This window comes from Oncorhynchus gorbuscha, linkage group LG23 (assembly GCF_021184085.1).
Source record: "Oncorhynchus gorbuscha isolate QuinsamMale2020 ecotype Even-year linkage group LG23, OgorEven_v1.0, whole genome shotgun sequence".
Classification (NCBI taxonomy): domain Eukaryota; kingdom Metazoa; phylum Chordata; class Actinopteri; order Salmoniformes; family Salmonidae; genus Oncorhynchus; species Oncorhynchus gorbuscha.
The window spans coordinates 6,152,677-6,296,855 of NC_060195.1; the positions used below are offsets into that span (position 1 = coordinate 6,152,677).

The 144,179-nt window shown below is 42.1% G+C and overlaps 1 protein-coding gene across 2 annotated transcripts; it reads left to right on the top strand.

The window, feature by feature from the left end:
* The first annotated feature begins 21,966 nt into the window (after nt 1–21,966).
* On the top strand, nt 21,967–91,423 carry LOC124011123 (kelch-like protein 4). 2 transcript variants are annotated; one of them, XM_046324180.1, is made up of 11 exons: nt 21,967–22,301; nt 53,077–53,220; nt 63,473–63,609; nt 64,261–64,457; nt 68,071–68,283; nt 75,089–75,275; nt 78,030–78,254; nt 85,658–85,820; nt 87,054–87,266; nt 88,579–88,750; nt 88,855–91,423. In XM_046324180.1, the coding sequence occupies exons 2-11, from the start codon at nt 53,078–53,080 to the stop codon at nt 88,912–88,914; spliced, it is 1,710 nt and encodes a 569-aa protein (XP_046180136.1). In that variant the 5' UTR covers nt 21,967–22,301; nt 53,077; the 3' UTR covers nt 88,915–91,423. The 2 variants fall into 2 exon arrangements, with proteins under 2 accessions (XP_046180136.1, XP_046180137.1); XM_046324181.1 differs by lacking the exon at nt 21,967–22,301 and adding an exon at nt 49,490–49,543.
* The last annotated feature ends 52,756 nt before the right edge of the window (nt 91,424–144,179 follow it).

The following is a 144,179-nucleotide window of genomic DNA, read 5'->3' on the forward strand; positions in this document are numbered from 1 at the left end:
AGTTAAGGCAGCTCCAAAATGCAGGTGTTTCAGCCCAGCTCAGTGCTTTCTTTAGTCAAGGCAGCTCCAAAATGCAGGTGTTTCAGCCCAGCTCAGTGCTTTCTTTAGTCAAGGCAGCTCCAAAATGCAGGTGTTTCAGCCCAGCTCAGTGCTTTCTTTAGTCAAGGCAGCTCCAAAATGCAGGTGTTTCAGCCCAGCTCAGTGCTTTCTTTAGTTAAGGCAGCTCCAAAATGCAGGTGTTTCAGCCCAGCTCAGTGCTTTCTTTAGTTAAGGCAGCTCCAAAATGCAGGTGTTTCAGCCCAGCTCAGTGCTTTCTTTAGTCAAGGCAGCTCCAAAATGCAGGTGTTTCAGCCCAGCTCAGTGCTTTCTTTAGTCAAGGCAGCTCCAAAATGCAGGTGTTTCAGCCCAGCTCAGTGCTTTCTTTAGTTAAGGCAGCTCCAAAATGCATGTGTTTCAGCCCAGCTCATTGCTTTCTTTAGTTAAGGCAGCTCCAAAATGCAGGTGTTTCAGCCCAGCTCAGTGCTTTCTTTAGTCAAGGCAGCTCCAAAATGCAGGTGTTTCAGCCCAGCTCAGTGTTTTCTTTAGTTAAGGCAGCTCCAAAATGCAGGTGTTTCAGCCCAGCTCAGTGTTTTCTTTAGTTAAGGCAGCTCCAAAATGCAGGTGTTTCAGCCCAGCTCAGTGTTTTCTTTAGTTAAGGCAGCTCCAAAATGCAGGTGTTTCAGCCCAGCTCAGTGTTTTCTTTAGTCAAGGCAGCTCCAAAATGCAGGTGTTTCAGCCCAGCTCAGTGCTTTCTTTAGTTAAGGCAGCTCCAAAATGCAGGTGTTTCAGCCCAGCTCAGTGCTTTCTTTAGTTAAGGCAGCTCCAAAATGCATGTGTTTCAGCCCAGCTCAGTGCTTTCTTTAGTTAAGGCAGCTCCAAAATGCAGGTGTTTCAGCCCAGCTCAGTGCTTTCTTTAGTTAAGGCAGCTCCAAAATGCAGGTGTTTCAGCCCAGCTCAGTGCTTTCTTTAGTTAAGGCAGCTCCAAAATGCAGGTGTTTCAGCCCAGCTCAGTGCTTTCTTTAGTTAAGGCAGCTCCGAAATGCATGTGTTTCAGCCCAGCTCAGTGCTTTCTTTAGTCAAGGCAGCTCCAAAATGCAGGTGTTTCAGCCCAGCTCAGTGTTTTCTTTAGTCAAGGCAGCTCCAAAATGCAGGTGTTTCAGCCCAGCTCAGTGCTTTCTTTAGTTAAGGCAGCTCCAAAATGCAGGTGTTTCAGCCCAGCTCAGTGCTTTCTTTAGTCAAGGCAGCTCCAAAATGCATGTGTTTCAGCCCAGCTCAGTGCTTTCTTTAGTCAAGGCAGCTCCAAAATGCAGGTGTTTCAGCCCAGCTCAGTGCTTTCTTTAGTTAAGGCAGCTCCAAAATGCAGGTGTTTCAGCCCAGCTCAGTGCTTTCTTTAGTTAAGGCAGCTCCAAAATGCAGGTGTTTCAGCCCAGCTCAGTGCTTTCTTTAGTCAAGGCAGCTCCAAAATGCAGGTGTTTCAGCCCAGCTCAGTGCTTTCTTTAGTCAAGGCAGCTCCAAAATGCAGGTGTTTCAGCCCAGCTCAGTGCTTTCTTTAGTTAAGGCAGCTCCAAAATGCATGTGTTTCAGCCCAGCTCATTGCTTTCTTTAGTTAAGGCAGCTCCAAAATGCAGGTGTTTCAGCCCAGCTCAGTGCTTTCTTTAGTCAAGGCAGCTCCAAAATGCAGGTGTTTCAGCCCAGCTCAGTGTTTTCTTTAGTTAAGGCAGCTCCAAAATGCAGGTGTTTCAGCCCAGCTCAGTGTTTTCTTTAGTTAAGGCAGCTCCAAAATGCAGGTGTTTCAGCCCAGCTCAGTGTTTTCTTTAGTTAAGGCAGCTCCAAAATGCAGGTGTTTCAGCCCAGCTCAGTGTTTTCTTTAGTCAAGGCAGCTCCAAAATGCAGGTGTTTCAGCCCAGCTCAGTGCTTTCTTTAGTTAAGGCAGCTCCAAAATGCAGGTGTTTCAGCCCAGCTCAGTGCTTTCTTTAGTTAAGGCAGCTCCAAAATGCATGTGTTTCAGCCCAGCTCAGTGCTTTCTTTAGTTAAGGCAGCTCCAAAATGCAGGTGTTTCAGCCCAGCTCAGTGCTTTCTTTAGTTAAGGCAGCTCCAAAATGCAGGTGTTTCAGCCCAGCTCAGTGCTTTCTTTAGTTAAGGCAGCTCCAAAATGCAGGTGTTTCAGCCCAGCTCAGTGCTTTCTTTAGTTAAGGCAGCTCCGAAATGCATGTGTTTCAGCCCAGCTCAGTGCTTTCTTTAGTCAAGGCAGCTCCAAAATGCAGGTGTTTCAGCCCAGCTCAGTGTTTTCTTTAGTCAAGGCAGCTCCAAAATGCAGGTGTTTCAGCCCAGCTCAGTGCTTTCTTTAGTTAAGGCAGCTCCAAAATGCAGGTGTTTCAGCCCAGCTCAGTGCTTTCTTTAGTTAAGGCAGCTCCAAAATGCATGTGTTTCAGCCCAGCTCAGTGCTTTCTTTAGTTAAGGCAGCTCCAAAATGCAGGTGTTTCAGCCCAGCTCAGTGCTTTCTTTAGTTAAGGCAGCTCCAAAATGCAGGTGTTTCAGCCCAGCTCAGTGCTTTCTTTAGTTAAGGCAGCTCCAAAATGCAGGTGTTTCAGCCCAGCTCAGTGCTTTCTTTAGTTAAGGCAGCTCCGAAATGCATGTGTTTCAGCCCAGCTCAGTGCTTTCTTTAGTCAAGGCAGCTCCAAAATGCGTGTGTTTCAGCCCAGCTCAGTGCTTTCTTTAGTTAAGGCAGCTCCAAAATGCATGTGTTCCAGCCCAGCTCAGTGCTTTCTTTAGTTAAGGCAGCTCCAAAATGCAGGTGTTTCAGCCCAGCTCAGTGCTTTCTTTAGTCAAGGCAGCTCCAAAATGCATGTGTTTCAGCCCAGCTCAGTGCTTTCTTTAGTCAAGGCAGCTCCAAAATGCAGGTGTTTCAGCCCAGCTCAGTGCTTTCTTTAGTCAAGGCAGCTCCAAAATGCAGGTGTTTCAGCCCAGCTCAGTGCTTTCTTTAGTTAAGGCAGCTCCAAAATGCAGGTGTTTCAGCCCAGCTCAGTGCTTTCTTTAGTCAAGGCAGCTCCAAAATGCAGGTGTTTCAGCCCAGCTCAGTGCTTTCTTTAGTCAAGGCAGCTCCAAAATGCAGGTGTTTCAGCCCAGCTCAGTGCTTTCTTTAGTTAAGGCAGCTCCAAAATGCAGGTGTTTCAGCCTAGCTCAGTGCTTTCTTTAGTTAAGGCAGCTCCAAAATGCATGTGTTTCAGCCCAGCTCAGTGCTTTCTTTAGTTAAGGCAGCTCCAAAATGCAGGTGTTTCAGCCCAGCTCAGTGCTTTCTTTAGTCAAGGCAGCTCCAAAATGCAGGTGTTTCAGCCCAGCTCAGTGCTTTCTTTAGTCAAGGCAGCTCCAAAATGCAGGTGTTTCAGCCCAGCTCAGTGCTTTCTTTAGTTAAGGCAGCTCCAAAATGCAGGTGTTTCAGCCCAGCTCAGTGCTTTCTTTAGTCAAGGCAGCTCCAAAATGCAGGTGTTTCAGCCCAGCTCAGTGCTTTCTTTAGTTAAGGCAGCTCCAAAATGCAGGTGTTTCAGCCCAGCTCAGTGCTTTCTTTAGTCAAGGCAGCTCCAAAATGCAGGTGTTTCAGCCCAGCTCAGTGCTTTCTTTAGTTAAGGCAGCTCCAAAATGCAGGTGTTTCAGCCCAGCTCAGTGCTTTCTTTAGTCAAGGCAGCTCCAAAATGCAGGTGTTTCAGCCCAGCTCAGTGCTTTCTTTAGTTAAGGCAGCTCCAAAATGCATGTGTTTAAGCCCAGCTCAGTGCTTTCTTTAGTCAAGGCAGCTCCAAAATGCAGGTGTTTCAGCCCAGCTCAGTGCTTTCTTTAGTTAAGGCAGCTCCAAAATGCAGGTGTTTCAGCCTAGCTCAGTGCTTTCTTTAGTTAAGGCAGCTCCAAAATGCATGTGTTTCAGCCCAGCTCAGTGCTTTCTTTAGTTAAGGCAGCTCCAAAATGCAGGTGTTTCAGCCCAGCTCAGTGCTTTCTTTAGTTAAGGCAGCTCCAAAATGCAGGTGTTTCAGCCCAGCTCAGTGCTTTCTTTAGTCAAGGCAGCTCCAAACTGCAGGTGTTTCAGCCCAGCTCATTGCTTTCTTTAGTTAAGGCAGCTCCAAAATGCAGGTGTTTCAGCCCAGCTCAGTGCTTTCTTTAGTTAAGGCAGCTCCAAAATGCATGTGTTTCAGTCCAGCTCAGTGCTTTCTTTAGTTACGGCAGCTCCAAAATGCAGGTGTTTCAGCCCAGCTCATTGCTTTCTTTAGTTAAGGCAGCTCCAAAATGCAGGTGTTTCAGCCCAGCTCAGTGCTTTCTTTAGTTAAGGCAGCTCCAAAATGCAGGTGTTTCAGCCCAGCTCAGTGCTTTCTTTAGTTACGGCAGCTCCAAAATGCATGTGTTTCAGCCCAGCTCAGTGCTTTCTTTAGTCAAGGCAGCTCCAAAATGCAGGTGTTTCAGCCCAGCTCAGTGCTTTCTGTGGTGGTGGGGCAGCCAGTGGAAAAGACGGAGCATAGGGGATGGTAATGTTGTCTTGTTGCGCTGTGATTGCCTCAGTGTTCTGTCACTCATAGGGACACTACGTCACCATAAATTATACGGGAAGAAAATTCAAGCCCATTGGGTGCTGCCATAGTGCCCATCCAAAAAGGCTCAAGGTTATTGGCCACAGATAAAAATGACGTCATATCACGTTATATCTACAGTAGCTTTGATTGGACATCATACTTTCAAAATCTTAGCTAGCATGCTAGCAATCATCATCATGATTCAAGTCAACAATATACTGGCAAATCCTTTTCCATCCTTGTCATATGAAGAGGAATTATGAAGAGAAATTATAGATAAAATGTATTGGTGCTCATCTGACATTGGGCATAAGCATTACACAACAAGTTGGAAATCGCAAATTCATCAATGAGTGGTTTGGAAGGAATCCATGGCTAACTGCAAGCATTGCAAAGCAATCACTAACCTGCTATTCTGTGGAGGGGGTGTGTCGTCCAAGTCTGGGTTTAAGGGTCTCTTCTCCAAGCTTAAAAGGATAAACATTCAACATTGGCCATGCTGTCAATCCAGCATGACTTCTGCCACTTTCAGAACACCTGGAAACTCAGAACTGTGAAATCTTAGACTTCAGTGAGTTCAAGACAACTGGGAACACAGAACTGTGAAATCTTAGACTTCAGTGAGTTCAAGACAACTGGGAACACAGAACTGTGAAATCTTAGACTTCAGTGAGTTCAAGACAACTGGGAACTCAGAACTGTGAAATCTTAGACTTCAGTGAGTTCAAGACAACTGGGAACACAGAACTGTGAAATCTTAGACTTCAGTGAGTTCAAGACAACTGGGAACACAGAACTGTGAAATCTTAGACTTCAGCGAGTTCAAGACAACTGGGAACTCAGAACTGTGAAATCTTAGACTTCAGTGAGTTCAAGACAACTGGGAACTCGGAAAAAAACAAGCTTCGACTGGGAAAGTTTTAAACAATCATCCAACTCGGGCCTCTTTCTAGAGCTCCAACATCATGATTTGACCTTGTTTTTTTTCAGAGAATGCCAGACTTTGATGACAACATTTGCCCACGAAGGACCACTGCGCCACCTTCCTGTTCAACTGAGCCCAGCACAACAAGGTGAGTCCAAAAATGTATTGTATGCTGCTGCATAAATGATGTAATATGCCAGGGAGATGTGTAGACTGTAGCTAAGAAAGTAATACTAAGTGTATGTTGTGTAGCAAGCTGTTAGTAGCCCCGGTGCCTCACCCTAATCATTTGGCCCATTTCCCCTCATCATTTAGCCTACTGTTCTGACTTGGTGAGGCACATGTAGCCTATAGCCTGTTTTAGATAAATGTCATCATTGAATATTGTAAGAGCTTTCATTGTCTGCTTATATGCCCCCTATATTTATCCTGCGGTTCTGACTTCCGGTACAGGGAGAATACTGTAAGAACGGCTGAACAAATAGTTATATTGACTATGTCTGTCCGAGCTCGCTCATAAATTACTTATTCGAAATGATGGCTTGCCTCTTATCCGCTCGTTGTCCCCTTATGCCATAGTTTGTCTCAATTGTAGGAAGGAACCACATTTGTTTTATCAACTCAGCCATATCAGCTATGTTTTTTTAAAGGCAGTAAATGAGGCTGAATGAACTGTTTCGCTGCAAGACAAGGCTCTGCTAATAGCCAGGTGTAGCAGTGGTATGGTGTTGGGACTGTCGTTGTGACTCTGTTGTTTGGATGGCTTTATGTAGGTCCTAACAGTTTGTGGGCACCATTTGTCACTGTTATACTCCAATTAATGTATTGTTTAGTGTTGTGTAGATATCGTCCCTCTTGGTCATGTGGTCAAGTGATCGAATTTCAATTCTACAAAATGATTTAGTATCTTTTCATATTGAGAGCTCTAAATTCGGCGGCGAATCACAGCAGGATGAAACGCCGATTTCTGGATTTACTAGACTGTCACCTTTCATATGTAGTCTCCCGGGCTGGGTTCTGTCAGGAAAGGCCAGAAAAGGTGACATGTCTCTCCCTACACAAAAGTGGGGTGTGAAACCTGACACTTGAAGTCAGGTCCACTGACAGAGTGGTGGAGAAGAGCAGACAGGTGGGGCTTCTCAGAACCACTCAAATAGGGAGGGGACTTAACATCTAAGATTGACTTAGCTGTATCAATTTTGTATTAACTGTACAAAGTGTCCTAATTTTGCTGGACCCCAGGAAGAGTAGCTGCTGCTTTTCCAGCAGCTAATGGGGATCCATAATAAATACAAATACAATATAGGTGAAATAAAAGTCAGTGAAGAAAACATCACTTTATAGAAACATAACTTTGAATAGGTCAGTGCAGAACATATTTATTCAAGGAGGCTTGTAGTGTTGCCCTTAGATAATTAGATCTCATCGATTAGTGTTGTAGCTAAGACTACATGGGGTAATTATGAAAGGGTAACAACGTATCATGGTCTCGTGATTAAGACGTCTCCCGTGGACAAAAAATAAATCATTTTTATTTAGGAAAATGAGACCAGCATTTACCTTTATTTAACCAGGCAAGTCAGTTAAGAACAAATTCTTATTTTCAATGACAGCCTAGGAACAGTGGGTTAACTGCCTGTTCAGGGGCAGAACAACAGATTTGTACCTTGTCAGTTGGGGGTATTTGAACTTGCAACCTTTCGGCTACTAGTCCAAAACTCTAACCACTAGGCTACCCTGCCGCCCCATAGGATACAGTTGCTTTAGGACTGACCCTTAAGTTACGGGCCGGTTTCACACACAAGGATTAAGCCCTCGTCCCAGACTAAAATGCCTGTTTTGAGCTGTCTTATCTCAAAGAGTCTTGCACAGACTTATCTTAAAATAGTCATCGATTTAGCCTGTTCTGGATTAAACCAAGTCGATTGCAAGAGGGAGGATTAGAGCTACTCCAGGACTAAATTAAAGCTTAAATTAATCTTTCAAAGAGGCAGGTTTAACTTCTGCTTCAGTGCTGTTTGTGAGGGAGCCTGGACTATTTGTAATATCTAATTGAAGACCAACATGCACTACAGAGGCCAGCCAGACTAGTACTTGTGTATAGGAGTAATCCATTAAACTATACTTTGATGAAATAGCTTTTCGAGACCACTTTCGTATGTACAAAGAAAATGTATTGGAGATAATATCTTTGCTTGAGCCTAGAATTTCCTCTCTGTCTCAAAGGGGATAGTCATTACCCAATTCTCTCCAAGTTCTGATCACTTTGAGGTTTTTGGCATCTGGAATCATTCATCGTGAAACTGGTGATTTGTGTGGTGCCAGTGACGCAACTGTGTGTAGAATAGTTCAAAGTCTGCAGGGGGCCATTTTGTGAACTGAGGAGTCTTTACATCTAGTTTCCTGATGCTCCTGGCCAAGCCAACTATAAAGTCTGCAGGGGGCCATTTTGTGAACTGAGGAGTCTTTGCATCTAGTTTCCTGATGCTCCTGGCCAAGCCAACTATAAAGTCTGCAGGGGGCCATTTTGTGAACTGAGGAGTCTTTACATCTAGTTTCCTGATGCTGCTGGCCAAGCCAACTATAAAGTCTGCAGGGGGCCATTTTGTGAACTGAGGAGTCTTTACATCTAGTTTCCTAATGCTCCTGGCCAAGCCAACTATAAAGTCTGCAGGGGGCCATTTTGTGAACTGAGGAGTCTTTACATCTAGTTTCCCGATGCTGCTGGCCAAGCCAACTATAAAGTCTGCAGGGGGCCATTTTGTGAACTGAGGAGTCTTTACATCTAGTTTCCTGATGCTCCTGGCCAAACCAACTATAAAGTCTGCAGGGGGCCATTTTGTGAACTGAGGAGTCTTTACATCTAGTTTCCTGATGCTGCTGGCCAAGCCAACTATAAAGTCTGCAGGGGGCCATTTTGTGAACTGAGGAGTCTTTACATCTAGTTTCCCGATGCTGCTGGCCAAGCCAACTATAAAGTCTGCAGGGGGCCATTTTGTGAACTGAGGAGTCTTTACATCTAGTTTCCTGATGCTGCTGGCCAAGCCAACTATAAAGTCTGCAGGGGGCCATTTTGTGAACTTAGGAGTCTTTACATCTAGTTTCCCAATGCTGCTGGCCAAGCCAACTATAAAGTCTGCAGGGGGCCATTTTGTGAACTAAGGAGTCTTTACATCTTGTTTCCTGATGCTGCTGGCCAAGCCAACTATAAAGTCTGCAGGGGCCATTTTGTGAACTGAGGAATCTTTACATCTAGTTTCCTGATGCTGCTGGCCAAGCCAACTATAAAGTGCAATTCTATGAATATGGTACACTTCCCAGGAGTGATTGGCTGGTTAGATGGATGTCATGTTCCCATCAAGTGTCCATCAACTCCTGATGCTGAGGAGTACTGTAACCATAACAACTGGTTTTCCATCAACCCCTGATGCTGAGGGGTACCGTAACCATGACAACTGGTTCTCCATCAACTCCTGATGCTGAGGAGTACCGTAACCATAACAACTGGTTCTCCATCAACTCCTGATGCAGAGGAGTACCGTAACCATAACAACTGGTTCTCCATCAACTCCTGATGCTGAGGAGTACCGTAACCATAACAACTGGTTCTCCATCAACTCCTGATGCTGAGGAGTACCGTAACCATAACAACTGGTTCTCCATCAACTCCTGATGCTGAGGGGTACCGTAACCATAACAACTGGTTCTCCATCAACTCCTGATGCTGAGGGGTACCGTAACCATAACAACTGGTTCTCCATCAACTCCTGATGCTGAGGAGTACCGTAACCATAACAACTGGTTCTCCATCAACTCCTGATGCTGAGGAGTACTGTAACCATAACAACTGGTTCTTCATCAACTCCTGATGCTGAGGGGTACCGTAACCATAACAACTGGTTCTCCATCAACTCCTGATGCTGAGGGGTACCATAACCATAACAACTGGTTCTCCATCAACTCCTGATGCTGAGGGGTACCGTAACCATAACAACTGGTTCTCCATCAACTCCTGATGCTGAGGGGTACCGTAACCATAACAACTGGTTCTCCATCAACTCCTGATGCTGAGGAGTACCGTAACCATAACAACTGGTTCTCCATCAATTCCTGATGCTGAGGAGTACTGTAACCATATCAACTGGTTTTCCATCAACTCCTGATGCTGAGGAGTACCGTAACCACACCCAATTTAGAGTTTTTCAAACATTGTTGCCCAGTTTCAGAGAGGAAACCAACAGCAATGTGCTCATACTTAACCTAATCAGGCATAACATAGGTGTTCTCATTTAGGTTTACTTACCTTACTCCATGACTCCATAGTCTCCAACGAACTAAAGCATTTAGACTTATGTACCTTACTCCATGACTCCATAGTCTCCAACGAACTAAGCATTTAGACTTACTTACCTTACTCCATGACTCCATAGTCTCCAACGAACTAAGCATTTAGACTTACTTACCTTACTCCATGACTCCATAGTCTCCAACGAACTAAGCATTTAGACTTACTTACCTTACTCCATGACTCCATAGTCTCCAACGAACTAAGCATTTAGACTTATATACCTTACTCCATGACTCCATAGTCTCCAACGAACTAAGCATTTAGACTTATATACCTTACTCCATGACTCCATAGTCTCCAACGAACTAAGCATTTAGGTTTACTTACCTTACTCCATGACTCCATAGTCTCCAACGAACTAAGCATTTAGGTTTACTTACCTTACTCCATGACTCCATAGTCTCCAACGAACTAAGCATTTAGACTTACTTACCTTACTCCATGACTCCATAGTCTCCAACGAACTAAGCATTTAGGTTTACTTACCTTACTCCATGACTTCATAGTCTCCAACGAACTAAGCATTTAGACTTACTTACCTTACTCCATGACTTCATAGTCTCCAACGAACTAAGCATTTAGACTTACTTACCTTACTCCATGACTCCATAGTCTCCAACGAACTAAAGCATTTAGACTTATGTACCTTACTCCATGACTCCATAGTCTCCAACGAACTAAGCCAAATTTAAGCCACGTTCATGAAAGATACTTAAATGTCCTAGTTTAACTAGTACACATTAAGGCCGAACTCCTGGCTTAATCGACGCCCTGTCTGTGAAACTGGTCCTACACGTGTAAATGTGTTACCTATTGTAAAGTATTACACTTATTGAAAACTTCATCAGTGGAACGTTTCATTCCGAATACGTTACAGTATACGCAGTACAATACTTTTGTACATGAAGTCTAGAAATGTTAAGTTATTCGATGATACTTTACAGAGGGAGAATTCCTGTTTAATAATTTAATATCTGTGGCCCCCTTGGATATAGTTAGATAGAAGGGGCAGAAACATAAAAAATAATGATCCTTGTTCTCCACACGTGACCTGGCATCCCTGCTGTTACTTGCATAGATTTAACATGCAGCATACAATGTATTAAACATATGAAACAAATCTTACTGCTCCTACTTTTTCTATTTGGTTTTTTAAAAATAAAAATGTACTGTATGATGGAAATTAAAGTCACAGTAGCATCAAATCTAAGGGAGCTATGCTATATGACATGGTTGGGGTCAATTCCATTTCAATTCCAGTCAATTCAGAAAGTAAATGAAATTCCAAGTCAAAATGTTTCTCCAATAAGAAGCAATGAAGATAATTTGAATGTGAATGTCAGTATATTTCCTGAATTGACAGGATTTAAATGAAATTGACCTCAACCTTGCTCTATGAGAAGAGATACAGTTCTGTTGACTAGAGGTTTAAAAGGTACAGTTAACATGATTTTCGAATGACTACCTCAACTCTGTACCACCACACATACAATTATCTGTAAGGTCCCTCGGTCAAACAGTGAATTTCCAACACATATTCAACAACAAAGACCAGGGAGGTTTTCCATTGCCTCACAAAGAAGGGCACCTATTGGTAGATGGGTAAAAACAACAAAGGCAGACATTGAATGTCCCTTTGAGCATGGTGAAGTTATTAATTACACTATGGATGGTGTACCAATACACCCAGTATACAATACAAAGATAGACGTGTCCGTCCTAACTCAGATGCGCGAGAGGAAGGAAACCGCCCAGGAAAGTAAACCTCACTCAGATGCGTGAGAGGAAGGAAACCGCTCAGGAAATTAAACCTAACTCAGATGCGCGAGAGGAAGGAAACCGCTCAGGAAATTAAACCTAACTCAGATGCGTAGGAAAGTAAACCTAACTCAGATGCGTAGGAAAGTAAACCTAACTCAGATGCGTAGGAAAGTAAACCTAACTCAGATGCGTAGGAAAGTAAACCTAACTCAGATGCGTAGGAAAGTAAACCTAACTCAGATGCGCGAGAGGAAGGAAACCGCTCAGGAAAGTAAACTTAACCTGTTACTCCTACCCCCTACTTTTCCGAACATTCTGTTAAAAATCGTGCAACATTTCAGCGCCCTGCTGCTCATGCCAGGAATATAGTATATGCATATGATTAGTATGTGTGGATAGAAAACACTCAGACGTTTATAAAACTGGTTAAATCACGGCTGTGACTATAACAGAACGTACGTTTCATCGAAAAGCGCAGGAGAATCTGATCACTGAAAATGGAAATATATATCCATCCGCCACTTCAACCCATTGATAAAGGCGAACCACAATAAATGGGGCTGAGGTTGCAATACCTACAGTTTCCACACGATGTCAACAGTCTTGTCATTTGCCTAGGCTTTGTTTCTTGGTCAAACAAAGAAGAGACAAGCCATTTGTTCAAGTCTCCGACCGGATATTTTGGTTGAGATTTACCCGGACATTATTTCCAGACTGACAGCTAAAGAATATACTTCGCCACGTCATCAACTTGATTGCTTATTAACGTTTACTAATACCTAAAGTTGCATTACAAAAGTATTTCGAAGTGTTTTGTGAAAGTTTATCGTCGACTTTTTTAATGAAAAAAAATGACGTTACGTTATAAGACGCTATTTTTTCCGTTTATCACACAGTCTTCATAGATCGATATCTAGGCTATATATGGACCGATTTAATTGAAAAAAAGTCCCAATAGTGATTATGGGACATCTAGGAGTGCCAACAAAGAAGATGGTCAAAGGTAATGAATGTTTTATATTTTATTTGTGCGGTTTGTGTAGCGACGACTATGCTAATTATTTTGTTTACGTCCCCTGCGGGTCTTTTGGGGTATTACATGCTATCAGATAATAGCTTCTCATGCTTTCGCCGAAAAGCATTTTAAAAATCTGACTTGTTGCCTGGATTCACAACGAGTGTAGCTTTAATTCAATACCCTGCATGTGTATTTTAATGAACGTTTGAGTTTTAACTAGTACTATTAGCATTTAGCGTAGTGCATTTGCATTTCCAGATGTCTAGATGGGACGCCTGCGTGTCAGGTAGGAGCAAGAGGTTAACTCAGATGCGTGAGAGGAAGGAAACCGCTCAGGAAAGGAAACCTAACTCAGATGCGTAGGAAAGGAAACCTAACTCAGATGCGTGAGAGGAAGGAAACCGCTCAGGGATTTCACCATGAGGCCAATGGTGACTTTAAAACAGTTACAGAGTTATACATTTACATTTTACATTTAAGTCATTTAGCAGACGCTCTTATCCAGAGCGACTTACAAATTGGTGCATTCACCTTATGACATCCAGTGGAACAGTCACTTTACAATAGTGCATCTAAAACTTAAGGGGGGGGGGGGTGAGAGGGATTACTTATCCTATCCTAGGTATTCCTTAAAGAGGTGGGGTTTCAGGTGTCTCCGGAAGGTGGTGATTGACTCCGCTGTCCTGGCGTCGTGAGGGAGTTTGTTCCACCATTGGGGGGGCCAGGGCAGCGAACAGTTTTGACTGGGCTGAGCGGGAGCTGTACTTCCTCAGTGGTAGGGAGGCGAGCAGGCCAGAGGTGGATGAACGCAGTGCCCTTGTTTGGGTGTAGGGCCTGATCAGAGCCTGGAGGTACTGAGGTGCCGTTCCCCTCACAGCTCCGTAGTTGAAGGGATGTGATAGGAAAAAACTGAGGATGGATCAACAACATTGTAGTTACTCCGCAATACTAACCTAAATGACAGAGTGAAGAGAAGGAAGCCTGTACATGAAAAAATAATCCAAAACGCATCCTGTTTGCAAGAAGACACTAAAGTAAAACTGCAAAACGTTTTAATTTATGTCCTGAATACAGAGCGTTATGTTTAGGACAACTCCAACACAACACATCACCGAGTACCACTCTTCATATTTTCAAGCATGGTGGTGGCTGCATCATGTTATAAGTGTGCTTGTCATCGGCAAGGACTAGGGAGTCTTTTATGATAAAAAAATAAACGGAATACAGCTAAGAACAGGCAAAATCCAAGACAAAAATCAGGTTCAGTCTGCTTTCCAACAGACACTGGAACACAAATTCACCTTTCAGCAGGACCTAAAGCACAAGGACAAATAGACAACAGAGTTGCTTGCCAAGATGACATTGAATGTTCCGTAGTTGCATAGCTACAGGTTTGACTTACAGTTGAAGTCAGAAGTTTACATACACTTAGGTTTGAGGCATTAAACCTTGTTTTTCAACCACTCCACAAATTTCTTGTTAACAAACTATAGTTTTGGCAAGTCTGTTAGGACATCTACTTTGTGCATTGACACAAGTCATTTTTCCAACAATTGTTTGCAGACAGATTATTTCACTTATAATTCACAGGATCACAATTCAAGTGGGTCAGAAGTTTACATACACTAAGTTGACTGTGCCTTTAAAGAGCTTAAAATTAAATAAAATTCCAGAAAGTGATGTCATTGCTTTAGAAGCTTCTGATAGGCAAATCATTTGAGTCAATTGGAGGTGTACCTGTGGATGTATTTCAAGGCCTACCTTCAAACTCAATGCCTCTTTGCTTGACATCTTGGTAAAATCAAAAGAAATCAGCCAAGACATCCAGAATGAAACTTGTAGACTTCCACAAGTCAGGTTCATCCTTGGGAGCAATTTCCAAACGCCTGAAGGTAACCCTTTCATCTGTACAAACAACAGTATGCAAGTATAAACACCATGGGACCACACAGCCGTCATACCGCTCAGGAAGGAGACACGTTCTGTCTCCTAGAGATGAACGTACTTTGGTGCGAGAAGTGCTTTGAGCCAGGCCCACCTATTGGCCTGCTCAGTGATCACTCGGCTCACTCGGCTCCAATACTCCACTGGTTTCTTGCCGTAAGCTCTGGGCCTTTGCATCGGATCAGCGCTGCCACCGAGTGGCTATATTGGCTAGCGCCTTTATCCCGAAGCTAGTACCAGTTAGCCGCGAGCCAGGCGCATCTCCCGGATAGCAAACTAAATTACTCCAGCTACAATACCTCTTTTGCCAACTGACCAGGACCCCTCTGTCGACACGGAGCCCGGCCGTTCCATCACGACTGGTCTGCCAATGTAACTCCATCTGTTGTGTCCTCAACCGGCCTTTGCCTGACGTTCTACTAGCCCCGGCCTGCTAGCTTTTTTTGGACGCCGTGTCTCCCACTTGCTAGCATAATAACAACTACCCAGCGGCTTCCCTGTTTCATCTGTTGCTGTTCACTGGACCCTATGATCACTTGTCTACATAGCTGATGCCTGCTGGACTGTTCAATAATTCACAGAAATATTTTTCTGTCGGCCCCAGCCTCGAACTCAGGCCGTGTGTAGTTAAATGACCCTCTCTGCACATTCATCGCCATTTTACCTGTTGTTGTTGTCTTAACCGTTGTTGTCTTAGCTAGCTCTCCCAATCAACACCCGTGACTGCTTTATGCCTCGCTTTATGTCTCTCTCTAATGTCAATATGCCTTGTATACTGTTGTTTAGGATAGTTATCATTGTTTTAGTTTACTGCGGAGCCTCTAGTCCCACTCAACATGCCTCAGATACCTCCTTTGACCCACCTCCCACACATGCGTTGACCTCACCCAGCATAACTAGTGCCTCCAGAAATGCAACCTCTCTTATTGCCACTCAAAGATTAGGTTTACCTCCAGTGTACTTGCACCCTACCAGACCCCTGTCTGTACATTATGCCCTGAATCTATCCTACCGCGCCTAGAAATCTGCTCCTTTTATTCTCTGACCTCAACGCACTAGATGACCAGTTTTGATAGCCTTTAGCCTGTACCCTCATCCTACTCCTCCTCTGTTCCTCAGGTGATGTGAAGGTTAACCCAGGCCCTGCATCTCCCCAGGTGCTCTCATTTGTTGACTTCTGTTACCACAAAAGCCTTGGTTTCATGCATGTTAACATCAGAAGCCTCCTCCCTAAGTTTGTTTTACTCACTGCTTTAGCACACTCCGCCAACCCTGATGTCCTTGCCGTGTCTGAATCCTGGCTTAAGAAGGCCACCAAAAATTCTGAGATTTCCATCCCCAACTACAACATTTTCCGTCAAGATAGAACTGCCAAAAGGGGGTGGAGTTGCAATCTACTTCAGAGATAGCTTGCAAAGTTCTGTCATACTTTCCAGGTCTGTGCCCAAACACTTCGAGCTTCTATTTAAAAAAAATAATCTCTCCAGAAATAAGTCTCTCACTGTTGCCACCTGTCATATGTTATAGACACCCCTCAGCTCCCAGCTGTGCACTGGACACCATATGTGAATTGATTGCTCCCCCATCTATCTTCAGAATTCCATCTGTTAGGCGACCTAAACTGGGATATGCTTAACAACCCGGCAGTCCTACAATCCAAGATTGAGGATAGGTATAAATATAAGTCTCCAACTGCCTTGTTCAGGGGCAGAACGACAGATTTGTACATTGTCAGCTTGGGGATTTGAACTTGCAACCTTTCAATTACTAGCCCAACACTCTAAACACTAGGCTACACTGACGCCCCAATAAGGCTCTCAGCTATCACTCCAGTGTTAATTTGCTAAATTGTAATTACTTCGCTACTATTATCTATTTATTGCCTTACCTCCTCACGCCATTTGCACACACTGTATATAGACGTATTTTTTTCTATCGTGTTATTGACTGTACGCTTGTTTATTCCATGTGTAACTTTGTTGTTGTTTGAGTAGCACTGCTTTGCTTTATCTTGGCCAGGGCACAGTTGTAAATTAGAACTTGTTCTCAACTGGCCAACATGGTTGAATAAAAATATACAAAATAACCTGAAAGGCCGCTCAGCAAGGAAGAAGCCACTGCTCCAAAACCGACATAAAAAAATCCAGACTACGGTTTGCATGGGGACAAAGGTCGTAATTTTTTGAGAAATGTCCTCTAGTCTGATGAAACAAAAATAATTTATGTTTGGCCATAATGACCATTGTTATGTTTGGAGGAAAAAGGGGGAGGCTTGCAAGCCGAAGAACACCATGCCAACTGTGAAGCACGGGGGTGGCAGGCATTATGTTGTGGGGGTGCTTTGCTGCAAGAGGGACTGGTGCACTTCACAAAATAGATGGCATCATGAGGAAAGGAAAATTATGTGGATATATTGAAGCAGCATCTCAAGACATCAGTCAGGAAGTTGAAGCTTGGTTGCAAATATGTCTTCCAAATGAACAATGACCCCAAGCATACTTCCAAAGTTGTGGCAAAATGGCTTAAGGACAACAAAGTCAAGGTATTGGAGTGGCCATCACAAAGCCCTCAATCACAAAACCTCAATCCTATAGAAAATTTGTGGGCAGAACTGAAAAAGTGTGTGCGAGCAAGGAGGCCTACAAGCCTGACTCGGTTACACCAGCTCTGTCAGGAGGAATGGGCCAAAATTCACCCAACTTAATGTGGGAAGCTTGTGGAAGACTACCCAAAACGTTTGACCCAAGTTAAACAATTTAAAGGCAATGCTACCAAATACAAATTGAGTGTATGTAAACTTCTGACCCACTGGGAATGTGATGAAAGAAATAAAAGCTTAAATAAATCATTCTCTCTACTATTAAATAAAGTTGTGATCCTAACTGACCTAAATCAGGGAATGTTTACTGGGATTAAATGTTAGGAATTGTGGAAAAACTGAGTTTAAATGTATTTGGCTAAGGTGTATGTAAACTCCCGATTTGTAAATCTTCTTGAAAATCTACAGCAAGACTTGAACATGGCTTTCTACCAATGACGAACAACCAACTTGACAGAGCTTGAATAATTACAAATAGAATCATGTGCAAACATTCTACCGTCCAGGTGTGCAAAGCTCAAATAGACTTACCCAGAAAGACTCACAGCTGTAATCACTGCCGAAGGTGATTCGAACATGTATTGACTCAGGGGGTTGAATATTTATCAAGATGTGTTTAAAAAAAAATGTATATATATAATTTTTTTTTTACAAATGTTTTTTTTTTAAAAATCCATTTTGACATTACATAGTATTTTGAGTATATCGTTGGACAAAACATTTAAATAAAATCAATTTTAATCGCACTTTCTGACACAACAACATGTGGAAAAGTCAAGGGGTGTGAATACTTTCTGAAGGCACAGTAAATATTTGAGAGGTGATCAAATATTCAAGGCTTAGACAAAATGATAATGAATCAAGACTAAAACAATATGTCTTGATTCATTCTAATTTAGTTCCAGCTTTTATTCATTCTAATTTAAATTTAGCTTTGCGATTCATTGTCATTTAGTTTAGCTTTGCTTCATTATCATGTTGTTTTAGCCTTGATTCATTATCATTTAGTGAGAGAGAGAGAGAGAGAGAGAGAGAGAGAGAGAGAGAGAGAGAGAGAGAGAGAGAGAGAGAGAGAGAGAGAGAGAGAGAGAGAGAGAGAGAGAGAGTATTGTTTAATATTTTCTTGGCCCGTCAGTATAACGGTCAATTGATGGCTCACAGCATATGAATAAGTCATTGAGTGTAGTGGCTACAAGAGCTGTAAATTCCTCCTCTCCTCTGTATATAAGGCTGCGCTACAAACATGGCATCCGGTTCCCTATTTGGTTCACTACTTTTGACCAGGGCCCATAGGGCTCAGGTCAAAAGTAGTGCACTATATAGGGAATAGGGTGCCATTTGGGATGTAACCCTTTATATACAGAGCATGAGGCTAGGAGAAAGATGAGACACACTGCTGCAGCACATTGAAATCTACTGTCAAAAGTCAGCAAGGCTATCTTTCCCTCTCAGCAGCATGAACGGGCAAGAAATCATTCACCTTTGCTGGTGTACAGTATATGCACACCAATATCTCTACCTGTACATGATCATTTATCACTCCAGTGTTAATCTGCAATATTGTAATTATTCACCTACCTCCTCATGCCTTTTGCACACATTGTATATAGACTCCCCTTTTTTCTCTGTGTTATCGACTTGTTAATTGTTTACTCCATGTGTAACTCTGTGTTGTCTGTTCACACTGCTATGCTTTATCTTGGCCAGGTCGCAGTTGCAAATGAGAACCTGTTCTCAACTAGCCTACCTGGTTAAATAAAGGTGAAATAAAAAAATAAAATAAATAAATAAAAAGCATTCATATTTGAACGTAGAGCATATTGACAAAGGAAATTGCATACTGTAAATACGATATACTTTACGTAACACTTTACAATATGGTTCCCTTTTAAAAAATAACCGCCAATAACGTAATTATAAACCTTTTATAAACGATTTATAAAAGGTACGTTATTGTAAAGTGTTACCCATATTTAATAGTATATACTGTATCTCCAGATACTGATATGGGATTATTGCAAAGTGTTACCCATATTTAATAGTATATACTGTATCTCCAGATACTGATATGGGATTACTGTAAAGTGTTACCCATATTTAATAGTATATATTTCCAGATACTGATATGGGTTTTGGGAAAGCATATGATTTCTGATCTCAGTTTATGATTCATTCAGTTTATGGCTTAAAATATTTATGATATCTCCACTACCATACATATGTATTTGTTATTCAATCTATGCAACATTAATATATCCAGTATGGTGACAAGATATTAATATATACAGTATATTGACAAGGTAATAATATATCCAGTACGTTGACAATACATTAATATATACAGTATATTGACAAGGTAATAATATATACAGTATATTGACAAGGTAATAATATATCCAGTACGTTGACAATACATTAATATATACAGTATATTGACAAGGTAATAATATATACAGTATATTGACAAGGTAATAATATATACAGTATATTGACAAGGTAATAATATATACAGTATGTGGTCAAGATATTAACATAGAGTGCGTTGACAAGGTGATAATATATCCAGTATGTGGTCAAGATATTAACATAGAGTGCGTTGACAAGGTGTGACTGTCTGTGTCAAAATAAACCACATGAAATGCTTCTTTGTACTTTTAAATGACTTACATTGTTGTCGATTGAATCTGACGTTTCCCCTTTCCTGTTCTGTCCTTTGGTTATAATGTCATTAGGAGACCTCCTGTCCATACAGTAACAACTATAATGTAGGAGCACAAATAACGTATCACTATAGAAACCACAACTACAGAGCTGTAGCTCGTGGTCTGTCTGTGGCGTCCACATCTAACTGTGCATTGCACATCGTTCCTTCATTATCGAAATCAATTACTTCACTAGGCCTTTTTTTAGGCATGTTTCATTTTTTTCTGATCACTAATTTCTCATTTCCCATAAAGAGCGACAAGAATCACTGTGGACAATGTACCATACTGCAACTTATACTATACTCTTATTTTCCTATGCTGTGGATGTTGTCAAGATCAATCGAATTGTCCTCAGATTACCCTGCACACTATATCAAACCATCTCTTCATTCCTTACCCTAAAGTCTACATCCAGGACCATGTGATACGGGAAGCGGCTACATGTTTACATCATCTATTTACATTTTAATCTGCAGTTATTTTACAAGTAAGAATTTGATGTCTTTGAAAACTGATCAGCAGTGGCAGCTTATCGACCGTGACGGATCATCACCAACGCTGCGTTTCTACCAGTATGAGGAGGACTGAACGGAGAGAATCATTTTTCTGCATGGTTGAGTGCCTGCATTCAGAGATAGAGCCTCTTTCCCTATGGGATGCCGTGAGACGTGGGGGGGGGGGGGGGGGGGGGACAGTAGTGTGTAGGCAGATGTGATGTGATGTGATGTGTGTGTGTGCATCTTGTATGATAGCATAGCGTGAGGCTTTCGGTGAGGAACCCTACTTCTAGAGATGGAGGACATAGTGCTGTCGTTCTTTTCTTCCCTTCCTCAGAGAAGAGATGATTTACTTGGTTAAGCTGTGACCTCATCATGCTGTGTGTATATGATAGCCACCCCCTTCTTCTCCCTCTCTCTCCCCCTCCCTTTGGTGAGGGGATGGGGCTGCCTAGTCCAACGTTATGGGATGGGCATTTCTGTTTCGGTTCCTCTGTGTGCGCGTGCAGTGAGGACGCGGAGCGAGTGAGCGAGACCAAGAAGACAAGCGAGGGAGGGAGGGAACGTGTGTCATGTATGTGCTTTAACTGAGCTAACAGGGAGCAGCAGGAGGAACATCAGCTGAAACAGAGAGATACATAGAGAGAGAGAGAGAGAGAGAGAGACGTAGAGAGAGAGAGAGAGAGAGAGAGAGAGAGAGAGAGACATAGAGAGAGAGAGAGAGAGAGAGAGAGAGAGAGAGAGAGAGAGAGACAGAGAGAGAGAGAGAGAGAGAGAGAGAGAGAGAGAGACACATAGAGAGAGAGAGACAGTGATAGACCGAGGGAGAGAGAGAAAGACAGAGAGAGAGAGAGAGAGAGAGAGAGAGAGAGAGAGAGAGAGAGAGAGAGAGAGAGAGAGAGAGAGAGAAAGAGAGAGAAAGAGAGAGAGAGGGAGAGGGAGAGAGAGAGAGCCACAGAGAGAAAGAGAGAGAGAGAGGGAAAGGGAGAGAGAGAGAGCCACAGAGAGAAAGAGAGAGAGAGGGAGAGGGAGAGAGAGAGAGCCACAGAGAGAAAGAGAGAGAGAGAGACAGAGAGAAGAGGGGCATAGAGAGAGAGAGAGAGCCACAGAGAGAAAGAGAGAGAGAGAGGGGCATAGAGAGAGAGAGTTGGAGGGAGGAGGAAAATAAGGCACAGGGAGACAAAAGCTGCAGAGAGAGAGAGGACTATTACCTTCTTGCCCTCCACTAAAAGAACAACGGAGGAGGAGGAGGAAGAAGACAAAAGGAGGAGGGAGGCGTACAGTACTGAACATACTGGAACCAAATTCATAGGCTCCTTTTTCATTACCCTCCTCCATGTTTTAGGGGGATTCTACACTAGTGCATTTGACTGCTGCCTTCTTCTTCATCTCTAAAAAGAAAGAAAGAGGAGGAAGAAAGAAAGAGGAGGATGTCGGGGAAGAAAGAGTTTGACGTGAAACAGATCCTCAGGCTGCGTTGGCGCTGGTTTAGTCATTCATCCCAGAGTTCTGCCGGTGGCGGAGGAGGAGGAGGAGGAGGTGGAGGAGGAGGTGGAGGAGGAGGAGGAGGAGTAGGATACCTCCAGGGCAGCTTTGATCACAGAGGGACCCCAGTCCAGGGCAGGCTGAAGAGTCACTCCCGGGACAGAGGTGGCAGCGGAGGGGGACTCTGGAAGCAGAACAGCAACAGTCCGGTCCATAGTATCCTGGCCCCCACGCCTGTCTACGTCAGAGCCAGTAATCAATCATGGCACCAGCAGAACATTATTCAGCACCTGCAGCAGCAAGGTGGCCACGAGCTGCCTAAGAACAGCAGCTCACCTAACAACACCAGGAAGGAGGACTGCTCCAAGAGCAGCCCGGAGAATGTGAAGAGTGTAGAGGAGTCCTCGGAGACGGAAGCAAGACGCAGGTATGGCAAGGCAAGAGACACGTATGGATGGAACTGAGTCGAAACGATCATAGTCAGATTAAGAACCAAGTTCGGTAAAGCCAGAGGCAGTTGTATTTTCCAAGAGGTGACTGCTTTAGCACCTTGTTTACATCCACAGTAGGTCAGTGGTGTAAATGACTTAATAAGTAAAACTACTGGAAAGTATTTCTTACAGTATATTGTTTTCTGGGGTATCTGTACTTCACGTTACTATTTATATTGTTGACAACTTTTACTTTTACTTCACTACATTCCAAAAGAAAATAATGTATTTTCTTTTACTTCGTACATTTCCCCTGACACCCAAAAGTACTTGTTACATTTTGAATGCTTAGCAGGACAGGAAAATGATCTAATTCGCACACTTACCAAGAGAACATCCCTGGTCATTCCTACACATGCGTCATTTGTAAATGATGTCTGTGTTGGAGTATGCCCCTGGCTTTCCATAAATAAATAAAAACTAGAAAATGGTGCCGCCTGGTTTGCTTAATATTTTATTCATTATATATCATATTATAATTATATATTTATTATATATTTATTAATATATTTTGAAATGACTTACACTTTTAGCAATTACATTTACTTTGAATACTTTAGTATATTTACAACCAAATACTTTAAGATTTTTTATTAATTTTTCCTGGTTGACTTTCACTTTTACTTGAGTCATTTTCTATGAAGGTACCTTTACTTTTACTCATGTCATGACAATTGATTACTTTTTCCAACACTGCAGTAAGCTATGGTGGAGGTTCACAAAACAAGTCTGCATTGACAAATTGCAAAACGTTAGCCTGGCATTATTCCAAATAGGTGAAAGCCTAAATTGAGTTGCATTATTTTGTGAGTCCATTTTTGTAACATTTGTTTCATTATTACGATATTTATTGTCAGTCAAATACAAATACAATTATCAGATTTTATTTGGTATTTTGTTGTTTTATTTATGAGTAATTTTCAGCTTGAGTTACCATTGTATATGAATACAGTTACCAATGATGATTAACTATACAGTTCCCCATAATTAACTATACAGTTCCCCATGATGAACTATACAGTTCCCCATGATGATTAACTATACAGTTCCCCATGATGATTAACTATACAGTTCCCCATGATGAACTATACAGTTCCCCATGATGATTAACTATACAGTTCCCCATGATGAACTATACAGTTCCCCATGATGAACTATACAGTTCCCCATGATGATTAACTATACAGTTCCCCATGATGATTAACTATACAGTTCCCCATGATGATTAACTATACAGTTCCCCATGATGATTAACTATACAGTTCCCCATGATGAACTATACAGTTCCCCATGATTAACTATACAGTTCCCCATGATTAACTATACAGTTCACCATGATTAACTATACAATTCACCATGATGATTAACTATACAGTTCCCCATGATTAACTATACAGTTCCCCATGATTAACTATACAGTTCCCCCTGATGATTAACTATACAGTTCCCCATGATGATTAACTATACAGTTCCCCATGATTAACTATACAGTTCCCCATGATGATTAACTATACAGTTCCCCATGATGATTAACTATACAGTTCCCCGTGATTAACTATACAGTTCCCCATGATGATTAACTATACAGTTCCCCATGATGATTAACTATACAGTTCACCATGATGATTAACTATACAGTTCCCCATGATGATTAACTATACAGTTCCCCATGATTAACTATACAGTTCCCCATGATTAACTATACAGTTCCCCATGATGATTAACTATACAGTTCCCCATGATGAACTATACAGTTCCCCATGATGATTAACTATACAGTTCCCCATGATGATTAACTATACAGTTCCCCATGAATAACTATACAGTTCCCCATGATTAATTAAACAGTTCCCCATAATTAACTATACAGTTCCCCATGATGATTAACTATACAGTTCCCCATAATTAACGATACAATTCCCCATGATGATTAACTATACAGTTCCCCATGATGATTAACTATACAGTTCCCCATAATTAACTATACAGTTCACCATGATTAACTATACAGTTCACCATGATGATTAACTATACAGTTCCCCATGATGATTAACTTAAGTTCCCCATAATAACTATACAGTTCCCCATGATGATTAACTATACAGTTCCCATGATGATTAACTATACAGTTCCCATGATGATTAACTCTACAGTTCCCCCTGATGATTAACTATACAGTTCCCCATGATGAATAACTATACAGTTCCCCATGATGATTAACTCTACAGTTCCCCCTGATGATTAATTATACAGTTCCCCATGATTAACTATACAGTTCCCCATGATTAACTATACAGTTCAACATGATGATTAACTATACAGTTCCCCATAATTAACTATAAAGTTCACCATGATTAACTATACAGTTCCCCATGATGATTAACTATACAGTTCCCCATGATTAACTATACAGTTCACCATGATGATTAACTATACAGTTCCCCATGATTAACTATACAGTTCCCCATGATGATTAACTATACAGTTCCCCATGATTAACTATACAGTTCCCCATGCTGATTAACTATACAGTTCCCCATGATTAACTATACAGTTCCCCATGATTAACTATACAGTTCCCCATAATTAACGATACAATTCCCCATGATGATTAACTATACAGTTCCCCATGATGATTAACTATACAGTTCCCCATAATTAACTATACAGTTCACCATGATTAACTATACAGTTCACCATGATGATTAACTATACAGTTCCCCATGATGATTAACTATACAGTTCCCCATGAATAACTATACAGTTCCCCATGATGATTAACTATACAGTTCCCCATGATGATTAACTCTACAGTTCCCCCTGATGATTAACTATACAGTTCCCCATGATGAATAACTATACAGTTCCCCATGATGATTAACTCTACAGTTCCCCCTGATGATTAATTATACAGTTCCCCATGATTAACTATACAGTTCCCCATGATTAACTATACAGTTCAACATGATGATTAACTATACAGTTCCCCATAATTAACTATAAAGTTCACCATGATTAACTATACAGTTCCCCATGATGATTAACTATACAGTTCCCCATGATTAACTATACAGTTCACCATGATGATTAACTATACAGTTCCCCATGATTAACTATACAGTTCCCCATGATGATTAACTATACAGTTCCCCATGATTAACTATACAGTTCCCCATGCTGATTAACTATACAGTTCCCCATGATTAACTATACAGTTCCCCATGATTAACTATACAGTTCCCCATAATTAACTATACAGTTCCCCATGATGATTAACTATACAGTTCCCCATGATGATTAACTATACAGTTCCCCATAATTAACTATACAGTTCACCATGATTAACTATACAGTTCACCATGATGATTAACTATACAGTTCCCCATGATGATTAACTCTACAGTTCCCCCTGATGATTAACTATACAGTTCCCCATGATGAATAACTATACAGTTCCCCATGATGATTAACTCTACAGTTCCCCCTGATGATTAATTATACAGTTCCCCATGATTAACTATACAGTTCCCCATGATTAACTATACAGTTCAACATGATGATTAACTATACAGTTCCCCATAATTAACTATAAAGTTCACCATGATTAACTATACAGTTCCCCATGATGATTAACTATACAGTTCCCCATGATTAACTATACAGTTCACCATGATGATTAACTATACAGTTCCCCATGATTAACTATACAGTTCCCCATGATGATTAACTATACAGTTCCCCATGATTAACTATACAGTTCCCCTATACAGTTCCCCATGATTAACTATACAGTTCCCCATGATTTAACTATACAGTTCCCCATGATGATTAACTATACAGTTCCCCATGATTAACTATACAGTTCCCCATGATGATTAACTATACAGTTCCCCATGATGATTAACTATACAGTTCCCCATGATGATTAACTATACAGTTCCCCATGATGATTAACTATACAGTTCACCATGATGATTAACTATACAGTTCCCCATGATGATTAACTATACAGTTCCCCATAATTAACTATACAGTTCACCATGATTAACTATACAGTTCCCCATGATGATTAACTATACAGTTCCCCATGATGATTAACTATACAGTTCACCATGATTAACTATACAGTTCCCCATGATTAACTATACAGTTCCACATGATGATTAACTATACAGTTCCCCATGATTAACTATACAGTTCAACATGATGATTAACTATACAGTTCCCCATGATTAACTATACAGTTCACCATGATTAACTATACAGTTCCCCATGATTAACTATACAGTTCAACATGATGATTAACTATACAGTTCCCCATGATTAACTATACAGTTCAACATGATGATTAACTATACAGTTCCCCATGATGATTAACTATACAGTTCCCCATGATGATTAACTATACAGTTCCCCATGATTAACTATACAGTTCCCATGATGATTAACTATACAGTTCCCCATGATTAACTATACAGTTCCCCATGATGATTAACTATACAGTTCCCCATGATTAACTATACAGTTCACCATGATTAACTATACAGTTCACCATGATGATTAACTATACAGTTCCCCATGATTAACTATACAGTTCCCCATAATTAACTATACAGTTCCCCATAATTAACTATACAGTTCCCCATAATTAACTATACAGTTCCCCATAATTAACTATACAGTTCCCCATAATTAACTATACAATTCCCCATGATGATTAACTATACAGTTCCCCATGATGATCAACTACACAGTTCCCCATGATTAACTATACAGTTCCCCATGATGATTAACTATACAGTTCCCCATAATTAACTATACAGTTCCCCATGATTAACTATACAGATTAACTATACAGTTCCCCATGATTAACAATACAATTCCCCATGATGATTAACTATACAGTTCCCCATGATGATTAACTATACAGTTCACCATGATTAACTATACAGTTCACCATGATGATTAACTATACAGTTCCCCATGATGATCAACTATACAGTTCCCCATGATGATTAACTATACAGTTCCCCATGATGATTAACTATACAGTTCAACATGATGATTAACTATACAGTTCCCCATGATGATTAACTATACAGTTCACCATGATTAACTCTACAGTTCCCCATGATGATTAACTATACAGTTCCCCATGATTAACTATACAGTTCCCCATGATGATTAACTATACAGTTCCCCATGATGATTAACTATACAGTTCCCCATGATTAACTATACAGTTCCCCATGATGATTAACTATACAATTCCCCATGATGATTAACTATACAGTTCCCCATGATGATCAACTACACAGTTCCCCATGATTAACTATACAGTTCCCCATGATGATTAACTATACAGTTCCCCATAATTAACTATACAGTTCCCCATGATTAACTATACAGTTCCCCATAATTAACTATACAGTTCCCCATGATTAACAATACAATTCCCCATGATGATTAACTATACAGTTCCCCATGATGATTAACTATACAGTTCACCATGATTAACTATACAGTTCACCATGATGATTAACTATACAGTTCCCCATGATGATCAACTATACAGTTCCCCATGATGATTAACTATACAGTTCCCCATGATGATTAACTATACAGTTCACCATGATGATTAACTATACAGTTCCCCATGATGATTAACTATACAGTTCACCATGATTAACTCTACAGTTCCCCATGATGATTAACTATACAGTTCCCCATGATGATTAACTATACAGTTCCCCATGATTAACTATACAGTTCCCCATGATGATTAACTATACAGTTCACCATGATGATTAACTATACAGTTCCCCATGATGATCAACTACACAGTTCCCCATGATTAATTATACAGTTCACCATGATGATTAACTATACAGTTCCCCATGATTAACTCTACAGTTCCCCATGATGATTAACTATACAATTCCCCATGATGATTAACTATACAGTTCACCATGATTAACTATACAGTTCCCCATGATGATTAACTATACAGTTCCCCATGATGATTAACTATACAGTTCCCCATGATGATTAACTATACAGTTCCCCATGATGATTAACTATACAGTTCCCCATGATTAACTATACAGTTCCCCATGATTAATTATACAGTTCCCCATGATGATTAACTATACAGTTCCCCATGATGATTAACTATACAGTTCCCCATGATGATTAACTATACAGTTCCCCATGATTAAATATACAGTTCACCATGATTAACTATACAGTTCACCATGATGATTAACTATACAGTTCCCCATGATTAACTATACAGTTCACCATGATTAACTATACAGTTCCCCATGAATTAACTATACAGTTCCCCATGATGATTAACTATACAGTTCCCCATGATGATTAACTATACAGTTCCCCATGATTAACTATACAGTTCCCCATGATTAATTATACAGTTCCCCATGATGATTAACTATACAGTTCCCCATGATGATTAACTATACAGTTCCCCATGATGATTAAATATACAGTTCACCATGATGATTAACTATACAGTTCCCCATGATTAACTACACAGTTCCCCATAATTAACTATACAATTTCCCATGATGATTAACTATACAGTTCCCCATGATGATCAACTACACAGTTCCCCATGATTAATTATACAGTTCACCATGATGATTAACTATACAGTTCCCCATGATTAACTCTACAGTTCCCCATGATGATTAACTATACAATTCCCCATGATGATTAACTATACAGTTCACCATGATTAACTATACAGTTCCCCATGATGATTAACTATACAGTTCCCCATGATGATTAACTATACAGTTCCCCATGATGATTAACTATACAGTTCCCCATGATGATTAACTATACAGTTCCCCATGATTAACTATACAGTTCCAATCAGTTCCCCATGATGATTAACTATACAGTTCCCCATGATGATTAACTATTTCCCCATGATGATTAACTATACAGTTCCCCATGATTAAATATACAGTTCACCATGATTAACTATACAGTTCAATGATGATTAACTATACAGTTCCCCATGATTAACTATACAGTTCACCATGATTAACTATACAGTTCCCCATGATGATTAACTATACAGTTCCCCATGATGATTAACTATACAGTTCCCCATGATGATTAACTATACAGTTCCCCATGATGATTAACTATACAGTTCCCCAATTAACTAACAGTTCCCCATGATTAATTATAGTTCCCCATGATGATTAACTAAAGTTCCCCATGATGATTAACTTGTTCCCCATGATGATTAAATATACAGTTCACCATGATGATTAACTATACAGTTCCCCATGATTAACAACAACAAAAACACTATATTCCCCATGATGATTAACAACTGATTAACTATACAGTTTGATTAACTATACATTCCCTGATTAATTATACAGAAGATGATTAAATAATTCCCCATGATTAACTATACATTCACCATGATGATTAACTATACAGTTCACCATGAATAACTATACAGTTCCCCATGATGATTAACTATACAGTTCCCCCTGATGATTAACTATACAGTTCCTCATGATTAATTATACAGTAGCTAATAAATTAGCTGTGTAGCTACTGAAGCCCAACTGGTACAGCTCCTTTATAACTCACCTGGGGCGTAGTTCACTCACACTCTACAGGACAAAGATACACAAACCAATAGAATATCTTAAAATTATTCATTGGATGTTACTGCCCATGCATGAACAAGGTGCAGTTAATACAGTGTTCCTAGGCCTTTTGCTTTATTCCTGTGAAATAAAGAATATTGTTCAGTTTGACTCAACACGGTCCTCAGCTAACAACAAGCAACATAGTTTTGCAATTAATGTATTCATCCTGTGAGTTAAAGTGGTTACAGGACAAACACCCATGAGAGGTCCCAGAGATAAAATGTAACAGACAGACAGACAGACAGACAGACAGACAGACAGACAGAACAGACAGACATTAGAAAAAAAAAACAGAAGACAGACAAAGTTCAAATGACAGACAGACAGACAGACAGACAGAACTGAGGGTCTAAGACAGGCATTAAGAGAGTGTTACCAATATTAATAGACTGACAGACAATATTAAAGAGAGTTACCAATATTAAATAGTTTTTATGAAAATAGGTTTTTCAATTGTTCTCCAGAAACATAGTAATATCTCAATATTAAACTTAATTTTTTTAATGCTTTATCCGTTTGCTAGTTCATCTCTGACATAAAAAGTGTTTTCTTCAATAACCTATAAAAGGATCGTGTTCAAATACATACTTGGGAGTTTGTGGGTGTGTTATCTTGTGTTGCTGAGTACAATTTTAGCTCATTTTTATTCCAGGTGATTTCTGGGGTGATATCTTGTTCTGCTTGTGATGTCGCAGGGATTAAACAGTGTTACTATCAATAGTGTTTACCAATCAGAATGAAGAGGATCTGTTACCGTCCTCTAATAGATTTGGTGTTAAACCAATATTAACTAGAATGACATAGTTACAACAACTTTTAATAGACATGTTTACCAATATTAATAACTGCAGTGTAATCAACAGTATATTAAGTGGAAAGAAATATTAATAGCTATTGTTACCAATATCACGGCAACTGGTTTGAATTCAGAAGTTACCAATTCATTAATAGAAAGCGTTGTTACCAATATTAATAGCTGACAAGTAAAAAACGGTACCAACATTAGCACAGTGTTCCTAGGCCAACATTGAAAATAAGAATGTTACCAATATTAAATAAAGTTTTTAAAAAGATCTGCTCATTTGCATTAATCCCAGAGATAAAATGTAACATGTTTAAAATATTAAAAATAAAGTTAAATGTAAACTATTAACATTAATAGTGTTACCAATATTAATAGACTGTTACCAATATTAATAGAGTGTTACCAATATTAATAGATTGTTACCAATATTAATAGATTGTTACCAATATTAAAAGTGTTACCAATATTAAAAGTGTTAGACAATAGTTACCAACATTAATAGTGTTACCAATATTAATAGTCTGTTGCCAGCATTAATAGACTGTTACCAATATTAATAGATTGTTACCAATATTAATAGAGTGTTACCAATATTAATAGACTGTTACCAACATTAATAGAGTGTTACCAATATTAATAGTGTTACCTATATTAATAGTGTTACCAATATTAATAGAGTTACCAATATTAATAGTGTTACCAATATTAATAGAGTTTACCAATATTAATAGACTGTTACCAATATTAATAGTGTTACCAATATTAATAGATTGCTACCAATATTAATAGATTAATAGTGTTACCAATATTAATAGACTGTTACCAACATTAATAGAGTGTTACCAATATTAACAGACTGTTACCAACATTAATACTGTTACCATTATTAATAGAGTGTTACCAATATTAATAGTTTTATGAATATTAATATAGTTTTACCAATATAATCTTACCAATATTAATAGTCTTTTACCAGTATTAATAGTGTTACCAATATTAATAGAGTTACCAATATTAATAGAGTTACCAACATTAATAGTGTTACCAATATTAACAGACTGTTACCAATATTAATAGTGTTACCAATATTAATAGTGTTGCCAACATTAATAGAGTGTTACCAATATTAATAGATTGTTACCAATATTAATAGAGTTACCAATATTAATAGATTGCTACCAATATTAATAGAGTGTTACCAATATTAATAGACTGTTACCAACATTAATAGAGTGTTGCCAATATTAATAGTGTTACCAATATTAGTACTGTTACCATTATTAATAGAGTGTTACCAATATGAATAGTTTTATGAATATGAATATAGTTTTAATATAATCTTACCAATATTAATAGTCTGTTACCAGTATTAATAGTGTTACCAATATTAATAGAGTTACCAATATTAATAGAGTTACCAACATTAATAGTGTTACCAATATTAACAGACTGTTACCAATATTAATAGTGTTACCAATATTAATAGTGTTACCAATATTAATAGAGTTACCAACATTAATAATGTTACCAATATTAATAGTGTTACCAATATTAACAGACTGTTACCAATATTAATAGTGTTACCAATATTAACAGACTGTTACCAATATTAATAGTGTTACCAATATTAATAGTGTTACCAATATTAATAGTGTTACCAATATTAATACTGTTACCAATATTAATAGTGTTACCAATATTAACAGACTGTTACCAATATTAATACTGTTACCAATATTAATAATGTTACCAATATTAACAGACTGTTACCAATATTAATAATGTTACCAATATTAACAGACTGTTACCAATATTAATAATGTTACCAATATTAGTCGTGTTTTATTTTTTTTAATAGGCAAGTCAGTTAAGAACAAATTCTTATTTTCAATGATGACAGATTTGTACCTTGACAGCTCGGGGATTTGAACATGCAACCTCTTGGTTACTAGTCCAACGCTCTAACCACTAGGCTAGCCTGCTGCTACAACAATATTAATATAAATATGAATTAATATTACCAATATTAATAGTTTTACCAACATTAATACAGTTACAGAGTCTCCCACATGCCTTTTGGCGAACACCAAAAGTGTTTGCTTATTTTTTTCTTTAAGCAATGGCTTTCTTCTGGCCACTCTTCCGTAAAGCCCAGCTCTAAAGTGGTCCCATGGACAGATACTCCAATCTCCACTGTGGAGCTTTGCAGCTCCTTCAGGGTTATCTTTGGTCTTTTTGTTGGCTCTCTGATTAATGCCCTCCTTGCCTGGTCCATGAATTTGGTGGGCGGCCCTCTCTTAGCAGGTTTGTTGTGGTGCCATATTCTTTCATTTAAAAAAAGAATGGATTTAATGTGGGATGTTCAAAGTTTCTGATATTTTTTAATAACCCAACCCTGATCTGTACTTCTCCACAACTTTGTCCTTGACCTGTTTGGAGAGCGCGTTGGTCTGCATGGTGTTGTTTGCTAGGTGGTGCCGCTTGCTTAGTGGTGTTGCAGACTCTGGGGGTGAATACATATGCACACACCACTTTTTTTTTTTTTTTTTTTTTTCTTTATTTCACTTCACCAATTTCATTTCACTTCACCATTTCACAACTATTTTGTGTATGTCCATTACATGAAATCCAAATAAAAATCCATTTAAATTACAGGTTGTAATGCACCAAAATTGTAAAAACGCCAAGGGGGATGAATACTTTTGCAAGGCACTGTACATGTACAAATGACCTCAATTACCACTACTAACCTGTACCCCCGCACATTGACTCGGTACAGGTGCCCCCTCTACATAGGGCTCGTAAGCAAGCATTTCATGTTAAATTCATGTGACAAATAACATTTGATTTGAGACATAGACAAATGGTTAAATCACTAACCTAGCTCCTCCTCACACAGCACATAGACAGATGTTAAATCACTAACCTAGCTCCTCCTCACACAGCACATAGACAAATGTTAAATCACTAACCTAGCTCCTCCTCCCCTCACACAGCACATAGACAGGTGTTAAATCACTAACCTAGCTCCTCCTCCCCTCACACAGCACATAGACAGATGTTAAATCACTAACCTAGCTCCTCCTCCCCTCACACAGCACATAGACAAATGTTAAATCACTAACCTAGCTCCTCCTCCCCTCACACAGCACATAGACAGATGTTAAATCACAAACCTAGCTCCTCCTCCCCTCACACAGCACATAGACAGATGTTAAATCACTAACCTTGCTCCTCCTCTCCTCACACAGCACATAGACAGATGTTAAATCACTAACCTAGCTCCTCCTCCCCTCACACAGCACATAGACAGATGTTAAATCACAAACCTAGCTCCTCCTCCCCTCACACAGCACATAGACAGATGTTAAATCACTAACCTAGCTCCTCCTCTCCTCACACAGCACATAGACAGATGTTAAATCACTAACCTTGCTCCTCCTCCCTCACACAGCACATAGACAGATGTTAAATCACTAACCTAGCTCCTCCTCCCCTCACACAGCACATAGACAGATATTAAATCACTAACCTAGCTCCTCCTCCTCACACAGCACATAGACAGGTGTTAAATCACTAACCTAGCTCCTCCTCTCCACCAGCATTTATATGTTAAATTACTCTGTATCTGTTTTCACAGCACATTTTTTATTATTCATCTGTACAGCACCTCCTCTCCTCAAAGCAAATAAATGTTAAATCAAATTTATTTATATAGCCCTCCTCCCATTTATATGTATGATTACTCTGTATCTGTTTTCAAAATTATTTTTTAATTCATCTGCAAACAATGCACTTAAAAGCACAGTGAAACATTGTAGGATGAGTTGTATTGGAATTAAACATAAATATAACATTACTTGTAGTGTAAATGTAAATATAAACATTTTATATTTTTATATGAAACATCATCAGAAAGCACATATTTAAAAGCAAGTTTTCTCTGAGGCTGCATGCTGTTTAATGTAGTGAACTACAGTGTCTTCGGAAATAATCCAAATCCCTTGATTTTTTCCCCCCACATTTTTGTTAAGTTACAGCCTTTTTCTAAAATGAATTAAATAGTTTTTTCCCCTCATCAATCTACACACAATACCCCATAATAATAAAGCAAAAATGGGTTTATAAAGGTTTTTGCTAATTTACCCTTTACTCAGTACTTTGTTGAACAACCTTTGGCAGCGATTGCATCCTCGAGTCTTCCGCTACCAGCTTGGCACACCTGTATTTGGAGTGTTTTTTAAATTTTTATTTTACCTTTATTTAACCAGGCAAGCCAGTTAAGAACAAATTCTTATTTTCAATGACAGCCTGGGAACAGTGGGTTAACTGCCTGTTCAGGGGCAGAACGACATATTCGTACCTTGTCAGCTCGGGGGTTTGAACTTGCAACCTTCCGGTCACTAGTCCAACGCTCTAACCATTAGGCTACCCTGCCATCCCATTCTTCTCTGCAGATCCTCTCAAACTCTGTCAGGTTGGATGGGGTGCGTTGCTGCACAGCTATTTTCAGGTCTCTCCAGAGATGTTCGATCGGGTTAAAGTCCGGGCTCTGGCTGGGCCACTCAAGGACATTCGGAGACTTGTCCCCGAAGCAACTCCTGCGTTGTCTTGGCTGTGTGCTTAGGGTCATTGTCCTGTTGGAAGGTGAACTTTCATCCCAGTATGAGGTCCTGAGTGCTCTGGTGCAGGTTCTCATCAAGGATCTCTCTCTACTTTGCCTCGATCCTGACTAGTCTTAGTCCCTGCTGCTGAAAACATTCCCACAGCATGATGCTGCTACCTTCATGCTTCACTGTAGGGATGGTGCCAGGGTTTCCTCCAGATGTGAAACTTGGCATTCAGACCAAAGAGTTCAATCTTGGTTTCATCAGATCAGAGAATCTTATTTCTCATGATCTGAGATTCTTTAGGTAACTTTTGGCAAACTCCAAGTGGGCTGTCATTTGCCTTTTACTGAGGAGTGGCTTCCGTCTGGCCACCCTAACATAAAGGTGTGATTGGTGGAGTGCTGTGGAGATGGTTGTCCTTCTGGAAAGTTCTTCCATCTCCACAGAGGAACTCCAGAGCTCTGTTAGAGTGACCAAACCCCTTCTTCCCGACTGCTCAGTTTGGTCGGGCGGCCAGCTCTAGGAAGAGTCTTGGTGGTTCCAAACTTCTTCCATTTAAGAATGATGGAGGCCACTGTGTTCTTGGGGACCTTCAATGTTGCAGAAATTTGTTGGTACCCTTCCCCAGATCTGTACCTCAACACAATGACTGTTTCGAAGCTCTACAGACAATTCCTTCGACCTCATGGCTTGGTTTTTGCTCTGACATGCACTAAAAATAGTTGGACCTTAAAGAGACAGGGTTGTGCCTTTCTAAATGTCCAATCAATTGAATTTACCACAGGTGGACTCCAATGAAGTTGAAGACACATCTCAAGGATGATCAATGGAAACAGGATGCACCTGAGCTCAGTTTCGAACCTCTGTATTTATCATTATGGGGTATTTTGTGTAGATTCTTCACAATTTTTATTTATTTAATCCATTTTAGAATAAGGCTGTAACCTAATAAAATGTGGAAAAAGTCAAGGGGTCTGAATACTTTCTGAAGGCAATTTATATCTAATATGGTAAAGTCTTTGATGTGCAGATGGTGGGCAGGCAGTGCTCTGAGTGAACTATATCTAGTATGGTAAAGTCTTTGGGTAGGCAGATGGTGGGCAGGCAATGCTCCGAGTGAACTATATCTAGTATGGTAAAGTCTTTGGGTAGGCAGATGGTGGGCAGGCAGTGCTCCGAGTGAACTATATCTAGTATGGTAAAGTCTTTGGGTAGGCAGATGGTGTAGAACTCTTGAACTGCTCGTTCAACGAACTTGTTATTATGTTAATTATCTGGACTCAAACAGAATGGTTCAATCAGGATCAAAAACACAGCTGATTCATTTTTCTCTCGCTGCTTTATTTTTTATTTATTTAACCAGGCAAGTCAGTTAAGAACAAATTCTTATTTTCAATGACGGCCTAGGAACAGTGGGTTAACTGCCTGTTCAGGGGCAGAACGACAGATTTGTACCTTGTCAGCTCGGGGGTTTGAACTTGCAACCTTTCAGTTACTAGTCCAACACTCTAACCACTGGGCTACGCTGCCTCCCCCAAATGCCATTTATGCTATTCTTCCAAGATGAAGAAATGGTCCTTTGTGGCTCAGTTCGTTGAGACTGGCGCTTGAAACACCAGGGTTGTGGGATTGATTCCCGAGTGGAACCAGTATGGAAAAAGTTACAAAAAAATGTATCCACTCATTACTGTAAATTGCTTTGATGAGAGTGTCTGCTAAATTATGCAAATCCCCTGTTACTCTGTGTTATTCTACCATGAGGATCAAATCCCCTGTTACTCTGTGTTATTCTACCATGAGGATCAAATCCCCTGTTACTCTGTGTTATTCTATCATGAGGATCAAATCCCCTGTTACTCTGTGCTATTCAATCATGAGGATCAAATCCCCTGTTACTCTGTGTTATTCTACCATGAGGATCAAATCCCCTGTTACTCTGTGTTATTCTCAATCATCTCTAATAAAATTCCATGAGCTCCCTCAGTGGCCCATGATAAGGGGCCGTTAGTGAACTCCTCAAAAATTAAATGACCTTTCAAGTTGACAGTACAGTGCAGATCAGATAACATAGATATGATGTATTTAAAACATATATATCTTGTAATATCAAGTCAATAATATTTATCCCAGGATGGAGAGATAAACAGTTGACTGGAGATGTATTTTAATGCATGGTGGAATCTGTCTATTATATATCATTTACTTAACTAGGTAAGTAAGTTCTTAAATTCTTATTTTCAATGATGGCCTAGGAACAGTGGGTTAACTGCCTTGTTCAGAACGACAGATATTTACCTTGTCAGCTCTGGGATTTGAACTAGCAACCTTCCAAGTTACTAGTCTAACACTCTAACCACTAGGCTACGTGACTCTAACCGCTAGGCTACGTGACTTTAACCGCTAGGCTACCTGTCTCTAACCGCTAGGCCACCTGCCTCTAAACGCTAGGCTAGGTGACTCTAACCGCTAGGCTTCCTGCCTCTAATCGCTAGGCTACCTGCCTCTAAACGCTAGGCTACCTGCATCTAAACGCTAGGCTATGTGACTCTAACTGCTAGGCTTCCTGCCTCTAACCGCTAGGCTACCTGCCTCTAAACGCTAGGCTACCTGCCTCTAAACGCTAGGCTACGTGACTCTAACCGCTAGGCTTCCTGCCTCTAAACGCTAGGCTACCTGCCTCTAACCGCTAGGCTACGTGACTCTAACCGCTAGGCTTCCTGCCTCTAATCGCTAGGATACCTGCCTCTAAACGCTAGGCTACCTGCCTCTAAACGCTAGGCTACCTGCCTCTAATCGCTAGGCTACCTGCCTCTAAACGCTAGGCTACCTGCCTCTAAACGCTAGGCTACCTGCCTCTAATTGCTAGGCTACCTGCCTCTAACCGCTAGGCTACCTGCCTCTAAACGCTAGGCTACCTGCCTCTAATTGCTAGGCTACCTGCCTCTAACCGCTAGGCTACCTGCCTCTAAACGCTAGGCTTCCTGCCTCTAACCGCTAGGCTATGTGACTCTAACCGCTAGGCTACCTGCCTCTAAACGCTAGGCTACGTGACTCTAACCGCTAGGCTACCTGTCTCTAACCGCTAGGCTACGTGACTCTAACCGCTAGGCTACCTGCATCTAAACGCTAGGCTATGTGACTCTAACCGCTAGGCTACCTGCCTCTAAACGCTAGGCTACGTGACTCTAACCGCTAGGCTACCTGCCTCTAAACGCTAGGCTACGTGACTCTAACCGCTAGGCTACCTGCATCTAAACGCTAGGCTATGTGACTCTAACCGCTAGGCTACCTGCCTCTAAACGCTAGGCTACCTGCCGCTCCATCATTGGTTTCACACGCATCAAAAGCTAAGCGAATACATGTAGTATTTAATAAAGATATTCACATTAATTCCCTCTACCATCTGGGTGGTGATCCAATTACTTTTCACATCATCAATTGGTTGACGTGTAATTTCGGACAATCACATAAATCTACCAAATGAATAATCTGGATGTCAAAAAACATGAATTCCAGTCTCTTGCCACCAGCACATAGTAAGTCATAGTCATTAGTCAAACTTAGTTCCTCTCAATAAACCCACCACAAACCAATACATCACAGTGTACCATTGGATTTCTCCTTGGACCACATGGATATCTCCACATCACTGACATCCAAACGACCCCTCATTGCTGCCAAACAAACAACTTCTCATCAACCTGCTTTCTCTGAAAATATACGACACAACCCAAAAGAAATCGAAACCCTGACCCCTTTCCTTATAACATTCTAACAAGAGGTTTGAGTCAGCAGCTGTTACCATGAATGATATCTCAATTCCACCCTCAATCGCCTTGGAAGAGAAATACCACCACCATCTCCCTGTCAATGGCAGTAACTCAGTTGTTTTTCACGATGGCTTATAGGCTCTCAGTTGGTGGTTGACACCAAGTCCGACGTTAAGATCCATATAAAACAAGGGGAATAAGCGAGCAGTAGGAGGATGTATTACCTAGTAAGAAAGGGAATTGTTAAAGGATTTGCAAGATACCAAAAAAATCTAACAACCCCTTTTCCAATTAAAATGTTATGTTTGTATCCTTTAAATGTGTTGCTAGGGACCTTTCCAAACAGGTATATGTAGGAGATGTTTTATTGTGGGTCTAATACATTAAATGTGTTGCTATGGACCTTTCCAAACAGGTATATGTAGGAGATGTTTTATTGTGGGTCTAATACATTAAATGTGTTGCTATGGACCTTTCCAAACAGGTATATGTAGGAGATGTTTTATTGTGGGTCTAATACATTAAATGTGTTGCTATGGACCTATCCCATGTCTTATTGTGCATATTTTGTCAACTAGGTAAAATGGTTTGCTAACACCTGCTAATTTCCCACTTAAATATGCATTTCCCCTTTCCTGACGTCACACAGGCCTCGGTAGAGTAACCATATAGGTGATCTGTGAATGTGGAATGCAAACCTCACTAAGGAATTGAATGTAGTTTTCACTATCAAGGTAAAACCTATATTTCTACATGCAATACATTTTCAGCATATTTCATACACACAGACATATTTATTTTTATGTTGTACCTTTATTTAACTAGGCAAGTCAGTTAAGAACAAATTCTTACCTTCAATAATGGCCTAGGAACAGTGGGTTAACTGCCTGTTCAGGGGCAGAACAACAGATTTGTACCTTGTCAGCTCAGGGGTTTGAACTTGCAACCTTCCAGTTACTAGTCCAAAGCTCTAAACACTAGGCTACCCTGCCACCTCTACACTCTAACCACTAGGCTACCCTGCCGCCCCTCCACTCTAACCACTAGGCTACCCTGCCACCTCTACACTCTAACCACTAGGCTACCCTGCCACCTCTACACTCTAACCACTGCTACCCTGCCACCTCTAACCACCACTGGGCTACCCTGCCACCTCTACACTCTAACCACTAGGCTACCCTGCCACCACTACACCCTGCCACCTCTACACTCTAACCACTAGGCTACCCTGCCACCTCTACACTCTAACCACTAGGCTACCTGCCACCTCTCTAACCACTAGGCTACCTGCCCACACTCTAACCACTCTAACCACTCTACACTCTAACCACTAGGCTACCCTGCCACCTCTACACTCTAACCACTAGGCTACCTGCCACCTCTACACTCTAACCACTCTAACCACTCTAACCACTAGGCTACCTGCCACCTCTACCTCTAACCACTAGGCTACCTGCCACCTCTACACTCTAACCACTAGGCTACTAAACCACTAGGCTACCCTGCCACCTCTACCACTCTAACCACTAGGCTACCCTGCCACCTCTACACTCTAACCACTAGGCTACCCTGCCTCCCACTCTACACTCTAACCACTAGGCTACCCTGCCGCCTCTACAACCACTCTAACCACTAGGCTACCCTGCCGCCCCATTTGACATATCAGCAAGCACTACGAACACTCACACCCCTGTAAATGAGAACGGTTTAATCGGCAATGAAACCACTAATTCTAAAGGGCCTAGAAGTTTAGAGAGTTGGGCCAGTAATCGGAAATTTCGCTGGTTTGAGTCCCCGAGTCGACAAGATTCTATATATTTTTTAAACTGCCGATGTGCCCTTGAGCAAGGCTCTTAAACCCTATTTGCTCTGGATACGAGTGTCTACTAAATGAGTCAAATGTAAATACATGTCTGATTCTATGCCTCTTCATTTAAACCAAACTGACGTACAATGAATCAATATCTTACCAGCTGTATCCTACATCATCTATCAAGGCTGTGGAAACGTTACGCTGACAAGACGACTTTAGTGACACGCTTTGCAACACGCAGGGTTGTCTCAAATAGCACCCTATTCCACATACAGGGCACTTCCATTGACTAGAGAACAGGGTGCCATTTGGGACGCTATGCTCCCTGGTCAAAGGAAGTGCATTATAGGAAACAGGGTGCAATTTAGGACGCTATGCTCCCTGGTCAAAGGAAGTGCATTATAGGAAACAGGGTGCAATTTGGGACGCTATGCTCCCTGGTCAAAGGAAGTGCATTAAAGGAAACAGGGTGCAATTTGGGACGCTATGCTCCCTGGTCAAAGGAAGTGCATTATAGGAAACAGGGTGCAATTTGGGACGCAGACAGGGGGTTCCTAATAGCAGGGAGGGAGAGATACAGTATATTAATATAGTGTATTGATACAGTATATTAATATAGTATATTGATACAGTATATTAATATAGTATATTGATACAGTATATTAATATAGTATATTGATACAGTATATTAATATAGTATATTGATACAGTATATTAATATAGTATATTGATACAGTATATTGATACAGTATATTGGTACAGTATATTAATATAGTATATTGATACAGTATATTGATACAGTATATTAATATAGTATATTGATACAGTATATTGATACAGTATATTGATACTGTATATTAATATAGTATATTGATACAGTATATTAATACAGTATATTGGTACAGTATATTGATACAGTATATTGGTACAGTATATTGATACAGTATATTAATATAGTATATTGATACAATATATTGATACAGTATATGAATATAGTATATTGATACAGTATATTAATATAGTATATTGATACAGTATATTAATATAGCATATTAATATCTGGTATCTGGTAGATACAGACACAACGAGACCTGATACCTCTGGTAGATACAGACACAAAGAGACCTGATACCTCTGGTAGATACAGACACAAAGAGACCTGATACCTCTGGTAGATACAGACACAAAGAGACCTGATACCTCTGGTAGATACAGACACAAAGAGACCTGATGCCCCTGGTAGATACAGACACAAAGAGACCTGACCTACCTCTGGTAGATACAGACACAAAGAGACCTGATACCTCTGGTAGATACAGACACAAAGAGACCTGCACCTCTGGTAGATACAGACACAAAGAGACCTGATGCCTCTGGTAGATACAGACACAAAGAGACCTGATACCTCTGGTAGATACAGACACAAAGAGACCTGATGGCCCTGGTAGATACAGACACAAAGAGACCTGCACCTCTGGTAGATACAGACACAAAGAGACCTGATACCTCTGGTAGATACAGACACAAAGAGACCTGACCTCTGGTAGATACAGACACAAAGAGACCTGATACCTCTGGTAGATACAGACACAAAGAGACCTGATACCCCTGGTAGATACAGACACAAAGAGACCTGATACCTCTGGTAGATACAGACACAAAGAGACCTGATGCCTCTGGTAGATACAGACACAAAGAGACCTGATACCTCTGGTAGATACAGACACAAAGAGACCTGATACCTCTGGTAGATACAGACACAAAGAGACCTGCACCTCTGGTAGATACAGACACAAAGAGACCTGATGCCCCTGGTAGATACAGACACAAAGAGACCTGATGCCTCTGGTAGATACAGACACAAAGAGACCTGCACCTCTGGTAGATACAGACACAAAGAGACCTGATACCCCTGGTAGATACAGACACAATGAGACCTGATGCCCCTGGTAGATACAGACACAAAGAGACCTGATGCCTCTGGTAGATACAGACACAAAGAGACCTGATACACTCTGGTAGATACAGACACAAAGAGACCTGATGCCCCTGGTAGATACAGACACAATGAGACCTGATGCCCCTGGTAGATACAGACACAAAGAGACCTGATACCTCTGGTAGATACAGACACAAAGAGACCTGATACCTCTGGTAGATACAGACACAAAGAGACCTGATACCTCTGGTTGTGCTGGTAGATACAGACACAAAGAGACCTGCACCTCTGGTAGATACAGACACAAAGAGACCTGATACCCCTGGTAGATACAGACACAAAGAGAACTTGATACCTCTTCAATAGAACTACAGACACTTCAAAGAGACCTCTTCAATAGAACTACCCTCTTCAATAGTAACTAATGTCCCTCTTAAATAGACACAAAGAGACCTGAACTACCCTCTTCAATAGTAAAACCTCTTCAATAGATCTGTGGTAACTGTGTACCTCTTCAAACACAGATCCCTCTTCAATAGTAACTACAAACACTTCAATAGTAGACCTCTTCAATAGTAACTTACTGTACAAAGTAACTTACTGTACCTCTTCAATAGTAACTTACTGTCCCTCTTCAATAGTAACTTACTGTACCTCTTCAATAGTCACTTACTGTACCTCTTCAATAGTAACTTACTGTCCCTCTTCAATAGTCACTTACTGTCCCTCTTCAATAGTCACTTACTGTCCCTCTTCAATAGTCAACTTACTCTTCAATAGTACTGTACCTCTTCAATAGTAACTTACAAATGAACATTGTGCTCACCTCTTCAATAGTCACTTACTGTCCAAATCTCTGACAAATGAACATTGTGCTCACCTCATGGTCCTTGTATTCCTGCAACCAACAAGTATTTTCTTGTATTCCTGCCTACATTCTGTATGAATTATGGTACAGAGCAGCATAGGCAAGATCAGTAGATGGTATCATGTATCATATGAGATGAGTGTGAAACAATGCATAGTTAAAGTGGCTAGTGATACATTGTTACATAAGGCATTGATGTAGAACAGTATATACATATGCATATGATGAATAATGAATAATGCCTTATTGTGGCAAAAATTCTTGATGCTGCTCTAGTTTAGAGGCTAATTTAATGGCTGATGAACAACACCATTCTGAAAAGAAAATAAACACCTCATGGAAATGTATTGCTCCCTAGAGCGTTGTTCCAAAGCAATTAGTGTCCTGGAGATTGGTAGGCATGAAAAATCCTTACAGCGTTCCTTTGAGCCCAAACAGGAAGTGATACATCTAGGTTTTACAGCCTTGGTGCCTTATTCATGGTCCTTCTGTAGCTCAGTTGGTAGAGCATGGCGCTTGTAACGCCAGGGTAGTGGGTTCAATCCCCGTGACCACCCATACGTAGAATGTATGCACACATGACTGTAAGTCGCTTTGGATAAAAGCGTCTGCTAAATGGAATATATTATTATTATTATTATTATTCAGTCTAGTTTAGTGTTGCCAACCAAGGCTGTGTCCCCAACTGGCCCCCTATAGTCCCTGGTCAAAAGTAGTTCACTATATAGGGAATATGGTGCTATTTGGAATGAGCTCAAGACTCTATGAGTCACACAGGGATAAATGTGACAGGGCAATAAATTACAGCAGTATTTACCATAAAGCATCCCAATAAATGTTTATACTATAGGCTGTGGACCCGGCTTCCTATGTACAGTTGACGACGGAAGTTTACATACACTTAGGTTAGAGTCATTAAAAGTAGTTTTTCAACCACTCTACATATTTCTTGTTAACAAACTATAGTTTTGGTAAGTCTGTTAGGACATCTACTTTGTGCATGACACAAGACATTTTTCCAACAATTGTTTACAGACAGATTATTTAACTTATAATTCACAGGATCACAATTCAAGTGGGTCAGAAGTTTACATACACTAAGTTGACTGTGCACTTAAACAGCTTGGAACATTCCAGAAAATGGTGTAATGGCTATAGAAGCTTCTGATTTGAGTCAATTGGAGGTGTACCTGTGGATGCATTTCAAGGCCTACCTTAAAACTCAGTGCCCTTTTGCTTGACATCATGGGAAAATCAAAAGAAATCAGCCAAGACATCAGAAAGAAATTGTAGACCTCCACAAGTCTGGTTCATCCTTGGGAGCAATTTCCAAACGCCTGAAGGTACCATGGTCATCTGTACAAACAATAATTTGCAAGGATAAACACCATGGGACCACACAGCCATCATACCGCTCTGGAAGGAGACACGTTCTGTCTCCCAGAGATGAACGTACTTTGGTGCGAAAAGTAAATCAATCCACGAACAACAGCAAAGGATCCTGTGAAGATGCTGGAGGAAACAGGTACAAAAGTATCTATATCCACATTAAAATAAGTCCTATATCGACATAACCTGAAAGGCCGCTCAGCAAAGAAGAAGCCACTGCTCCAAAACCGCCATAAAAAAAAGCCAGACTACGTTTTGCAACTGCACATGGGGACAAAGACAATATTCTTTGAGAAATATCCTCTGGTTTGATTAAACTGTAGCTCAGTTGGTAGAGCATGGCGCTTTGTAACGCCAGGGTAGTGGGTTCGATCCCCGGGACCACCCATACGTAGAATGTATGCACACATGACTGTAAGTCGCTTTGGATAAAAGCGTCTGCTAAATGGCATATATTATTAAACAAAAATATAACTGTTTGGCCATAGGGGGAGGCTTGCAAGCTGAAGAACACCATCCCAACCGTGAAGCATGGGGGTGGCAGCATCATGCTGTGGGGATGCTTTGCTGAAGGAGGGATTGGTGCACTTTACAAAATAGATGGCGTCATGAGGTAGGAAAATTATGTGGATATATTGAAGCAACATCTCAAGATATCAGTCATGAAGTTAATGCTTGGTCACAAATGGGTCTTCCAAATCAACAATGAACCCAAGCATACTTCCAAAGTTGTAGCAAAATGGCTTAAGGACAACAAATTCAAGGTATTGGAGTGGCCATCACAAAGCCCTGACCTCAATCGCATAACTGAACAAGTGTGTGAGAGCAAGGAGGCCTACAAACCTGACTCAGTTACACCAGCTCTGTCAAGAGGAATGGGACAACATTCACCCAACTTATTGTGGGAAGCTTGTGGAAGGCTACCCAAAATGTTTGACCCAAGTTAAACAATTTAACGGCAATGCTACCAAATACTATTTGAGTGTATGTAAACTTCTGACACACTGGGAATGTGAAGAAAGAAATAAAAACTGAAACAAATCATTCACGTTCTTAAAATAAAGTGGTGATCCTAACTGACCTAAATTAGGGAATGTTTACTAGGATTAAATGTAAGGAATTGTGAAAAAATGAGTTAAGATATATTTGGCTCAGGTGGTAAGTAAAACTTCCGATTTCAACTGTAGAAAATAAAATGCATTCAGCAAAATTAGTTGGACAGAATTATGTTTCTGAAAAGAGGAAAGCGACACGTTGTCCCGTGTGTGTGAATTCTGTTCCTGTTCTCTTTTTATATGGTGGTGTGGACTGATAAATGACGTCATAGATGTTGACATTTCTTACAGTCTCCATGTACAGTGTTGTTCTTTGAAAACTATGAATCTCCTCATAGAAAAAAGCTTTTAGGATCAGTTAATTCCCCCTGAGAGTTGAGATTGTTTACGCAGTGTAACAAACAACTTAAATGTCAGCAAGTGGATTTTATCCCTTGAAGGACACTAAAGTAACTGGCCTGAATTATTTGCCACAAATCTGAAGGATTATTTTGACTCTGTAAAACAGCATGTAATCTACCGGTCTTTGGGGAGCGGGGCTCAGAATACAGCTTTACCACAATACTGTGAAGGGGAAGCCAGCTCGATTGCTTAGTCCATGTCTATAAAAACAAACACGTTTTGTTTGGCAGGCGGGGCGGATTTGCTCAGATTGTAAACAGACTGTCCCGCTGGAGTTTAGCGCTCAGTTTCTTTACCACTTAGGTACGCAGTTTAGTTTTTACACTTTTAATCAGACTAGTGGGGAAAGAAGACGGTTTAGTCAATATAAATTATGTTTGACTGCCGCATAGCAAGTTGCGTTTCATCAAATCACTATAATTGTGTTACTTTGATTGTGATAAAATATACCTTTTAGGTCTGCTAGGTTCACTCTTCGCTCCAAAAAGGTTATTTGTCTGTCCCCGTAAGAGAACCCATCTTGTTTCCAGGTATAACTCTTTTGGGTTCCAGGTAGAACCCTTTAGGGTTCCATGTAGAACCCTTGGTGTAAAGGGTACTACATGGAACCCAAAAGGGTTCTACCTGGAACGAAAATGGTTGTACTCAAAGGGTTTTCTTTGGGACAGTCGAAGAACCCTTTAAGATTCTAGATAGCACCTTTTTTCTAAGAGTGTATGCTGTAATGCTGTATCCAACTTCTCATAATTGGTTAAACAAAACATTACAGTGATACTGTAGGTGTTATGCAGGTGAATGAGGACCCAAAAGCGACTTGGCGAAAACAGAGTTTTTAATCCAGTAAGATACTTAACAAAACAAAAGGCATAATACTACTCGTAAAGACGAGAACAGACTGGAGACTTGATCAAGAACTGCAGGTTGCCTCGGGAAGGCACTTGAACCTAGCAGACTCAGACACCTGCTCACCACGCAGCATCTGAGGGAAACACGACACGACAGGGCAAAACATAGACACAGCACGGTGAATATAGACAAGGATCCGACAGGGCAGGTACGGAAAACAAGGAGAGAAATAGGGACTCTAATCAGGGAAAAGGATCGGGAACAGGTGTGGGAAGACTAAATGATTGATTAGGGGAATAGGAACAGCTGGGAGCAGGAACGGAACGATAGAGAGAAGAGAGAGCGAGAGAGTGAGAGAGGGAGGGGGAGAGAGAGGGATAGAAAGAGGGAAAGAACCTAATAAGACCAGCAGAGGGAAACGAATAGAAGGGGAAGCACAGGGACAAGACATGATAATTAATGACAAAACATGACAGTACCCCCCACTCACCGAGCGCCTCCTGGCGCACTCGAGGAGGAACCCTGGCGGCAACGGAGGAAATCATCAATAAGCGAACGGTCCAGCACGTCCCGAGACGGAACCCAACTCCTCTCCTCAGGACCGTAACCCTCCCAATCCACTAAGTATTGGTGACCCCGTCCCGAGAACGCATGTCCATGATCTTACGTACCTTGTAAATAGGTGCGCTCGACAAGGACGGGAGGGGGGAGGGAAGACGAACGGGGGTGCGAAGAAAGGGCTTGACACAGGAGACTGGAAGACAGGATGGACGCGACGAAGATGTCGCGGAAGAAGCAGTCGCACAGCGACAGGATTGACGACCTGGGAGACACGGAACGGACCAATGAACCGCGGAGTCAACTTACGAGAAGCTGTCGTAAGAGGAAGGTTGCGAGTGGAAAGCCACACCCTCTGGCCGCAACAATACCTTGGACTCTTAATCCTGCGTTTATTGGCGGCTCTCACAGTCTGTGCCCTGTAACGGCAAAGTGCAGACCTCACCCTCCTCCAGGTGCGCTCACAACGTTGGACAAACGCTTGAGCGGAGGGAACGCTGGACTCGGCAAGCTGGGATGAGAACAGAGGAGGCTGGTAACCCAGACTACTCTGAAACGGAGATAACCCGGTAGCAGACGAAGGAAGCGAGTTGTGAGCGTATTCTGCCCAGGGGAGCTGTTCTGCCCAAGACGCAGGGTTTCTGAAAGAAAGGCTGCGTAGTATGCGACCAATCGTCTGATTGGCCCTCTCTGCTTGACCGTTAGACTGGGGATGAAACCCGGAAGAGAGACTGACGGACGCACCAATCAAACGACAGAACTCCCTCCAAAACTGTGACGTGAATTGCGGACCTCTGTCTGAAACGGCGTCTAACGGGAGGCCATGAATTCTGAACACATTCTCGATGATGATTTGTGCCGTCTCCTTAGCGGAAGGAAGTTTAGCGAGGGGAATGAAATGTGCCGCCTTAGAGAACCTATCGACAACCGTAAGAATCACAGTCTTCCCCGCAGACAAAGGCAGACCGGTAATGAAGTCTAGGGCGATGTGAGACCATGGTCGAGAAGGAATGGGGAGCGGTCTGAGACGACCGGCAGGAGGAGAGTTACCCGACTTAGTCTGCGCGCAGTCCGAACAAGCAGCCACGAAACGGCGCGTGTCACGCTCCTGAGTCGGCCACCAAAAGCGCTGGCGAATAGACGCAAGAGTGCCTCGAACACCGGGATGACCAGCTAACTTGGCAGAGTGAGCCCACTGAAGAACAGCCAGACGAGTGGAAACAGGAACGAAAAGGAGGTTACTAGGACAAGCGCGCGGCGACGCAGTGTGCGTGAGTGCTTGCTTAACCTGTCTTTCAATTCCCCAGACTGTTAACCCGACAACACGCCCATAAGGAAGAATCCCCTCGGGATCAGTAGAAGCCACAGAAGAACTAAACAGACGGGATAAGGCATCAGGCTTGGTGTTTTTGCTACCCGGACGGTAAGAAATCACAAACTCGAAACGAGCAAAAACAACGCCCAACGAGCTTGACGGGCATTAAGTCGTTTGGCAGAACGGATGTACTCAAGGTTCTTATGGTCTGTCCAAACGACAAAAGGAACGGTCGCCCCCCAACCACTGTCGCCATTCGCCTAGGGCTAAGCGGATGGCGAGCAGTTCACGGTTACCCACATCATAGTTGCGCTCAGATGGCGACAGGCGATGAGAAAATAAGCGCAAGGATGAACCTTATCGTCAGACTGGAAGCGCTGGGAAAGAATGGCTCCCACGCCTACCTCTGAAGCGTCAACCTCGACAATGAATTGTCTAGTGACGTCAGGAGTAACGAGGATAGGAGCGGACGTAAACGTTCTTTTAGAAGATCAAAAGCTCCCTGGGCGGAACCGGACCACTTAAAACACGTCTTGACAGAAGTAAGAGCTGTGAGAGGGGCAGCAACTTGACCGAAATTACGAATGAAACGCCGATAGAAATTAGCGAAACCTAAAAAAGCGCTGCAACTCGACACGTGACCTTGGAACGGGCCAATCACTGACAGCTTGGACCTTAGCGGAATCCATCTGAATGCCTTCAGCGGAAATAACGGAACCGAGAAAAGTAACGGAGGAGACATGAAAAGAGCACTTCTCAGCCTTTACGTAGAGACAATTCTCTAAAAGGCGCTGTAGAACACGTCGAACGTGCTGAACATGAATCTCGAGTGACGGTGAAAAAATCAGGATATCGTCAAGATAGACAAAAACAAAGATGTTCAGCATGTCTCTCAGAACATCATTAACTAATGCCTGAAAAACAGCTGGCGCATTGGCGAGACCAAACGGCAGAACCCGGTACTCAAAATGCCCTAACGGAGTGTTAAACGCCGTTTTCCACTCGTCCCCCTCTCTGATGCGCATGAGATGGTAAGCGTTACGAAGGTCCAACTTAGTAAAGCACCTGGCTCCCTGCAGAATCTCGAAGGCTGATGACATAAGGGGAAGCGGATAACGATTCTTAACCGTTATGTCATTCAGCCCTCGATAATCCACGCAGGGGCGCAGAGTACCGTCCTTCTTCTTAACAAAAAGAACCCCGCCCCGGCCGGAGAGGAAGAAGGCACTATGGTACCGGCGTCAAGAGACACAGATAAATAATCCTCGAGAGCCTTACGTTCGGGAGCCGACAGAGAGTATAGTCTACCCCGAGGAGGAGTGGTCCCCGGAAGGAGATCAATACTACAATCATACGACCGGTGAGGAGGAAGGGAGTTGGCTCGGGACCGACTGAAGACCGTGCGCAGATCATGATATTCCTCCGGCACTCCTGTCAAATCGCCAGGTTCCTCCTGAGAAGTGGGGACAGAAGAAATGGGAGGGATGGCAGACATTAAACACTTCACATGACAAGATACGTTCCAGGATAGGATAGAATTACAAGACCAATTAATAGAAGGATTATGACATACTAGCCAGGGATGACCCAAAACAACAGGTGTAAAAGGTGAACGAAAAATCAAAAAAGAAATAGTCTCACTGTGGTTACCAGATACTGTGAGAGTTAAAGGTAGTGTCTCAAATCTGATACTGGGAAGATGACTACCATCTAAGGCAAACATGGGCGTAGGCTTGTCTAACTGTCTGAAAGGAATGTTATGTTTCCGAACCCATGCTTCGTCCATGAAACAACCCTCAGCCCCAGAGTCAATCAAGGCACTGCATGTAGCACCCGAACCGGTCCAGCGTAGATGGACCGACATAGTAGTACAGGATCTAGATGAAGAGACCTGAGTAGTAGCGCTCACCAGTAGCCCTCCGCTTACTGATGAGCTCTGGCCTTTACTGGACATGAATTGACAAAATGTCCATCAAATCCGCAATAGAGGCACAGGCGGTTGGTGATCCTCCGTTCCCTCTCCTTGGTCGAGATGCGAATACCTCCCAGCTGCATGGGCTCAGTCTCTGAGCCAGAGGAGGGAGATGGTTGCGATGCGGAGCAGGGAAACACCGTTGACGCGAGCTCTCTTCCACGAGCTTGGTGACGAAGATCTACCCGTCGTTCTATGCGGATGGCGAGAGCAATCAAAGAGTCCACACTGGAAGGAACCTCCCGAGAGAGAATCTCATCTTTGACCACTGTGTGGAGTCCCTCCAGAAAACGAGCGAGCAGCGCCGGCTCGTTCCAGTCACTAGAGGCAGCAAGAGTACGAAACTCTATAGAGTAATCCGTTATGGATCGATCACCTTGGCATAGGGAAGCCAGGGCCCTAGAAGCCTCCCCACCAAAAACTGAACGGTCAAAAACCCGAATCATCTCCTCTTTAAAGTTCTGGTAATTGTTAGAACAATCAGCCCTTGCCTCCCAGATAGCTGTGCCCCACTCTCGGGCCCGGCCAGTAAGGAGTGAAATGACGTAAGCAACCCGAGCTCTCTCGCTAGAGTATGTGTTGGGTTGGAGAGAACACAATATCACACTGGGTGAGAAAGGAGCGGCACTCCGTGGGCTGCCCGGAGTAGCAAGGTGGGTTATTAACCCTAGGTTCCGGAGGCTCGGCAGGCCAGGAAGTAACAGGTGGCACGAGACGAAGACTCTGGAACTGTCCAGAGAGGTCGGAAACCTGAGCGGCCAGGTTCTCCACGGCATGGCGAGCAGCAGACAATTCCTGCTCGTGTCTGCCGAGCATGGCTCCTTGGATCTTGACGGCAGTGTTACGAGCCTCTGTAGTCGCTGGGTCCATTCCTTGGTCGGATCCTTCTGTTATGCAGGTGAATGAGGACCCAAAAGCGACTTGGCGAAAACAGAGTTTTTAATCCAGTAAGATACTTAACAAAACAAAAGGCATAATACTACTCGTAAAGACGAGAACAGACTGGAGACTTGATCAAGAACTGCAGGTTGCCTCGGGAAGGCACTTGAACCTAGCAGACTCAGACACCTGCTCACCACGCAGCATCTGAGGGAAACACGACACGACAGGGCAAAACATAGACACAGCACGGTGAATATAGACAAGGATCCGACAGGGCAGGTACGGAAAACAAGGAGAGAAATAGGGACTCTAATCAGGGAAAAGGATCGGGAACAGGTGTGGGAAGACTAAATGATTGATTAGGGGAATAGGAACAGCTGGGAGCAGGAACGGAACGATAGAGAGAAGAGAGAGCGAGAGAGTGAGAGAGGGAGGGGGAGAGAGAGGGATAGAAAGAGGGAAAGAACCTAATAAGACCAGCAGAGGGAAACGAATAGAAGGGGAAGCACAGGGACAAGACATGATAATTAATGACAAAACATGACAGTAGGTCTCTCAGTTTTTGTTTATGGGGGGGGGGTTCTACCAAATAGGAATTGCGTTCTACTTATAAAATAATATATTATTCACAGTTCATATGTGGTCCTTAAAAATGCTGATATAAGTTGCATTATATGGTCATATAACATCTTCCATGTGGGGCTATAACCACGATTACATACACATATCCTTCTTCTTCTTCTTCTGCTTCTCCCCCCCCCTCCTCCTCTTCCTCCTCCTACTCCAGGATGTGCTCCAACGGCTCGGATGAGTTCTTCCAGGCTACAAACCATGCGGAACAGACCTTTCGCAAGATGGAGACTTATTTTCAGCACAAGCAGCTGTGTGATGTTGTCTTGATAGCAGGAGATCATAAGATCCCGGCTCACAGGTGAGTGTGCATGCTGCTCTTCTTAAATGTAATTACACCTGGTGAAATACTGGCTCTGCTATACTGGTTCTGTGCCAAGTGACACCCTTATTCCCTGTAAAGTGCACTACTTTTGACCACGGATCATAAGGCTCTGGTTAAAAGTAGGGCACTATATAGGGAATTTGGTTGCCATTTGGGACATAGCCTATATGATTCATCTGGATCAATAATATTATGATAGCCACCTGTGGGAATCTTTTCACTGATTACCACCATAGATAACACAAGACTTAGATTATCTGGTCAATCAATTTTTACTATCTAATAAAACAAGGCTGCTCTTATTTCACAAGGGCTTCAGATAGCAATTTGAGGGCCCAGAAAATCCAGAGGAATTTTTATTTATTTATTTATTTATTTAACCTTCATTTAACTAGGCAAGTCAGTTAAAGAACAAATTATTATTTTCAATGACGGCCGAGGAACAAGTGGATTAACTGCCTTGTTCAGGGGCAGAACGACAAATTTTCACCTTGTCAGGTCAAGGATTCAATCTAGTAACCTTTCAGTTACTGGCCCAACGCTCTCACCACTAGGCTAACTGCCGACCCTACACTCTAACCACTAGGCTACCTGTCTCCCCTACACTCTAACCACTAGGCTACCTGTCTCCCCTACACTCTAACCACTAGGCTACCTGTCTCCCCTACACTCTAACCACTAGGCTACCTGCCGCCCCTACACTCTAACCACTAGGCTACCTGCCGCCCCTACACTCTAACCACTAGGCTACCTACCGCCCCTACACTCTAACCACTAGGCTATCTGTCTCCCCCACACTCTAACCACTAGGCTACCTGTCTCCCCTACACTCTAACAACTAGGCTACCTGCCGCCCCTACACTCTAACCACTAGGCTACCTGTCTCCCCTACACTCTAACCACTAGGCTACCTGCTGCCCCTACAATCGAACCACTAGGCTACCTGCCGCCCCTACACTCTAACCACTAGGCTACCTGTCTCCCCTACACTCTAACCACTAGGCTACCTGCCACCCCTACACTCTAACCACTAGGCTACCTGTCTCCCCTACACTCTAACCACTAGGCTACCTGTCTCCCCTACACTCTAACCACTAGGCTACCTGTCTCCCCTACACTCTAACCACTAGGCTACATGCCGCCCCTACACTCTAACCACTAGACTACCTGTCTCCCCTACACTCTAACCACTAGGCTACCTGCCGCCCCTACACTCTAACCACTAGGCTACCTGCCGCCCCTACACTCTAACCACTAGGCTACCTACCGCCCCTACACTCTAACCACTAGGCTATCTGTCTCCCCCACACTCTAACCACTAGGCTACCTGTCTCCCCTACACTCTAACAACTAGGCTACTTGCCGCCCCTACACTCTAACCACTAGCCTACCTGTCTTCCCTACACTCTAACCACTAGGCTACCTGCTGCCCCTACACTCGAACCACTAGGCTACCTGCCGCCCCTACACTCTAACCACTAGGCTACCTACCGCCCCTACACTCTAACCACTAGGCTATCTGTCTCCCCCACACTCTAACCACTAGGCTACCTGTCTCCCCTACACTCTAACCACTAGGCTACCTGTCTCCCCTACACTCTAACCACTAGGTTACCTGCCGCTCCTACACTCTAACCACTAGGCTACCTGTCTCCCCTACACTCTAACCACTAGGCTACATGCCGCCCCTACACTCTAACCACTAGGCTACATGCCGCCCCTACACTCTAACCACTAGGCTACCTGTCTCCCCTACACTCTAACCACTAGGCTACCTGCCGCCCCTACACTCTAACCACTAGGCTACCTGTCTCCCCTACACTCTAACCACTAGGATACCTGCCGCCCCTACACTCTAACCACTAGGCTACCTGTCTCCCCTACACTCTAACCACTAGGCTACCTGCCGCCCCTACACTCTAACCGCTAGGCTACCTGCCGCCCCTACACTCTAACCACTAGGCTACCTGACGCCCCTACACTCTAACCACTAGGCTACCTGTCTCCCCTACACTCTAACCACTAGGCTACCTGCCGCCCCTACACTCTAACCGCTAGGCTACCTGTCTCCCCCACAAACAGGAATGACTGTTAACTGAGTGTGTGTGGGTGAAGAAAACAACAGAAAAACATGTTGCATGGCCTCAACAGGGTAATCGAGGAAAAAAAACGAGTCATGACTCCTTGCCATAAGCATTCAAAAAGAAAACACTTAGTACAAAGCGTAATACGACACGATCATTACACATGCATTTACAAAAGTTTTATTATCTGCTCTGTAGAGGACAGACCATAATATCCTCTGTTTCATTTAATAACACATTTCAAAGAAAACTCATTTCCTTGTGCTAGCAGATTTTGATTACTCTCCACTTCAGTTCTTACATTAGCAGACTTGTGAAGCAAACCAGACGGAGACATTAACACGATTAGAGCTCTTGAGTCTTTTCTCTATTAGAAATAATTGTAAATGTTGTTTATGAGATACTTTCATTTGTATTTTTTCACATGCTGCTTCAACAAAATAGGATGTAGTCAAGGGGAACACAAAGGGTTGTTAGGGGCGGTTAGAGAATCACTGAGCTGAACATCCACTGAAACACCCAGCCAGTCAGCCATTCAACCTGTAAATCACTGAGCTGTGTCCCAACATCATCTGAAACACCGGGCCAGCCATCCATCCATCCATCCATCCATCCATCCATCCAGCCACTAAGCCCGCCATTCTACATATAAATCACTGAGCTGTTTCCCAAACATCTGAAACACACAGCTAGCCAGCCAACAATTCTACCTGTAAATCACTGAGCTGTGTCCCAACATCATCTGAAACACCGGGCCAGCCATCCATCCATCCATCCATCCAGCCACTAAGCCCGCCATTCTACATATAAATCACTGAGCTGTTTCCCAAACATCTGAAACACACAGCTAGCCAGCCAACAATTCTACCTGTAAATCACTGAGCTGTGTCCCAACATCCTCTGAAACACCCAGCCAGCCAGACAGCCTACCTTTCTACCTGTGAATCACTGAGCTGTGTCCCAATATCAATACCCAGACAGCCAACCAGTCAGCCAGCCATTCAACCTTTTATTTTATTTTAAATCTAATAAAATACCAATGTTTTTGTCACAAACACATATTTAGCAGATGTTATTGTGGGTGTAGCGAAATGCTTGTGTTCCAGGCTCCAACAGTCCAGTAATATCTAACAATTCACAACAATACACACAAATCTAAAAGTAAAAATATATATAAATATTAGGACGAGTAATGTCTGAGTGGCATTGACTAAAATACAGTAGAAAGTAGTATATACATATAAAATGAGTCAAACAGTATGTAAACATTAAAGTGACCAGCGATTCCGTGTTTATGTACATAAGGCAGCGGCAGTGGTAGCCAGTAAAATAATGGAATTGAGAAATATATAAATATTAGTAATAATAATATCAAAAAATTCACAACACATAAAGATCTAATTGCCATTTCAGCCGGCTAGTGATGGATATTTAACAATCTGATGGCCTTGAGATAGAAGCTGTTTTTCAGTCTTTCGGTCTCTGCTTTGTGACACCTGTAATGACCTCGCCTTCAAGAACAGACCAGGGTGAACAGGCCGTGACTCTGGTGGTTGATGTCCTTGATGATCTTTTTGTCTTTCCTCTGACATTGGGTGCTGTAGATGTCCTGAAGGGCAGGCAATGCGCCCACGGTGATGTGTTGGGCAGACTGCCCAACACATCACCGTGGAGAGCTCTCTGGAGAGCAGGTGGTACAGTTGCCGTACCAGGCGGTGATACAGCCCGACAGGATGCTCTGTAAAAGTTTGTGAGGGTCTTAAGGGGACGAAAAGGTTTATGTGGAAAAGTTTGTGTGGGTGGACCATTTCAGATTGTCAGTGACGCAGAGGAAATTGAACCTTTTCACCTTCTCCACTGCGGCCCCGTCGATGTGGATAGGGGCATGATCTCTATGTTGTCTCCTGAAGTCCACGATCAGCACCTTCGTTTTGTTGACGTTGAGAGAAGGTTATTTCCTGGCACCACTCTGCCAGGGCCCTCACCTCCCCCTGTAGGCTGTCTCATCATTGTTGGTAATCAGGCCTACTACTGTTGTGTCGTCTGCAAATTTGATGATTGAGTTGGAGGCGTGCGTGACCACGCAGTCATTGTTGAACAGGGAGTACAGGAGGGGGCTGAGCACACACCTTTGTGGGGCCCCAGTGTTGAGGATCAGTGTAGTGGAAATGTTGTTTCCTACCTTCTCCACCCGGAGGAGGCCCGTCAGGAAGTCCAGGACCTAGTTGAACAAGGCGAGGTTCAGACCCAGGGTCCCAAGCTTAATGATGAGCTTGGAGGGTACTATGGTACTGAATGCTGAGCTATAGTCAATGAATAGTATTCTTACATAGGTATTCCTCTTGTCCAGATGGGATAGGACAGTGTGCAGTGCGATGTTGATTGCATCGTCTGTGGATCTATTGGGGTGGTATGCAAATTGAAGTGAGTCTAGGGTGTCAGGTAAGGTAGAGGTGATATGATCCTTAACTAGCCTCTCAAAGCACTTCATGATGACAGAAGTGAGTGCTTCGAGGCGATAGTCATTTAATTCAGTTCCCTTTGCTTTCTTGGGTACAGGAACAATGGTGGACATCTTGAAGCAAGTGGGGACAGTAGACTGGGATATGGAGAGATTGAATATGTCCGTAAACACGTCAGCCAGCTGGTCTGCGCATGCTCTGAGGACGCGGCTAGGGACACTGTCTGGGCCGGGAGCCAAGGGTTAACATGCTTAAATGTCACGGAGAAGGAGAGCACACAGACCTTGGTAGTGGGGCCGCATCGGTGGCACTGTGTTATCCGTTATCCTCAAAGCGGGCGAAGAAGATGTTTAGCTTGTACGAGAGCAAGATGTCGTTGTCCGCGATGTGGCTGGTTTTCCGTTTGTAATCCGTGATTGTCTGTAGACCCTGCCACATACGTCTTGTGTCTGAGTCATTAAATTGCAACTCCACTTTGTCTGACATTTTGCCTGTTTCATTGCCTTATTGAAGGAATAATAGCAGTGTTCAACCATTCAACCATTTTCCCAGTCACCGTGGTTACCACCGCGGTGGTTCACACTTTCAGTTTATCTGTTCACGGTTTTGGTTTGGGTAGCTTTTAATATTCACAGTGGGAACAACATCCCCTATACACTTCAGAACGGCATATTTGTACCTTGTCAGCTTGGGGATTTGATCCAGCAACTTTTCGGTTATTGGCCCAACGCTCCAACCACCTGTCTACCTGCCGCCCCACTATATGTTATCACAATCACAGTAGTTGAGTAGTTACTCATGAAACATACACCACTGCCTGTCTTCGTCCCAGAGAGTTCTTTATTCCTGTCTGTGTGATGTACTGAGCCCAACTGGCTGTATGGACGGGGACAGTATATCCGAAGAAAGATGTGATTCCGAGAAACAGCGTATGTTACATTCCCTGATGTCGCTCTGGAAGGAGATCCTCGCCCTGAGCTCGTTTACTTTATTGCTCAGGGACTGAACATTAGTGAGTAAAATATTGGATGGTGTGCAGCCTCTGGGATAAGTTAAATTGCCCTAGGGGTTGCAAACAAATGATCCATTTCGGGAAAGTCATATTTCTAGTCGTAATGCTGGTGAGTTACCGCAGCTCTGCTATCCAAAAGTTATTTCCATCTGTATGTAATAATTACACAAAAAATGTTCTGGGCTAATAATGTAAGAAATGACAACAAGCTTAGGAGCTAGATGCAGAGCTGCCATGTCTATCGGCACCATCTTCTTAATTAAAAATCACTGAGCTGAGATGGGCTATATTTGAAAACATGGCACCAAAATTGTTTAAACAGGCTGTGCTATTCGATGATATACCACCTGGTATACTGTCTATCTGATATACCACCTGGTGTACTGTCTATCTGATATACCACCTGGTATATTGTCTATCTGATATACCACCTGGTATACTGTCTGTCTGATAAACCACCTGGTATACTGTCTGTCTGACATACCACCTGGTATTCTGTCTGTCTGATATACCACCTGGTATGCTGTCTGTCTGACATACCACCTGGTATACTGTCTGTCTGATATACCACCTGGTATACTGTCTGTCTGATATACCACCTGGTATTCTGTCTGTCTGATATACCACCTGGTATTCTATCTGTCTGATATACCACCTGGTGTACTGTCTGTCTGATATACCACCTGGTATTCTATCTGTCTGATATACCACCTGGTATTCTATCTGTCTGATATACCACCTGGTATACTGCCTGTCTGATATACCACCTGGTATACTGTCTGTCTGATATACCACCTGGTATACTGTCTGTCTAATATACCACCTGGTATACTGTCTGTCTGATATACCTCCTGGTATACTGCCTGTCTGATATGCCACCTGGTATACTGTCTGTCTGATATACCACCTGGTATACTGTATGTCTGACATGGAACAGCATTTGGATAGTAAATATAGGCCATAGTATAACAGTTAAACTTGCAACTCAAAATCAGAGCATTTGGTAACATTCCTGGTCGAATAAGCTTTTGTACACCAGGACAGCCTCTCAGCTCCCTCACATCTCACTCTCAGCTCCCTCACATCTCCCTCTCAGCTCTCTCACATCTCACTCTCAGCTCCCTCACATCTCCCTCTCAGCACCATCACAGTTCCCTCTCAGCTCCCTAACATCTTCCTCTCAGCTCCATCACAGTTCCCTCTCAGTTTCCTCACATTTCCCTCTCAGCTTCCTCTCAGCTCCTTCTCAGCTCCCTCACAGCTCCTTCTCAGCTCCCTCACATCTCCCTCTCAGTTCCGTCACAGCTCCCTCTCAGCTCCCTCTCAGTTCCGTCACAGCTCTGTCACAGCTCCCTCACATCTCCCTCTCAGTTCCGTCACAGCTCCCTCTCAGCTCCCTCTCAGCTCCCTCATAGCTCCCTCTCAGCTCCCTCATAGCTCCCTCTTAGCTCCCTCTTAGCTGTGCCACATCTCCCTCTCAGTTCCCTCAGCTCCCTCTCAGCTCTGCCACATCTCCCTCTCAGCTCCCTCACAGCTCCCTCACATCTCCCTCTCAGTTCCGTCACAGCTCCCTCTCAGCTCCCTCTCAGCTCCCTCATAGCTCCCTCTCAGCTCCCTCATAGCTCCCTCTCAGCTCTGCCATATCTCCCTTTCAGTTCCATCACAGCTCCCTCACATCTCCCTCTCAGCTCTGCCACATCTCCCTCTCAGTTCCCTCTCAGCTCCGCCACATCTCACTCTCAGTTCCCTCTCAGCTCCGCCACATCTCCCTCCCAGTTCCCTCTCAGCTCTGCCACATCTCCCTTTCAGTTCCATCACAGCTCCCTCACATCTCCCTCTCAGCTCTGCCACATCTCACTCTCAGTTCCCTCTCAGCTCCGCCACATCTCCCTCCCAGTTCCCTCTCAGCTCTGCCACATCTCCCTCTCAGTTCCCTCTCAGCTCCCTCTCAGCTCCCTGTCAGCACCCTCTCAGCTTCCTCACAGCTCCCTCTCAGCTCCCTCACAGCTCCCTCTCAGCTCCCTCTAAGTTCCCTCTCAGCTCCCTCTCAGCTCCGCCACATCTCCCTTTCAGTTCCGTCACAGCTCCCTCTCAGCTCCCTGTCAGCACCCTCTCAGCTTCCTCACAGCTCCCTCTCAGCTCCCTCACAGCTCCCTCTCAGCTCCCTCATAGCTCCCTCTCAGCTCCCTCTCAGCTCTGCCACATCTCCCTCTCAGTTCCATCACAGCTCCCTCACATCCCCCTCTCAGTTCCATCACAGCTCCCTCACATCCCCCTCTCAGCTCCCTCTCAGCTCTGCCACATCTCCCTCTCAGTTCCATCACAGCTCCCTCACATCCCCCTCTCAGTTCCATCACAGCTCCCTCACATCCCCCTCACATCTCCCTCTCAGCTCTGCCACATCTCCCTCTCAGTCCCCTCTCAGCTCCCTCATAGCTCCCTCTCAGCTCTGCCACATCTCCCTCTCAGTTCCATCACAGCTCCCTCACATCCCCCTCTCAGCTCCCTCTCAGCTCCGCCACATCTCCCTCTGTTCCCTCTCAGCTCCGCCACATCTCCCTCACATCTCAGCTCCCTCACAGCTCCCTCGCAGCTCCCTCACATCTCCCTCTCAGCTCCGCCACATCTCCCTCTCAGCTCCCTCTCAGTTCCCTCACAGCTCCCTCTCAGCTCCCACACAGCTCCCTCTCAGCTCCGTCACATCTCCCTCTCAACTCCGCCACATCTCCCTCTCAGCTCCCTCTCAGTTCCCTCTCAGCTCCCACACAGCTCCCTCTCAGCTCCCTCACATCTCCCTCTCAGCTCCCTCACATCTCCCTCTCAGCTCCGCCACATCTCCCTCTCAGCTCCCTCACATCTCTATCAGCATGCCATTAGATAGCGGATAATCAATGCATATGAAGACGTTAATACAAGGCTGTTGTGTTGTGTGTGCAGACTGATCCTCAGTGCAGTGACTGTTGCCCCCAAATGGCACCCTATTCCCTCTACAGTTATATACTGTAATGCACTACTTTTGACCAGAGAGTAGTGCACTAAACAGGGAATAGCGTACCATTTGTGACGGGCCCTCTGATTTATTTGATGTTTGCTGCTGTGTGCAGACTAGTCCTTAGTGCAGTCTCTCACCACTACCCTGTTGTTGTTGTCCTATACAGACTGGTTCTTAGTGCAGTCTCTGACCACTACTTGGTTGTTGTTGTCCTATACAGACTGGTCCTTAGTGCAGTCTCTCACCACTACCCTGTTGATGTTGTCCCATACAGATTGGTCCTCAGTGCAGTATCTGACTACTACCTTGTTGTTATTGTCCCATACAGACTGGTCCTCAGTGCAGTATCTGACTACTACCTTGTTGTTATTGTCCCATACAGACTGGTCCTCAGTGCAGTATCTGACTACTACCTTGTTGTTATTGTCCCATACAGATTGGTCCTCAGTGCAGTCTCTCACCACTACCTTGTTGTTATTGTCCCATACAGACTGGTCCTCAGTGCAGTCTCTCACCACTACCCTGTTGTTATTGTCCCATACAGACTGGTCCTCAGTGCAGTCTCTCACCACTACCCTGTTGTTATTGTCCCATACAGACTGGTCCTCAGTGCAGTCTCTCACCACTACCCTGTTGTTATTGTCCCATACCGACTGGTCCTCAGTGCAGTATCTGACCACTACCCTGTTGTTATTGTCCCATACCGACTGGTCCTCAGTGCAGTATCTGACCACTACCCTGTTGTTATTGTCCCATACAGACTGGTCCTCAGTGCAGTATCTGACTACTACCTTGTTGTTATTGTCCCATACAGACTGGTCCTCAGTACAGTATCTGACTACTACCTTGTTGTTATTGTCCCATACAGACTGGTCCTCAGTGCAGTATCTGACTACTACCTTGTTGTTATTGTCCCATACAGACTGGTCCTCAGTGCAGTATCTGACTACTACCTTGTTGTTATTATCCCATACAGACTGGTCCTCAGTGCAGTATCTGACTACTACCTTGTTGTTATTGTCCCATACAGACTGGTCCTCAGTGCAGTATCTGACTACTACCTTGTTGTTATTGTCCCATACAGACTGGTCCTCAGTGCAGTATCTGACTACTACCTTGTTGTTATTGTCCCATACAGACTGGTCCTCAGTGCAGTATCTGACTACTACCTTGTTGTTATTGTCCCATACAGACTGGTCATCAGTGCAGTATCTGACTACTACCTTGTTGTTATTGTCCCATACAGACTGGTCCTCAGTGCAGTATCTGACTACTACCTTGTTGTTATTGTCCCATACAGACTGGTCCTCAGTGCAGTATCTGACTACTACCTTGTTGTTATTGTCCCATACAGACTGGTCCTCAGTGCAGTATCTGACTACTACCTTGTTGTTATTGTCCCATACAGACTGGTCCTCAGTGCAGTATCTGACTACTACCTTGTTGTTATTGTCCCATACAGACTGGTCCTCAGTGCAGTATCTGACTACTACCTTGTTGTTATTGTCCCATACAGACTGGTCCTCAGTGCAGTATCTGACTACTACCTTGTTGTTATTGTCCCATACAGACTGGTCCTCAGTGCAGTCTCTGACCACTACCCTGTTGTTATTGTCCCATACAGACTGGTCCTCAGTGCAGTATCTGACCACTACCTTGTTGTTATTGTCCCATACAGACTGGTCCTCAGTGCAGTATCTGACTACTTTGCTGCCATGTTCACCAGCGACGTGAGAGAGGCCAAACAGGAGGAGATCAAGATGGAGGGGGTGGATCCAGAAGCCTTGAGATCTCTGGTCCATTTTGCCTACACTGGTGAGTACTCCGCAACACTCATTTATGTATCTAAATGGCACCCTATTTCCTATGTAGTGCACTACTTTTGACCAGGGACCGTATCCGGAATGGCATCCTATGTCCTATGTGGTGCACTACTTTGTTGTTAGTAAATGTATTCCCCTGTGCCCCAGGCCTGGTGATGTTGTTAGTAATTGTATCCCCTGTGCCCCAGGCCTGGTGATGTTTTTAGTAATTGTATTCTCCTGTGCCCCAGGCCCGGTGATGTTTTTAGTACATTTATCCCCTGTGCCCAGGCCTGGTGATGTTTTTAGTACATTTATCCCCTGTGTCCCAGGCCTGGTGATGTTTTTAGTACATTTATCCCCATGTGTCCCAGGCCTGGTGATGTTTTTAGTACATTTATCCCCATGTGTCCCAGGCCTGGTGATGTTGTTAGTACATTTATCCCCATGTGTCCCAGGCCTGGTGATGTTGTTAGTACATTTATCCCCATGTGTCCCAGGCCTGGTGATGTTGTTAGTACATTTATCCCCATGTGTCCCAGGCCTGGGGATGTTGTTAGTACATTTATCCCCATGTGTCCCAGGCCTGGTGATGTTTTTGGAGCTAATAATAAGCTCTACTTCCATTGTTCTCTGTGACAATATATCTTGTTTAATGTTGCAGGTGTCCTTGAATTGAAGGAGGAGACCATAGAGAGTCTATTGTCTGCAGCCTGCCTTCTGCAGCTCTCACAAGTCATTGAGGTCTGCTGTAACTTCCTCATGAAACAACTCCATCCATCCAACTGCCTGGGGATACACTCCTTCGCTGACGCCCAGGGATGCATGGATCTGCTCAACGTGGCCCACAACTACACTATGGTAGGAATCTAACCAGGTTTACACAGCCTAAACAGTCTGTTTTTATTTTCATATTTTAATATTTTCCTTTTGGAGGTTGCGTTAGTGTAAGGGTTTTTGTAGTAGGAAGGATCGGAGGACCAATGCGCAGCGTGGTAGGTGTCCATATTGTATTTATACGAATACTGAACACTTGAACAAAAACAATAAAATGACAAAAACGAACAGTCCTGAACGGTGAAACAAAAGACAGAATAGAAAATAATCACCCAGAACTCAAAGGTGAAACCAGGCTACCTAAATATGGTTCTCAAACAGGGACAACCAGGCTACCTAAATATGGTTCTCAAACAGGGACAACCAGGCTACCTAAATATGGTTCTCAAACAGGGACAACCAGGCTACCTAAATATGGTTCTCAAACAGGGACAACCAGGGTACCTAAATATGGTTCTCAAACAGGGACAACCAGGCTACCTAAATATGGTTCTCAAACAGGGACAACCAGGGTACCTAAATATGGTTCTCAAACAGGGACAACCAGGCTACCTAAATATGGTTCTCAATCAGGGACAACCAGGCTACCTAAATATGGTTCTCAAACAGGGACAACCAGGCTACCTAAATATGGTTCTCAAACAGGGACAACCAGGCTACCTAAATATGGTTCTCAAACAGGGACAACCAGGCTACCTAAATATGGTTCTCAAACAGGGACAACGATTGACAGCTGCCTCTGATTGAGAACCATACCAGGCCAAACACAGAAATCCCAAATGATAGAAAAAGGAACATAGACTACCCACCCAACTCACGCCCTGACCATACTAAAACAACGACATAACAAAGGAACTAAGGTCAGAACGTGACAGTTAGGTCTACATCACATGGTTAGGGTTGAATGACCATTGAATGCTTAGCTAAAATGCAAATATCCATTTAAACTTTAGGATTTTATTTAAAAAACGTTTGGTCAAGGTTAGCTATTTTGAGACATATCATCTAACATTTTGAGAGGTAGGTTGGATTTTCAAAATACAGCCGAGTTATTTATTTCACACATTTTCTACGGGATCAAGAAGATGCCGTATTTGCTAGATAATGTCCCCGGCCGTCCCCGGCCGACGGAGTAAACAACTTATGGAGATAGCTGTTATCTCCGTTATCTCCTGAAAGACATCTGCTAGGCTCCGTTTAAATAGAGCTCTGTCCAGAACAGTGAGGTTTCATCTAATCACAACACTAGCACGACCGCTTCCTGTTCAATCCCACCAATAAAGAACATGGAGGAAGCGTCCCAAATGGTACCTTATTTACTAGATAGTGCACTACCTTTGACCCGAGCCCATAGTGCACTACATAGGGAATAGGGCGTCATTTGGTACACAGACGGAGAGACACAGAGCTTCCTGTACCACTGTCCTCTGGGTTCTGAATCAACAGCTAGTTATTTTGATAAGGATATTTTTGTCGCTAGTTTACGCTGGACGGATGTTTTCTGGCATCCTGTTCCTTTGTGAGGGAAGTGTCATTTTGTTCTCCTGTAAGTGTCCTAAACCTTGCCCTGCTATCTTTTAGCCCTGTTGTTAAAGTCCTCATGTTAGATTTTCAGTAGGCTACTCCCAGAATTAATCTACTTTAAAAAAACGACCAGTTCAGACTAGTCCACTTTTATTCATGTGAGCATTTCTGTTTCAAACTTAACAAACTTAACCAAAGCATCTCATGCACATTTTGAATTATGATGTGTTTTTTTTCTCGCCACAAACCTCTTCATCTTCTCATGTAATTGTGTTTCTTCACACAACTTTTGCTCTCGTTTCTCAAACAGTTACTTACTGCAGCTGTGTCTTCTTGTATAATGAATGGGTGGGTCTGAAATGGTCAAAAAGTGGTCAAAAAGTAGTGCACTATATAGGGAATTAGGGTGCCATTTCTGAGTCACCCTTTGTTTTTAAATGTCTGGGAATCGAAGAGTCTGCAGTGTAGCTAGCGTAATTCATGTGTTCAATTTGTTGTCAGCATTCTGGCTGATGGTAATTACAAATAATTCATCCATACCAATGTCAAACAACATCGGTATAGATGTTCCTACAGTGTGTAGGAAGTACGATCTCCTCCTTCTGAATTACCAGAACAGATCGATGAAAGAGACTCATAGGCACTGCTAAGATCCTAAACCAAGACTCATGATAGATTCTGTGAGCCAACTATAATTTGTAACGGATTAATGATCAATAGCATGCTTGTTTTTTTTCTCATAATTGTTAGGCACTTGCCCGAAAGCAAATGTTAAATGTGTCAGAATGTGTATTCTTGCTGGTGCAATAAATGGCATATATATATATATATAAATAGCAGCTCAGGGTTCCCTGTTATGTTGAGCATGACAGAGCAGCATAAAGGGATTTAATATAGAAACATCTCTATAATGATATTATCCAGAGAGAGTCCTTGAAAAGGCTCGTAGAGGCAATCACACAAAGCCCTACTGTATATATATATATATATATACACATATTGCACGGGATGATGGCCAACAAATGGAAGTTGAATCTATATAAAGATGTATAGCGAGCTCCAGATTGAACATACTCTCTATTTTCTCAACTAGCCCCAATGTGACTGTTACTGTGTATTTGACCTCATACGGACTAAGTTTAAGACCACAGTTAATCACTTGCTATGCAATGATTTTTATTAATTACATTTCTGGCAGTGTGTTGTCACTACGTTCTCGACTACCTTCCGGAGACACCTGAAACCCCACCTCTTTATATGGAATACCTTGGATAGGATAAGTAATCCTTCTCACCCCCCCCCCCTTAAAAGATTTAGATGCACTATTGTAAAGTGGCTGTTCCACTGGATGTCATAAGGTGAATGCACCAATTTGTAAGTCGCTCTGGATAAGAGCGTCTGCTAAATGACTTAAATGTAAATGTAAATGACTAGCATAGAGATTTGGCAACACGATTAATCTGTGGTAAATGCGGAAGACACATTTCAGTTGAATGCATTCAGGTGTATAACTGACCCAGTATCCCTCTTTCCCTTCCCTTCTGTGGCTTAGCTGTCATGTTGGCCCATGTTAGCAACATTGATGTTAAAATGAGCTGTTCATTAGGTTTAAATAAGTTCACCGCCCGATTTATCCACCAATTCCTTCCTGTGTCAGTAAAATACTGAGAATCAATCAACCGAGAAACAAACGAGGCTCCGTATTGACTGTATATTGAGACAGACAGCTCAGGCCGTTTCTTAATACTGTTCTCCGAGAATGTAGAATTATACTCCCGATTTCAATATATAGAAAAAAGTATTTGTTGTTGTAAACAACACAGTTAAACCATCTACTGGTAAGACGTTTACACTAGATCCACGAAACCGATTTATCAACCTAACGTACTTATTTACTCAATGAATGACTGACGTCTACATGCAATAAGTAATTTCATTTATTCATTGTATTTTCTATCCAGGCAGCACCTGAACATTGGATGTAAGTCTTTTGTTACCCAACCGTTCAGATGGAAACGAGTCCAGCGTTTTTCACGACCGTCATCTGTAAGGTTGGGTTGTAGTATTTTCCCATTTCCAGTAAGTCCTCCTCCCTGTCACATCCCTGTTTCAGGAGCACTTCATAGAGGTGATTCAGAACCAGGAGTTTCTCCTGCTTCCTACTGCTGAGATCGTCAAACTCTTGGCTAGTGACGACATAAACGTACCAGATGAGGAGACCATCTTCCAGGCTCTGATGACGTGGGTGCGGTTCGACGTGGAGCATCGCCAGCAGGACCTTGGGGTTCTCCTGGCCTACATCCGCCTGCCTCTTCTACCTCCACAGGTGGGCAGTCAGTAGGTTATCAATGACTTCATCACTAATGGTACCCTCGTCTACCTCCACACGTGGGCAGTCAGTAGGTTATCAATGACTTCATCACTAATGGTACCCTCGTCTACCTCCACACGTGGGCAGTCAGTAGGTTATCAATGACTTCATCACTAATGGTACCCTCGTCTACCTCCACACGTGGGCAGTCAGTAGGTTATCAATGACTTCATCACTAATGGTACCCTCGTCTACCTCCACACGTGGGCAGTCAGTAGGTTATCAATGACTTCATCACTAATGGTACCCTCGTCTACCTCCACACGGTGGGCAGTCAGTAGGTTATCAATGACTTCATCACTAATGGTACCCTCGTCTACCTCCACACGTGGGCAGTCAGTAGGTTATCAATGACTTCATCACTAATGGTACCCTCGTCTACCTCCACACGTGGGCAGTCAGTAGGTTATCAATGACTTCATCACTAATGGTACCCTCGTCTACCTCCACACGTGGGCAGTCAGTACGTTATCAATGACTTCATCACTAATGGTACCCTCGTCTACCTCCACACGTGGGCAGTCAGTAGGTTATCAATGACTTCATCACTAATGGTACCCTCGTCTACCTCCACAGGTGGGCAGTCAGTAGGTTATCAATGACTTCATCACTAATGGTACCCTCGTCTACCTCCACACGTGGGCAGTCAGTAGGTTATCAATGACTTCATCACTAATGGTACCCTCGTCTACCTCCACACGTGGGCAGTCAGTAGGTTATCAATGACTTCATCACTAATGGTACCCTCGTCTACCTCCACAGGTGGGCAGTCAGTAGGTTATCAATGACTTCATCACTAATGGTACCCTCGTCTACCTCCACACGTGGGCAGTCAGTAGGTTATCAATGACTTCATCACTAATGGTACCCTCGTCTACCTCCACACGTGGGCAGTCAGTAGGTTATCAATGACTTCATCACTAATGGTACCCTCGTCTACCTCCACACGTGGGCAGTCAGTAGGTTATCAATGACTTCATCACTAATGGTACCCTCGTCTACCTCCACACGTGGGCAGTCAGTAGGTTATCAATGACTTCATCACTAATGGTACCCTCGTCTACCTCCACACGTGGGCAGTCAGTAGGTTATCAATGACTTCATCACTAATGGTACCCTCGTCTACCTCCACACGTGGGCAGTCAGTAGGTTATCAATGACTTCATCACTAATGGTACCCTCGTCTACCTCCACACGTGGGCAGTCAGTAGGTTATCAATGACTTCATCACTAATGGTACCCTCGTCTACCTCCACACGTGGGCAGTCAGTAGGTTATCAATGACTTCATCACTAATGGTACCCTCGTCTACCTCCACACGTGGGCAGTCAGTAGGTTATCAATGACTTCATCACTAATGGTACCCTCGTCTACCTCCACACGTGGGCAGTCAGTAGGTTATCAATGACTTCATCACTAATGGTACCCTCGTCTACCTCCACACGTGGGCAGTCAGTAGGTTATCAATGACTTCATCACTAATGGTACCCTCGTCTACCTCCACACGTGGGCAGTCAGTAGGTTATCAATGACTTCATCACTAATGGTACCCTCGTCTACCTCCACACGTGGGCAGTCAGTAGGTTATCAATGACTTCATCACTAATGGTACCCTCGTCTACCTCCACACGTGGGCAGTCAGTAGGTTATCAATGACTTCATCACTAATGGTACCCTCGTCTACCTCCACACGTGGGCAGTCAGTAGGTTATCAATGACTTCATCACTAATGGTACCCTCGTCTACCTCCACACGTGGGCAGTCAGTAGGTTATCAATGACTTCATCACTAATGGTACCCTCGTCTACCTCCACACGTGGGCAGTCAGTAGGTTATCAATGACTTCATCAAAACTAGACTGGAAAAGATGGTGGACTGAACAGCAGTGTAGCTCACCTTAAGGTAAAAACATAATATTCAATATCGGTTAGACTAAATGTTAGCACTTCACAATCTTGTGGGTAATAAAGTTCAATCTGGATAACAACACAAAACAAATCGTAAGGCCAGATAAATATATCGATACATATTATGAAAACAACCAACACCCAAAGGTGACAGAGAGTAAGAGAGGGGAACCTATTTCAAAACGAAAACGTGACTCTTCTACAGACACAGACGATTGAATCTTTTCACCACCGGGAATGGTAAAGGTCGAAACCGATCTGTTAAAATCAATAAATGACAAACTGGGTATACTTGAACTAGTCAGTAAGGATATAAAAGAGTTGAAGGCCTCGAGATGAGTGACGAAAAACCTGCGACATTGGAGAAAAACACAAGCAAGCTAAAAGGGACACTCAAAAAGATTGAAACCAAAGTTAATAAACTTAAAAAGGAGAACATCGTTCTGAGAGAAGCCTTACTTGACATACAGACTAGATCCATGAGAGAGAATCTGCTACTTACAGGTATCCAAGAGAAAGAAGGAGAAGCTCCTGAATCTGTAGGTAGAGAGTTTCTCCTTACAGCGCTTCAGATCCCATGCGAAGCTATCGACAAAATCCAACTGGAAGGGGTACACCGTTTCAGATAGAGATATCGACAAAATCCAACTGGAAGGGGTACACCGTTTCAGATAGAGATAGACAAAATCCAACTGGAAGGGGTACACCGTTTCAGATAGAGATAGACAAAATCCAACTGGAAGGGGTACACCGTTTCAGATAGAGATATCGACAAAATCCAACTGGAAGGGGTACACCGTTTCAGATAGAGATAGACAAAATCCAACTCGAAGGGGTACACCGTTTCAGATAGAGAGGGCAGAGGTATGAACGCCCAATCGTTACAAAATGTGCTTTATTTAAAAATAAAATAATGGTTAAAAGCCTGGGTAAAAGACTTGAATGATCAGTTCCCGAAGGAAATTACAGAACAGCCTAAAGTTCTATATTCAAGGAAAATAGATTGAAAGGGGAAAGAGTAGCTCTAGTAGTCAATAAACTGTATATTGATAACCAATTGTTCAGAGACACAAAGATCTACTCCATGTCTATTCTAAAAATTACAAAGTTCTCATAAAGGCAAAAAACGAAACACACAATACTAGCCATGGTATGAATTGTAATAATACCAAAAAATATATAGCTTTTCTATCTATCTTGAAATATAACTGATTGGAACACAGAAGCACTAATTAAACATGGAGATGAAAACACAGCTGTCAGAGGGCGCAGTATGTGAGTATGTGTGGATGTATTGAGGTGGGTATGTGTGGATATATTGAGGTGGGTATGTGTGGATGTATTGAGGTGGGTATGTGTGGATATCGTGAGGTGGGTATGTGTGGATGTATTGAGGTGGGTATGTGTGGATGTATTAAGGTGGGTATGTGTGGATGTATTGAGGTGGGTATGTGTGGATGTATTGAGGTGGGTATGTGTGGATGTATTGAGGTGGGTATGTGTGGATGTATTGAGGTGGGTATGTGTGGATATATTGAGGTGGGTATGTGTGGATATATTGAGGTGGGTATGTGTGGATATCGTGAGGTGGGTATGTGTGGATGTATTGAGGTGGGTATGTGTGGATGTATTAAGGTGGGTATGTGTGGATGTATTGAGGTGGGTATGTGTGGATGTATTGAGGTGGGTATGTGTGGATGTATTGAGGTGGGTATGTGTGGATGTATTGAGGTGGGTATGTGTGGATGTATTGAGGTGGGTATGTGTGGATATCGTGAGGTGGGTATTGAGGTGGGTATGTGTGGATGTATTGAGGTGGGTATGTGTGGATGTATTGAGGTGGGTATGTGTGGATGTATTGAGGTGGGTATGTGTGGATGTATTGAGGTGGATGGTGTGTGTTTTATGGTGTTTGGGAAAAGTGTGGCGTTAAGTGAGTGAGAAAGGACACGGATATATATCCCAGATCCAATGTATGTCTGTGAGCAGGGGTTGTGAAAGAGCTTTCAATGTTGTGCAGATATATTTTAAAATGAATTATACATATTTTTTAAATGTATTTATTTATTGTCCTATCATGGTGGAACTGCATTTTAAAATAAATTATAAATCTAATTTATATAATGTCCTATCGTGGGGAACTCAATTTAAAAAATAAATTATACTTCTAATGTATTTATTCATGGTCCTATCTTGATGGAACGGTCCACTACCTAAACCCGAGACACCTACCTGAACAACCCAGATACTAAGGAGAAGTCCTTATCTGTTTTATGGGCCTGCTGTAAGCTGCCTGTATGCAGACAAAATGTGGTCAGAGACCTTCTAGAGCAGCACCGCCCCCTCACGATTCTGAGCCTGCCTGGCAGGGTTGCTCCTGCAGAGCCAGAGCCCCCTGATGGGAGAGCATAATAGCATAACCACCGGTGTGGTGCACCCACCCAGGAAGTGGCAGTGCTGGCAAAACTAGCTGCAGTAACCCATGTGAAGGGGGGGGGGTCACACTCAGACATTCAGAGAGGGGGCATATTATTGTGGCCCTGGCACACAAAATCAGAAGGTCTGACTGCACGAAGATGCCAGGGAATATGGTGACTACGGGGGGACCATGTGTGGGTGTTTCAGGGGAAGGGGGTGTTTATCTGTCCTCCATCACCAAGGATGTGACTATGGTTAATCAAATCTCCCCATTTCTGCCTTTTTTTTGCTCAGTCTTACAGGCCGTCTCATACAGCTGCAACTGTACACGCGTTTGTAAATCAAGACCTTTCTTGAGTTGGGCTCTGGGATGGTGCAACTGTTGAGAATCTGAGTCTACAGTTGTTGTGGGGGAAAGAGGTTGTGTGTGTGTGTGTGTGTGTGTGTGTGTGTGTGTGTGTGTGTGTGTGTGTGTGTGTGTGTGTGTGTGTGTGTGTGTGTGTGTGTGTGTGTGTGTGTGTGTGTGTGTGTGTGTGTGTGTGTGTGTCCCACAACTGTTGCGAGAGAGTAAAAGATGTTAGGGAAAACATAGTATGAATCACAATAATTGTTTGCAAAAACAGTAATAATTGCTTGCCATAATGTAATTCTGGTAATGTTGAGACCGGTAGGAGGTAAAAATCCTTTACATAAGATGCCTATATTACTACAAATATTAATAGCTATATTATGGAAATGAAGATAAATAGGATTTTTTTTTATATACACACTACTGTTTAAAAGTTTGGGGCCACTTAGAAATGGTTGAATGTTGTTACTGCTTCCTGGTTGAATGTTGTTACTGCTTCCTGGTTGAATGTTGTTACTGCTTCCTGGTTGAATGAGTTACTGCTTCCTGGTTAAATGTTGTTACTGCTTCCTGGTTGAATGTTGTTACTGCTTCCTGGTTAAATGTTGTTACTGCTTCCTGGTTAAATGTTGTTACTGCTTCCTGGTTGAATGTTGTTACTGCTTCCTGGTTAAATGTTGTTAATGCTTCCTCGTTAAATGTTGTTACTGCTTCCTGGTTGAATGTTGTTACTGCTTCCTGGTTGAATGTTGTTACTGCTTCCTGGTTAAATGTTGTTACTGCTTCCTGGTTGAATTTTGTTACTGCTTCCTGGTTGAATGTTGTTACTGCTTCCTGTTTGAATGCTGTTACTGCTTCCTGGTTGAATGTTGTTACTGCTTCCTGGTTGAATGTTGTTACTGCTTCCTGGTTGAATGTTGTTACTGCTTCCTGGTTGAATGTTGTTACTGCTTCCTGGTTAAATGTTGTTACTGCTTCCTGGTTGAATGTTGTTACTGCTTCCTGGTTAAATGTTGTTAATGCTTCCTGGTTAAAACTTAGTTAAATGTTGTTACTGCTTCCTGGTGGAATGTTGTTACTGCTTCCTTGTTGAATGTTGTTACTGCTTCCTGGTTGAATGTTGTTACTGCTTCCTGGTTAAATGTTGTTACTGCTTCCTGGTTGAATGTTGTTACTGCTTCCTGGTTAAATTTTGTTACTGCTTCCTGGTTGAATGTTGTTACTGCTTCCTGGTTGAATGTTGTTACTGCTTCCTGGTTAAATGTTGTTACTGCTTCCTGGTTGAATGTTGTTACTGCTTCCTGGTTGAATGTTGTTACTGCTTCCTGGTTAAATGTTGTTACTGCTTCCTGGTTGAATGTTGTTACTGCTTCCTGGTTAAATGTTGTTACTGCTTCCTGGTTGAATGTTGTTACTGCTTCCTGGTTAAATGTTGTTACTGCTTCCTGGTTGAATGTTGTTACTGCTTCCTGGTTAAATGTTGTTACTGCTTCCTGGTTGAATGTTGTTACTGCTTCCTGGTTGAATGTTGTTACTGCTTCCTGGTTAAATGTTGTTACTGCTTCCTGGTTGAATGTTGTTACTGCTTCCTGGTTGAATGTTGTTACTGCTTCCTGGTTAAATGTTGTTACTGCTTCCTCGTTGAATGTTGTTACTGCTTCCTGGTTGAATGTTGTTACTGCTTCCTGGTTGAATGTTGTTACTGCTTCCTGGTTAAATGTTGTTACTGCTTCCTGGTTGAATGTTGTTACTGCTTCCTGGTTAAATGTTGTTACTGCTTCCTGGTTGAATGTTGTTACTGCTTCCTGGTTGAATGTTGTTACTGCTTCCTGGTTGAATGTTGTTAATGCTTTCTGGTTGAATGTTGTTACTGCTTCCTGGTTGAATGTTGTTAATGCTTTCTGGTTGAATGTTGTTACTGCTTCCTGGTCAAAAGACATGCATTTAGCTTATACAATGTAATAATTAAAAATATATATATATTTTGTCTTGTTGTGTTGTTTCCTGCGTGTTTTTATGCTGCACTCACCATTGTCCTTTGGGGAATAATAAAGATTTACTGAACTGAACTCCCCTTTAATTCCAGCTCCTAGCTGACCTGGAGAACAACACCATGTTCTCAGATGACCTGGAATGCCAGAAGCTTCTAATGGAAGCCATGAAGTACCATCTGCTGCCAGAGCGTCGCCTCATGTTCCAGAGCCCCAGGACCAAACCCAGGAAGTCCACTGTAGGAGTACTCTACGCTGTGGGAGGCATGGACGCTACCAAGGGTTAGACCTACCCTGCATTCCCTACTCCCTAATGTATATAGTGCACTAGGCCCATAGGGCTCCGGTCAAAAGAAGTGCCCTATATAGGGGTTTGCGTCCCAAATGGTACCCTACTCCCTAGAGAGTGCACTACTTTTGACTAAAGCCCGATGTAGTGAATAGGGTGCCATTTCAGGTGCATCGGTAGTCTTGTTGCAGTTTGCCCCAGAGTGTGACATAAAGCTCAGTACATCCATTATGTCTATTGAACCCTAATGGCTTGCTACTATTAATAAAAGCCCACAGGTTTTGATCAATGAGCCCCATTACCAAGATGGACGCCCGCTAACGTGTGACGCCACCGTCGATCTCGCCCTTTTTATTGTTGCAGACTTCAGGTCTATTTGGCTACTAATGTAAATGCAGCTCAATCCACACGACGGAGGTTAACCCTGTCATTCCACGGACTAAAACTATCCATTTATCTGATACTAAAATGGATATTAGTTTAGATATGCATTCAATAGAACACGTTACAAAGTGTGTTTGAGAAACACAATATATTAAATCGTAGGTGTTTAATCAAACACCATGATAGATATGGAGGGTAATAGAAATCAGAACAGAATATAATTCAATGCTAAACCTCTTTAAACCTGCTTACCCTGAACAATGAATCAAATGGCCACCCAGACTATTTACATTGACCCCCCCCCCCTTTGTTTTACACTGCTGCTACTACAGTATCTATCAAATCAAATCAAATCAAATGTATTTGTCACATACACATGGTTAGCAGATGTTAATGCGAGTGTAGCGAAATGCTTGTGCTTCTAGTTCCGACAATGCAGTAATAACCAACAAGTAATCTAACTAACAATTCCAAAACTACTACCTTATACACACAAGTGTAAGGGGATAAAGAATATGTACATAAAGATATATGAATGAGTGGTGGTACAGAGCGGCATAGGCAAGATACAGTAGATGGTATCGAGTACAGTATATACATATTTTACATTTACATTTAAGTCATTTAGCAGACGCTCTTATCCAGAGCGACTTACAAATTGGTGCATTCACCTTATGACATCCAGTGGAACAGTCACTTTACAATAGTGCATCTAAATCTTAAAGGGGGGTGAGAGGGAATACTTATCCTATCCTAGGTATTCCTTAAAGAGGTGGGGTTTCAGGTGTCTCCGGAAGGTGGTGATTGACTCCGCTGTCCTGGCGTCGTGAGGGAGTTTGTTCCACCATTGGGGGCCAGAGCAGCGAACAGTTTTGACTGGGCTGAGCGGGAGCTGTACTTCCTCAGTGGTAGGGAGGCGAGCAGGCCAGAGGTGGATGAACGCAGTGCCCTTGTTTGGGTGTAGGGCCTGATCAGAGCCTGGAGGTACTGAGGTGCCGTTCCCCTCACAGCTCCGTAGGCAAGCACCATGGTCTTGTAGCGGATGCGAGCTTCAACTGGAAGCCAGTGGAGAGAACGGAGGAGCGGGGTGACGTGAGAGAACTTGGGAAGGTTGAACACCAGACGGGCTGCGGCGTTCTGGATGAGTTGAAGGGGTTTAATGGCACAGGCAGGGAGCCCAGCCAACAGCGAGTTGCAGTAATCCAGACGGGAGATGACAAGTGCCTGGATTAGGACCTGCGCCGCTTCCTGTGTGAGGCAGGGTCGTACTCTGCGGATGTTGTAGAGATATATGAGATGAGTATGTAAACAAAGTGGCATAGTTAAAGTGGCTAGTGATACATGTATTACATAAGGATGCAGTAGATGATATAGAGTACAGTATATATGTATGCATATGAGATGAATAATGTAGGGTATGTAAACATTATATTAGGTTGCATCGTTTAAAGTGGCTAGTGATATATTTTACATCATTTCCCATCAATTCCCATTATTAAAGTGGCTGGAGTTGAGTCAGTGTGTTGGCGTCCCAAATCTATTATCTATTCATAGTCACTTTACCCCTACCTACATGCACAAATGACCTCAACTAACCTGCACCCCTGCACATTGACTTGATACCAGTACCCCTGTATATAAAATCCTTAATGTTATTTTATTGAGTTACTTCTTATTACGTTTTTTACTTTAGTTTATTTAGTAAATATTTTATTAACTTTATTTCTTGAACTGCGTTGTTGGTTTAGGACTTGTAAGTAAGCATTTCACGGCAAAGTCTACACCTGTTGTATTTGGCAAATGTGACAAATATACTTTTTTTTGGGGGGGGGGGTTCACCTGAAGTCGTCCGCATCGTCCTTGTCTGTTCCTATAGGATCTATAGATCTCCTTGAGATCCCCTTGTATGTTCCTATAGGATCTATAGATCTCCTTGTGTGTTCCTATAGGATCTATAGATCGCCTTGTGTGTTCCTATAGGATCTATAGATCTCCTTGAGATCCCCTTGTATGTTCCTATAGGATCTATAGATCTCCTTGTGTGTTCCTATAGGATCTATAGATCGCCTTGTGTGTTCCTATAGGATCTATAGATCTCCTTGTGTGTTCCTATAGGACCTATAGATCTCCTTCTGTGTTCCTATAGGATCTATAGATCTCCTTGTGTGTTCCGATAGGATCTATAGATCTCCTTGTGTGTTCCGATAGGATCTATAGATATCCTTGTGTGTTCCTATAGGATCTATAGATCTCCTTGTATGTTCCTATAGGATCTATAGATCTCCTTGTGTGTTCCGATAGGATCTATAGATCTCCTTGTGTGTTCCTATAGGATCTATAGATCTCCTTCTGTGTTCCTATAGGATCTACGACCATAGAGAAGTATGACCTGCGGACCAACACGTGGATCCAGGTGGGGGTGATGAACGGCCGGAGGCTGCAGTTCGGGGTGGCAGTGATCGACGACAAGCTGTACGTGGTGGGGGGCCGAGACGGGCTGAAGACTTCCAACATGGTGGAGTGTTACAACCCTTTCAACAATGTCTGGTCCACCATGCCTCCTATGTCTACACACAGACACGGACTCGGTGGGTTTACTGCTAAAAAAACAATTACAATTCATACCTATACTATTGTAGTACAAACTCAGTGGGATTACAATTCATACCTATTCTATTGTAGCACAAACTCAATGGGATTACAATTCATACCTATACTATTGTAGTACAAACTCAGTGGGATTACAATTCATACCTATACCATTGTAGCACAAACTCAGTGGGATTACAATTCATACCTATTCTATTGTAGCACAAACTCAGTGGGATTACAATTCATACCTATACTATTGTAGCACAAGCTGTTCCTATGTAAAACCTTGGCAGGCTACCGTATGCCTGCTCTGATTGTCTCTTTTCCCTGGCCGTTTCTCATACGTTTCACATCAGAGGAATGGGTGTGAACTGAATGCAATGTAGTCAAGTATTCATCTCACTTGTCTGTAGTTGGCTTTTCTGAGATATGGTTGAACACGTTTGCCCCAGAGATTACAGTGAATAGTATTACCTTAGTCTCCTTTGATCGAGGGGCTGTAGTGGATAGCTCTCATACTTTGCTTGTGGTGAGCACGGTTTAACTGGGAAGATGTGAGGAGCTACATCGCCTCCCTGCTAAGGTCTACGTCCTGTTGTGTGCATTCAGAAAACAAGGAACTACTGTCATGTTTTGTCATTGATTATCATGTCTTGTCCCTGTGCTTCCCCTTCTATTTGTTTCCCTCTGCTGGTCTTATTAGGTTCTTTCCCTCTTTCTATCCCTCTCTCTCCCCCTCCCTCTCTCCCTCTCTCGCTCTCTCTCTCTATCGTTCCGTTCCTGCTCCCAGCTGTTCCTCATTCTCCTAACTACCTCATTTACTCTTTCACACCTGTCCCCTATTTTGCCCTCTGATTAGAGTCCCTATTTCTCCCTCTGTTTTCCGCTTCTGTCCTTGTCGGATCCTTGTTTGATGTTCGCTGTTCTTGTCCTCGTTCCGTCCTGTCATGTTTTTTGCCTTCTTCAGATGCTGCGTGTGAGCAGGTGTCTAGATCAGCTACGGCCTGCGCCTTCCCGAAGCGACCTGCAGTCTGTGGTCGCATCTTCAGTTGTTCCCCTCTACTGACTAGAGGGTTTCAGTATTCCTGTTTTGACTTGGAATAAACTCTGTTTCTGTAAAGTCGCTTTTGGGTCCTCATTCACCTGCATAACAGAAGGATCCGACCAAGAATGGACCCAGCGACTACGGATTCTCGCAACACTGCCGTCGAGATCCAGGGAACTATGCTCGGCAGACACGAGCAGGAATTGTCTGCTGCTCGTCATGCCGTTGAGACCCTGGCCGCTCAGGTCTCCGACCTCTCAGGACAGTTTCAGAGTCTTCGCCTCGTGCCACCAGCTACTTCCTGGTCTTCCGAGTCTCCGGAACCTAGGGTTAATAACCCACCATGTTACTCTGGGCAGCCCACTGAGTGCCGCTCCTTTCTCACCCAGTGTGATATTGTGTTCTTTCTCCAGCCCAACACATACTCTAGAGAGAGAGCTCGGATCGCCTACGTCATATCACTCCTTACTGGTCGGGCTCGGGAGTGGGGCACAGCTATCTGGGAGGCAAGGGCTGAGTGTACTAACGATTATCAGAACTTTAAAGAGGAGATGATACGGGTTTTTGATCGTTCAGTTTTTGGGAAGGAGGCGTTGCTCGCTCGTTTTCTGGAGGGACTCCACGCTGAGGTTAAAGATGAGATTCTCTCCCGGGAGGTTCCTTCCAGCGTGGACTCTTTGATTGCACTCGCCATCCGCATAGAACGACGGGTAGATCTTCGTCACCGAGCTCGTGGAAGAGAGCTCGCGTTAATGGTGTTCCCCCTCTCCGCATCTCAACCATCTCCTCCCACCGGTTCAGAGACTGAGCCCATGCAGCTGGGAGGTATTCGCATCTCGACTAAGGAGAGGGAACGGAGAATCACCAACCGCCTTTGCCTCTATTGCGGTTCTGCTGGACATTTTGTCATTTCATGTCCAGTTAAAGGCCAGAGCTCATCAGTAAGCGGAGGGCTACTGGTGAGCGCTACTACTCAGGTCTCTCCATCAAGATCCTGTACTACCTTGTCGGTCCATCTACGCTGGACCGGTTCGGCAGCTTCCTGCAGTGCCTTGATAGACACTGGGGCTGAGGGTTGTTTTATGGACGAAGCATGGGCTCGGAAACATGACATTCCTCTCAGACAGTTAGGGGAGCCCACGCCCATGTTCGCCTTAGATGGTAGTCTTCTCCCCAGTATCAGATGTGAGACATTACCTTTAACCCTCACAGTATCTGGTAACCACAGTGAGACCATTTCCTTTTTGATTTTTCGTTCACCTTTTACACCTGTTGTTTTGGGTCATCCCTGGCTAGTATGTCATAATCCTTCTATTAATTGGTCTAGTAATTCTATCCTATCCTGGAACGTTTCTTGTCATGTGAAGTGTTTAATGTCTGCTATCCCTCCTGTTTCTTCTGTCCCCTCTTCTCAGGAGGAACCTGGTGATTTGACAGGAGTGCCGCAGGAATATCATGATCTGCGCACGGTCTTCAGTCGGTCCAGAGCCAACTCCCTTCCTCCTCACCGGTCGTATGATTGTTGTATTGATCTCCTTCCGGGGACCACTCCCCCTCGGGGTAGACTATACTCTCTGTCTGCTCCCGAACGTAAGGCTCTCGAGGATTATCTGTCTGTTTCTCTCGACGCCGGTACCGTGGTGCCTTCTTCCTCTCCCGCCGGAGCGGGGTTTTTTTTTGTTAAGAAGAAGGACGGTACTCTGCGCCCCTGCGTGGATTATCGAGGGCTGAATGACATAACGGTAAGAATCGTTATCCGCTTCCCCTTATGTCGTCAGCCTTCGAGATTCTGCAGGGAGCCAGGTTCTTTACTAAGTTGGACCTTCGTAACTCTTACCATCTCGTGCGCATCAGAGAGGGGGACGAGTGGAAAACGGCGTTTAACACTCCGTTAGGGCATTTTGAATACCGGGTTCTGCCGTTCGGTCTCGCTAATGCTCCAGCTGTCTTTCAGGCATTAGTTAATGATGTACTGAGAGACATGCTGAACATCTTTGTTTTCGTTTACCTTGACGATATCCTGATTTTTTCTCCGTCACTCGAGATTCATGTTCAGCACGTTCGACGTGTACTCCAGCGCCTTTTAGAGAATTGTCTCTACGTGAAGGCTGAGAAGTGCGCCTTTCATGTCTCCTCTGTCACATTTCTCGGTTCTGTTATTTCCGCTGAAGGCATTCAGATGGATCCCGCTAAGGTCCAGGCTGTCAGCGATTGGCCCGTTCCTAAGTCACGTGTCGAGTTGCAGCGCTTTCTCGGTTTCGCTAATTTCTATCGGCGTTTCATTCGTAATTTCGGTCAAGTGGCTACCCCTCTCACAGCTCTTACTTCTGTCAAGACGTGCTTTAAGTGGTCCGGTTCCGCCCAGGAGCTTTTGATCTCTCAAGAAGCGTTTTACATCCGCACCTATCCTTGTTACTCCTGACGTCACTAAACAATTCATTGTCGAGGTTGACGCTTCAGAGGTGGGCGTGGGAGCCATTCTGTCCCAGAGCTTCCATTCTGACGATAAGGTCCATCCTTGCGCTTATTTTTCTCATCGCCTGTCGCCATCGGAACGCAACTATGATGTGGGTAACCGCGAACTGCTAGCCATCCACTTAGCCCTAGGCGAATGGCGACAGTGGTTGGAGGGGGCGACCGTCCCTTTTGTCGTTTTGACTGACCATAAGAACCTTGAGTACATCCGTTCTGCCAAACGACTCAATGCACGTCAAGCTCGTTGGGTGTTGTTTTTCGCTCGTTTCGAGTTCGTGATTTCTTATCGCCCGGGAAATAAGAACACCAAGCCTGATGCCTTATCCCGTCTCTTTAGTTCTTCTGTGGCTTCTACCGACCCCGAGGGGATTCTCCTGAAGGGCGTGTTGTCGGGTTGACTGTCTGGGGAATTGAGAGACAGGTAAAGCAAGCACTCACTCACACTGCGTCGCCGCGCGCTGTCCTAGTAACCTTCTTTCGTTCCTGTCTCTACTCGTCTGGCTGTTCTTCAGTGGGCTCACTCTGCCAAGTTAGCTGGCCACCCCGGCGTTCGGGGTACGCTTGCTTCTATTCGCCAGCGGTTTTGGTGGCCTACTCAGGAGCGTGACACGCGCCGTTTCGTGGCTGCTTGTTCGGACTGCGCGCAGACTAAGTCAGGTAACTCTCCTCCTGCCGGTTGTCTCAGACCGCTTCCCATTCCTTCTCGACCATGGTCTCACATCGCCTTAGACTTTATTACCGGTCTGCCTTCGTCTGCGGGGAAGACTGTGTTTCTTACGGTTGTCGATAGGTTCTCTAAGGCGGCACATTTCATTCCCCTCGCTAAGCTTCCTTCCGCTAAGGAGACGGCACAAATCATCATTGAGAATGTGTTCAGAATTCATGGCCTCCCGTTAGACGCCGTTTCAGACAGAGGCCCGCAATTCACGTCACAGTTTTGGAGGGAGTTCTGTCGTTTGATTGGTGCTTCCGTCAGTCTCTCTTCCGGTTTTCATCCCCAGTCTAACGGTCAAGCAGAAAGGGCCAATCAGACGATTGGTCGCATATTACGCAGCCTTTCTTTTCGAAACCCTGCGTCTTGGGCAGAACAGCTCCCCTGGGCAGAATACGCTCACAACTCGCTTCCTTCGTGTGCTACCGGGCTATCTCCGTTTCAGAGTAGTCTTGGGTACCAGCCTCCTCTGTTCTCATCCCAGCTCGCCGAGTCCAGCGTTCCCTCCGCTCAGGCTTTTGTCCAACGTTGTGAGCGCACCTGGAGGAGGGTCAGGTCTGCACTTTGCCGTTACAGGGCGCAGACTGTGAGAGCCGCAAATAAACGTAGGATTAGGTATTGTCGCAGTCAGAGAGTGTGGCTTTCCACTCGTAACCTTCCCCTTACGACAGCTTCTCGCAAGTTGACTCCGCGGTTCATTGGTCCGTTCCGTGTCTCTCAGGTCGTCAATCCTGTCGCTGTGCGACTGCTTCTTCCGCGACATCTTCGTCGCGTCCACCCTGTCTTCCATGTCTCCTGTGTCAAGCCTTTTCTTCGCGCCCCCTGTTCGTCTTCCCTCCCCCCCCCCGTCCTTGTCGAGGGCGCTCCTATTTACAAGGTACGGAAGATCATGGACATGCGTTCTCGGGGACGTGGTCACCAGTACTTAGTGGATTGGGAGGGTTACGGTCCTGAGGAGAGGAGTTGGGTTCCATCTCGGGACGTGCTGGACCGTTCGTTGATTGATGATTTCCTCCGTTGCCGCCAGGGTTCCTCCTCGAGTGCGCCAGGAGGCGCTCGGTGAGTGGGGGGGTACTGTCATGTTTTGTCATTGATTATCATGTCTTGTCCCTGTGCTTCCCCTTCTATTCGTTTCCCTCTGCTGGTCTTATTAGGTTCTTTCCCTCTTTCTATCCCTCTTCTCTCCCTCCTCTCCCTCTCTCGCTCTCTCTCTCTATCGTTCCGTTCCTGCTCCCAGCTGTTCCTCATTCTCCTAACTACCTCATTTACTCTTTCACACCTGTCCCCTATTTTGCCCTCTGATTAGAGTCCCTATTTCTCCCTCTGTTTTCCGCTTCTGTCCTTGTCGGATCCTTGTTTGATGTTCGCTGTTCTTGTCCTCGTTCCGTCCTGTCATGTTTCTTGCCTTCTTCAGATGCTGCGTGTGAGCAGGTGTCTAGATCAGCTACGGCCTGCGCCTTCCCGAAGCGACCTGCAGTCTGTGGTCGCATCTTCAGTTGTTTCCCTCTACTGACTAGAGGGTTTCAGTATTCCTGTTTTGACTTGGAATAAACTCTGTTTCTGTAAAGTCGCTTTTGGGTCCTCATTCACCTGCATAACAACTACTTATTCATATTTCAAATCAACAATAACAGTTTTTTGTTGTTTTTTAAATGGCTATTTCAGTTGAACTGTTATTCATACGGAATGTAGAATGTTTAAAGGTGAAGTTCCCTTTAGAGTAATGTTGAACTCTAACGTAGTATTAGAAAGATGGCAGGGTGGCCTAGTGGTTAGAGTGTAGAGGTGGCAGGGTAGCCTAGTGGGTAGAGTGTAGAGGCGGCAGGGTAGCCTAGTGGTTAGAGTGTAGAGGTGGCAGGGTAGCCTAGTGGTTAGAGTGTAGAGGTGGCAGGGTAGACTAGTGGTTAGAGTGTAGAGGTGGCAGGGTAGCCTAGTGGTTAGAGGTGGCAGGGTGGCCTAGTGGTTAGAGTGTAGAGGTGGCAGGGTAGCCTAGTGGGTAGAGTGTAGAGGCGGCAGGGTAGCCTAGTGGTTAGAGTGTAGAGGTGGCAGGGTAGCCTAGTGGTTAGAGTGTAGAGGTGGCAGGGTAGCCTAGTGGTTAGAGTGTAGAGATGGCAGGGTAGCCTAGTGGTTAGAGGTGGCAGGGTGGCCTAGTGGTTAGAGTGTAGAGGTGGCAAGGTAGCCTCGTGGTTAGAGTGTAGAGGTGGCAGGGTGGCCTAGTGGTTAGAGTGTAGAGGTGGCAGGGTAGCCTAGTGGTTAGAGAGTAGAGGTGGCAGGGTAGCCTAGTGGTTAGAGTGTAGAGGTGGCAGGGTAGCCTAGTGGTTAGAGTGTAGAGGTTCAGGGTAGCCTAGTGGTTAGAGCGTTGGATTAGTAACCGGAAAGTTGCAAGCTCAAACCCCCGAGCCGACAAGGTACAAATCTGTCCTTCTGCCCCTGAACAAGGCAGTTAACCCACTGTTCCTAGGCCGTCATTGAAAAGAAGAATTTGTTCTTAACTGAATTGCCTGGTTAAATAAAGCCCGAACATTACCAACTGTTATATAAATCCATTTATTGTGTTGTACAGTAACATCCTATATTCATTGTTGTTAGAAAACCATTCCCCTCTGTGAACCCCAGCAATAACACAGTTGTTTTATATCCTGCTTGGAGAACAGACCTGTGTTCAAGTAGTATTTGACATCTTTCTGATAATACGTTGGCCCTGGTCTGCCTAGTGCTGGATGGGCTATTATATTGGTTCCATTAAACCAAACAAATGGGAAATTCTAGAATTCTTTGAAAATGATTTAAAATAGTACTCGAACCCAAGTCTGTTTTAAGAGAATAGAATCGACTACATTTGTTCAGTGTTCAGTTCCACACAATGGTGACTCATCTGACAGCACTTCAACTGTTCTAGAATGAGCATCGTGGTTGATGCCTCTGGTTGAGCATCTTACACACACACGCACGCACGCACGCACGCACGCACGCACGCACGCACGCACGCACGCACGCACGCACGCACGCACGCACGCACGCACGCACGCACACACACACACACACACACACACACACACACACACACACACACACACACACACACACACACACACACACACACACACACACACACACACACACAGTATGCTCTGGTTGATGGTTCCCTCCTCTTTGTAACTCTCCAGGTATAACAGTGTTGGAGGGCCCCATGTATGCAGTAGGCGGCCATGATGGATGGAGTTACCTGAATACGGTGGAGAGGTGGGACCCCCAGGCTAAACAGTGGAACTACGTGGCCAGCATGTCCACCCCACGCAGCACCATGGGAGTCACCGCACTCAACGGGAAGTAAGTGGCTGTAGGACTAAATCATCATGACAGTATCAGTTGTTACTAAAACACAAGCTTTATTTATAACTTAACTCACAAAATGAAATGGAGAATTTCTTACGTTTATACTGTACACACTAGAAGCTAATAACCAGCACAACAGGAAAACTAAGTTCTGTTTCTTGTTATGTAAAACATTTTGGTTGAAGTCTAATCTTCGTATAAAAGCAAGAACTCTTTTGTTTGTGTGTAAGCCTGGGCCTAGACTACCACAGCTCTACGTTACATAATGGCAGACAACAAAGTGCTGGTTTGCAGTGTGTTTTCACACTATAAAACCTTTTTCGATTTTCTTCCTTTTGCATCTGGGTGAAAAATAGAAAACAAGGATAGGAAGACTTTTCTACAATCCGCCATGTCTCCTCTTAAGGAAGGAATGTGTTTCTACAACCCTTCATCCCTCTCTGCTAAGGAAGATGTTTCTACAATCCTTCATCCCTCTCTGCTAAGGAAGATGTTTCTACAACCCTTCATCCCTCTCTGCTAAGGAAGGAAGATGTTTCTACAACCCTTCATCCCTCTCTGCTAAGGAAGGAAGATGTTTCTACAACCCTTTATCCCTCTCTGCTAAGGAAGGAAGATGTTTCTACAATCCTTCATCCCTCTCTGCTGGAAGGAAGGAAGATGTTTCTACAATCCTTCATCCCTCTCTGCTAAGGAAGGAAGATGTTTCTACAATGCTTCATCCCTCTCTGCTAAGGAAGGAAGATGTTTCTACAATCCTTCATCCCTCTCTGCTAAGGAAGGAAGATGTTTCTACAACGCTTCATCCCTCTCTGCTAAGGAAGATGTTTCTACAACGCTTCATCCCTCTCTGCTAAGGAAGATGTTTCTACAATCCTTCATCCCTCTCTGCTAAGGAAGATGTTTCTACAACGCTTCATCCCTCTCTGCTAAGGAAGATGTTTCTACAATCCTTCATCCCTCTCTGCTAAGGAAGGAAGATGTTTCTACAACGCTTCATCCCTCTCTGCTAAGGAAGATGTTTCTACAATCCTTCATCCCTCTCTGCTAAGGAAGATGTTTCTACAACGATTCATCCCTCTCTGCTAAGGAAACCTGGGATTCTCCCTCCCTTAAAAGACAATACTTTCTAGGAATGACCGACACAACATTTCTTGAAGAGAAATGAGCATCAATTTCTGAGCAGCATCCAAAGTCAGATTTGTAACGCTTTTATTGTCCTTACAGATTGTTTGCAGTTGGTGGCCGGGATGGGAGCTCGTGTCTGCGGTCGATGGAATGCTTTGATCCACACACCAACAAGTGGAGTATGTGTGCCCCCATGGCGAAGCGGAGAGGAGGGGTGGGTGTGGCCACGTACAACAGTTTCCTTTATGCTGTGGGTGGTCATGATGCCCCGGCGTCCAACCACTGCTCCAGGCTATCAGACTGTGTAGAGAGGTAAACAACCACTGCTCCAGACTCTCAGACTGTGTAGAGAGGTAAACAACCACTGCTCCAGACTCTTAAACTGTGTAGAGAGGTAAACAAGAGACTGTGTATAGAGGTAAACAACCACTGCTCCAGACTCTTAGACTGTGTAGAGAGGTAAACAACCACTGCTCCAGACTCTCAGACTGTGTAGAGAGGTAAACAACCACTGTCCCAGACTCTCAGACTGTGTAGAGAGGTAAAAAAAGAAAAAACACACTGCTCCCCAGACTATGTAGAGAGGTAAACAACCACTGTCCCAGACTCCCAGACTGTGTAGAGAGGTAAACAGCAGACTGTGTAGAGAGGTCAACAAACATAGCTTTACTCTACAGTATGGCTGCGTTTCGATTCTTGGGACTTGCACACTTCCTGAAAATGCATTCAACAATGGTGCAAACTCCCTCTAGCCAAGGCACTACACCAATCCAATGCTTTTAAATCCACTGCAGAAAGGGAACACTTTGGGGAGGAGGGCAGAATGGAGCCTATGTCAGTACTGTACTAGAGCAACAACAACAAAAAAGTCTACATAGTTTTTTCCAACTGTCTTGTTATAGACTTTTATGACGATGAAGTATACCTATACATATGGAGACACAGAGACATTTTAGGTTGTGGTGCTTCCTGAGACTTTGTCCGTGTTCGAGAGCATTAAAACTGTGACGTATCATGGGTGATATAAGACTGAGTAGTTCATTTTGATGCAAGGGGGTTTGGTACTAGTCTGTCTCTACACGCCTTTAACGTCGGCTGCAACGCGCCCATTGGGTTTGTTTGAAATTGCAGCTGACGGTGCAGGCGACTGCCGACCGACTGATCTACAACAACAAAAAACATTGCGTCATAAATAACTACTCATTATTATTTGTAGATCAGTCAGTCAGTCAAGTCACAATTTACACACAATGCATCACACAATGCATCACATTTATGCTCTCTAACATGGCCATTGTCTCTGTCTGTCTGTATGTACAGGGCAAACCCAAGACACGTCATTCTTTCCATGGGAGTTGGTTTTAGCAGTGTGATTATCAGGCTTCTACCACCCTCTGCTGGCTGTTCTGTAAAAATCAACCTGTATCTGATACACACTGCACAGAATACCATCAAGTCAAAACAGTTAAATTGAAGAAGAAAAAAAGTACATAAAAATAAATCACAAGATATTGTTGAATTCACTCATATACAAGTTGTGCTCTTTGTCTCTGTATCTCTTAAATATCCCAGGGTTCATTATACTTCTACAGGTATTTCCCATTAACCTTCTATGTCACTGCAGGTATGATCCCAAAACAGACACATGGACCACGGTGTCCTCTCTGAGTGTCCCCAGGGATGCTGTAGGTATCTGTCTGCTAGGAGACAGGCTATATGCTGTCGGAGGATATGATGGAACGTCCTACTTGAACACTGTTGAGTCCTATGATGCACAGAACAATGAATGGACTGAGGTAACTTGAATCAGCCTGGTACAATTCCTTTCTGTTAAAAAAATATATATTTTTAAAACAGACTGTATGACCTTTAATCACCCTGTACTGTATGTATCCAATAGGAGGTCAATCTCAACATCGGAAGGGCCGGAGCCTGTGTTGTAGTTGTGAGAATACCTTGAGGACTACAACTCCCTACAACGCCCTGGAGTGACACACAGGAAACCGGATATGATGTCACCACTGATGTCGCTAAGAATATGTTTTTTTTTCTACTGTAAAGGCAAACCTATATTGCATTCCTCACAAACCATTGCTTCTATCAACAGTGATTTTCATTGTCCAAGGATTTTCTCTTTGATTATGAGAATGTACTTTACCATATCTACGGATCAACAATCTACATAGTAGTGGTTCAAAAAGTAGGAAACTCTGCCACACTCTTGTTGATATGGTCTGTCAGAAAATAATGTTTTCTATAATGTTTTCTATATGATACAAAGAAAGAAATGAATTGTACCCATAACAGTGGAAACCCTGTCTAAGCCGGGGGGATTTTACGACCCATTTAGCCTGCTGTTAGCCAATAGAAACACATTGAATAACAGATTCACCACATGGAACAACAGACAGGATAGTCCCAAAACAAAATGTAAAGGAAGATTTATTTTTTTATTTATTAACATGTATTTTAACTCCCTCCTTCTTTTTCTTTTGTTGCACTGAACAGTCTAAGCAGGTCTACGAAGCTATATGGAATTGTTTTAAGAAGGTCATACCAAGGGTCATTTAGCTATTTTATTTTGAATTTGAAGACCCCTTGAAGTATCAAAAAATATTTTTTTTTAATAAAAAAATGGATGAACATTTTTTATTTGGCCTTACTGCTATGAGCCAAAACAAACAGATTCACTACATAGAACAAGAGATAGTCCCCCCCCAAAAACAAAAATCTAAAGGAAGTTTGTTCTGAAGTGTCTTTCCTATATCTTAGAGGTATAAGAAAGACCAGGAAACATTTGTTTTTTTGGCGGGGGGGACTTGTATTTAACCCCTTATTTTTGGCACTGAACAGTCTCTATATACAGTATACTTCCATACATTTTTTTCAACTGATACCGGGGGACATTCAGACGAGTCTTGCGAGACATTTACGTGGTAATGAGAGTCTCACCTTTACACAGATGGGTCATATTAGTGTGTAGCCCAAACTGTTTGAACGCTACAGACAGCAGTTGGCAGATCGGCTGTACCGAGTTCAGAGAAGTCCTAAGGGTTCGTAGAGCCAAATGAAGAACACCATCATGTGTGTGAGAGTCTCATCCTTACATAGAGGGGTCATAATAGTTTGGACGTTGCATGAGATTTTGTGAAGAAAAAACAAATTGTTTTTTTGTTTTGTTTTGGGGGGTCGGGGTCTCATGGTCTGACAAGCATCAGTCTAGCTGTGTCGAAATAGGAGGATATGGTGGATTGAGATAAATGCAATGCAACAAAAACACACAAAAAACAGATATCCCTTAGCTTAAACTGAGCGATTTTGATTGGAGGTTTTTTGTATTATGCTAATTAGATATCAGACAGGTGCATGGACATGGACCTTAGGGTTTTAATTGATGCTTTTACATGTATACAGTAACATTCTATATTTGTCTCGTCACATATGAATATTTTTTTGATTCATATTCTAAAATATATATCACTCTTTTAGCCAACTGGAAATGAATACCTCTCTGTTGATAACTGGTTCATTTCCTATCTGGGTGAAGGTGCTCTGTACCAATGATTTCTACTCTTGGACAAACAGTTTTTTAAGAAAGACCACTGTGAATAATACTGAAGATGATGAGTTTGTTAAGTACAACACCAGGATGCTTTATCAGACCAATTTGAGGAAGTTACTCATAATAGATGTCAGTTTTTTTAGAAAGGAAAGAAATCTAAAGGACATTTTTCAAAAAAAAAAATAGTTTTCTTTCTCTTCCTTTTTTTTCTTGGTTTCAGATGAATTACACCAAAGTCATTAGCCCGTCTCACAAGATGTTTTGTACCATGTTTTAAAAATTAAGTTTACACAATCGTGAATATATAAATATATCATATTGATATTTCGCATTACTGTAAAGATTGTTTGCAAGTTTGTCTAAATTGCAGTCATCTTTATAACCTCACATCATTCCTAAACCATTATTGTCATCTCCAGATGTTTGGTTTTATTATTTTGGCATTCTAGTTAACATTACATTGTAATTAAACAATATGCCCTTCTTTTTAAAAATTTGACTTCATGTTTGCTACTGACTTATAAATACACTGTGGGCTGGTTTCCCAGACACAGATTAAGTCTAGTCTAGTACTAAGATACACTTTCAATGGAGAATCTCCATGAAACACATGTGTTTTTGTTTCAGGACTAGACCTCGGCTTTTATCTGTGTCTGGGAATCCGGCCCTGTGTGACATTGAGAACATTACTGAAGCTTGAGTTACTACGTTATCATCATGTGTACAGACTCTTTCACAACATGGCCTGTTGAGTTTATCTGTAACAACAGGCCTTTATTCTGTTTACACTGAGGATCGTTCAGCTTGGAATATTACAAATATATTAACATGCTCTGAGGTCAAATGTAGATTTTTATCCTGATTTTTACACTGCGTACAGATCTAGAAATAAAACGACTTCATTGTCCTCTTTTGTGTCAGTATGTTGCCCTGGATAAGAGTTTCTGCTATTTTTAGCCCCGTTCATACCTGGTGTTTACAAGACTCCTTTCTCATTATTTTTTTTGTCAATATTCTCATTGTGCCCACATTTTTAGACAGGTGTAAATGATTAACAGACACATCTTCCTGACCACATGTGAAGACGGATCTAAACGGTGAAACCATTTAAATCAGAATTATCAAAATCATTGACAGGTGACACCATTGACATTTATGGCTTCAATGTCAAAAAAAAAAAGAATAAATAAGTATTATTTAGAAAAATGTATCTGTTCAATAATTAGCATACAAGGAAATCTGGTCACAACACTGAATGGACAAGAGACACCTTTTAATACCATGTCTAGAGGTGACAATCCTTGATCAGATAGTGATTGGATCATATTGATCAGATCAGGAAACCCACATGTTAGCGCAAGATGTAAAGTACGCTTATGGGACAAGGTAGGAACCATGTTTCCCGGGGAAGGTATCAACTTCGTATCTGTGTCATTATGGCGTCTGAGACAGCAGTTTAAAGTAGTACATTTTGTTCCTCTTTTGTGTTTGAAAAAAGTGTAAGTGTAAAGTGTAAATGGGGCCCAAGCACCTCCCTTCAGGTGATTGTCTTTCAGTTGTAGTCAGATACATTTAACAAGGAAACCAATTTAAAGGGCAAATTATTTTTTTCTGGGGGAAATGTAGGACCTTAATTTGATCACCCTGGTGCAGGAGAATTTTCCTTCTATGCAGGAAATGTAGGACCTTAATTTGATCATTTTCCTTCTATGCAAGAAATGTAAAAGTTGGGGTGTATTTGATGCTTAAAAAAAAGCTTTTGAAGTTTGTTATTTCCACTTTGAAAACTCATTATTATGAAGTTCATTTGTCACGTGCGCCCTAACCAACAGTACAATTTGGGTGTAAAACATAGATATTAGGTGAACAATAGATAAGTAAGGAAATAAAAACAACAACTGTAAAAAGACAGTGGAAATAACAGTAGAGAGGTTATATACAGTAGAGGTTATATACAGTAGAGAGGTTATATACAGTAGAGAGGTTATATACAGTAGTGAGGCTATATACAGTAGAGGTTATATACAGTAGAGAGGTTATATACAGTAGAGAGGTTATATACAGTAGAGAGGCTATATACAGTAGAGAGATTATATACAGTAGAGAGACTATATACAGTAGAGAGGTTATATACAGTAGAGAGGTTAAATACAGTAGAGAGGTTATATACAGTAGAGAGGTTATATACAGTAGAGAGGCTATATACAGTAGAGAGGCTATATACAGTAGAGAGGTTATATACAGTAGAGAGGTTATATACAGTAGAGAGGCTATATACAGTAGAGAGGTTATATACAGTAGAGAGGCTATATACAGTAGAGAGGTTATATACAGTAGAGAGCTTATATACAGTAGAGAGGCTGTATACAGTAGAGAGGTTATATACAGTAGAGACGTTATATACAGTAGAGAGGCTATATACAGTAGAGAGGTTATATACAGTAGAGAGGATGTATACAGTAGAGAGGTTATATACAGTAGAGAGGCTATATACAGTAGAGAGGCTATATACAGTAGAGAGATTATATACAGTAGAGAGACTATATACAGTAGAGAGGTTATATACAGTAGAGAGGCTATATACAGTAGAGAGGCTATATACAGTAGAGAGGTTATATACAGTAGAGAGGTTATATACAGTAGAGAGGCTATATACAGTAGAGAGGTTATATACAGTAGAGAGGCTATATACAGTAGAGAGGCTATATACAGTAGAGAGGCTATATACAGTAGAGAGGTTATACACAGTAGAGAGGTTATATACAGTAGAGAGGTTATATACAGTAGAGAGCTTATATACAGTAGAGAGGCTGTATACAGTAGAGAGGTTATATACAGTAGAGACGTTATATACAGTAGAGAGGCTATATACAGTAGAGAGGTTATATACAGTAGAGAGGATGTATACAGTAGAGAGGTTATATACAGTAGAGAGGCTATATACAGTAGAGAGGCTATATACAGTAGAGAGATTATATACAGTAGAGAGGTTATACACAGTAGAGAGGTTATATACAGTAGAGAGGTTATATACAGTAGAGAGGTTATATACAGTAGAGAGGATGTATACAGTAGAGAGGTTATATACAGTAGAGAGGTTATATATAGTAGAGAGGTTATATACAGTAGAGAGGCTATATACAGTAGAGAGATTATATACAGTAGAGAGGTTATACACAGTAGAGAGGTTATATACAGTAGAGAGGCTATATACAGTAGAGAGGTTATATCGGTTAATCGGCCATTCCGATTAATCGGTTGACCTCTAGACTACAGTATCTGTGTACTTGTCACCTATTTCTTTTTTCTAGTTTGAAAGAGGTCTCCGATAACAGTCATTTATGTATTGAAGGTTTGTTCTACAACATTTCTGCATATGAAAAATGCTCTGAAAGCTGAAAGTACTCCTGAAATACTCTGTCCCTTTGAACACTCAGACTAGCCCTTCTACGCAGGCAGGAAGACATCCATTTATCTGCTTTGTCTTTAAAAGAAACTGTTTCTGGATTGCGAAGATGGTGTTTATTATGATGTCGTTGTTGTCTGTAAACACATGCAAGAGCTCTCTGTAATATTGAGTGGTTCTCTGTAATATCGACATGAATAGTGCTCTCCAAATGCGCTCCAGATGTTGGTGTTATATTTTAAAGCACCAGTAGATGGCACTGTTGTATTGTGGAGGACTTGCTGATACAGACCCACTGCAGACTGGGGAAATCAAAGATCCCAGTCTACCACTACTGTTAGCAAGAAACGTCAACCTGAATTAAGTGAACCAAGGACAAAAGTTTCAGCTAATAACCCTGCCTAATTATTGAGGTACTGTGATGAAATATTAGGAAATTGGATGCTAAGTTTTTTTGGTTTTTAAATGAGCCTCTTACTGAGTTATACGAATTATAACTCAAAGCCAAGTTCAATTTGGACTGGATGAATCTAGCACATCCGGTATGGAAGAGATCCTAAACTGATATCACACTATATAGCTTTTACTGATGTCATTTAGCACAGGCTTCCAATTTCAAGTGCTAATTCCAATTTCACCCCCAAAAATCCTTGACGCACGCAATCTATATGTTTATCTTGTTGAATGGAGACATTACTAATATGTAGAATATGTTTTAGCTCTAATTCTACTCTATAACAAACAGGTGGTCTGAAAGGTGGTTTGAAAGGCTTTAAGCCCTAAAGCCTTTACAAGACATGGGAATCACTGACACATTCACACTGACATTTGAGATTTTTGAGCCAGAGATTTCAACTCTTTTCGTCAATATGATACATAAAAGGGAAAAAACGCCCAGCTTGATATTGACATATTGTCAAGTTGACCAATGTCAAAAAAATGCCTATCAAACACAGCATGTTTATTTCCTAAAAGAGAAAGGAGGAGAGAAAAATGATAAGAAATCGCAATGGTGTAGAGTGTGGTGGTCATGTTGGCATCACAACACATGGAGCAGATGGGGGGGGGGGGTCCATCTATATTCATGGTCTCTGTGATGTGATGGAGATCTTCATATTCATGAATAAAGGACTTGAAGAAAATCCCATCTGATGAAGAGGACTGGAGGAGAACTCGATGCCAAGCAGTGCTTTTCTGTCTGTAATGTGCTGCCTTAAAATACATATTAGCAAAGCATCAAATAATATTGCATATCGGTCAGAATAAAGCATCAAATAATATTGCATATCGGTCAGAATAAAGCATCAAATAATATTGCATATCGGTCAGAATAAAGCATCAAATAATATTGGATATCGGTCAGAATAAAGCATCAAATAATATTGCATATCGGTCAGAATAAAGCATCAAATAATATTGCATATCGGTCAGAATAAAGCATCAAATCATGTTGGATATCAGAATAAATCATCACATCATATTAGATATCAGTCAGAATAAATCATCACATCATATTAGATATCAGAATAAATCATCACATCATATTGGATATCAGAATAAATCATCACATCATATTAGATATCAGAATAAAGCATCACATAATATTGGATATCGGTCAGAATAAAGCATCACATAATATTGGATATCGGTCAGAATAAAGCATCAAATCATGTTGGATATCAGAATAAATCATCACATCATATTGGATATCAGAATAAAGCATCACATCATGTTGGATATCAGAATAAATCATCACATCATATTGGATATCAGAATAAAGCATCACATCATGTTGGATATCAGAATAAATCATCACATCATATTGGATATCAGAATAAAGCATCACATCATGTTGGATATCAGAATAAAGCATCACATCATATTAGATATCAGAATAAATCATCACATCATATTGGATATCAGAATAAATCATCACATCATATTGGATATCAGAATAAATCATCACATCATATTAGATATCAGAATAAAGCATCACATCATATTAGATATCAGAATAAAGCATCACATCATATTAGATATCAGAATAAAGCATCACATCATATTAGATATCAGAATAAATCATCACATCATATTAGATATCAGAATAAATCATCACATCATGTTGGATATCAGAATAAATCATCACATCATATTGGATATCAGAATAAATCATCACATCATGTTGGATATCAGAATAAAGCATCACATCATATTGGATATCAGAATAAATCATCACATCATATTAGATATCAGAATAAATCATCACATCATGTTGGATATCAGAATAAATCATCACATCATATTGGATATCAGAATAAAGCATCACATCATATTAGATATCAGAATAAAGCATCACATCATATTGGATATCAGTGAAAGCCGCTATAATGAAAGCAGCTATAAATGTACAAATCCAAAGTTAAAACTCCCAGAACATACATTGGTAAACTGTGAGTGTAATATGGATTATGTGGATTTTGTCTAGTATCAAACACACAGCAAGACATGAGGTCAAGGGTCGGTGGGTTAGCCAGCCAAAGGGAAAGTAGAATTAGCTACACAACTCTTTTTTTACATTGTAGGCCTGTTTTCTTTAACCTAAAAACAATCAGTTTGAACTAGTCAAAATGTCTGGTTAAATTATATCCATGACAACAGTGGCGTTCCACAATGGCACCCTATTCCCTACGTAGTGCACTACTTTAGACTAGAGCCCGTATAACCCCTGGTCAAAAGTAGTGCACTATAAAGGGAATCGGTTGCCATTTGGGACACAGGCACAGCTTTCACGGTCCGCAGATACCTAGAGAGACAGCTGGATCTCTGATCAAAGACTGTGGATAAGTGCTGTAGAATGTCTCCCCCCCCCCCTCTCTCTCCTCTCTAAGGTCGGCTGAATACATTGTCACCTCATTATCTTTGAAAAAAAAAAAAAATAGGAGCGATGTCTCTCACCATAAAGTGAGCCGGCGGTAGATTGTCCGAGTACAGTCTCATTATCCCAGTAAGATATATAATACCCATCACCAGAGGTTAAAGGGGGGGGGGGGGGCTGCATCAGTGATTTTGAACAGATAGACATCCTCTGCATAGATGGTACACCTTATGGACTCGCTTGTGGTTGTACCTCGGTATGACTGTGTACAACATCTAAATGACCTTACATATAGGCTTGGATGCAGTCAAAACAGCTCATAAAAGTCGGTCACTGGTATGAATACTTGGTAGAACTGTGATACAGAAGCCACATACCCTTTGAAAAGAGACATAGTGATGTGTTGGTGTGTATTCATACGTAGAATGTATGCACACATGACTGTAAGCCGCTTTGGATAAAAGCGTCTGCTAAATGGCATATATTATTATTATTATTATTATTCTCAGAAAATGCGTTATTCTAAGGGGAAGGCTTTATATATATATATATATATATATATATATATATATATATATATATATATATATATATATATATATATATATATATATATATATATATATATATATATATATATATATACACCAGAATTCCTATAATATCCTTCAATATTATATATAGTACCAGTCAAAAGTTTGGACAGACTTACTCATTACAGGGTTTTTCTTTATTGTTACTCTTTTCTACATTGTAGAATAAAAGTGACTATGGCTACCACAGCATTCTGCAGCGATACGCCAACTATGAAATAACACATATGGAATCATGTAGTAACCAAAAAAAGTGTTAAACAAATCTAAATCTATTTTATATTTGAAATTCTTCAAAGTAGCCACCTTTTGCCTTGATGACAGCTTTGCACACTGTTGGCATTCTCTCAACCAGCTTCATGGGGTAGTCACCTGGAATGCATTTCAATTAACAGGTTTGCCTTGTTAAAAGTTTATTTGGGGTATCTTTTCCTTCTTAATGCATTTGAGCCAGTCAGTTGTGTTGTGACAAGGTAGGGGTGGTATACAGAAGATAGTCCTACTTAGACCAAGTCCATATTATGGCAAGAACAGCTGAAATAAGCAAAGAGAAATGACAATCCATCATTACTTTAAGACAAGAAGGTCAGTCCATCATTACTTTAAGACAAGAAGGTCAGTCCATCATTACTTTAAGACAAGAAGGTCAGTCAATTCAGGAAAATGTCAAGAACTTTGAAAGCTTTTTCAAGTGCAGTTGAAAAAACCATCAAGCGCTATGATGAAACTGGCTTTCATGAGGACCGCCACAGGAGAGAAATATGCAGGCTTCTACTGCAGAGGATAAGTTCATTATAGTTCCCAGCCTCAGAAATTGCAGCCCAAATAAATGTTTCACAGAGTAACAGTAACAAACACATCTCAACATCAACTGTTCAGAGGAGACTGTGTGAATCAGGCCTTCATGGTCTAATTGCAGCAAAGAAACCAATATTAAAGGACACCAATAAGAAAAAGAGACTTGCTTTGGCCAAGGAACACGAGCAATGAACCGGTGGGAATCTGTTGGTCTAATGAGATTTTTGTCCAAATTTGAGATTTTTGGTTCTAAACGCAGTGTCTTTGTGAGATGCACAGTAGGTGAACGGGTGATCTCTACATGTGTGGTTCCCATCGTGAAGCATGGAGGAGGTGGTGTGATGGAGTGGATGTGCTTTACTGGTGACACTGTCAGTGATTTATTTATAATTCAAGGCGCATTTAACCAGCATGGCTACCACAGCATTCTGCAGCGATACGCCATCCCATCTGGTTTGCGCTTAGTGGGACTATCATTTGTTTTTCAACATGACAATGATCCAACACACCTCCAGGCTGTGTAAGGGCTATTTTACCAAGAAGGAGAGTGAAGGAGTGCTGCATCAGATGACCTGGCCCCCACAATCACCCGATCTAAACCCAACGGAGACGGTTTGGGATGAGTTGGACCGCAGAGTGAAAAGGAAAAGCAACCAACAAGTGTTCAGCATATGTGAAAACTCCAGCAAGACTGTTGGAAAAGCATTCCAGGGGAAGCTGGTTGAGAGAATGCCAAGAGTGTGCAAAGCTGTCATCAAGGGAAAGGGTGGCTACTTTGAAGAATCTAAACAATTAAATATTTTTTGATTGGTTTAACACTTTTTTGGTTACTACATGATTCTAAATATGTTATTTCATAGTGTTGATGTCATCATTATTATTCTACAATGTAGAAAATAGTCAAATAAAGGAAAACCCTTGAATTAGAAGGGGTTTTGACTGGTACTGTATGTGCAATTTGTTATTGTATTTGGGTTGCTTTAACATTTGGTTTGATGTGACTTTGATGATTTAGGCATGTTGTTTAAGCATTCCATAGGCCCTACCACTCTCATTGTTTCACTATTAGCAATGAAAGTGCTGGCTGTGGAGTAAGCAAATAGAGAAAACTAAGCCATATTTTTGGTCATTGTCTCTCAAGATCAATCAATCAATTACTTTTTTTTGTCAATTAAAATTAAATTAAAGTTAAAGTTTAAAGTTTAATTTAAAAAATGTATTTTTTTACCACAAAAATATCACTAAATGTTTATTCACTTCAAAATTCTGAAAATGTAATCATGCGACAATGAAATGACAGTAAATCATCTTTTAGTATTTTGGAAAAAAGCTGCACATTATTTAAGGGGAAAATGTATAGTTTAATATGACAGAATATGCAAATTAACATTATTTAGAGTTGAAGTCAGAAGTTTACATATACTTAGGTTGGAATCATTAAAACTTGTTTTCAACCACTCCACAAATTGCTTGTTAACAAACTATAGTTTGGTAAGTCGGTTAGGACATCTACTTTGTGCATGACACAAGTAATTTTTCCAACAATTGTTTACAGACAGATTATTTAATTTATAATTCACTGTATCAAAATTTCAGTGGGTCAGAAGTTTACATACACTAAGTTGACTGTGCCTTTAAACAGCTTGGAAAATTCCAGAAAATGTCATGGCTTTAGAAGCTTCTGATAGGCTAATTGACATCATTTGAGTCAATTGGAGGTGGACCTGTGGATCAATTGCAATGCCTACCTTCAAACTCAGTGCCTCTTTGCTTGACATCATGGAAAAATCAAAAGAAATCAGCCAATACCTCAGAAAACAAATTGTAGACCTTCACAAGTCTGGTTCTTTCTTGGGAGCAATTTCCAAATGCCAGAAGGTACCACATTCATCTGCACAAACAATAGTATGCAAGTATAAACACCATGGGACCACGCAGCCATCATACCGCTCAGGAAGGAGACACGTTCTGTCTCCTAGAGATGAACGTACTTTGGTGCAAAAAGTGCAAATCAATCCCAGAACAACAGCAAAGAACCTTGCGAAGATGCTGGAGGAAACAGGTACAAAAGTATCTATATCCACAGTAAAACTGGTCCTATATCGACATAACCTGAAAGGCCTCTCAGTACGGACAAAGCCACTGCTCCAAAACCGCCATAAAAATCCAGACTACGGTTTGCATCTGCACATGGGGACAAAGATTGTACTTTTTGGAGAAATGTCCTCTGGTCTGATGAAACAAAAATAGAACTGTTTGGTCATAATGACCATCGTTATGTTTGGAGGAAAAAGGGTGAGGATTGCAAGCTGAAGAACACCATCCCAACCATGAAGCACGTGGGTGGCAACATCATGTTCTGGGGGTGCTTTGTTTCAGGAGGGACTGGTGCACTTCACAAAATAGATGGCATCATGAGGATGGAAAATTACGATTAAATTATCAAACCCTTTATTCAGTACTTTGTTGAAGCACCTTTGGCAGCAAATACAACCTCATGTCTTCTTGGGTATGAAGCTACAAGCTTGGCACACCCGTATTTGAGGAGTTTCTCCCATTCCTCTCTGCAGATCCTCTCAAGCTCTGTCAGGTTGGAGGGGAGCGTCACTGCACAGCTTTTTTTCAGGTCTCTCCAGAGATGTTCGATCGGGTTCAATTCTGGGCTCTGGCTGGGTCACTCAAGGACATTCAGAGACTTGTCCCGAAGCCACTCCTGCATTGTCTTGGCTGTGTGCTTAGGGTTGTCACCCGAGTCTGAGGTCCTGACCGCTCTGGAGCAGGTTTTCATCAAGGATCTCTCTGTACTTTGCACCTTTCATGGCTGCTATGAAAGTTAACTGTGTTTACGCGTGATCAGGGGTGTATTCATTCCGGGATTCTTCCGATGGCGTTGAAGAACACCACATCAGCCACTGGCTTTATCAATAAGTGCATCAAGGAAGTCGTCCCCAGAGTGACTGTACGTACATACCCCAACCAGAAGCTATGGATTACAGGCAACATTCGCACTGAGCTAAAGGGTAGAGCTTCCGCTTTCAAGGTCCCCGGGACTCTAACCCGGAAGCTTATAAGAAATCCTGCTATGCCCTGCAACTATAGGAAAAGGAGGACTGAGCATGCCCCCATTCTCATCGACGCGGCTTTAGTGGAGTAGTTTGAGAGCTTCAAGTTTCTTGGTGTCCACATCACCAACACACAGACCAAGACGGTCGTGAAGAGGGCACAACAAAGCATGTACCCCCTCAGGAAGTGAAAAAGATTAGGCATCGGTCCTGAGATCCTCAAAATGTTCTACAGCTGCAACATCGAGTGCATCCTGACTGGTTGCATCACTGCCTGGTACGGCAATTGCTCGGCCTCCGACCGCAAGTCACTTCAGAGGGTAGTGGGTATTGGCCCAGTACATCACTGGGGCTAAGCTGCCTGCCATCCAGGACTTTATACCAGGCGGTGTCAGAGGAAGGCCCTAAAAATTGACAAAGACCCCAGCCACCCCAGTCATAGACTGTTCTCTCTGCTACCCATGTGGTACCGGAGTGCCAAGTCGAGGACAAAAAGACTTCTCAACAGTTTTTACCCTCAAGCCATAAGACTGTTAAATAGTTAACCAAATAGCTACCTGGACTATCTGCATTGAACACTTTTGGCTCATCACATATTGTGCTGCTACTGTTTGTTATCTATCCTGTTGCCTAGTTACTTTATCCCTACCTATATGTGCATATCTAGCTCAATGACCTCATACACCTGCATGTCAACTCAGTACTGGTACCCGGTGTATATAACCAAGTTATTGTTACTCATTGTGTATTTACTCCTTGTGTAATTATTTTTCTATTTTCTTTCTCTCTGCATTGTTGGGAAGGGCCCGTAAATAAGCATATCACGATTAGTCTACACCTGTTGTTTACGAAGCATGTGACAAATAAAATGCAATTTTATTTGACCTGCATGATGTATGTCAGATCAGAATGAATCCTGATGGATATCAGATCAGAATGAATCCTGATGGATATCAGATCAGAATGAATCCTGATGGGAGTCAGATCAGAATGAATCCTGATGGGAGTCAGATCAGAATGAATCCTCCTATCCCATAGTTTTAACATGCAACCATCCAGACAGGCAGGGTTTGAATTTATGCATGGGAAGAGGCCTGTCAGGGCGATAGATGATAATATGGACACTGGCTTTCTGTTTGTCAAGATTTACATTTCTCTTCCTTTTCCCTTGAAGCTTCCAGCCAGCCGCTGTCAAGCAGCTTGCTGCCAATAAGCCTGAGAACCTAAATTCAACATTTGTGGACTTCTCACAGGCATGAATGCAATTAGACTGCTTTGTGAGTGTAAAACGTCCCTTTGCATAAACCATGACGCAGTGCAATCTATCATTTTAATGGGCCTCAACTTTCCTGAGGGACATTCTGTCATTTGGTGGTTTGCTGTTTGATGTTGTCTACGCCCTCTACTTGACAATAAAAAAGTTTGAAGAGAATATACTAGTGATGAAAGCTGAATGGCAGTGTGGGGTATACTCTGCAACGATTTTACAAAGATCCAGACTGTTCCTATCAGTTTGTTCGCTAACTTCCTCTTCCAGAGAACGTATCTTACCGGTCAATACCATCCCCGGTACAGTACACTTAATAGAATACCACACATTTTTATTATTCCTTCCAAGGACAAATAACCCAACATTGTGATTTTTTTTCTTCTTCTCCTTTAAAACGTCTAAGAAAGACCATTGTTAGCTTTATATCGCAATTGCGTCTGATAGGTGTGTTACCTAACTAAAATAGCCCACTTTCTCATCCCACTGTCTGTGGCCCACCTCTGCAACACATTTGTTACAGAAATGCCAAGCAGAACTTAATCACTTCCTTTGTCAGAGTGGTTGGCTTTCTTTCCAGACCCATTGCTCACGTCCGAGTCCCAGTTGGCACCCTATTTTCTCTATAGTGCGCTACATTTGAGCGCTATGACCCTGTGGGCCCTGGTCAACAGTAATGCACTTTATATATGCAGTATAGTGAATAGGGTTCCATTTGGGACGTTTTTTCTACTGCTTTTGTTAGTGAAGATGAACGAGTCATGACAATTAAAGCTGGGGGCCATTAGTTCCTCTCAATGGAAGGTTAGGTCTCATGTTTAACAGCCTGAGGGAAGAAGAGCTCTACAGGGAGGGGGCTACACCGTCTACATTTGTCTTCCATCCCATAATAGAGAGACTTACAATTGAGGGGAGAAACACTTTAAAACTCTGCTTCAAGGATAGCTAGCATAGGTAGTTCAAATAAGGCTGTTGAAGATTATATACTGGAACTTCAACACAGATGACATGTACACAATCCTAATTCAATACTTACATGTAAGTTTTAAAAAAATATGATAAGCGACATATTCTTGAGCTGCAACTACAAGGATGTGGTGTGGCGATGGAAAACTCAAGCTTAAGTTACAGTGTTCTTGCTTCAGGCTATTTGTGTAAAAGTAACTCCAGGATCTGAACAGCAGCGCACAGGATTGACTTTGTCAGTTATTCAGATAATTTTTTATATTTTTTAAATTTATTTTTTATTTTTATACCTTTATTTTACTAGGCTTATTTTCAATGACGGCCTAGGAACAGTGAAACGTGGGTTAACTGCCTGTTCAGGGGCAGAACGACAGATTTGTACCTTGTCAGCTCGGGGATTTGAACTTGCAACCTTCCGGTTACTAGTCCAACGCTCTAACCACTAGGCTACCCTGCCACCCCGTTTCTAGCTATACGTCTGACGAATGGCATCACTCAGACAAACCCCCACACTGCAGACACGGTGGGTGCCAGTAGACCTGCCAACAGCGGAGAAAACCTGAACCCTCCTTAATGCTACGACACGTTTGACAGGTGAGAAAACCTGAACCCTCCTTAATGCTACGACACGTTTGACAGGTGAGAAAACCTGAACCCTCCTTAATGCTTATCCTGCCTGCTTCTGTTTAAATCTCTGAATCTGGTATATAAAAAAAAAGCTGAATCTCGGTTGTTAACAATTTAAGAGATTAATTTGATGCTACTACACGTTTTACAGGTGAGCTCTAGCTATGCTGCTACGTTGTGGAGTAACGCCTGCATATCGCAGAGCTTTCAGCTTGGGGAAGCACTTTCCTTTCAAATTCAGCCTTGAGGCTCTCAGCTTCACATCTCAGCCCTGTTTTTTTTAACTTACATAAATTTCAAATCATTTAAGAAAAATATACATTTTGAAAGATGTAGCTAGTAGGCTGAGAATATTCTTCACAGGCAAAGCTCCAACTAGAGAACAGTGATTATAGACATGTCTCTCCATGAAAAGGGGATAGCTTGGCTTAGACCAATGGACAGGTCAGATCAATCCTCAAACCAATTTGTCCAATTGTCAGAAACAATAAGCCTTTTGGATATGTGACCAAGAAGAAAATACGAAAAACTGGATATATTGAGGCATCTTGGAGACACTATAGTAAATGGAGACTGTCAAGCTGTATTCAATCTGAGACATCCTGAGTGACTGTGTTCAATCTGAGACATCCTGAGTGACTGTGTTCAATCTGAGACATCCTGAGTGACTGTGTTCAATCTGAGACATCCTGAGTGACTGTATTCAATCTGAGACATCCTGAGTGACTGTGTTCAATCTGAGACATCCTGAGTGACTGTATTCAATCTGAGACATCCTGAGTGACTGTGTTCAATCTGAGACATCCTGAGTGACTGTGTTCAATCTGAGACATCCTGAGTGACTGTGTTCAATCTGAGACATCCTGAGTGACTGTGTTCAAGCCGAGACATCCTGAGTGACTGTATTCAATCTGAGACATCCTGAGTGACTGTGTTCAATCTGAGACATCCTGAGTGACTGTGTTCAATCTGAGACATCCTGAGTGACTGTATTCAATCTGAGACATCCTGAGTGACTGTATTCAATCTGAGACATCCTGAGTGACTGTGTTCAAGCCGAGACAACATTTAGGACAGTATACAGCATATCCTTCACAGTGCTTTACAGAGAAAGCATGTTTGAGAGTGGTCGCCTTACTCAGCCAGCAGGATCTATGCAACCAACGCTCTGTGCTGTGAAAGATGTTTCCTCTTTAAGTCTCCTGTGTGGCATGTTAAGCAGTGGTAATCTTCCTGCCGCAGTGCAGACAATACATTCCTGTAGAACTAGGCATCACCATGGCATCGCACCTGGATACAGTATCACAATTGGCTGGACATGGACTGTCTGACTACCAAATGGCACCCTATATTGTGCACTACTTTTGACCAGGGCCCCTTGGGCGGCCCATAGGGCTCAGGTCCAAAGTAGTGCACTATGTAGGGAATAGGGTGCCATGCGTGTCTCATTTCCTGTTCAGTTTGGAGTCAGACCATGCCTTCCAACAAAATCAACATATGTCAGAAATGTTATACACCAAGGGATGAGATCACAGTGTGAGCCTTGTCTACGGCTACGCAGGGACGTGCTCTGTACTTCAAAAACTGCACTGCATTTCAGTCGTCTGCGCGTCGATTCATCTACCTCTCGCAAACAATGCAGCTCTTCTGGAATTACAAATCTGAAGGCTCTGTTTTCTTCCTCATTCCCCAAAAGCTTAATATTGTGCCATGTGGAGAATGATGTAACAGGGAGACACAGCAAGTGGTGTTCCAGCTTAGGATGATGCTGGGACGAGGAGGCTCGCAGGGTGTCGATTACTGTATATCATCAAGAATACAACTTTTACCACACTGATCACCAGTGAGATTAGAAATACTGTTAGAAAAAATGTTTAACCTTTATTTAACTCGACAAGTCAGTTAAGAACAAATTCTTATTTTCAATGACGGCCTAGGAACAGTGGGTTAACTGGTCTAGGAACAGTGGGTTAACTGGTCTAGGAAGAGTGGGTTAACTGGTCTAGGAACAGTGGGTTAACTGGTCTAGGAACAGTGGGTTAACTGGTCTAGGAACAGTGGGTTAACTGATCTAGGAACAGTGGGTTAACTGGTCTAGGAACAGTGGGTTAACTGGTCTAGGAACAGTGGGTTAACTGATCTAGGAACAGTGGGTTAACCTGTCTAGGAACAGTGGATTAACTGGTCTAGGAACAGTGGGATAACGGGTCTAGGAACAGTGGGTTAACCTGTCTAGGAACAGTGGGTTAACTGCCTTGTTTAGGGGTAGAACGACAGATTGTTTTTACCTTGTCAGCTCTGGGATTTGATCTAGCAACCTTTCAGGTTACTGGCTCAACGCTCTAACTACTAGGCAATCTGCCACCCATGTGTGAGTTTGGGAGTGTGAGTATGATAACATAAATTAAGAGCTGGTTCATGAGGTAATTAGCACTGCAGTCAATGGCTCTGAAAGTGACAGAACTCTCATAGTTGTTTGACAAACAGAAAAGCTAGCTCACAAGTGAAAATGATTTGGAACACACTGTAGCTAAAACCCTAGACATTTTATTATTCACAGTTACTGTGGAACGACACACAGCCGACAGGAATCATCCACACCATGTGTGAGTTTTGATATACAGTACTTCTATATTTTGTCTCTATTCCCGAGAGAGATATTAAACTATGGAATTGTTATTTTATAAGGACAGAAACCAGGCAGCCATTTTTGAAGAACCACCCAACTAAGATGTATTCATTGATGATTGTTTTGCCTCCAAGTGGTTTCAGTTTTTCAGATCTGTAATCTCAGTTCCCTAAAATATAACGTTTTGACTGCTCTTAAAAACCTATATTGATTAACAAGTTTAGCCTAAGGCTAGCTATGAACTGGGTTGGATGAATGCAGAGGAGAGGGACATTTAAACATCATTTAAACAAATAGAAGTACGTTTACAGAATCCATGAGGCAGTGAATGAAAGTATGATATTTATACTTAAACACGTGAAGCGCAGAGACTAATTTTGACGTCATGTGAATTTAAAATGTAAATATCTCTGGCATTATAAAGTCATGCCCCCCTCTGACAGAGAGGAAAGGAATTAAACTGTGCTTTAAAATAAAATAAAACAAAACTTTATTTGTTACGTGCCGAATAAAACAGGCGCCGAATACAACCTTACCGGGAAATGCTTACTTACAAGTCCCTAACCAACAATGTGGTCCAAGAAAGAGTTAAGGATATATTTACCAAAGAATCGAAAGTAAAAAATAATCAAAAGTAACACAATAAAATGTGATTCATTGTTCAGCAGTCTTATGGCTTGGGGGTAGAAGCTGTTAATTAAGGAGCCTTTTGGTCCCAGACTTGGCGCTCAGGTACCGCTTGCCATGCGGTAGCGGAGAGAACAGTCTATGACTGGGGTGGCTGGAGTCTTTGACAATTTTTTGGGCTTTCCTCTGACACCGCCTGGTATATAGGTCCTGGATGGTAGGAAGATTGGTCCCAGTGATGTACTGGGTCGTACGCACTACCCTCTGTAACGCCTTATGGTCAGATGCCGAGCAGTTGCCATAACAGGTGGTGATCCAACCGGTCCGGAAGCTCTCGATGGTGCAGCTGTATAATTTTTGGGAGGATCTGGGGACCCATGCCAAATCTTTTCAGTCTCCTGAGGGGGAAAAGGTGTTGTTGCTTCCTCTTCACAACTGTCTTGGTGTGCTTGGATCATGATAGTACGTTGGTGATGTGGACACCAAGGAACTTGAAACTCTCGACCCGCTCCACTAAAGCCCGGTCGATGTTAATGGGGGCCTGTTCGGCCGGCCTTTTCCTGTCGTCCACGACCAGCTCCTTTGTCTTGTTCACATTGAAGGAGAGGTTGTTGTCCTGGCACCACACTGCCAGGTCTCTGACCTCCTCCCTATAGACTGTCTCATCATTGTCGGTAATCAGGCGTACCACATCAGCAAACCTATTGATGGTGTTGGAGTCGTGTTTGGCCACGCAGTCGTGGGTGGACAGGGAGTACAGGAGGGGACTAATCACGCACTCCTGAGGGGTCCCCGTGTTGAGGATCAGTGTGGCAGACGTGTTGTTGCCTACTCTTACCACCTGGGGGCAGCCCGTCAGGAAGTCCAGGATCCAGTTTCAGAGGGAGGTGTCCCAGGGTCCTTAGCTTAGTGATGAGCTGTGTGGGCACTATGGTGTTGAACGCTGAGCTGTAGTCAATGAACAGCATTCTCACATAGGTGTTGCTTTTGTCCAGGTGGGAAAGGGCAGTGTTGAGTGCGATTAAGATTGTGTCATCCGTTAATCTGTTCGGGCGGTATGCGAATTGGAGTGGGTCTGTGGTATCTGGGAGAATGCTGTTGATGTGAGCCATGACTAACCTTTCAAAGCACTTCATGGCTACCAAAGTGCACAATATTATACAGACATGGAGTACAGCTACAACTGTTTTACCAGCCATGATTTTGACAATCTTTACAATTATATTCACCCCTCCTGCCTTATTGAATATATAAATATCTCCCTATGTTATGGTGACACTGAAAGGCCATGTAGAGAGAAGTCCCTCTACGTTTTCCCTCTGAGTTTTGCGTCCCAAATGACACTCTATTCCCTATATAGTGCACTTCTTCTGACCAGGGCCCATAGGGATTTGCTCAAATATAGTGCACTACATGGGAAATAGGGTGCCATTTGGGATGCAACAAGAGTCCTTTTTGATTCAGTGCGACTACGGTAGGAAGTCATATTACAGCAGATCCTGGTAACATCCTTTTTGCTATTCATGGTATTTCATTACCATGGCACAAAGAAGCGGAGGGAGCCAGGGGCATTTCATTTCATGCTCTGTCTCCTAACCTCCAGATGTTCACCTCTACATAATCTACTGATTCTAGTACATTTAGTGGCTTACTGGCTCATACAGGTAGCGGCTTAATGGTCCATACAGATAGCGGCTTAATGGCCCATACAGGTAGCGACTTAATGGCCCATACAGGTAGCGGCTTAATGGCCCATACAGGTAGCGGCTTAATGGTCCATACAGGTAGCGACTTAATGGCCCATACAGGTACCGGCTTAATGGCCCATACAGGTAGCGGCTTAATGGCCCATACAGGTAGCGGCTTAATGGCCCATACAGGTAGCGGCTTAATGGCCCATACAGATAGCAGCTTACTGGCCCATACAGGTAGCGGCTTAATGGCCCATACACCTAGTGGCTTACTGGCCCATACACCTAGGAGCTTAATGGCCCATACAGGTAGCGGTTTAATGGTCCATACAGGTAGCGGCTTAATGGCCCATACAGATAGCGGCTTAATGAACCATACACCTAGTGGCTTACTGGCCCATACACCTAGTGGCTTAATGGCCCATACAGGTAGCAGCTTACTGGCCCATACAGGTAGCGGCTTAATGGCCCATACAGGTAGCGGCTTAATGGCCCATACACCTAGTGGCTTACTGGCCCATACAGGTAGCGGTTTAATGGTCTATACAGGTAGCGGCTTAATGGCCCATACAGATAGCGGCTTAATGGCCCATACAGGTAGCGGTTTAATGGCCCATACAGATAGCGGCTTAATGGCCCATACAGGTAGCGGTTTAATGGCCCATACAGGTAGCGGCTTAAAGGCCCATACAGATAGCGGCTTAATGGCCCATACAGGTAGCGGTTTAATGGCCCATACAGGTAGCAGCTTAAAGGCCCATACAGGTAGCGGCTTACTGGCCCATACAGGTAGCGGCTTACTGGCCCATACAGGTAGAGGTTTAATGGTCCATACAGGTAGCGGCTTAATGGCCCATACAGGTAGTGGATTAATGTTCCATATATTTCCCCAAGCTCAGGTAATGAAACACAACACCTGTACAATTTTAGTTGAGACTGACATGTTCTGTACTGATTTCAAACGATAATGTGCTCCATGAATGGATGGGACGTTTTAACTGTTGGACTAGTAACTGAAAGGTTGCTGGATCGAATCCCAGAGCTGACAATCTGTCGTTCTGCCCCTGAACAAGGCAGTTAACCCACTGTTCCTAGGCAGTCATTGTAAATAATAATTTGTTATTAACTGACTTGCCTAGTAAAAAAAAGATGATGATAAGGAAAAGTTTCCCTCGTGAACAAAGTTTGAGAAATGATTTGGTCATGGCCTAACTAGTTAAATAAGGTTAATCAGTAAATAAAGTATGTATTTCCAATTCAAGACTTGTAAACCAGGTGTGTACAAGGATACAAATAGAATCTTTCAATGAGTTGACATATATTTTATTTGTTTGTAAGAAAGACAGAAATACACCCACTGTGATAGAAGTATAACCTACACCCACAATGATAGAAGTATAGAAGTAAATCTACACCCACTGTGATAGAAGTATAGAAGTAAATCTACACCCACTGTGATAGAAGTATAGAAGTAAATCTACACCCACTGTGATAGAAGTATAGAAGTATAATCTACACCCACTGTGATAGAAGTATAGAAGTATAATCTACACCCACTATGACAGAAGTATAGAAGTAAATCTACACCCACAATGATAGAAGTATAGAAGTATAATCTACACCCACTGTGATAGAAGTATAGAAGTATAACCTACACCCACTGTGATAGAAGGATAACCTACACCCACTGTGATAGTATAGAAGTATAATATACACCCACTGTGATAGAAGTATAGAAGTATAACCTACACCCACTGTGATAGAAGTATAGAAGTATAACCTACACCCACTGTGATAGAAGTATAGAAGTATAACCTACACCCACTGTGATAGAAGGATAACCTACACCCACTGTGATAGAAGTATCATCTACACCCACTGTGATATAAGTATAACCTACACCCACTGTGATAGAAGTATAGAAGTATAACCTACACCCACTGTGATAGAAGTATAGAAGTATAACCTACACCCACTGTGATAGAAGGATAAACTACACCCACTGTGATAGAAGTATAGAAGTATAACCTACACCCACTGTGGTAGAAGTATAACCTACACCCACAATGATAGAAGTATAGAAGTATAATCTACACCCACTGTGATAGAAGTATAGAAGTATAACCTACACCCACTGTGATAGAAGGATAACCTACACCCACTGTGATAGAAGTATAGAAGTATAATCTACACCCACTGTGATAGAAGTATAGAAGTATAACCTACACCCACTGTGATAGAAGTATAATCTACACCCACTGTGATAGAAGGATAACCTACACCCACTGTGATATAAGTATAGAAGTATAATCTACACCCACTGTGATAGAAGTATAGAAGTATAACCTACACCCACTGTGATAGAAGTATAGAAGTATAACCTACACCCACTGTGATAGAAGTATAATCTACACCCACTGTGATATAAGTATAGAAGTATAATCTACACCCACTGCGATAGAAGTATAGAAGTATAACCTAAACCCACTGTGATAGAAGTATAACCTACACCCACTGTGATAGAAGTATAGAAGTATAACCTACACCCGCTGTGATAGAAGTATAGAAGTATAACCTACACCCACTGTGATAGAAGGATAACCTACACCCACTGTGATAGAAGGATAATCTACACCCACTGTGATATAAGTATAACCTACACCCACTGTGATAGAAGTATAGAAGTATAACCTACACCCACTGTGATAGAAGTATAACCTACACCCACTGTGATAGAAGTATAGAAGTATAACCTACACCCGCTGTGATAGAAGTATAGAAGTATAACCTACACCCACTGTGATAGAAGGATAACCTACACCCACTGTGATAGAAGTATCATCTACACCCACTGTGATATAAGTATAACCTACACCCACTGTGATAGAAGTATAGAAGTATAACCTACACCCACTGTGATAGAAGTATAGAAGTATAACCTACACCCACTGTGATAGAAGTATAGAAGTATAACCAACACCCACTGTGATAGAAGTACCTCTACACCCACTATGATAGAAGTATAGAAGTATAACCTACACCCACTGTGATAGAAGTATAGAAGTATAACCTACACCCACTGTGATAGAAGGATAAACTACACCCACTGTGATATAAGTATAGAAGTATAACCTACACCCACTGTGGTAGAAATATAACCAACACCCACTGTGGTAGAAGTATAACCTACACACACTGTGATAGAAGGATACAAGGATAACCTACACCCACTGTGATAGAAGTATACAATGATAACCTACACCCACTGTGATAGAAGGATAATCTACACCCACTGTGGTAGAAGTATGGAAATATAACCTACACCCACTGTGATAGAAATATAACCTGCACCCACTGTGATAGAAGTATAACCTACACCCACTGTGATAGAAGTATAACCTACACCCACTGTGATAGAAGTATAACCTACACCCACTGTGATAGAAGTATAACCTACACCCACTGTGATAGAAGTATAACCTACACCCACTGTAATAGAAGTATAGAAGTATAACCTACACCCACTGTGGTGGAAGTATAACCTACACCCACTGTGATAGAAGTATCATCTACACCCACTGTGATAGAAGTATAACCTACACCCACTGTGATAGAAGTATAACCTACACCCACTGTGATAGAAGTATAACCTACACCCACTGTGATAGAAGTATAGAAGTATAACCTACACCCACTGTGATAGAAGTATAACCTACACCCACTGTGATAGAAGTATAGAAGTATAACCTACACCCACTGTGATAGAAGTATAACCTACACCCACTGTGATAGAAGTATAGAAGTATAACCTACACCCACTGTGATAGAAGTATAACCTACACCCACTGTAATAGAAGTATAGAAGTATAACCTACACCCACTGTGGTGGAAGTATAACCTACACCCACTGTGATAGAAGTATCATCTACACCCACTGTGATAGAAGTATAACCTACACCCACTGTGATAGAAGTATAACCTACACCCACTATGATAGAAGTATAACCTACACCCACTGTGATAGAAGTATAACCTACACCCACTGTGATAGAAGTATCATCTACACCCACTGTGATAGAAGTATAACCTACACCCACTGTGATAGAAGTATAACCTACACCCACTATGATAGAAGTATAACCTACACCCACTGTGATAGAAGTATAACCTACACCCACTGTGATAGAAGTATAACCTACACCCACTATGATAGAAGTATAACCTACACCCACTGTGATAGAAGTATAACCTACACCCACTGTGATAGAAGTATAACCTACACCCACTATGATAGAAGTATAACCTACACCCACTATGATAGAAGTATAACCTACACCCACTGTGATAGAAGTATAACCTACACCCACTATGATAGAAGTATAACCTACACCCACTGTGATAGAAGTATAACCTACACCCACTATGATAGAAGTATAACCTACACCCACTATGATAGAAGTATAACCTACACCCACTGTGATAGAAGTATAACCTACACCCACTATGATAGAAGTATAACCTACACCCACTATGATAGAAGTACAGACATGACCAAAAGTTTTGAGAATGAAATAAATATTAATTTCCACAAAGTTTGCTGCTTCAGTGTCTTTAGATATTTTTGTCAGATGTTACTATGGAATACTGAAGTATAATTGCAAGCATTTCATAAATGTCAAAGGCTTTTATTGACACTTACATGAAGCAAAGAGTCAATATTTGCAGTGGTGACACTTCTTTTTCAAGAATTCTGCAATCTGCCCTGGCATGCTGTCAATTAACTTCTGGGACACACACTGATGGCAGCCAATTCTTGCATAATCAATTCTTGGAGTTTGTCAGAATTTGTGGGTTTTTGTTTGTCCACCCGCCTCTTGAGGATTGACCACACATTCTCAATGGGATTAAGGTCTGGAGAGTTTCCCAGCCATGGACCCAAAATATCGATGTTTTGTTCCCTGAGCCACTTAGTTATCACTTTTGCCTTATGGTAAGGTGCTCCATCATGCTGAAAAACGCATTGCTCGTCACCAAACTGTTCCTGGATGGTTGGGACAAGATGCTCTCGGAGGATGTGTTGGTACCATTCTTTATTCATGGCTGTGTTCTGAGGCAAAATTGTGAGTGAGCCCACTCACATGAATGGTCTCAGGATACTTTAAAAGTATCATCTACAACCACTGTGATAGAAGTATATTCTACACCCTGACCTTAGTTATCTATGTTTCCTAAGTTATTTTGTTTAGGTCAAGGTGTGTGGCAAGGCTGGGTATGCTTGTTTTGTATTGTCTAGGTTTTTTTGCATTTATACGGAGACTTGATTACACACAGGTGGATTGTATTTATCATCATTAGTCATTTAGGTCAACATTGGATCATTCAGAGATCCTCACTGAACTTCTGGAGAGAGTTTGCTGCACTGAAAGTAAAGGGGCTGAATAATTTTGCACACCCAATTTTTCAGTTTTTGATTTGTTAAAAAAGTTTGAAATATCTAATAAATGTCATTCCACTTCATGATTGTGTCCCATTTGTTGTTGATTCTCCACACACAAATACAGTTTTATATCTTTATGTTTGAAGCCTGAAATGTGGCAAAAGGTCGCAAAGTTCAAGGGGGCCGAATACTTTCGCAAGGCACTGTATAAAAGGATAACCTACACCCACTGTGATAGAAGTATCATCTACACCCACTGTGATAGAAGTATAACCCACACCCACTGTGATAGAAGTATAACCCACACCCACTGTGATAGAAGTATAACCTACACCCACTGTGATAGAAGGATAACCTACACCCACTGTGATAGAAGTATTGAAGTATAACCTACACCCACTGTGATAGAAGTATAACCTACACCCACTGTGATAGAAGTATTGAAGTATAACCTACACCCACTGTGATAGAAGTATAGAAATATAATCTACACCCACTGTGATAGAAGTATGGAAATATAATATACACCCACTGTGATAGAAGTATAGAAATATAACCTACACCCACTGTGATAGAAGTATAACCTACACCCACTGTGATAGAAGTATAACCTACACCCACTGTGATAGAAGTATAACCTACACCCACTGTGATAGAAGTATTGAAGTATAACCTACACCCACTGTGATAGAAGTATAGAAATATAATCTACACCCACTGTGATAGAAGTATAGAAATATAATATACACCCACTGTGATAGAAGTATAGAAGTATAACCTACACCCACTGTGGTAGAAGTCTAGAAGTATAATCTATACCTACAACATTTTGACATCTGCTTATTCATAATCAGTCTTACCAACCACACCCAGATGTTTTCTCTCAAGGGCCTTGGTTAGTTAATGATGTTCTTCTTCCCCAGGCCTGTGAACCGGGCTTCCAGGCACAGTCCTCCCTATCTGTCTGGATAGCAGGCCTGGATATCCTAAAGTTGACTCTGAACTAAGGTACATCCTCTGACAGACTAAGTCACAGCTGCTGCAGCCCCACCCCTGCTCATCTGTCCGCAGTAGAGCATGGCTTTGAACAGCCTATTACCCCAACACAGCACCAGGGAAGGCTATCAGGACCAGAGGAACACTTCTCTCACACCAGATGGTGGGAAGAAATGAATCAAGTCATTACATTAGTGGTTGATAATTCCTCAGATGAAAATACTAAATATAAAATAAAAAAGGATGCTAGGCTAGCTAGAGCTAGACGACTCATCACCACCAATTATTGCTGTCTGGCCCTAAGTCACGACTCTCTGAGACGTTGTTACATTACTGAACCATTGACAACATCCTGGAAGTAAGAAAGAAAGAGAGAAAGAAAGGGAGAAAGATATAAAGAGAGAAAGAGGGAAAGAGAGAGAGAAAGAGGGAAAGAAAGAGAGAAAGATAGAAAGAAAGAGAGAAAGATGGAAAGAAAGGGAGAACAAGGGAAAGAAAGAGAGAAAGAGAGAACGAGGGAAAGAAAGAGAGAAAGATAGAAAGAAAGAGAGAAAGAGGGAAAGAGAGAGAGAAAGAGAGAACGAGGGAAAGAAAGAGAGAACGAGGGAAAGAAAGAGAGAAAGATAGAAAGAAAGAGAGAAAGAGGGAAAGAGAGAGAGAAAGAGAGAACGAGGGAAAGAAAGAGAGAACGAGGGAAAGAAAGAGAGAACGAGGGAAAGAAAGAGAGAACGAGGGAAAGAAAGAGAGAAAGAGGGAAAGAAAGAGAGAAAGATAGAAAGAAAGAGAGAAAGATAGATAGAAAGAAAGAAAGAAAGAGAGAAAGAAAGATAGAAAGAAAGAGAAAAAGAAAGAAAGAGAGAAAGATAGAAAGAAAGAGAGAAAGATAGAAAGAATGAGAGAACGAGGGAAAGAGAGAAAGAGAGAGAGGGAATGAAAAAGAGAACGAGGGAAAGAAAGAGAGAAAGATAGAAAGAAAGAGGGAAAGAAAGAGAGAACGAGGGAAAGAAAGAGAGAAAGATAGAAAGAAAGAGAGAAAGATAGAAAGAAAGAGAGAAAGATAGAAAGAAAGAGAGAAAGATAGAAAGAGAGAGAGAACGAGGGAAAGAAAGAGAGAGAGGAATGAAAGAGAGAGAGGGAATGAAAAAGAGAACGAGGGAAAGAAAGAGAGAAAGATAGAAAGAAAGATAGAAAGAAAGAGGGAAAGAAAGAGAGAATGAGGGAAAGAAAGAGAGAAAGATAGAAAGAAAGAGAGAAAGATAGAAAGAAAGAGAGAAAGAGAGAAAGATAGAAAGAAAGAGAGAAAGAGAGAAAGATAGAAAGAGAGAGAGAAAGATAGAAAGAAAGAGAGAAAGATAGAAAGAAAGAGAGAATGAGGGAAAGAAAGAGAGAAAGAGGGAAAGAAAGAGAGAGAGGGAATGAAAGAGAGAAAGATAGAAAGAAAGAGAGAAAGATAGAAAGAAAGAGAGAAAGATAGAAAGAGAGAGAGAAAGATATAAAGAAAGAGAGAAAGATAGAAAGAGAGAGAGAACGAGGGAAAGAAAGAGAGGGAATGAAAGAGAGAACGAGGGAAAGAAAGAGAGGGAATGAAAGAGAGAACGAGGGAAAGAAAGAGAGAACGAGGGAAAGAAAGAGAGAAAGATAGAAAGAAAGAGAGAAAGATAGAAAGAGAGAGAGAACGAGGGAAAGAAAGAGAACGAGGGAAAGAAAGAGAGAAAGATCAAAAGAAAGAGGGAAAGAAAGAGAGAGAGGGAATGAAAGAGAGAACGAGGGAAAGAAAGAGAGAAAGATAGAAAGAAAGAGAGAAAGATAGAAAGAAAGAGAGAACGAGGGAAAGAAAGAGAGAAAGAGGGAAAGAAAGAGAGAAAGATAGAAAGAGAGAGAGAAAGAGAGAAAGAGAGAAAGAAAGGAGGAACACTGACTCCTCTTCCCTTTTAATACACTGGTGCTTGTATGCTCATGAACAAATAGTATCATTGTTTTATCGGGTTGTTCGTCAAATCCCTCCACCTGGTCCAGATCCTAGAGTCTCATGACTCATTTCAGTGAACAAATCCCTCCACCTGGTCCAGATCCTAGAGTCTCATGACTCATTTCAGTGAACAAATCCCTCCACCTGGTCCAGATCCTAGAGTCTCATGACTCATTTCAGTGAACAAATCCCTCCACCTGGTCCAGATCCTAGAGCAGGGGTGTCAAAGTCAAATGGGCGGAGGGCCAAATAAAAAATTTAGCTACAAGCCGAGGGCCGGACTGTTCGAATGTTCATTGAAAATTTTTTAAATGACGCATATAGTCTAGTGAACCTAATTGAACCTACTGAAAACCTAACAAATATATTCCAATATGATCAGATAAATAAAGCAATATTTTCTTATGGCTCTGTCAGTAATCTTTAATTTTCAACAGACACAAAAGACAAATTTCCTTTATATAAAAATCCCCATAACATGAACATTAAATGAAAGAAACCGGTATTCAAGGCACCATCAGTAGCCTATATTTTCTATTTTAGCAAAAGTGGGCTAAATTTACTTCAAAGAAAAAAACAATAATAGCAATTTTCTATCATCCACTCAACTGAAATATTTTTAAAATATAATTGGATTGAAATACAATAAAATAAAGTGCAAAAATCTATTAATCAAAAACAACACTTTGTTTAAGGAGAAGTAACATGCAGTGAAAACAAATATTAAACTTTAACTTTTAAACTTGAACTGAGTAAAAACTCTAAATATGTGATTGCACAGTAATGTTCACTTGTTTGAGGTTGAGGGTGATACTTGGTGGTGTCCCATCTTTTCCACAAGTTCATCAATGTTCGGGGTAAGGCTCTGAGCTGAGGAAATCCTCAGAATTGAGTGGAGGTGTTCAGCAGTAAGTCGACTTCTGTGTGATGTTTTGTTCAAGTTCATCAAAGAAAACAGTTGTTCACACAGGTATGTGCTGCCAAACATAGACAACGTTTGAGCAGCCTGGATGCGCAGCTGGGGCATTGTGTCGGGGAGGAAACGGGCGAACTCCGCAGCACCCACTGCCGCATATTTTGCCCTCAGTGCATCATTGCATTGGAGGTCAATCAACTCCATTTGGAGGTTTGGTGGTGAGCTTTCCACGTCAACAGCAAATGGGTTACCGAGCAGTTCCAACCTGCTTTTTGTGCTTCAAAGTCAGCAAATCGGCGTCGAAAGTCAGCGGCAAGCATACCTATTTTATCAGCCAACTGTGCGCTCGGGAACGCACTGGTAGAGAGCTTCTCTTTCATGGTCTGGCAGCTGGGAAAATGGCTCAAATTTTCTTTCCGCATCTGCGTCTCCCACAGAGTCAGTTTGGTTTTAAATGCCTTCACTGTACTGTACATATCAGAGATGACACGATCCCGACCCTGCAGCTGCAAGTTCATTGCATTCAGATGACTCGTAATGTCACACAGAAAAGCCATTTCACACAGAAACATTTCGTCTCGGAGTTGTGTTGTGTCTTTCCCTTTGCTGTCCAAGAACAGACAAATCTCCTCACGAAGCTCGAAACATCTTTGAAGCACCTTTCCCTGGCTTAGCCATCGCACCTCTGTGTGATAAGGCAAATCACCATGCTCCGTTTCTAACTCCGTCAGAAATGCCTTGAACTGGCGGTGATTCAAACCTTTGGCTCTGATAAAGTTAACTGTGCGCGTGATGATGCTCATTACATGCTCCATTTTCAAGGCTTTACCGCACAACGCTTCCTGGTGTATGATACAATGATAAGCTGTCAGCTCACCTGTCGCGTTTTCCTCTTGCATCTTTTCCCGTATCTTAGCCACCAGTCCGCTCCTGTGTCCACACATCGCAGGTGCTCCGTCGGTTGTCAAACCCACGAGTTTTTCCCAAGGCAGCTCCATCTCATTTACACATCTTGACACCTCTTCATACAAATCATGCCCCGTAGTTGTGCCATGCATAGGACGTAAAGCCAAAAACTCCTCTGTCACGCTTAGGCTGGAGTCCACTCCGCGGATGAAAATTGACAACTGGGCAATGTCAGAAATGTCGGTGCTCTCATCCACAGCCAAGGAATATGCAATGAAATCTTTTCCCTTTTTCACAAGCTGCTCTTTTAGATTGATGGACAACTGGTCTACTCTCTCGGCAATGGTGTTTCTGCTCAGACTCACATTTAAAAAGAGTTGCCTTTTTTCTGGGCAAACTTCGTCACAAACTTTAATCATGCAGTTTTTGATGAAATCCCCCTCCGTAAATGGCCGGGCTGATTTAGCGATCTCTTCTGCCAAAATAAAACTGGCCTTGACAGCAGCCTGGCCTTGTGATTTGGCTTTTTTGAACAGAGCCTGTCGAGATTTGAGGCCTCGTTTTAATTCCTCTGCCTTTTGTAGCCTTTGTTCCATGTCCATATTCTTGTTGTTGTCCGCGTGTTTCGTTTCATAATGTCGTCTCAGATTATACTCTTTCAGTACCGCCACACTTTCTCCACACAGAAGACACACAGGTTTTCCAGCTACCTCCGTGAACAAATACTCCGACTCCCACCTTGTTTGAAACCCCCGGTTCTCAGTGTCCACCTTCCGTTTTGCCATTTTTGATGGGTATCTGAAAGTTAATTTTACTGTGATGCTGACAACTGCTGTGCCAATAAATATTGAAATGAAGCAACCTACTGCTCGGTGCGTCACCGTTGCATTGTGGGAAATGTAGTATTGGTGCGTGTAAAAGATCTGGCCCGCGGGCCTTGACTCTGACATATGTGTCCTAGAGTCTCATGACTCATTTCAGTGAACAAATCCCTCCACCTGGTCCAGATCCTAGAGTCTCATGACTCATTTCAGTGAACAAATCCCTCCACCTGGTCCAGATCCTAGAGTCTCATGACTCATTTCAGTGAACACCTGTGATAAAATAATGAACTTTGCAATCCTTCGTCTGAATGTTTGAAATCAATCTTCACGAGGACTTTAATCCCGCTGATTGTTCCATTTCTTTTACAAGTAGTTCTTTCTTTTATATCTGATGAGCGTCTGTCTACGGGTTCATCTTTCAGTTCAATGAGATCTACCACTGTACAATGTAGTAGAATAAACAAGCACATGTTACAAATACCCTCTGAATTTTCAGCAATCTACAAATAGATGCAATTTTCTAATCAATCTACAAATAGATCAAGCATTCAAATAGATGCAACGGAAGGTCAAAATCTGGGGCTGTGGCTGTGGGCATCTTCAGTCCGAGGGGAAGGTATTATCAAGTATTTTTAGCTCCATAATAGATGTATATGTGTATATGTGTTTTCGTCCTGCTCTTCTGGGGAAGGAACGGACCAATACGCAGCCTGGTAAATGTAAATATATTCAATAACTGAACACTGAAACACGAAGTAAACAACTGAAACAGTTCTGTCTGGTGGCAGACACACAAAGACAGAAAACAATCACCCACAACCAAACATGGGGGAAAACAGGCTACCTAAGTATGATTCTCAATCAATCAGAGACAACAAACGACAGCTGCCTCTGATTGAGAACCATACCAGGCCAAACACATAGAAATACAACACACAGAACAAAACAACATAGACTACCCACCCCTCTGATTGTGAACCGTACCAGGCCAAACACATAGAAATACAACACACAGAACAAAACAACATAGACTACCCACCCCTCTGATTGAGAACCGTACCAGGCCAAACACATAGAAATACAACATAGACTACCCACCCCTCTGATTGGGAACCGTACCAGGCCAAACACATAGAAATACAACATAGACTACCCACCCCTCTGATTGGGAACCGTACCAGGCCAAACACATAGAAATACAACATAGACTACCCACCCCTCTGATTGGGAACCATACCAGGCCAAACACAGAGAAATACAACATAGAATCAAACAACATAGACTATCCACCCCTCTGATTGGGAACCATACCAGGCCAAACACATAGAAAAACAACATAGACTACCCACCCCAACTCACACCCTGACCAAACTAACACACAGAGACATAATAAAGGAACTAAGGTCAGAACGGGACAAAATGGCGATAAAGGATATCCTTGTTTTACATCTTTATGAAGATAATATTTGATGATGATAATATTGTCTGAAAATGACCATTATTTATATAACAATGAGAGTTTGATTACATGTGTTTAAGTTCATTTTTCAGTAAATTTATTCCTGATAAAATGATTTTTAATACTCCAGTCAAAGGGGATACAATAAATCAATGTTTTATGATGTGCAAATGTATACGTCATCCTACAAAAAGAACAGCGCATGGCGCTTGTAACGCCAGGGTAGTGGGTTCGATTCCCGGGACCACCCATACGTAGAATGTATGCACACATGACTGTAAGTCGCTTTGGATAAAAGCGTCTGCTAAATGGCATATATTATTATTATTATTATTATTAACAGAGACATCTTTGTGAAAGCACATTTGTGTTACTTCTTCTTGCTTTGGTACGGTCCGACAGGTGAAGTTCTTCGCCACATATCTCTACACTATAATTCCGACGATGGCACTTCATTTCAACTCATCACTGACTCAACCTTTCTTCAGCTACCTTGGCAGGGGAAAGGTAATGCACATCTGGATGGTTTGACTGTTAATCCCCATGGATAGAAATCTACACTGACAAAAGGACAACAGTAAATCATATTCACCCTAATCCCCCTTGACAGATTCAGGACATGCTTTTCATTAACGCAAAAGTGGATAACAGAGCAATAAGCACTGTTTCAGAGTTGACTTAAATCCTTTAAAGCTAACAGAAACATTCAACATTCCTCCTGTGTCGTTTGATAGCTGGCGTCTGCCCGAGCTTAAGACAATACAGATACTACGTTTACAAAGCTTCCCATACTACGTTTACAAAACTTCCCGTACTACATGTACAAAGCTTCCCATACTACGTTTACAAAGCTTCCCGTACTACGTTTACAAAGCTTCCCGTACTACGTTTACAAAGCTTCCCATACTACGTTTACAAAGCTTCCCATACTACGTTTACAATGCTTCCCATACTACGTTTACAATGCTTCCCATACTACGTTTACAAAGCTTCCCGTACTACGCTTACAAAGCTTCCCGTACTATGTTTACAAAGCTTCCCGTACTACGTTTACAAAGCTTCCCATACTACGTTTACAAAGCTTCCCATACTACTTTTACAAAGCTTCCCGTACTACGTTTACAAAGCTTCCCGTACTACGTTTACAAAGCTTCCCGTACTACGTTTACAAAGCTTCCCGTACTACGTTTACAAAGCTTCCCGTACTACGTTTACAAAGCTTCCCGTACTACGTTTACAAAGCTTCCCATACTACGTTTACAAAGCTTCCCATACTACGTTTACAAAGCTTCCCGTACTACGTTTACAAAGCTTCCCGTACTACGTTTACAAAGCTTCCCGTGACACAGTTTGCTGAGTTTTCATATGAATTAAACAACAGAAGGAGGAAAGTAAATGTTTTACTCTACGAGCCACATGTCAACTGTAATATTTTCCTTAAGATTGGCCCTGCTCAAGTTTGGAAGACATCAACGCAAAGACCTCTGATGTCTATTTTCTGTTTCGATCTGGTGAAACTAAGTAATTCCAGTGAGCCATGTTGTTATAGCTGGAAATCATTTGCAATACCTTTCTGAAATTATGGCACATGTCAGTCACGGAGAGTGACCTGCAGTAAGCAAAGGTAGACCACACACGCACACACACACACACGCACACGCACGCACACACGCACACGCACACACACACACACACACACACACACACACACACACACACACACACACACACACACACACACACACACACACACACACACACACACACACACACACACACACACACACACACACACACACACCCCTCTGGATTGGTTCTGAAAGCCTTCTCCACTCACTAGGACTCAAACGTCAGTAGCCTAGCGTACTTTCCAACGTAACAGAAACATGTAAAACAGGCCATTACGCTGTCCAGATCAGTTGGTGTCAGTCCAAGAGACATGTAAAACAGGCCATTACGCTGTCCAGATCAGTTGGTGTCAGTCCAAGAGACATGTAAAACAGGCCATTACGCTGTCCAGATCAGTTGGTGTCAGTCCAAGAGACATGTAAAACAGGCCATTACGCTGTCCAGATCAGTTGGTGTCAGTCCAAGAGACATGTAAAACAGGCCATTACGCTGTCCAGATCAGTTGGTGTCAGTCCAAGAGACATGTAAAACAGGCCATTACGCTGTCCAGATCAGTTGGTGTCAGTCCAAGAGACATGTAAAACAGGCCATTACGCTGTCCAGATCAGTTGGTGTCAGTCCAAGAGACATGTAAAACAGGCCATTACGCTGTCCAGATCAGTTGGTGTCAGTCCAAGAGACATGCAGACACAGCAAGTTGGTTCCTGAGCAATGTTTCTGCAAGCAGATTGCACCGTTTACTAAAGATTCCATAGATACATGAATTCAGAAGATATGATATAAAAAGAACATTACATTGACCGTTGTGATGCTGTCCTTGAATTTGAGATGAATAAGTTGACCCCCGAGGCCTTCAAATAGAAGTGAAACATATTGAATGGTTGATGGAAATATAATTTCCTATTCTAAGCATTGAGGTTAATGAAAAACCCCACCCCAAAACAATATTTTTGTATTTGTTTCATTAGTTTGTTGTTGACATAGTCGTAAAATGTTTTGCTTGTCAGCAATCTCGTTTTCAAGATATGTAACTTTCAAAATACATAAATCATCCCCGTATGATGCATTTTGCATCATACGATGCTGCAATTTACATCAAATAAGTCAATTCCAAAATTCTGAATTGAGCCCAAACCTGGCAACCCTACCCAGAAACCCCAAAACTGTCAAATGAATGAACTTAGAATAGGAGGAGTGTGGTTTGCTATTGTGAACTTACATTTTGGGGCATTCTCTGCTGTGGATAACACGTTTAATTAAGGGACATTTTCACAATATAGAATGGAGCAAGGTGACCCAACCAATCACCTGTCTCATTTGGTGCTGGACTAACACTAGCGAAAACCGGGGTTTACAAACATTCATCAATCTGAACGACTGAAGAAGTGAATAACACTGTCAGATCTATAGGTTACTGTGTGTTCAAAAATGTGCTGGAAAAGAATGTGTAGAATAGTGATCAAGCAACACCAGCAACTGAAACACCATATATACGGAGCCAAGGAAAGGCCTCACAACGGTGGTGTAGTGGTGGATGAGGTGCATTATATATTCCAGTACAATATAAAGCATTTCTATATTAGATTAATATTTTTTTTGTGTATTTTATCCTAGTTTCCAACATCTTGGGAAAATGGCATTTAGAAAATAACACATATCATTTTAGTGTTTCCTCTACCACCCAGCTTCCAATTGGACAGGTTGTTTTAGTGTTTCCTCTGCCACCCAGCTTCCAGTTGGACAGGTTGTTTTAGTGTTTCCTCTTCCACCCAGCTTCCAGTTGGACAGGTTGTTTTAGTGTTTCCTCTTCCACCCAGCTTCCAGTTGGACAGGTTGTTTTAGTGTTTCCTCTGCCACCCAGCTTCCAGTTGGACAGGTTGTTTTAGTGTTTCCTCTTCCACCCAGCTTCCAATTGGACAGGTTGTTTTAGTGTTTCCTCTGCCACCCAGCTTCCAGTTGGACAGGTTGTTTTAGTGTTTCCTCTTCCACCCAGCTTCCAGTTGGACAGGTTGTTTTAGTGTTTCCTCTTCCACCCAGCTTCCAGTTGGACAGGTTGTTTTAGTGTTTCCTCTTCCACCCAGCTTCCAGTTGGACAGGTTGTTTTAGTGTTTCCTCTTCCACCCAGCTTCCAGTTGGACAGGTTGTTTTAGTGTTTCCTCTTCCACCCAGCTTCCAGTTGGACGGGTTGTTTTAGTGTTTCCTCTTCCACCCAGCTTCCAGTTGGACAGGTTGTTTTAGTGTTTCCTCTGCCACCCAGCTTCCAGTTGGACAGGTTGTGTTAGTGTTTCCTCTTCCACCCAGCTTCCAGTTGGACAGGTTGTTTTAGTGTTTCCTCTTCCACCCAGCTTCCAGTTGGACAGGTTGTGTTAGTGTTTCCTCTTCCACCCAGCTTCCAGTTGGACAGGTTGTTTTAGTGTTTCCTCTGCCACCCAGCTTCCAGTTGGACAGGTTGTTTTAGTGTTTCCTCTTCCACCCAGCTTCCAGTTGGACAGGTTGTTTTAGTGTTTCCTCTTCCACCCAGCTTCCAGTTGGACAGGTTGTTTTAGTGTTTCCTCTGCCACCCAGCTTCCAGTTGGACAGGTTGTGTGACATTAATACTGTTCACTGGGTTTTGTTCTCTCTCTTTTCCATCACTATTATTTATGTCTAATCTTTATACCTCCAATGTGCAGGGTGAGCCTCATTGTTGCTTAATATCAAACTAAAATCTTGCAAACTGGATCGAAATGTGTCTGGTTCCACTTACAAGAGTGACAATGCAATATAACAATTGACCCTAAAATTACCGTGCTCTAAAATGTCACGTTAATGGTTACATCAATTGCAACAAAGCTGAAGTTGTTGGATTGCATGAGGAATATACCATCAATCCCCAAGTAATCCATAACACAGACATGCACTTGTACCAGGCTGTAATTTCCATTTCAATATGTGATTACAGCTGGAGTCGTTGAGTGAATTCAAATACTGGTTTTCCTTCTCAGACGTGCTGTTATTTCTGCTCGCCAGTTGAATGCTTAAATTGTGTTTATTTACATTTCAGCTCCCAAGTTGTACAGTTCTGTTACATTGGAAACATTTTGTGGCGATCGATTTATTTAAATTTTTACTTATCCTAGTTTGATATCACACCATACCATACCAAACATACCATACCACACCACACCATACCACACCATACCATACCATACCACACCATACCCACACCACATCACATCACACCACATCACACCACACCACACCACACCACACCACACCACACCACATCACACCACATCACACCACATCACACCATATCACACCATATCTCACATACAGTACTGCAGTTAATATAATAATATAATAACATATGCCATTTAGCAGACGCTTTTATCCAAAGCAACTTACAGTCATGTGTGCATACATTCTACATATGGGTGGTCCCGGGGATCGAACCCACTACCCTGGCATTACAAGCACCATGCTCTACCAACTGAGCTACAGAAGGACCAGTTGCATGCCAAAATGTTTTTTCTGTTATCTTTCAAATATTATCAGAAGATAAACATTTGATACAGTAGAGTAATGTAGATACAGTAGAGTAATGTAGATACAGTAGAATCACATAGATACAGTAGAATAATGTAGATACAGTAGAATCACATAGATACAGTAGGATCACATAGATACAGTAGAATCATGTAGATACAGTAGAATCATGTAGATACAGTAGAATCACGTAGATACAGTAGAATCACATAGATACAGTAGAATCATGTAGATACAGTAGGATCACATAGATACAGTAGGATCACGTAGATACAGTAGGATCACGTAGATACAGTAGAATCACATAGATACAGTAGAATCACGTAGATACAGTAGAATCACGTAGATACAGTAGAATCACATAGATACAGTAGGATCACATAGATACAGTAGAATCACATAGATACTTTAGAATCATGTAGATACAGTAGAATCACGTAGATACAGTAGGATCACATAGATACAGTAGGATCATGTAGATACAGTAGAATCACATAGATACAGTAGAATCATGTAGATACAGTAGAATCACGTAGATACAGTAGAATCACGTAGATACAGTAGAATCACATAGATACAGTAGGATCACATAGATACACTAGAATCACGTAGATACAGTAGGATCACATAGATACAGTAGAATCACATAGATACTGTAGAATCACATAGATACAGTAGAATCACGTAGATACAGTAGGATCACATAGATTTTTGAAAACAATTGTTTTACCTTTATTTAACCAGGTAAAACCCATTGAGGTTAAAAACGTCTTTCGCAAAGGGCGACCTGGCAAGAAGTCAAAACAGGGAAATAGCAGCGTGTCCATAAAATATTACAGGAAAGTACAAAATACACACGAAAGACAAAGTGTCACAAGTTACTGATGCAATTTAAGATTAGAAACAACTGCAGTTATCACAAACAGTGTTGTCGATCAGAGTCTTAAAAACAGACAAGGACATTAACTCCCCTAACTAGATACAGTAGAATCACATAGATACAGTATAATCAAATTGGACTGAAGTCTCAAATACTAACAGATGACTTACTCATGTATACAAATCTATCAAACGTTACACTACATGCCGACAGCCATTGTCTCCCTTATAATGACAACCTTGATATGCAAATGTTTTACACGTCTCAAGTGTTTTTTCTGACAGACACAGACGGAGAAAGAGAACGAGTCTGATGTTTATGTAAATCTTATCCTGTTGTGGACAGGAACAGTTTCTTCAGATGTAGCAAAATACAAAGAGGAAAAAAGCTCAGATGAGATCAGCTCGTCTGTTTTGTAGACAGCTCTCCGTCCCAATTGGCACCCTATTAACTCTCTAGTGCGCTACTTGTAGTGCACTTTGTAGGGAAAAGTACACCATTTTGGTATGCACTTGTGTCCTCTGCATCTCGTATCAATGCATGTATAGCATATCAAGATGAAAGGCTGTTTTTATTGATGGACGTTTACCACAGGGAATGTGGTTTCAAACAAAGCACAGGGTACTAATTATTCAAAGACACAATGTTAGATTCCATTGTGTCCTCTCTAAGCTTCAACTTTGAGAACATTCAATTGCCATGGGAGAACATGTTTGCTTAGTAGGGTTGTATCGGTTTGCCTTAGAGCACGAGGTGAAAACACAGTCAATTGGGGATTGTTAGCAGTGAGAGACCAGTCAATCGTAACATTCCATCTCATATTGTACATTCTTAGAACCAAACATTTTCAGAAATTATCGATTCCACTCCATTCCAATAAAGCAGAAGACTAGTTTCTGCTGAACATCTGTGTACAGTAAAGTCTTCTTCTTTTTCTTCTTCTTCTTCTTTGTCTTCTTCTTCTCTGTCTTCTTCTTCTTTGTCTTCTTCTTCTCTGTCTTCTTCTTCTTTGTCTTCTTCTTCTCTGTCTTCTTCTTCTTTGTCTTCTTCTTCTTCTCTTTGTCTTCTTCTTCTTTGTCTTCTTCTTCTTCTTTGTCTTCTTCTTCTCTGTCTTCTTTGTCTTCTTCTTTTTCTACTGAGTATGTATACTACAGTACATTTTGCACAGCATAAACTTCTTTAAAGTGAAAGACTACGCCACTTGGTAATTTAAAAACAAAATGTCAGCAACTTGGTTTGAAAGAGATAATCTGAATAAAACATTGCCAGTGAATTCAAGACTTTAAATTCTAATCAATGATGGGGAACTAAAGACTGTGTGAATGAACCGCACTCCAACCTATGCATCCCAAATGACACCCTTTCCCCTATATAGTGCACTACTTTTTGACCAGGGTTAATCAGCAGTAGTGCACTATAAAGGGAATAGGGTGCCATTTGGGACACATACCAAAAAGCTGAGCTGACTTGTTAGTGGGAGAGCAACAGCAGAGCAAGAGCCTGGTGGTGACAAAACCATGGAATCGGCTGTTCTGTCCTCTGTCGCCTCTCCTCGTTTTCCGATCCACTTCCTCCACGTCGTTAAGAGATGTGAGTTTTGTTCTGGTTTGATACACCATCTAATGAGAGCTACTAAGATCCCTGTTGAAATTTTGTTCTAATAACGCACTCCAAAGCCTTAGAATGATGAATATTTCCACTAACTCCCATTCCGTGGTTCCCTTCCTTCATTCACCTCTTGTCTGTTCTCTCCTTTTCTACTTTAATTATTGCCAAGTTCAGCTGTATTGGGGAAGATATTTGGACAATCTGGATAGACTGACTTGGTCTTTGAATTTGAGGAGCTGCATTAGGTAATAGCGCTATTGTAGTCACTGTACCATGACATGGTCAATCTCACCTTTGAAAGGAGAACAAGATAGAGATGAACCCTGGCTGCTGGACATCATTTTTGGATCACTTTGGGGCAATACATCTTATGTAGCTCAAAACATGTGTTTGAGGCATGAACCTGCTGTACAGTATGAGGAGTGTGAGGAGAATTCAAATTAGAATTCTATCAACAACAAAAAAAAGTCTGTTTTATGATTTCACCTTGGTTTGATTGAGTAGCACCTTGGTATACTGAAAATGACACAGAAACATTGTCTAATGTGCTAACCTGTATAGGTTCTGTTATATTAGGATGCATGTTGACATTCTAGTCTGTCTCCATAGAGGTTCTCTTATATTAGAATGCATGTTGACATTCTAGTCTGTCTCCATAGAGGTTCTCTTATATTAGAATGCATGTTGACATTCTAGTCTGTCTCCATAGAGGTTCTCTTATATTAGAATGCATGTTAAGATGCTAGCCTGTATATGTTCTGTTATATTAGAATGCATGTTGACATTCTAGTCTGTCTCCATAGAGGTTCTCTTATATTAGAATGCATGTTGACATTCTAGTCTGTCTCCATAGAGGTTCTCTTATATTAGAATGCATGTTGACATTCTAGTCTGTCTCCATAGAGGTTCTCTTATATTAGAATGCATGTTGACATTCTAGTCTGTCTCCATAGAGGTTCTCTTATATTAGAATGCATGTTGACATTCTAGTCTGTCTCCATAGAGGTTCTGTTATATTAGGATGCATGTTGACATTCTAGTCTGTCTCCATAGAGGTTCTCTTATATTAGAATGCATGTTGACATTCTAGTCTGTCTCCATAGAGGTTCTGTTATATTGGGATGCATGTTGACATTCTAGTCTGTCTCCATAGAGGTTCTGTTATATTGGGATGCATGTTGACATTCTAGTCTGTCTCCATAGAGGTTCTGTTATATTGGGATGCATGTTGACATTCTAGTCTGTCTCCATAGAGGTTCTGTTATATTGGGATGCATGTTGACATTCTAGTCTGTCTCCATAGAGGTTCTGTTATATTAGGATGCATGTTAAGATGCTAGCCTGTATAGGTTCTGTTATATTAGAATGCATGTTGACATTCTCGTCTGTCTCCATAGAGGTTCTGTTACATTGGGATGCATGTTGACATTCTCGTCTGTCTCCATAGAGGTTCTGTTACATTAGAATGCATGTTGACATTCTAGTCTGTCTCCATAGAGGTTCTGTTATATTAGAATGCATGTTGACATTCTAGTCTGTCTCCATAGAGGTTCTGTTATATTAGAATGCATGTTGACATTCTCGTCTGTCTCCATAGAGGTTCTGTTACATTGGGATGCATGTTGACATTCTAGTCTGTCTCCATAGAGGTTCTGTTATATTAGAATGCATGTTGACATTCTAGTCTGTCTCCATAGAGGTTCTGTTACATTGGGATGCATGTTGACATTCTAGTCTGTCTCCATAGAGGTTCTGTTATATTAGAATGCATGTTGACATTCTAGTCTGTCTCCATAGAGGTTCTGTTATATTAGGATGCATGTTGACATTCTAGTCTGTCTCCATAGAGGTTCTGTTATATTAGAATGCATGTTGACATTCTAGTCTGTCTCCATAGAGGTTCTGTTATATTGGGATGCATGTTGACATTCTAGTCTGTCTCCATAGAGGTTCTGTTATATTGGGATGCATGTTGACATTCTAGTCTGTCTCCATAGAGGTTCTGTTATATTGGGATGCATGTTGACATTCTAGTCTGTCTCCATAGAGGTTCTGTTATATTGGGATGCATGTTGACATTCTAGTCTGTCTCCATAGAGGTTCTGTTATATTGGGATGCATGTTAAGATGCTAGCCTGTATTCATATGCGTAGATTATGTTATAAACTAGACAGCTGGCACACAGTAGAGTATTGTGTCGGGACAGAATCAGGATGTGTTCCCTGACCTGAGTCACAATACGGTAGCTGTTTAAAACTTCTCCGTGGGCTTTAATGTTATCTGTTACGAAGATGAAGCATGACGCTCTCCTCCTCCCTCCCTCCCTCCTAGGGCTCTGGGCTTTATGTATTAGCTATAGAGAGAACTGGTTTGGTATTCCGCTTTGAAGTCCGGAATTGTGTCTGCTCCTTGATGTTTGATTGTATCTCTGCAAATACATGTATATGCAAATTCACAGATATCAGTCTTTGCTCCAGGCAAAATAAGACGACAGTGGTTTGCATTCTGGAAAAGGTAGGCTCTGTGGGCTCTCCTCCCCCCTCTAAGATAATACAATTTGGTGATCTATAAATTCTCACTAAATCTATTCTCCTGTTCAACGACTCTGACATTTCTAAATGTGCATTGTGCATTTTCCTTCGGGTCAAATCTATAATCTGCTGCAATTGTATCACACAAAGTATTCCCAAGAGGTCATAACCAAAGTGAACATGCCATGAATTTAGTACGTGGCTCACGTGAGGTAAAATGTTTTTGATTTCTCACACTTGATATTCATTCCAGGCCTAAGGGCCCTAGTCAACCAACGGCAGTATAACTCTAGCTATTCATTCCATAGCAATGCATTGACAATCCAAATCATACTATAAATATTAGCATTTTTTTGTCTCACTTGATTCAGGTGGTTTTCCTGGAAAAAAAACAAGAGGTAAAATATCTGTTGAAATAACAGAATCCATTTGTGCAGGTTGTGTTGGTTGCTATTGTGAACCAAGATGTTAGACTCCCATGCTAGCAGCTTTGCAATTCGTCTGGTGAGATTTACTCTCTCTCTCCTCCTCCTCCTTATATCTCCTCCGTCTCCGTGCCCTCTCTGAGATCACCTCTTCCAGAGGGAAGGTATGCTACAATAGTGTCCTCCACTTGCTGTACATTGAATTGATTTGAGTATCGGATAAGAGTGCCATTTATGAATCACAGCAATTGCCTGAAAATTCTTCAATGTGCCCAGGTGGTTTTACATCAGAATTCCCCTCCTAAGAGGGTGAACTATTCACAGAATGATATAATCAGGCAGGTACATTCTGCATCTGCTATTTGTAAGTCGCTCTGGATAAGAGCGTCTGCTAAATGACTTAAATGTAATGTAATGTATCTATTTTCAGATATGATGGATCTATTTTGGCACATTTCTTCTCTATATAGTGCACTACGTTTGTATGGGTCTTGGTCAAACGTAGTGCACTACACATGGAATAGGCTACCAATTAGGACTTAGCCTGCTGGTTACACATGGCGCATCTTCATGACAGCTTGTCCTTTCGTTGTGGCTGACTGTATGCATTTGAACAGCGGTGGCGATAGGTTACTCTTTCTAATCTTAGCTATTAATCTACCTTGACACGATCATTTTACCGTCTGCTCTATTTCAGACATCTGGGTTGAACCTCGTCTCAGCAGGGGTAGGTAGCTGGCTCCGTGGAGTGTGACAAAACCCCCAGCGAAACAAAAGGCACCTGCTTTCTATGAAATGTCTGTCAAGACGATAAGGTCGTTAACAGAACATGACTAGGGCCCCCTCTCTCTGTCTCTCTCTCTCGCATTGTGTCACAGTATTACATTTGACAAGTGGAGGGGAATTTTTTTGTTTTTTGAACAAAGTAATTTCCCTCTTGTAATTAATACTAAAGAATGTGTAGACAGTCTTTTTCAGAGGAGACAGATGTATTCACGGTTTCCGTGCGTGGCAATGAAAGGGGTCCCTGGCTGTCATATGGAGGTTGTATCAATGTTTAATCCTGATTAAAGAAGTGATCCTCCTGGGCACGGTTCCATTCTCACATTAAATACTACTGTGGTTTTAAACCTTAAGAGAATGGCAAAAAAAACAAAAAACTAACAACAACAAAAAATGGCACCCCTATTCTATTTATTCTCTTCATGTTGATAAAGATATGTTGATTTAGAAACCTGGTGACAGATATTCATGTGACTTATTCAACATTGTTCATTTCCGGATGAGACCCTTGTGATTTAACTTGCATTTTCTGTCCTGAAATGGACACCATAGGCCACCACAAGTCTGAGCTGACACAGCCAAGTTCAAGTACTGGCCGGCTGTGTCTTGGTATTGGTGTTTTGATTACATTCCAGACACAACATATTGCAATTCGGAGGTATTGGGGGTAAGATTTAGCAAACATTTTCGTATGGAAACCAATACCACCAAATAATGTTCTACTCTGTATGCCTTCCAGGTAGTAAAGTACTTAAGGTACTTAAATGTACAATGTACTTAAATGTAATCGGGGTGGCAGGGTAGCCTAGTGTTTAGAGTGTTGAACTAGTAACCGGAAGGTTGCGAGTTCAAACCCCTTAGCTGACAAGGTACAAATCTGTCATTCTGCCCCTGAACAAGGCAGTTAACCCACTGTTCCTAGGCCATCATTGAAAAATAAGATTTTTTTCTTAACTGACTTGGCTAGTTAAATAAAAGTTAAAGTACTACTTAAACTGTTATTTTGGGTGTCTTTACTTTACTATTTATATTTTTTGACAACTTTTACTTCACTACATCCCTAAAGAAAATTATGTACTTTTTACTCCAGTTTTCCCTGACACCCAACAGTACTCATTACATTTTGAATGCTTAACAGGACAGGAAAATGGTCCAGTTCACACACATCAAGATAACATCCCTGGTGATCTCTACTGTCTCTGATCTGGAGGACTCACTAAACAGAGATCATCCCTGGTCATCTCTACTGTCTCTGATCTGGTGGACTCACTAAACAGAGAACATCCCTGATCATCCCTAATGCCTCTGATCTGGTGGATTCACTAAACAGAGAACATCCCTGGTCATCCCTACTGCCTCTGATCTGGAGGATTCACTAAACAGGGAACATCCCTGATCATCCCTACTGCCTCTGATCTGGTGGATTCACTAAACAGAGAACATCCCTGGTCATCCCTACTGCCTCTGATCTGGTGGATTCACTAAACAGAGATCATCCCTGGTCATCCCTACTGCCTCTGATCTGGAGGACACATGCTTTGTTTGTAAATGATGTCTGAGTGTTGTAGTGTGCCCCTGGCTATCTGTAATGATGTATGAGTGTTGGAGTGTGCCCCTGGCTATCTGTAATGATGTATGAGTGTTGGAGTGTGCCCCTGGCTATCTGTAATGATGTCTGAGTGTTGGAGTGTGTCCCTGGCTATCTGTAATGATGTGTGTGTTGTAGTGTGCCCCTGGCTATCTGTAATGATGTGTGTGTTGTAGTGTGCCCCTGGCTATCTGTAATTTATGTCTGAGTGTTGGAGTGTAACCCTGGCTATCTGTAATGATGTTGGAGTGTGCCCCTGGCTATCTGTAATGATGTGTGTGTTGGAGTGTTCCCCTGGCTATCTGTAATGATGTGAGTGTTGGAGTGTGTCCCTGGCTATCTGTAATGATGTTGGAGTGTGTCCCTGGCTATCTGTAATGATGTGTGTGTTGGAGTGTGCCCCTGGCTATCTGTAATGATGTCTGAATGTTGGAGTGTGCCCCTGGCTATCTGTAAATGATGTCTGAGTGTTGGAGTGTACCCTGGCTATCTGTAATGATGTCTGAATGTTGGAGTGTGCCCCTGGCTATCTGTAAATGATGTCTGAATGTTGAAGTGTGCCCCTGGCTATCTGTAATGATGTCTGAATGTTGAAGTGTGCCCCTGGCTATCTGTAAATGATGTCTGAATGTTGGAGTGTTCCCCTGGCTATCTGTAATGATGTCTGAATGTTGAAGTGAGCCCCTGGCTATCTGTAATGATGTCTGAATGTTGAAGTGTGCCCTGGCTATCTGTAATGATGTCTGGGTGTTGGATGTGTCCCTGGCTATCTGTAACTGATGTCTGAGTGTTGGAGTGTGCCCCTGGCTATCTGTAACTGATGTCTGAGTGTTGGAGTGTGCCCCTGGCTATCTGTAATGATGTCTGAATGTTGGAGTGTTCCCCTGGCTGTCTGTAACTGATGTCTGAGTGTTGGTGTGTACCCCTGGCTGTCTGTAACTGATGTCTGAGTGTTGGAGTGTGCCCCTGGCTATCTGTAATGATGTCTGAATGTTGGAGTGTTCCCCTGGCTGTCTGTAACTGATGTCTGAGTGTTGGTGTGTACCCCTGGCTGTCTGTAACTGATGTCTGAGTGTTGGAGTGTTCCCCTGGCTATCTGTAACTGATGTCTGAGTGTTGGTGTGTACCCCTGGCTATCTGTAATGATGTTGGAGTGTGCCCCTGGCTATCTGTAATGATGTGTGTGTTGTAGTGTGCCCCTGGCTATCTGTAATGATGTGTGTGTTGTAGTGTGCCCCTGGCTATCTGTAATTTATGTCTGAGTGTTGGAGTGTAACCCTGGCTATCTGTAATGATGTTGGAGTGTGCCCCTGGCTATCTGTAATGATGTGTGTGTTGGAGTGTTCCCCTGGCTATCTGTAATGATGTGAGTGTTGGAGTGTGTCCCTGGCTATCTGTAATGATGTTGGAGTGTGTCCCTGGCTATCTGTAATGATGTGTGTGTTGGAGTGTGCCCCTGGCTATCTGTAATGATGTCTGAATGTTGGAGTGTGCCCCTGGCTATCTGTAAATGATGTCTGAGTGTTGGAGTGTACCCCTGGCTATCTGTAATGATGTCTGAATGTTGGAGTGTGCCCCTGGCTATCTGTAAATGATGTCTGAATGTTGAAGTGTGCCCCTGGCTATCTGTAATGATGTCTGAATGTTGAAGTGTGCCCCTGGCTATCTGTAAATGATGTCTGAATGTTGGAGTGTTCCCCTGGCTATCTGTAATGATGTCTGAATGTTGAAGTGAGCCCCTGGCTATCTGTAATGATGTCTGAATGTTGAAGTGTGCCCCTGGCTATCTGTAATGATGTCTGGGTGTTGGAGTGTGTCCCTGGCTATCTGTAACTGATGTCTGAGTGTTGGAGTGTGCCCCTGGCTATCTGTAACTGATGTCTGAGTGTTGGAGTGTGCCCCTGGCTATCTGTAATGATGTCTGAATGTTGGAGTGTTCCCCTGGCTGTCTGTAACTGATGTCTGAGTGTTGGTGTGTACCCCTGGCTGTCTGTAACTGATGTCTGAGTGTTGGAGTGTGCCCCTGGCTATCTGTAATGATGTCTGAATGTTGGAGTGTTCCCCTGGCTGTCTGTAACTGATGTCTGAGTGTTGGTGTGTACCCCTGGCTGTCTGTAACTGATGTCTGAGTGTTGGAGTGTTCCCCTGGCTATCTGTAACTGATGTCTGAGTGTTGGTGTGTACCCCTGGCTATCTGTAAAATATGTCTGAGTGTTGGATTGCTTAATATAATGAAAGTGAAATTATTTATACTTTTTTACTTTTGACACTTAAGCAGATTTCAAACCAAATACCTTTAGACTTTTACTCAAGTAGTATTTTACTGGAGTAATTTTCTAGTTAGGATATATTTACTTTTACTCAAGTAGTATTTTACTGGAGTCATTTTCTCGTTAGGATATCTTTACTTTTACTGAAGTATGACAATTGGGTACTTTTTCCACCACTGCTTCCAGGCTGTTCTATCAACACCACCACATGTCTTTTCCACAACGGGCTGCTCTTTTCATTTGAAAAACTTTGTCAGCCATGTAGATATTGGGTTACTTCTATCTATCTCTACTGTATAATTTGATGGTTTGTGCAACCCTAACCCCAATCCCAGCCCCTAACCCCCAGCCCCAGCCCCAGGCTGCATGTGACTGTAACGTACCTCTATGAGACATTGATTATACATCAGCTTAGTATGCCGCACTGCAGACTGGAAAGGCAACTTGAAGCCCCCAATCAATAAGAGCTGGACCTGGGAAGGAGCATTCTGTCAAGTCCGCCGGAAAGAGGGGAGTACTGCCTATTCTACTCCTTAATGCCCAGGGCCTAACCTGTCAGGCAAAGTACTGCCTATTCTACTCCTTAAGGACCAGGGCCTAACCTTTTCAAAAGCCAGGTGATGAGGAAGCTCATCGTTTCTAATAAGAAATTAGTGATCTAACGGTCAGCTGACGGTCAGCTGGACTGAGCTGTGTTGTGTTGAGAAGGGAAATAGGAGACTGGAGGAGTGAAAAGTACCACATAGTATCTGTTAGAGTCTAGGAAGATATATGTTTTATTAGTATCTGTTAGAGGCTAGGAAGATGCATGTTTTATAAGTATCTGTTAGAGGCTAGGAAGATACATGTTTTATAAGTGTATATTAGAGGCTAGGAAGATACATGTTATATAAGTGTATATTAGAAGGTAGGAAGAGACATGTTTTATAAGTATCTGTTAGAGGCTAGGAATATACATGTTTTATAAGTATCTGTTAGAGGCTAGGAAGATACATGTTTTATAAGTATCTGTTAGAGGCTAGGAAGATACATGCTTTATAAGTATCTGTTAGAGGCTAGGAAGATACATGCTTTATAAGTATCTGTTAGAGGCTAGGAAGATACATCCTTTATAAGTATCTGTTAGAGGCTAGGAAGATACATGTTTTATAAGTATCTGTTAGAGGCTAGGAATATACATGTTTTATAAGTATCTGTTAGAGGCTAGGAAGATACATGCTTTATAAGTATCTGTTAGAGGCTAGGAATATACATGTTTTATAAGTATCTGTTAGAGGCTAGGAAGATACATGCTTTATAAGTATCTGTTAGAGGCTAGGAAGATACATGCTTTATAAGTATCTGTTAGAGGCTAGGAAGATACATGTTTTATAAGTATCTGTTAGAGGCTAGGAAGATACATGTTTCATAAGAGGTGGATGTAAATGCTTTGCAAAGTTATGCAATGAAGAGTGTGCTGATCGACAAGAGTGAAAAGTGCCAATTAGTGTCTCTCCCCAAGAGACTACAGGTAGAGATACATGTTTATCTATTCTAAGTCGTGTTGCCAAAGATATGTTCAAATATGTGCATTTGTATTTGTATGTACTATCGATCCCCCCCAGCTACTCTTCCTAATGATTACTATGGCTCCCCATTTGTTGCTGACAAGGCAGGAGCTACTCTTCCTGGTGTCCAAACACATTAAAGCACTTACATCACACATACAACAAAATATAAAACAGTACATCATGTAACATTATTACACCACTTTATATATCTACAATATAAAAAGTATGATACCACCATACAATGTTATTTTCTATATATATAGTACCAGTCAAAAGTTTGGATACATCTACTCATCCAACAGTTTTTCTTTATATTTACTATGATCTACATTGTAGAATAATAGTGAAGACATCAACACTACGAAATAACACATATGGAATCATGTAGTAACCAAAAAAGTGCTAAACAAATCCAAACATATTTTATATTTGAGATTCTTCAAAGTAGCCACCCTTTGCCTTGATGACAGCTTTGCACAATCTTGGCATTCTCTCAACCAGCTTCACCTGGAATGCTTTTCCAACAGACTTGAAGGAGTTCCCACATATGCTGAGCACTTGTTGGCTGCTTTTCCTTCACTCTGCGGTCCAACTCCTCCCAAACCATCTCAATGGGGTTGAGGTTGGGTGAATGTGGAGGCCAGGTCATCTCATGCAGCACTCCATCCATTCTCCCCATCTTAGCTACTGTTGTATCAACATGTTTTGACCATGATAATTTACAATCCAGGGTTACTCCATTAAAGAACACCCTCTGTGTTCTGTTAGACAGGTAACTCTTTATCCACAATATAGCAGGGGGTGTAAAGCCATAACACCCTCTGTGTTCTGTTAGACAGGTAACTCTATATCCACAATATAGCAGGGGGTGTAAAGCCATAACACCCTCTGTGTTCTGTTAGACAGGTAACTCTTTATCCACAATATAGCAGGGGGTGTAAAGCCATAACACCCTCTGTGTTCTGTTAGACAGGTAACTCTTTATCCACAATATAGCATGGGGTGTAAAGCCATAACACCATCTGTGTTCTGTTAGACAGGTAACTCTTTATCCACAATATAGCAGGGGGTGTAAAGCCATAACACCCTCTGTGCTCTGTTAGACAGGTAACTCTTTATCCACAATATAGCATGGGGTGTAAAGCTATAACACATCTGTTTTTCCAGCAGCATACTCTGATCGATAATGTCAAAAGCCGCACTGAAAGTATAACACAACAGCCCCTACTATCTTTTTATTATCAATTTCTCTCAGCCAATCATCAGTCATTTGTGTAAGTGCTGTGCTTGTTGAACTTTCTTCCCTCTAAACATGCTGAACATTTGTTGTTCATTTTGTTACTGTAAAATAGCATTGTATCTGTTCAAACACATTTTTTCCCCCAAAAGTTTACTAAGGGTTGGTAGCAGGCTGATTGGTTGGCTATTTGAGCCAGTAAAGGGGGCTTTACTATCGGAATGACTTTTACTCTCCTCCAGGCCTGAGGACACACACTTTTTAACGCCTGTAGGAGTGGCAATACAGACCACTCACGTTACGGAATTCAAAACTACAACGCTTGTCTTTCATAATTTGTTCAGATATACATAGATGTGTAGTGTCAGAGTTTGTTGCTGGCATGTCATGCCTAAGTTTGCTAAATCTTGTCAATAAAAAAAATCATTAAAGTAGTTGGTAATATCTGTGGGTTTTGTAATGAATGAGCCATCTGATTCAATAAATGATGGAGCTGATATGGAGAGGAGTTTGCCTTTTTGCCCAAATTTTCATTTAAGGTATGTTGGTCTGCAAGAGTGAAAAGTGCCAAGTAGTATCGAGTAGAGATTACATCTGTATTCTAAATGGTGGATGGATGATGCACTAAATGATGTGTTTCCGAAGATGAAATATATCTCATATCAGTCAGTTTCACAGTTTGAATTGTGAGAAATTGGATATTAGGTTTTAAATAATAAAATTGTCCTCACTCCTCTTCTTAGCAACCTGTGAGGAGAGGATGTAGCAACTAACACACACGAAGAGGTATTGCTGATATTTAATAAGATAAAAAGGGATATTTTAACAAAGAGACTGAACTTGAGGAAGGAAATATACCTGTTATATAATTTGAAAGAATCCATTCTGTCTTCAATGAAAGTATATGTTTCCTGTGAGAATGATGAATCTCTGCAATGGACAGAAACAGATTCATATTTAATTATCATTGTAATTACATGCACTTTAGTCATTTAGAAGAAGACGGATGGGAAATCATTAGCAGCCCTTTGAAAACCAGATGTTTGTTAAATTATGTCTCTACGAACAACATTGTTCAATAGATTGCCAGAATATGCGCTTACTGTGAACCTCTCTAATTGATCCTCTAACTGATCTAAACCGGCAGAAAAATAGCCCGTTCCTGCTGTGAAACGAAAAGATTTGACTGTTTTCTCTTCTTTTTCTGTGGTTTATACCCCCCTGTCAAATCCAGATGAAGAATATTCAGCAACAAGTTATACATCATCTCACAGAAAATGTATGAAATGTCAAAATGTTTAATAATTATCAAATTATACAATTATAGCAATACTCTAACAAAGCATGTAAGGGTAATGTCCTGTGATTTCCTTTGGTACAGTAGGTAATCAAAGGTACTGATAAACGAAAAGATTCCTTTCTTTCTGCTTGTCCTCAGACACAAATCTCTCTTGAGGCTGATAACAATTCTGGGAGATGGTTTCCATGCTCCAATTAGTACCTATTGTACAGTTCATTGGTTAGATCTAACAGTCCCACATCCCTATTTAGCATAGAAAGAGTATTACTTACTGCACGACTGTGCGACCAAAAGTAGAACCATAACAGAGCTGTGTTGGAATATAGTTCTGAGAATCCTCAGAACATTCTTTTCTGACTGGTTAAACCAGAGCAGATCACATTGCCTTACAGTCATTTCTCTTGCTATTGTTTCCAAATACAACAGAGAGCTCAACAGGAAAAAACACTTTGATCACTGGTTAATTCAAAAGTAAAGGCATTCACTTTTTTTTAATTTTTTTTACTTTGAAACCAGAAATGATTCCAAACAGCTTACTCTGGTTCCATAGATGTTTATTGAATCATTTGCCTTCCAGATGCATTTAGTCTCTCCTTCTCTTCTGGTAGTGGACTACAGTACTTCACACATTTAGAACACCCTAGACACCACACAGATGTATGTACCAGTCAAAGTTTGGACACACTTACTCATTCAAGGGTTTTTCTTTACTTTTACTATTTTCTACATTGTAGAATAATAGTGAATACATCACAACTATAAAATAACACATATGGAATAATGTAGTATCCAAACAAAGTGTGAAACAATCAAAACATATTTTATATTTGAGATTCTTCAAAGTAGCCACAGTTTACCTTGACAGCTTTGCACACTCTTGGCATTCTCTCAACCAGCTTCACCTGGAATGCTTTTCCAACCATCTTGAAGGAGTTCACACATATGCTGAGCACTTGGTGGCTGCTTTTCCTTCACTCTTTATTTAATTTTTTTAATTTATCCGTTATTTTACCAGGTAAGTTGACTGAAAACACATTCTCATTTGCAGCAACGACCTGGGGAATAGTTACAGGGGAGAGGATGGGGATGAATGAGCCAATTGTAAACTGGGGATTATTAGGTGACCATGATGGTTTGAGGGTAAGATTGGGAATTTAGCCAGGACATCGGGGTTAACTCCCCTACGATAAGTACCATGGGATCTTTAATGACCTCAGAGAGTCAGGACACCCGTTTAATGTTCCATCCGAAACACGGCACCCTACACATGGCAGTGTCCCCATTCACTGCCCTGGGGCATTGGGATATTTTATTTTTTTTAGACCAGAGGAAAGCATGCCTCCTACTGGCCCTCCAACACCACTTCCAGCAGCATCTGGTCTCCCATCCAGGAACTGACCAGGACCAACCCTGCTTAGCTTCAGAAGCAAGCCAGCAGTGGTATGCAGGGTGGTATGCTGCTGGCACTCTGCGGTCCAACTCATCCCAAACCATCTCAATTGCGTTGAGGTTGAGTGATTATGTAGGCCAGGTCATCTGATGCAGCACTCCATCACTCTCCTTCTTGGTCAACTATCCCTTACAAAACCTGGAGGTGTATTGGATCATTTTCCTATTAAAAAACAAATGATAATCCCACTTGGCACAAACCGGATGGGCTGGCGTATCGCTAAAGAATGCTGTGGTAGCCATGCTGGTTAGGTGTGCCTTGAATTCTAAATAAATCACAGACAGTGTCACCAGTAAAGCACTCCCACACCATCACACCTCCTCCTCCATGCTTCACGGTTGGAAACACACATGTGGAGGTCATCCGTTCACCTACTCTGCGTCTCAAAAAGACACTGCGGTTGGAAACAAAAATCTCAAATTTGGACCAAAGGACATATTACCACTGGTCTATTGTCCATTGCTCGTGTTTCTTGGCCCAAGCAAGTCTCTTCTTCTTATTGGAGTCCTTTAGAAGTGGTTTCTTTGCAGCAATTCGATCATGAAGACCTGATTCACGCAGTCTCCTCTGAACAGTTGATGTTGAGATGTGTCTGTTACTTGAACACACCGAAGCATTTATTTGGGCTGTAATTACTGAGGCTGGTAACTCTATTGAACTTATCCTCTGCAGCAAAGGTAACTCTGGGTGTTCTTTTCCTGTGGGGGTCCTCATGAGCGACAGTTTCATCATAGGGCTTAATGGTTTTTGCGACTGCACTTGAAGAAACTTTCAAAGTTCTCATTAAGAAAGGAGGACCAAGGCACTCCTTATATAACAAATTAAAATGCCTTTATGGCATGTTCAATAGAAACAAAGTTGTACAAATCTGACACGTTTCGGCTGCATGGCCTTCATCAGGGAGTACAAAGAAAAAATACCATGTCCTCTTTTGAACAGCTTTTCCAATTAGCCCTAATTGGAAGAGGGAGTGGTCACAAAATTGATTAAAAAGTGAAATACTGTAGCTATGCTATCAAAAAAGTTATTCAAACTTTCCGGATTGACTGACCTTCATGTCTGAAAGTAATGATGGACTGTCGTTTCTCTTTGCTTATTCGAGCTGTTCTTGCCAGATTATGGAGTTGGTCTTTTACCAAATAGGGCTATTTTGTGTATACCACCCCTAACTTGTCACAACACAACTGATTGCCTTAAACACATTAAGAAAAAAATACATTTAAAAAATTGAACTTTTAACGAGGCACACCTGTTATTTGAAATGCATTCCAGTTGACTACCTCATTAAGCTGGTTGCAAGAATGCCAAGAGTGCGCAATGCTGTCATCAAGGCAAACGGTGGCTACTTTGAAGAATCTCAAATCTCAAATATATTTTGATGTGTTTAAAACTTTTTTTCTTAGTACATATTTCCATATGTGCTTTTTCATAGTTTGATGTCTTCACTATTATTCTACAATGTAGAATAGGGTTATCCTCCAATGGAAGCTAAGCTCTACAGGGTTCTCTTCCAATGGAAGCTAAGCTCTACAGGGTTCTCCTCCAATGGAAGCTAAGCTCTACAGGGTTCTCCTCCAATGGAAGCTAAGCTCTACAGGGTTCTCCTCCAATGGAAGCTAAGCTCTACAGGGTTCTCCTCCAATGGAAGCTAACCTCTACAGGGTTCTCCTCCAATGGAAGCTAACCTCTACAGGGTTCTCTTCCAATGGAAGCTAAGCTCTACAGGGTTCTCCTCCAATGGAAGCTATGCTCTACAGGGTTCTCCTCCAATGGAAGCTACCCTCTACAGGGTTCTCCTCCAAAAAGCTACCCTCTACAGGGTTCTCCTCCAAAAAG

What these genes read in the sequence shown, in the direction of transcription:
- LOC124011123 (XM_046324180.1), top strand. Translation starts at nt 53,078, where the DNA reads ATGTGCTCCAACGGCTCGGATGAGTTCTTCCAGGCTACAAACCATGCG. An exon ending in AGGCATGGACGCTACCAAGG is followed by an intron (nt 75,276 to 78,029) that starts GTTAGACCTACC and finishes GTGTTCCTATAG; the next exon opens with GATCTACGACCATAGAGAAG. An exon ending in CTATCAGACTGTGTAGAGAG is followed by an intron (nt 87,267 to 88,578) that starts GTAAACAACCAC and finishes ATGTCACTGCAG; the next exon opens with GTATGATCCCAAAACAGACA.